The following is a 134,640-nucleotide window of genomic DNA, read 5'->3' on the forward strand; positions in this document are numbered from 1 at the left end:
TAAATAAATAAATGAATGAATGAATGAATAAAATAAATAAAATAAATAAAGCAAGCAAGCAGCTCTAAGGTCACCTTGCACGGGGCGATTATTTCCTTAAACTATGGTTTACGGGATGAAGTGTAAGTTTGCAAGCAATCCTGTCCAGGTCTGCAGGGCACGTTATTCCCGAAGCGCAGCCTCTGGGTTGGATGCAGCGCAGGTTGCCTTCCTCCCTCCCGGCTCTGGGCTCGGACCCGCTGGAAGGAGGAGAAACGGTATGACTTTTTCGGCCTTGGCTCTGGGTTTGGCGACGGGGTCTCGGAGAGGGTCCTGGAGCGCCTGCAGCCTTTTCCGGGACTCCGGCCGGCCGGGGAGGCGCGCGGCCCCGGGGAGCGTGGGCGGTGGAGGGGGGGTAGCGCCCAGATCAAGCCGTCCGGAGAGTGCGATTTGGCACTTGCGCTGCAACCGCCCGTTTTGCAAGCCCGTAAATCTCCAGCCAAACCGCCGCATAATCTCTTGGAGAAGAAACCCTTGGCGCAACGGAGTAAACTAAGAGACTCTCTCACTGTTGGCCGGAGCTGGTGCAGCCCCAAAAAGCAAAGCAAAGTGACCCAGGTTTCTTCTTCATAAATTGCTATAAGTTTCAAACGCTCCTCAAAGGTGTAGTTTTAAAAAGGCAACACGATTCTGCACAACTTAAATTGTGGGAATGAACCCCATAATTCTTTGGTTTTGGAAGTGTCTTGGGCGGGGTTGAACCGCGAATCGCTTCAGCTTTGCAAAATGTACTTTTTCTCAAGTCCCTGATGGGCAGAATGTTCATTTTTATAGTGGCAATCCTCCCTAATAAGGAGATTTGCAATTTAACCCATGTCTCTAAAACTTTTTTGACTTGCTGTAATAATTTATTATAATTATTTTCCATTAGGGTTTTGCATTGAGCCATCAACCAAATTCCAATTTAACTTTTTTTACTATTTGTAATCCCATTGTCCTTTCCAATTTTAATTTTTGTTTTTCTGTTAAATTTTTAGTTATTAATTTCGTTTTTTCCCTGCTGATTTTAAGTCCTGCAACTTTCCCAAATTGATCTAACATTTTGAATAGTTCTTGACCTGTTTCAATTGGTTCCTCTATGAAAAAACCCATATCATCCGCAAATGACTGGAATTTATATTCTTCTTTCTTAATTTTAGTCCTTTTATTCCTGGATTCTGTCTAATTCATGTAAGCAATGTTTCCAAAGATAATATGAAGAGCAGGGGAGACAAGGAATAATAAAATTATAAAATCAGCAACATATAAAGAAAATGCCTATAAAATGTTTTATAGATGGCATCTCTCACCCTCGAGAATAGCAGAAATGTCTCCTAACATGAATCCAAATTGCTGGAAATGTAAAAAGAAATATGGAACATTCTTTCACATGTGGTGGCCCTGCACTGAAGCCCAAAGATACTGGCACAGAATAAAAAAATGGTTAGAGGAAATAACGGCGGAGCAAATTGAATTAAAACCAGAATTATTCTTACTGGGGATATTTAATAGACAAATCTCTAAAAAAAGTCAAATATATAATATTGCACATTCTTACTGCAGCCAGAATAACCTTTGCACAGTGTTGGAAACAAGCAGATATTCCAACAGAGGAAATGGTCATTCAGAAAATAACAGCCTGTGCAGAGATGGATAAGTTAACCTTAGCACTTAAAAGAAAAAGAAACTTCAGAATATTATAGAAGCTGGGAATGCTGGTATGACTGGATAGAACAAAAATAGAAAATATATTAGTAAACAACGTAAAATGTAAAAGAGGTAGTAATTATATACTCGCAATAAGATGTATTTGTAAATATGTCACCAATATTGATAACGAACAAGGAACCATAGACTGTCGATAACTAGAATTGCTAGGGTTTTTTAAATCATTTTTTCCTTTTCCTTTCTCTGTGTTGTGTATGTGTGTGTTTGATATTTTAGTTGTATAATCAATCAAGTTTGTTTTTTAAAAAAAGCCTCTGCTGGCCAAATAGGCCTGTTAATACCGGAAGTGACGAAACGGGCCATTCGGCCTGCAGAGGCTTTTTTCTGGGAGGCCGAAAAAGGCCTCAAACCAGCCGAAAATCAGCTGTGAGGCGCGCACATGCGCAGTGAGGTAAGTTTGCTTGCAGCTCATGTGCTGGCACAAATGGCTCTCTGTAGCACGTGTGCCATAGATTCACCATCATGGCCCTACCTAATAGAATTGAAGAAGCTTTAAGAAGCAATTTAAAAAAACAAAAGAATATTGACGATAGAAAGACATGATTTACAGTTGGGGTGACATGCATTGATATGATACCGGAAAAATAAATCACACAGATACTTCCAAAGGCATTACATTAGAAACGCTCTGTTGACAGTATGAGAAAAAAATCAAACAGAACCACTATATGAAAACCCCGATCTGGTTATCCATGATAGAAGCGTTAATATGTTTTAGATCCCAATAAGATTGTAAGATACAAAGACATACTTAATGAACAGGGGGGTCTGAAATCTAAACAGGAATTTTTAAAAACGGGAATTGATTTGGACTGCTGGCCACTTATCCAAATGCAAACGAGTTCCAAGTAGGATTTAGAAATGTATGGATTCTATAAGGAACCCCAAGAACTGAACAAAATAGTTTTGGAACAGATGAAAAACTAATATATAATTACCTATTCAATTTTAAAATGAAAGAAGAATATGTAAAAGAAATGATGATTGTATGGGCAAAAAAATTTGGGTACACTATAGAATTAGATAATTGGCAAAAATTGTGGGAGAGAAATTACAAATTAACATTATCAACAGCGTACAAAGAAAACCTATGCAAAATGTTTTACAGATGGCACTTGCCACCAGCAAGATTGGCAAAAATGTTTCCAAATATGTTACCAGAATGTTGGAAGTGCAAACAGGTCAGGATCCTACTACCATATATGGTGGACCTGTCCAGGGGCGAAAAAATATTGCTTGAAGATAAAGAATTGGCTAGAAGAGATGACAGAACAAATAGAAACTATTCTTATTAGGAATAACATTGGGGAAACGTAATAAAAGATTAATATATTTAATCATACACATAATAACTGCAGCTAGAATCATATACTCACAAAATTGGAAAAGTGAAAGTACACCCACAGATGAGGAAGTAATTAAAAAAATACTAGAATGTGCCGAATTGGACAGACTAACCATGGAACTTAAGGACAAAGAGGAAAAAGAATATTTCCTAACATGGGATGTATTGTATAATTGGATAAATAATAGATGCAGAGATTAGTATTTAACTCCTCTTTTAACTCATTTAACAATGAAAGAAGATTAACAAAACAAACAAATACAGATATATTGAAATAACTAAGAATAAACAATGTAAGCAATACCACTATTGGATTGTATGTGAATATAGTTTAAAATGCACTAAATGATAAATTTAATAGCGTATTATGGCATAAATAAGAAAATAATAGTTATAATCACAATGTGTTTTATTATGTAGTTAAAAGAGATTATACTTTATGATAGTTTTAATTAGGATATATACCATGATGTAAAAAAAATGACTTGATATAACCAGTACATATTACATTGTAAAATTGGAACTGTGATGAATATTAAGGAAAAATGCACAATACAAATATTTAAAAAAATAATTGAAGAAGCTTCTTGGATGGAAAGTAAAACATCTTCAAGAAAAATTAAGAATCTAGTTGTCTTTAGAGGGGGAAAAAGCACCTTTGTCCACATTCTAAAATAATGGTTTTCATATATTTGATTGGTTCTCCCAGAAATGCAGACATGGCCTTTGACATTCTTCCTGTTCCTTTCACAATTACAAAAGCACACTGCATTGATATCTGCATGTTGATTGAATGTGGTGATGCATGATCACATATCCAACCTGCAGAATTGTGTTTGTCTGAAGGGTGAATTTCAGCACTTGTGTGACCACAGAAATGAGTGGGATCCCCCTTGTACTTCCACTGAGAAGGCTGGCAGAGGTTCTGCTAACCTGTGCATCCTCCCAATGTAGAGGAGGAGGAGTTGGAGGAGGAGTATAATTTATCAATCAGTCAGCTGAACATATTAAAGAAGGAGCATAAGCCACCATCGTTTTGATTTTTTGAAATCTCATTATTAGACTTAATATGGCCACCCACTCCAGTGGACTCAACCTGCTTTGCTGTTAGTCACAGCAGTTGAATTGTGCTGGCATTCTGATAAATATTGTGCATCCCCACAAAGTCTCATATCTAATGTGCAGAGAATGGTAATTGCTGCAAAAATATGAAAAGAATATTAATAAAAAATTCTGCTAGGGATTCTTAATTTGTCATTTCCTGGATAAGAAATAATCAGAAAAAAGGATTCTTCCAACTTTATGGATAAGCATTTCTTAGATTTTTTTAAAAATGTATTTTGTGAGAAGATACAGAGTTACAATTATTGTAATTTATTTAATGGACACCTATAATGTTTTACAGCAACTGCCATCTTATGGTGATTCAAAATCTGTGATACTGATTAAAAATTGAGGTGACAAACTCAAAAGAGAAACATGACAATAATTTCCCTCTGTTGTAGAACTCTACTTGAAGACACTTAGACATATACAGCAAAATCCAGCCTAGTACTGAAGAAGAAATTGGACTACTGAAGATATCTACTGGTCCTCATGCATTCCAATAGCTGTTTTACCCCTCTCTTCTCCTTTACTAGCCCTGCTGTGAAGAGACTCTTGGGCTGGAAGCAAGGAGATAAGGAGGAAAAGTGGGCTGAAATGGCAGTGGATTCCTTGGTGAAGAAGCTGATGAAGAAAAGGGGAGCCTTGCAGGAACTGGAGAGAGCCCTCAGCTGTCCTGGGCAGCCCAGCAAGTGTGTAACCATCCCCCACTCCTTGGACGGAAGGATGCAGGTCTTCCACCGCAAAGGATACCCGCATGTCATCTACTGCCGTGTATGGCGCTGGCCAAACCTGCAGTCCCAGCATGAATTGAAACCTCTCGCCTGCTGTGAATTCCCCTTTGGTTCTAAGCAAAAGGACGTCTGCATCAACCCTTACCATTATCAAAGGATAGAAGCCCCAGGTGATTCAGCCAGCTGCGTGTTTAGGAAAGGACAGCCCTGTCTTGGTTGCGTGTATGCTATCTGCAAAAAAGGAAGCTACGCAGAAGCTTTGATTGGAAGAAAGAGATCAAAGATCCAACAGGCAATCTTTTAGTTAGGGTTAGGTCACCAAGACCCAGAGAAGAAAAAACAGAAGGGATTCATTCCTTACTAATAGGAATGGGCGTGTCTTGACAACAGGGTTGCAATTCACTCCTGGGACAGTTCATTGTTACTGCAAGTACATCGGCAATGTGCTGGCAATGGTAATAACTTGCCCCCAATAATCCCAAGTTAGATTGTCTTTCTCTCCTGTTTGGCTGCTATGATTTGACTTTTTGTAGGCTATTTATTTTACATTTTATGACAGTGAGTTTTCAGTATCATGGATGAAATGGCAGAAAATACTGCAGCAATAATAAGTGATATATTGATATTAAAATTAATGTCCACTTAGACAATGGATTATTTACCCTCAATCAGATGATTTTGCAAAGCATTTTTTTAAATAACTGCAGGTGAATTTTAATGATGCAAACAAGAATTTGTTCAACATATTGTTCAACTGCAGCTTAGCCCAAGTGAATTCTACCATATTTAACCTGCTTGTTTGATCATGTAAATTGCCCTGCTATCTGCCAGGTATGAAGGTTAAAAAACAAAAAGTTGTGTGCTTTTTAAAACCCATTATGCCACACTCCGACCATTGTGAACTAGCAAAGCAGATACTGAAAATCTTGTAATTGGGTGCCCTTGGCTGGTGCCTCTCTCTGTGTTTTATGGTTGTCCAAGGTGCTTGAAATAGTAAACTTCCTTTCGCTACCTTCTTAGGATGGACTGAATGTTATGCAGGAAAAATACAATTGCCATCACCAACTAGAGATCTCTAGATTAGATGATAAGAGCAATAATTCAGCACTATTTGATCCTTTATTGCTTTTGGCAGTTGTCATTCTCGATTTAGGGTGAGTGCTTGGGCAAGTCCCTGCAGATTCTTTAACTCTTTACCTTGCCACCATTTGCCCACATTATATATGCCTGCCTGCCTGTCTATCATCTATCTGTCTGTCCATCATCCATCCATCATCTGTCATTGTCATCGATCATGTTTATCTATCTATCTCTATCACTCTATCTCACCTATCTATTCTATCATCTACCATCTCAATCATCAATCTTTTTATCACCTAATTAACAATCCACCCATCTTTTCCCTCCCTCCCCTCTCTCTCCATATATACCCTGTTTCTCCAACAATATGGCCTCCCCCAATAGGAAGTCCCAGCATGTTTTATAGGCATGAAATGAAATTAAGCCCCTTCCCCCCAAATTAAGGCCTATATTAAACATGCAAAATGGTGGGGGGGAATGGTGGGGGGGGGGCTTGCCGTTAGGAAGTACTTTTGTTGCACACCCGGATATGGTGCTGCCTGCGTTGACCCCAATACGAAGTGCCCCACCAACGCCGAGGTCAACATCCAAGCCATCGCTGCCCGCCCGCCCGAAGATGCAATTAAGTCACCCCCGAAAAGACAGCCTAGCCATTTTTTCAGGGCTCAAAAAAAAATAAGACCCGGCCTTATTATATGAGAAACACGGTATATGTATGTATGTATGATAGACTTGATGCATATATACACACACATGCATCATTTCATCTATCTAATCAATATTTAATCTGTCTGTCATCTCCACCATTTCTATTTATCTAGCATTGTAATCTCTCTTTTGCTCTCATCTATCTTCTATCTAACTTATATATTTATAATCTATCTATATCTAATCTATAAGTATGCCTGACTCCAGAGAGCTTTTTTCTACTTTCAAAACTTCTATTGTAGTGTTGCCTCCAGTACTGGTTCCAAGACAGAGTGAATACAACCCACAATTCAGCCTCCTTACCACATTCCAAAATGTGTCTCTTGAGAGTGAGCAGCAGATATCCCACAGTGCAACTCTTCCTGATCCTCACCCTGCAAAGCAGCCTCCCTGCACCCTTTTCCCAGCATCCTACAATATGTACACTCCACCAACAAGCAGCATGGGCTACTCAGTGACCTCAGGAAGTGCAATTGCCCCCAAAAGGCCTTCTGAACTCACAGGTATGCAAAACGGTACCTGAACACTCAGTGGGACTGAATCTATTGCAACTCTCTTTAGAAAATGCAGAGTTTGGCACCATTAAACTGCAAGAACCAACATGATGAGCCGTGATGGCGCAGTGGTTAGAATGCAGTATTGCAGGCTTCTTCTGCTGACTGCCACCTGACTGCAATTTGGCAGTTCGAATCTTACCAGGCTCAAGGTTGACTCAGCCTTCCATCCTTCTGAGGTCAGTAAAATGAGGACCCAGATTGTTGGGGGCAATAGGCTGATACTCTAAACCACTTAGAGACTGTTGTAAAGCGCTGTGAAGCGGTATATAAGTCTCAGTGCTATTGCTATTCAGTGCCTACCTACAAGTTCATGCAATTTTGGTAGTAGCAGCTGTATTTTGAGAATTTGGGTTGGAGAATGTGATGTCTCCTGTGGATGATGGCTCATCTACGTCTTCCTCAGAGGCCTCGAGAGGGAGAATGAGAGCATTTCTGGGACGTCTGGTATTGTTGACCCTGAGCTGCTGGCAGAGCATGCCTCGGCTGATGAGGAAGAGGGGGAGGAGCTGCTGGCCTTGGTGGATGCGAGAGTGTGCAGGGCAGAGAGGTGGCGATCTGCCAGATTGATGAGGCCCTGCTGGGCTTACTGGGCTGCACTGGGAGGGGCTATTTAGCACAGCAGGCAGAGGGAGGCATGGCTGGAAGCAAAGTGTGGGTCGTTGGTTGTGTTTCCGGGACTCTGCAACTTGTGGATGTAATTCGGTTGCAGAGAGCGTTTATATTTGTGTTCGGAGCAGCCGGTTATCTGTCAGGTGGACTAATTGGCCATTGCCTAGAAAGTTAATCTGGAGCTTGTTCCTGGCTGGCTTTGCTGAAAACAGCCCCTGAATTCCTGGCTCGGACAATTCCTGTGACTTCTCCTTGCAAACCCTAAAACCGGACCACTGGACTTGTTGACAAACCTCAGTGGAGGCCCTGGACCCCTGAGGGGATTTTGGCTGTTTATTTTTGGAACCTACTCAGGCAAAACCTTTATTTCTAAGACTGTTTATGGTTTGGCTGTAAGTTTGTTTTGCTTTTGGTTATCTACTTGGTCGCAAGCCAATTACTGTGCTAAGCTTGCAGCTGGGGGTTAACTGAAAATCTGAAACAGAACTATTGGGGGAACAGACTGAATAAAGCTCTCTACACGAAGCCTGACGTGTGGGTGAGTGGGGGCAGTACAGAGAATGGCATGTTATTTATTTATATTACAGATTTTTAATAGCTCCATCAGCTTTGAAGCTTCTGGACAGGTTGCAACACATTAGCATTATAGAAGCAACAATAGCAAAAAAGAATAATTGATGAAAGTGTTAAACCAGAGCAAGCAGATGGGTTCAGCTTTCTTAGGCACAGAAGTGCTGGTTGACTTTGGGCCACTTGCTCAGCCCAATCTTTAACTCACAGGATTATTTTTGTGGTATGAAAAAATAGTATGTGTGCTTTCCTGAACTCTTGTTGCAAAATCGGGGTATACATTAAATTGATTTATTCATACAATCAAGGCAAACATTGATACAATGCTGTTCTTAGAAATTTAAAAAAAAAACGAAAAGAAAATCTGGTCTCTTTGGGCTTTGTATGTATGACAAGTCATTGGCAAGCATCTGATTGAATGCAATTTGTTTACTAAATATCTATGGTCTCTGCGATCATTTCTTTTTATTTATATAGGCTGGCCATGAAATAGCTTTCTCTTTTCAGCTGCCACATCTGTTCCTCCTCCTAATGTCAAAGAGATGCCACAAAAGCCCAATGCACAGAAAGTCCCAGGCAGTTTATCAACACCGCCATTGCCCAGTGGAGGTAAAGCCAGAGAACCTGAAGGTACGTCGAGACTTGTATTTTTCCCCTAGAGAAAGATCTGCTAGTGAGCCCATGAATGGTTGAATTTTCCTCCAAAAGAGCTCTTAGCCAAAATAGTTCTACTTAATAGACTGAAATCAGAATAGGCTTAATTTGGTTTGATTATTGCTAGTGTTGTTGAAAATAGTGGCTTCATTTGATAACAAGAAAGGCCATCATTCCGAATTTAGTCACACCCTAGATTGAAATAGGAACATTATAGGATGAGGAAGGAGTTTTAGATAGGTTCACTGCCTTCAGTTACTTATAAAAGTAGGATAAAAGTAAATAAAATAATAAACAATATATTTTATTGCTATGATGGAATTTACTTTTTAAAGTAACACACTCAGTTGATTACACTAATTGACACAACACACTAATTTTTATTGCATTATTTTTCATTGTCCTTTCTAGTTGTTCTCAACTTACGACCATTCATTTAACAACTTAAAAAAATAATTTATGACTGGTCCATGCACTTATGACCATTGTAGCATCCCCATGGTCCCATATTAGAATTTGGGCACTTGCTACCAGCATGTATCTATGACAGTTGCACCATCCAGGGGTCCCATGAGCACCATTTGCAACTTTCCTAGGGGGCTTCTGACAAATAAGGGAAGCCAGATTTGCTTAACAACTGAGTGGTTCACTCAACAACTTGAGTGATTTGCTTAACAAATCACTGGGAGGGGGGTGGGGGGAAAGGTTATAAATCTTGAGTTAGGTATGACTCATTAATTACCATATTGCTTAGCAATGAAACTTTCAGTCCCAGTTGTGCTCATAAATCAAGGACTACCTGTATATCTCTTTTCTGTTCTGGCAATGCCAGCTCTTTAAATGTGTATGTGAAGAGAGTATCTGGATATGAAAATGAATCACATTGTTATTATTGTGTTTCTATCTACATACACCTGTGAAACCTGCTTCCAGATGCCCAACCTGTGAGCTATGAGGAACCAGTTCAATGGTGCTCAATTGCCTATTACGAACTCAATAAGAGAGTCGGAGAAACTTTTCAGGCCTTTTCTCGAAGTATACTAATAGATGGCTTTACAGATCCGTCAAACAAGGACCGCTTCTGCCTTGGATTGCTCTCTAATATTAACAGGAATTCTTCCATAGAAAACACCCGGAACCACATCAGAAAAGGTAATTGCAGAGAAACACTGCTGGGAAAATGGCTCAGTTCAAAACTTGACGTCAATACCTGGGAAAATCCTGGGAAAGATAATCAAGCAGTAGATTTATAAATATTTAGAAAGGAATAAGGCAATCACTAGAAGCCAGCATATGTTTTTTAAAAACAGATCATGCCAAACAAGCCTTTTGGCTGGCTGCCTTTGATAAAGTGAATGAATCGGTCGCTGTCTTTGTGGGCTGGGTGGTTCTGCATTCCTTGGTGTGACCTTGGAATGGCCAGCGGCTATTCCGATGCTTAGTTTCAATTCTTCTCATGCTAAACACCCCCACTCCCACCCTGCAGCTCTCCCACCCGGTTAAGCATGACAGGCTGAATGTAGGCAATGCATAGAGTAGCAGGATGTCAGTCCTGACAGGAATCCTGAAAAGACAGCCACACAGCAAAAAATGGTGTCTTTAGCATTGGAACTGCCGAGTCTCCTTGTACTGCCAGCTGGTTCTGTCCATCATGCAACAATACCCCAATCTTAATGTATCATGAAGTAGTTTAGAACATGAGTCTTTTTTGCTTTGATCTGTGTTGAAGATGACATCCTTCTTGGTCCCTCTTCTCTCCTGAAGGTGTCCACCTGTATTATGTGGGAGGAGAGGTCTTTGTTGAGTGTTTAAGCGACTGCAGCATTTTTGTCCAGAGCTGGAATGCCAATCATGAGTGCGGCTTCCACCCGAGCACCGTCTGCAAAATCCCTAGTGGGTACAGCCTGAAGATTTTCAACAACCTGCTCTTTGCCCAACTGCTTTCCCAGGCAATTAACTATGGTTTCGAGGCAGTCTCTGAGCTCACCAAGATGTGCTTTATCCGGATGAGCTTTGTTAAAGTAAGAACTTTCTTCGTCTTGCATTATAAAGCTGAAAAAGTGGGACTGGCCCCTTTGTTTCATTTTAAAAGGATGAGATGCCCCAAGTTTTCTTCATATTTTGCCATAAACAAGTAAGAAGTGAAAAATTATCACAACTCTGTGAAATTTGTGGCACTGTCTTACCACTAGTGACTTCAATTACAATTGATCTCTAAACAAGAGGGAATAAAAATTTCTTTAAATTTAAATTTATGTCCAAGATTATTCCAAATGAATCAATCATACATGCCCCGGAGAACCTGGGCTGCTCCCTCGGCCAGCCTTCCAGTTCCAGTAATGGCAATTGTCAGCTGGCCTTTCATTGGTCTTGTTGGCCACAGAATATGAATTTTACCTTTCTCAGGCCCTTCTCAAGAGCGCTCTTCCAACTGTTTTAGTTACGACTATGCTTTATTTCTATATTATCCAATATTTCTCAAGAGGGTGTGCAAAATTAGAACAGGCCTCAGTCTAAAATCCATATCCATGCTCCTTGAACTCCTTGGGACTCTCAGAACTAGACCTGAGCTAAAATCATTTCTAAAGGCTGCAGTTCTGCACCTCCTTTCTTGGGAGTGAGACCTAAGCTCAGACAAATTTTCTCCAAATAACCAAGGTTAGGAATGTTGCTGATGGTTTCATAGATGTTATAAATGATTACCGTATTTTTCGGTCTGGACCATAACACACATTCCCTTTAGAGGAGGAAAGCAAGAAAAGAAAAATCTGCCTCTGTCTCCCAGCATCCACCCGGTATTCATCTGGCTAGCGTCCTTGCAGAAAACAGCCTGGTCAGCTTCAGCATGTTATTGCAGCCCCAGCACATGGCTCGTCAGGGCTCTGCTCCATTGCGCCCACCAGCAGCCAACTGGGGCTGAGCTACTGCTGCCGTGGCCCATTTGCCAAGGCCTGTTCTCCGCCCATTGGCAGCAAATGGGGCATGGTGATCGGTAGCAAACGGGCTGCAGCAAATGGGCTGCGGCAAACGGCGATCGGACGGTGGCACATGGGCCGCGGCGAACGGCTGAGCCGTGAGCAGGCCATGGCAAACAACTATATAACGAGACTTCACTTACATAATCACTACATCTTCAAAAAGTGGCATCATTTAAACAACAGCATTGTGTAGATTTGTGCAGGAAAAGAATGAATGACAATCAAGCCTACACGAGAGGGAGATGAAAAACCACGTAATGAACTGAAAGTCTGCCAGATGTAACTCCACATTAGACTCAGCTTGCTTAATTCTTCTTTGTTGAAGAATGCTGTATGAGTTGTTGAAGTAATACTTATGCCATTTGCTCCAAGTCCACATGTTTTTATGAGATGCCTTGTCCACAATTTTATGACTTCTCGGTACTTCAAAATGCAAAGGAAAGGTAATGGGTATATTTGACTAAAATCAAAAAAGTATTTTTGAATAGAATGAAGAATGCAGCCATAGTCGTCTCATCCTTTGCCATTTGTTGGTCTCTTCTGTAGGGCTGGGGAGCAGGATACCATCGTCAGGCAATCACCAGCACCCCGTGTTGGGTGGAGATCCATCTTCACGGAGCTTTGAAATGGCTGGATCAGGTGCTGAGGGAAATGGGCTCTCCGGAGGCCCCCATCTCTTCCATCTCCTAAGAATCATCTCCAATACCTGGAGGACAAACATGGCTTCAGATACACGTGGGATGTTTGGGATATTTCTCCCTCCCTCTGTATACACTTATATATCTGATATTGTTAGTGTTTTTAATGCTGTTTTAACATTTAAGATGGTAGACTGTTGTGTTCTATTGATGACTTTATTCCTCCTGCTTATCCTCATTATTGATAATCATGAATGAGGGTAGTTGTCATCTGCAATGATCGTGAGTGAAAGGTAGTTAATATATTGTTAATATGTTCTAACCTTTGCTTCGGTTTATAGCAATAAACAAATAACCTGTTAGGTTAATGTTAAATAATTACATCTTTTTTCTGTTAAAAATGTATGTCAACATTGTTTTGTTTTTTTTAAAAAAAGGTAAAGGGTCCATCTCCAAACATTATTTATTTATTTATAACATTTATATAGCTGCCCATCTTTCAGCAAACTCTCATAAAAACTAGAAAACACAAGCAGTTAAAACATTAAAAACAAATCACCTGGTGGCAATCCATGCTAACGTGCCATCATCTGATTGTCTCCCAGGGCTTAGGGGAAAAGTCAGGTCTTTGGAGCCTTACAGAAGGCTACACGGATGGACACCTGCTGAACTTCAGGGCACAGAATGTGTCAGTCTGTGCTCCCTTCAAAATCCAAGAAAGAAATACTCAGACTCCATGGGTTAGAGGAAAGTTATTCTTTTACTGGAGAATAAAGTGAAAGCTACAGATTTAATTCCGAATCTGAGAAATTAGCGCACAGATCACATATACAAAGGAATGGAAATGCTCCCACCCCCCAAAGTCCAAATGATTCTTCCAATTAAATCTTCTGAATATGATCATGTGGCCATCTCCAGGTGGTGATGAGGCTTCTGTCCGTTGACCTTGACATATTTTGATAAAAGTTCGCAGTTGCGCAAAAGGGGATAGAAGCTAGCCAAGAAATGGAAAGTTAAAGACAGGAATCCCCCTCCCCTTGCTACCCACAGCAAAAGGAATGCAAAACACCGCCAGCTTTCTTCCCCTCGAGTTCCCCGCTCCCTCCGTTGCTAATGACAGCCGAAAGAACTAGATTGGCATAGCAGCAAAGAAGATACAATAGTTAGGAGGCAGAATATATATATTATGGAAGATATCTTGAGGCTGACAGAATGTTTCATGAGCTAGGGACTGCCATGGAAAAGGCATATGCTTCCTAACTTCCCAGATGACAATATTTGGGGAATGGACCAGGAGCGTGCTTGCCCTATCTGACCTGGTAGGATAATAGTTGTCCTTCAGAAAAGGCGATCCTACCGAGAGCCTGGCCCTGTGCCATATGGGGCTTTGAAGGGGATGACCAGTACTTTGAATTGCTGGAAACTGGAAGCCACTGGAACACGTTCAACAGAGGTCACCTTCCTCACTGATCAGCCTTGTAGGGAACACCGCCCCCCCCCCCCCCCCGACTCCAGTCTTTCATCAAGACTGGCAAGAAACCTCAGTCCCTCTCTTCACATTCCCCAAACAGCCCATTCACAAGGTGGTCCTGGCCACTCCAGATCTTTCCCACCAGGGAATCCAATTTGCTTTGGGGTCTCCACTCCACTGTAGACACCAGGGGGCCACAGTCTAAGATCTCAGATGAAGAGAAAAGGAGGCTCCAAGACAGAGGTGGGATTCAGCCGGTTCGGACCGGTTCACGTGAACCAGTTGTTAAAATTCTGCCCAGTTCGGCGAACTAGCTAATCACACCACTGGCTGATCTCTCCCCCCCACCCGTTTTTGGGCCATTTTTCCAGGTCAAAAATGGCCTGAAAAACATTGGATAATCAGACTGAAAAACAGCCAAAAATGGCCCGGAAAATGGCCTGTAAACAGCCAGAAACAGCCCAAAATTAGCCCAGAAAATGGCCAGAAAAGGAAGGAAGGAAGGCGTTAATTCAGCTTTAGCTTGGTCTCTTTCAGAATTGCCTGCACAGAAGTATTGTCAATCCTTTTCTTTCTATTTATTTATTAATTTGGGAGTGCAAATGGGCTTAAATTGTAAATTGCTTCTGAGGAGTCAATTGGATGTATTGCTTCTGCCCCCTCAGGTGTGAAATGTTGGCTGTTCTGACACAATATATTGCTTTCTAATAAGCTCAGCCTCCAGTGTCTCTCCCCGTCCTTTCACTGGGGGGGGGGGGAGGCATTTGCACTGGAGGTGTTGCGTATAGGTCCAAGGCCTGGGGAAAAGGAGAGTGGCCAGGAGGTAGTGCTGAGTGGACCACGCCCACCCAGTCACATGACCACCCGGCCACGTCTACCCAGCCAATCATTAGGGCAGCAAACTGGTTGTTAAACTGAATCCCACCACTGCTCCAAGATGGCCACTTTGTCATATAGCCCAGTGATCCCCAACCTTTTTTATGGCGTGGCCCGGTACCGACATCAGCTGGGCGCCGCCATCTTGTTTTGATGAAAAAGTGCTTCCGGTGAGCTTTCTACCCGGAAAAGCTCACCGGAAGCACTTTTTCATCAAAACAAGATGGCGGCGCCCAGCAAGCCAGCGGCCCGGTAGGACTTGTTCCACGGACTGGTACCGGTCCGCGGACCGGTGGTTGGGGACCCCTGATATAGCCAGTCAAGCAGCAACCTCCAGATATAAGCTGGGCTTTCCACCATGCCCGCTTGCTCCTTCTCTCACTGCTCCTTCTCTCCCCTTGCCAAGGCACCCTTCCCACGAATCAGCAGGTCTTCTGTCCATCATACATATGTCTTCCCCTTTCAAGGCAGTCCAATATAGAGAGCAAAGCCATCTTCCTTCTTGAGCACAAATTAGCATCACTTTAAATTACATATCATAATGAATGACTTATTGCACTTTCATTCTCACTCTCCTTTTGTGTAGATTTTATAAGATATCCAGAATACATTTAATAATTTAAATTGTAACATCAGTATGGCCATGATAGAAAACCAATAATGTGCATCTTTTTTTCCCCTCCCAACTTGACTTGTTGAATTTTTTCTAACATCAATCAAAATGTCAAGCTACAGATACATTTGCTATAAATAAATGCCTTTAAATAACCATTTTATTATCCTGGCACTGTGGCCATAGAAATTTGGGGATGAGAATTTCAGTGAAGAGGGTTTGTGGGGTATCAAATCAATGCAGCCAGCCTCGAACAAGACCAAGGCCTTGGCCAGAGACCTGCCCAGTGAGTGGTTCGCTTCTGGCTCAGGGAGTCCTTGCACTGGGTTAACTCAGAAGAATTTTCAAGCCAGATTATTCTAGGCTCTGACTTGTCATTTATTGTCAAATATATTTTTTCAGACACAGAAGTCATTTAAAGATCAAAGCTTTTGCTTGGATGTTCTTTCAAATCTGCCTGTACTTCAAGAACATCTTTTGGCTTCAAACCTGAAATCAAGAGAAACAAGCAAAATGGCGAGACCATCTTCTCCTCATATGTACTTCCTGCTCCAGCTAAATCGCGGTTTATAAATGTAAACCAACCAAGTATAATTTTGGTCAGAAATCAGAAATGGTGTTTGATACAACTTTAAATGGCCTTTCACCAACTTTGCTGCTTTATTTTATTTCTTGATTAGGTCTATGTGCTGCCCACCTTACCTAGCTCTGGGCTGTCTACAAACATTAACCTCAAAAAATCAGTACAAAACGTGTAAATGTTGCTCTGTAGAGTGATGGCAAAATAGTTACCACCCTGCAGGACTTCATCCAAAGAACCTTCTTTACACCAGCATACCTCAGCACTAGGCAGAGGCTCTTGGAGGGACAGCTGGAGATAGGAGTGTTCCTCTGCCTTTCATACTTCACAGGCAAGCAAGCTTCAATGAGAAGGGCTGCTCTGTCCATTGGTAAAGGAAGAAGCAGCTTCTTTAAGGGGCAATCAAGCAGGAGAGCTCAGCCCCCAAGTCCAGGGCTTCCCTTGCCCAGGGATAGTCAAGCACTATGGGTTTGGAGGGTCCTCTCGGTAGAGCAAAATTTGCTTCTCTGGGTTGACCGTTTTGCAGATATTGCTTTCTGTAAGGATTGCCTCCTAACTTAAGAGAGCGAAGACTCTTGAAATGAAGTATTTCAAAAGGAATCTTTCATTAAGCAGAAGTGAAAGCAATACACTCAAAAGCAACGCCTGAATACCCTTAGGCAAGACAAGCAGAATTAAAGCACTAGAAACCCCTCTCTTTAGCCAGATGCGGATTCAGCCAATCCACAGGTGTGAAGATGTTATTGTACCGGCCACTCTGAGAAACAGGTAAGCATACAATCCCATGGCCATCTTTCCGCTGGCTTTCAAAGTGAAACAAGCCACATGGCCCTCCCCCCTAACACATTCCCCAAGAGTGAGACTATCTCAGGGCGCTTCGGCACCAGGATAACAAGTTATAAAATACCAGTTGTCACAGACAATAGTAATGAATCGAATTCAAGGCCCCCCCATTCTCCCACTTGAACAGCAGCATCACTTCTAGGGATCTGACAGGAATTTTGGGAGTTTAAGTCCACACGTTATCGAGCTGCCAAGATTGAGAAACGTTGGACTAGAGAAGCAGGAACTCTTGTAATGACAGACTCATAAGGGATTCTGAAGCCTAACTTAGATTTCCAAAACTGTATTTCTGGGTACCGATTTAGTGTGAGCCATGTAAACAGTACTTTATGCCAATTGTAGACTTTTCCGTGCTAAAAAGTGTTGCTTCATCCTTCACACACACACACACTCCTAGATGGTAGCAATTGATCCTGCTCTTAAATCAGATCTGTCTGGGCAATTCCTTATCACTTTTGAGATCTTTCTGTATCCACTTAAAGCAAGGGTGTCCAACCTTGGCAACTTTAAGACTTGTGGACTTCAACTCCCAGAATTCCTCAGCCAGCAAAGCTGGCTGAGGAATTCTGGGAGTTGAAGTCCACAAGTCTTAAAGTTGCCAAGGTTGGACACCCCTGACTCAAAGGCTCCTGATCTTGCTGCTTCCACTAAAGCAATCTCAGGGTCCTCAAAAGTTTCTGGTTAATAGGAACACCAAGACAAGATCTAGGGACACAGGTCTCTAGAATCCAAGTGCACAAAGGAGCGATTGCCAGGCTAGGAAAATCCATGCTCTCTCTAACGTGGAGCCAGGGGTTGTTTACCCCGTGCTGCAACTCTTGAGAGTGGTATAAGCAGTTGTACAGATGAGAATGGTTTTCCACAGAATTTCCCTTTCTCTTACTTGGAGACCTCATGGATGTTTGCGCGCAGATGCAACTATGCAGATGGCAATGCCCAAGATTGTCAAGAGCATCCCCAGAACGGCCCCTACAGAAGAGAAAAAGCAGGAATCAACCAAAGCTGCAAATTTTATAGGAACATGGTCTATTCCAGGGGTCCCCAACCACCGGGCCGCGGATCGGTACCGGTCCGTGGAACATTTCCTACCGGGCCGCCCGGTTTGCTGGCGCCGCCATCTTGTTTGAAGAGAAAGTGCTTCCGGGTGAGCTTTTCCGGTTGGAAAGCGGCGTTTGGTCCTGAAGGAATCCTCACGCCTTAGTTTCATCGAAGGGGGGCTTGAACGAAACTAAGGTGCGAGGATGCTTTCAGCACCCAAGGCAAGGCGAGCCGGCGACCGACCCGAAGCCGTCCCGAGCGAAGCCCATCGACAAAGGTACAAAGGAGGAGTTGAAGGTGGCGGGAGAAGCGGGGGACGGCTGGCTGGCCGGTCGCTCGGCTCGCCTTGCCTTGTCATGCGTGCTGATGCCGGTACCGGGCCGCGGATCATTTTGTGATGCCGGTACCGGGCGCGGCACAAAAAAGGTTGGGGGCCACTGGTCTATTCAATTCAACCAGTGGTGGGATTCAGCTGGTTTGCACCGGTTGGCCTGAACTGGGAGCTAAAATTTTCTGCAGTTCAGCGAACCATCGGATTCCCACCACTGGCTGGCCCCGTTCCTCCCCTCCCAGTCATTCCAACGGTGGGATTCAAATTTTTTTACTACCGGTTCTGTGGGTGTGCTTGGTGGGCGTGGCATGGCTTGGTGGGTGTGGCAGGGGAAGGTTACTGCAAAATCCCCCTTCCCTCCCCACCCCACTAACCTGCTTTCCAGCTCCGTTCTCCTGTGTAGGGCAACAAAAGAAGACCCAGCCAATTAGCTGGGAGTCAATGGAGGCAGAGAATAGATGGGGTTGGTGGGGCCAGTCAGAGGTGGGATTTGCCAGTTCTCTGAACCACTCAAAATTTCCGCTACTGGTTCTCCAGAACTGGTCAGAACCTGCTGAATACCATCTCTGAGCCATTCCTATCCTGGTCTGAGAAGGTAAGTCCGACAGCGGAGTAGGGAGACCTGTTCTGGGCCCATCGTGCTCAGCTAAAAGGCTGCTGGGGGGGTGGACATGGCAAGGCTCAGCTGCCTTTTGGGCCCTGCTCTGGGTTGGGCAGGGGTCTGACTTTCCCAGGTGGCCACGACCCCCGATCCCTGCTTGCCCTTCCCCTCCTGTTGCTGGTGGCAGAGAGGAAGGCGAGGCAGGGCTGAGCCGCTGCTGCTCGCCCCTCCCCCCAGTTCGCATCCTGCCCCCTGCCCAGACTCACTGACAGATCTGGGAATCCTAGTGGGCAACCCCTTAAGTAGGAGTCATAGGTGTGCTGCAACTGCCAAAAAAGTCAATGCAGTCCTTGACTGCATCAACAGAGGAATAATATCAGTATCTACAGATTAACAGAGTTGGAAGGGACCTTTAGGTCATCTAGTCCAACCCCCCGCCCAAGCGGGAGACCCTACACCATTTCTGACAAATAGCAGCCCAGTCTCTTCTTGAAAGCCTCCAGGGATGAAGCTCCCACAACTTCTGAGGGCAACTTCTGTTCCATTGATTGCTCTCACTGTCAGAAAATTTCTCCTTATTTCCAGGTTGAATCTCTCCCTGTTCAGTTTCCATCCATTATTCCTTGTCTGGCCTTCAGACACTGCTATTGTGTCTCCCTTGATCTTTCTCTTCACCAGACTAGCCACGCCCAATTCCCGTAACTGTTTATCGTATGTTTTAGTTTCCAGTCCCCTAATAATTCTGGTTGCTCCTCTCTGCACTGTTTCTAGAGTCTCAACATCTTTTTATAGTGTGGTGTCCAAAACTGGATGAAGTACTCAAGTTGTCGCTTTATAGAGTGGTATTAGTACCTCATATTGATCTTGACTGTATACCTCTATTAATGCAATTTAGGATTGCATTGGCTTTTTTTGGCTTCTCTGTACACTGTTGGCTCATATTTAATTGGTTGTTCGCTAAGACTCCAAGATTCCTCTCACAGTTACTGCTATTTTTTTTACACAATTCTGATTTTTCACAAAACAAAACAAAAAAAAGGTAAAATAGAACATCTTTTTTTAGTGAACAGCATGGTTCCAGGTTTTCACTTCTCCATACAGATATAATCTCAATTTCATATTCATCTTTCATATTCAGTTTCATATTTTATCGCTACTTTATATATTCTCCATTTGTTTTTCCTCAAATACCTCCCTCGGGCTTATTTTATAGCTTTTTTCATTTCTCACAGTTACTGCTATTAAGCCTGGTATCTGCTATCAAGATCACATGAAGTATTAGTACTTCATAGCTTATAGACTGCTTTATAAGATCACACTTGGCATCTTGTATCCAATTTTGGCAAACAGATATCAAGATTTTAGAAAAAATATAGAGAAGAGCAACAAAGATGATTAGAAGGCTGGAGGCTAAAGTATGATGAATAGTTGTAGGAACTAGATATGTCTGGTCTAACAAAGAGAAAGGCTAAGAGCAGGGATGGGATGCTACCAGTTCGCACCCATTCGCTAGAACTGGTTGTTAACATTCTAAGCAGTTCGGAGAACCGGTTGTTAGAAGAAATTATTGGCCTAATCCTGTAAGGAAGGCAGGAAGGAAACATTCTGGTGTTGCTTACAGAAACTGCCTCTCCATTGCCTCTTATTACATTCTTGGCAGGACTAGACTTCCTGTCTCAGGAACTTCTCTGGAGGTTTTTTTCCCCTCCTTTGCTGGTACTTTGCTTGTGTGGAGGAACCATTCAAAGTTAGAATGGCACTGAAAAAAGTGACATGACCATATTTCACACTTACGACTGTTGCAGCATCTCCACAGTCATGAGAGGCCAGACGAGGAGATGCGTGCCTTCATGTGAGTGATGTTGAGTTGGCCATGCCCAGCCAGTCACATGACCACCACTTAAGCCACCAACTAAGCCATGCCCACAGAACCGGTTGTTAAAAAATTTGAATCCCACCCCTGGCTAAGAGTGACATGATAGCAATCTTCCAATATTTGAGGGGCCATCACAAAGAAGAGGATGGCAACCTAGTCTCCGAAACACCTAGGCGTTCACAAAAAATAAAAGATGGGAACTTATCAAACAGAGATCCAACCTAGAAATAAGAAGAAATTTCCTGACAGTGAGAACAATTAATCAGAGGAATGGGATGCCTTCAGAAGTTGTGGGTAGACCATCGCTGGAGAAGAAATTTTTAAGAAGAAATTTGTCCATATTAGTATAGGGCAACAGTGGCTAACCTTTTTGGGCTCCTGTGCCGATAATTACGTGCCAGCACCCAGAAGGCAATGCGCTCAGGTTCTCCCCACACCCCCTGTGCATACGTGTGTGATCCCCCATGCGCTGCATGTCTCTGCACTTGGGTGAGCAACACCATGTGTGTCACGCATCTGCGCATGCATGCATGTCTCCCGCGCACCCCCGCCCCCGCGCATGTGCACCAGATACCCAACAATCAGCTGGCGGGTGGGCTGCGTGTGCATGTGCAGTAGACCTTCTCTGGGCAAGGGCTTGCGTGCCGGCAGTAATGGCTCTGCGTGCCACTTTTGGCACGTGTGCCATAGGTTCACCATCACAGGTATAGGGTCTCATGCTTGAACAGGGGTTGGACTAGAAAACCTCTAAGATCCCTTCCAAGTCTGTTATTTATAAATTTCTCCATTCAGTCTTACCAAGAGATTAGTGATAAACCAGCAGTCGTCAACTGGTGCGCCAATTTTGGTGGGCCGTAGAGAAATCTCACCCCCAGAGCACCCCTCTAAGCAATTCATCCAGGCTGTGCAGAAACACAAGGCTACTCCACCCACTTGGCCCACGGGAACCCTCCTTGCCCACTCACTCCTTACCTGGCATACCTGCCTGCTAAATTGCTATTTTTCCTTTTTTTCCCGACCATCAGCTGTTCTGCTGTGCCAGGAGATTTAGATTAGCTAGAAAGCAGGAAATGGTTGCTTTTAAGCAGAGCCGAACCTCCCTTAGGACTGAATGTTCAGTGCAGACTCATGGCAAGCAAATTTTATGTGACAGACTCAGGTAGCCGATGGCAAATAGATAGATCACTGAATGATTCTGTGAGCAACTCAATCTGCCTGCCTGCTTTGCCTGATTTTGGGTAAAAGTTGCTCTTTTTTTAAATAAAAAATTCAGTATTTACATATATGGTGTGTTGTGAGTTAATTGTGTGAGTTTGCTTGTTAGCAAATTTTATGAGTTTGCTTGTAACCAAATTTTATGTGACAGACTGAGCTAGCCGATGGCAGATAGATCTCTGAATGAATCTGTGATTCTGTGATTCAACTCAATTTGCCTGCCTGATTTGCCTGATTTTGGGTAAAAGTTGCTCTTTTTTTAATAAAAAATTCAATATTTATATAAATATTTCTAATATGTAAATGACCACCAAGCCACACCCACAAATTAGGCCACACCCACAGAACCGGTTAGTGGTCCCTGGGATTTAAAATTATGAGTTTGGTGGTCCTTGAGGTCCAAAAGGTTGGTGACCCCTGTGATAAACAATACTTGGAAATGGACATCAGGTCTTCTGATAGCAAAATCTCATCTTATTGTCTAGTATCAAGAGGAAGATGACTTTGAAAAAGCTTCCTCTCACCATAACATGCAAGACGAGACGAGGAGTGGCTGGGAGGGGAGGGGCAAGGAGAGGTCAGGGGAGGGGCCATTTGATGTGAGTGACAAGTTGGCCATGCCTACCCAGTCACGTGACTACCCAGTCACATGACTACCCAGCCATGCCTACCCAGCCAGTCATTAGGGCTGTTGTTCAATTATTTGAATCCCACCACTGAATTCAACCTTGCTTATTTTGATTAAATATAAAGCAACAAGGAGGACAGAATTTGCATCTGATCAAGCCATTAGACACCTACTTGTGCCACCTATGTTTTCCCCAAGAACTTTCCCTGTTGCGATTGTGAAGACCAGGGCCAAGGAATTGCAAAGAGGCACAGCCAAGGTTAGGTCTGAAATGGAAAGTGGAACATTTAATGCAGAATCATCTGATCAAAACAAATAAAAACCATTGAGGAGATAACCCTAATCAAAGGGAAACTTCATCTGAAGTTTGTGTTTGGCTGGGGAACAATTCTGGTAGGAAATCCTTCCTAAAAGCATATTAGCTGGATCTCTACATTCAGGGATTTCCACATAGGACAATATTGGCAAGATGGCAGTTACCATGTTTTTTGGACTATAAAGATGCTCCGAAGTATAAGAAGCACCTAGCTTTTGGGGAGGAAAACAGGAAGAAAAATCTGCCTCTGCCTCCCAGCAATTTGACTCCTTGCAGCAAACAGCCTGCTCAGCTTCAGCACAGCCTGATTAGCATAAGCAGCTGATTGTTGGTTGGATCGTCCTCCCAACGATCAGCTGTTTCAGGCTGCAAGGATCGCCATCGCCTATTGCTGCCTCCGCGCGCCCCATTTTCGGCCTCCACACACCCCATTTTCGACCCGCTCTAGGCGGTGGGGATCGGAATGGGGCAAATTGCTGGGAGGCAGAGGCCGAAAGGTGTGGTCCGGCAGATGGGTGGGGCTTTGGCAACATTCGCTATATAAGACACAGACACTTCCACACACTTTTTTGGGGGGGCGGGGGAGTGTGTCTTATACACCGAAAAATATGGTACTTCCAATATTTGATTCTGTAGCAACTGTCCAGCAAGCTTCACTTATCTACCTATTCTTTTACCGGTCTCTACCAACCATATTGGATCGGTATTCAAGAACTGCAATCAACATATCTTGAGGGCACCAAAGGCGACCACACTGGAGCTGAAAGAAATCTAGATAGTATCTGATCATGTGATTAAAACCCTGCTACTTTTGAATGGGCATCAGAATTCTCTGTTTCTTTTTAATGAAGGTAATCCTGCTCTGAAATCTATTAAGAACTGAGTGACTCCCATTTTGGTGACACAATCACAGAAATTTTTAAAAATTATGTCTTTCTGCAGTAGGTATCTGAGTAATTCCCCACAATAATCAGAGTTCCCACTTTAAATCACCACCTCCCCGAATCTTGACACTGGCAGTAATTAATTAAGGACCAACCTGTGGATGCTAATGCGATATAGTAGATGAATGAGCCACACTGGTTTAGTATAAATGGTAACATGTACTGCAAGGGAAAAAAAAATAGTTGGGGGAGAGCTTCAGGGTTACTTAATTTAAACCAATTTCTGATAACCAGGGACAACCCAATCCCAGGTGTTCCAGTTATTATAATGCATCATATACTTTTTTTCAAACATGCTCCTGGGTCAAAACACTTTTAAAAGATCACTGCTGACTAGTGGCTTTCTGAACAGTCTTCTATCTGAGAGGAAAATGGACATTATTTTTCAAATATTCTGAATTAAATAAAATTAATTTTAAATTAAATTAAATTTAGACACTGAATTACTTCTCCATTGGGAAAGCAACTAAATGCTGTAATCAAAGAATCAAAGCCTGATTATTGTAATAGCATCAAGTAAAAAAAAAGAATTAAATTTAATACTGTATAAGTATCTTATTACAGTATCATGTAAGATTTAGAAAAAAATATATATCTTGTGATATGAACAGGCTGGTGCAGTCTAGGTACCTTCCATAGTATTTCCTTCCCCCAAACCTGGCCAGGGATCACTTACTTCTTGGGTCAATAGGAACATTTTGACTCTGTTTCATCGGGATGAAGAGATAATGTCTATCATGAAGGGCATAGCCATTCATAAATCATCCCTTTACTTGCTGCCAGTGCCCCAGAAAGTTAGTTCCTGTTTCTAGTTTATCTTCCTTTTTAAAAGAGAAGTCAGCTTCCAATCCCATGTTTTAATTAAAAGACTGGTTTTTTTGTTTTTTTTTTTAAAAAGGCAAGAGGTGTAGTCTAATGACAGGAAATGTCTGCAGGGGTAAAGGTGCTATGCTGTGGGCCCCAGGCACAGGTAATTCAGATTCCTGTTGCAAAGGAGTTTCAGGTGCCTAGATTGAGAAGAACTGGGCTCTCTGAGTAGCCTGATCTCAAAACAGTGGAACACTCAACATAGGACTGTTTTGAATTCCATGACGGAATGCTTTGCACTTATAGAAGATGGTTTCCCAAACATGGCAACTTTAAGACATGTGGACTTCAACTGGCTGGGGAATTCTGGAAATCGAAAGCCACACATCTTAAAGTAGTTAAGGTTAAAAAAAAGTAGTGTGAAGAGTACTGTATAAAATGGCAAATACCTTGTAATTCAGGCAAAGGAACTTTATTTCAGCCAGCATCTGCTGAAGTCTGCTTTCTCTCTTTACCTGCTCCAGACCCTCAGTTCCTCTTTTCAGAAATGGATTGGTTGTTCCCCAAAGAATGGCTACCAAAATCAAAGCTGCAACATTACCTGCAAGAAGATGGTATAAACAAATATCAACAAATTGTTTAATGAAGTACTCATGGGAGTTATTCATCCTTTACAACTGTATTCCTTGGTAAGAAAGACAGTAGCTAATAGATGAATAATCATCCTTCCCTTTCCTTTCAATACAAATATATTGATGTTTAAGGCATTAAGTAAATTGTACCTTGTTTAGCATCAAGTCCTATTACAGGCAGTCTTCAACTTATGACAGGTTATTTAGTAACCTTCAAAGTTACAACAAACCTACCTTGAGGCTTTATGCCTTTGTCTGTTTAATGATTGCTTTAAAAGGTTGTAAAATCATATTGGCCACATTTTACAACTGTTACGACTTATAACTATAGAGGGCAGGTTCCATTATGGTTGTCTCTCAAGGGTTACCTGTAATTTAGTTATTTATACCTAAAATCAAGGAGCAAATGATACAAAACCAAACATTCTTGAAGGAGGAGTCCAGGGCTGCAGTGTTTAAATTTTGCAGACTGGCACACCCCACAAAGATGAATGAAAAAGGATTTGCAGCTCTTACTTAATCCATCCTTTCAATTGCCCTAATCCCATTCACACAGGTCAATAATCAAACTCAAATCAAGGCCAATAGATGTGACTCCCGACCTCAGAAATGGAGAAACTCTGCAACTGAACCCTTGCTTTGCATGCACAAGGTCCTCAGGCTGAACCTTTAAGCCTGGCCAGAAAAAGTCCGGATTTACTTGAGCGGATCCTGTGCAGAGGTGGGATTCAGCAGGTTCTGACCAGTTCTGGAGAACCGGTAGTGGAAATTTTAAGTTGTTCGGAGAACTGGCAAATCCCCCCTCTGACTGGCCCCGCCAACCCCATCTATTCTCTGCCTCCCATTGAGTCCCAGCTGATTAGCTGGGTCTTCTTTGGTTGCCCTGCACATGAGAACGGAGCTGGAAAGCAGGTTAGTAGGATGAGGAGGGAATGGGATTTTGCAGTATCCTTCCCCTGGAGTGAAGAGGAAATGGAGAATTTACAGCAGGGGGTCTCCAAACTTGGCTTGTGGACTTCAACTCCCAGAATTCTCTAGCCAGAGAATTCTGGGAATTGAAGTCCACAAGTCTTAAAGTTGCCAAGTTTGGAAACCCTTGAATTACAGTATCCTTCCCCTGCCATGCCCACCATAAAAAAAACTGAATCCCACCACTGAGTCTCTATGCCAAGGTGGCATCCGAGGACCCTCCCAACTCCTCTATGCCTCTTCTTTGCCTACTGGAGGGGTGTGTGTGTGTGTGAGAGAGGGGGGTATCAGTGTCCCTTCCCAATTTCTAGACCTCCCCCCCCCACTCCTCCCAACCTTTGGAAGCAATTCTGAGCTCCTTTGGCAGAGGGGGAGAGCAACACACACAGTCATAATGGTTTCTCGGTGGGGCGTGTTTTTTTTGTTTTTTGTTTAATAAATGGCAGTGCGGCCTCAGCAGGCGCTGGTGCAATTACAAATCCACCCTCCCCAGCAAGTAGGACATTTACTATCAGAACCCCTCCGGCTTGGAGCAATCCTCCAGTCCAGGGGTCTTTCAAACTGGGCAGCTTTAAGACTGGCGGACTTCAACTCCCAGAATTCCTCCTCCAGCCATGTTAGCTCAGCAATTCTGGGAGTTGAAGTCCGCCAGTCTTAAAGTTGCCCAGTTTGAAAGACCCTTGATCAACACTCCCCCCTTTTAAAGCATTCCCCCCCCTCTTATCCTCCCCCCATTTCTAAGGCACCGGAAGAGGATCCCTCACCCAGCGACGCCATGGCGACTGGGGCACCATAGAGTCCTGCGAAGTATTTGTTCTTCGTGGAAAACAGCCGTCAGCCGGTGTTGATCTCTACATACATCTCCATGGCTCAGCCCGCTGGGGGGGGAGCGGAGGGGGCGGGAGTCGCCCCAAGAGCCCCTCGTGTATTGCCAAACTCTTGTCGGAGGACGAATTAAGTCGATCTTTACGGCAGAGGTCTCCAAACGTGGCCCCTTTAAGACTTGTGGACTTCCGCTCCCAGAATTCCTCAGCCAGAGTTGAAGTCCACCAGTCTTAAAGGGGCCAAGTTTGGGGACCCCCGGTATAGGGCCCCTGGCTTGAACAGGGGTTGGACTAGAGGACCTCCAAGGTCCCTTCCAACCCTATGATCATATACTCTTTATTAGCTATGCTGGCTGGAGAATTCTGGGAGTCCACCAGTCTTAAAGGGGCCAAGTTTGGGGAGCCCTGTTTTACGGAGTGGGGAGATGAAGCTTTCCAATGCAACGGTCCTTTCCATCTCAAACGATTCGGTTCATTCCAATTTGTTTTGTTGAAGTAAAAAAAACTGTTGAAGCATAGTGAAACTTTATGCAAGGGCCAGCTTTCCTCCGGCAGATCAAAATAAGTCTTTTTTAAATTAGTATTATACATTCATTCTTGAATAATAATTCTTTTTAATTTTTTTATATACTATAAATCCATTCCATTTCAAACGTCTGTCGATTAGGTACATATTTCATGTGCTTACAGTTTATAATTAATACTCTTCTTATCAGTGTAACAATAGAACAATAACCACATTTTCATATAAGTAATACCCAATATATCTATTTTTGCAATCTTCTCTTATTGCTTTATATATTCATCTAATCCATTTTAATTTATTTTATCTTCTAACCATTGGTAAAATAAACCCCATACCGTGTAATATTCAGATTCTTCTTTTTCTTTAATTTCTAATGCTAATTTCTAATGCTAATTTTAATTTCTAATTCTAAGAAATTTAATTTCTAATTTCTAATAATCTATTCATTTCCGCACAGTCAAATATTTTTTCAATTACTTTCTCCTCCGTGCATTCATTCATTGATAGGAAACTCTACTTGCCCCGCCAATGGAGGCCATTCTGAACAGCACCGGAAGTGAATGTATACCCAACTCGCTTCTCTTTTCTCTAGACCTTGCCAGGGCCGTTTCCTTTTGGCCTGACCCGGAAGCGATGCCTTCGGCCTCGCCCCGGAAGTGCTTCTTTGTGCCTTCCGCTCGTGCTGCCGGCGTTGTTACAGCAGCCATGGTAAGTCTTGGATTCCTTAATGCCAATAAATAATTAGTTTAACTAGATTAAGTAGTTAAATCCATTAATCCGGAGGTTGGTCGATTCCCTGTGGGGTGGAAGGTGGGCCCGCTACTTTTCCTGGGCTCCAAAAGTTATTAGGAAAAGATCTCGCAGGTCTACGGGGAAGTTACTCCGGGTTGAACCCCGTGGCGCCTCTTTCAGTGTGAACGTGAGCGGATCAGGGTCCTGAGTACGAGGAAAGGTTCCCTAAAAGAAGGAACGTTTTACTGTGGGGCTAAATCGGGGTCCCCCAAACTTGGCCCCTTTAAGACTGGTGGACTTCAACCCCCAGAATTCTCCAGCCAGCATAGCTAATAAAGAGTATATGATCATAGGGTTGGAAGGGACCTTGGAAGTCCTCTAGTCCAACCCCTGTTCAAGCCAGGGACCCTATACCAGGGGTTCCCAAACTTGGCCACTTTAAGACTGGGGGGACTTCAATTCTGGCTGCGGAATTCTGGGAGTGGAAGTCCACCAGTCTTAAAGGGGCCACGTTTGGAGACCCCTGGGCTAAATCTATAATTTTACAAGCATTGTTCCTGTGCTTCAATTCAGAGGAGCTTGCCAGAAAATAAAATTAAATAAAGCTGCCTCAATAAAACCAATGCAAAGAATGAGAAAACAGAATAATAAGATTCAGTGCTTTGGAAAGCAATATTACAGCAGCCTAAAAGATCATTCCTGGATTTATGACTATTACTACTATTATTACTATTATTACTATTATTAAGTGTTGTACCTTATGATTCTTGACAAATGTATCTTTTCTTTTATGTACACCAGGGGTCTTCAAACTTGAAGGCTTTGCGACTTGTGGACTTCCAATTCCCAGAATTCCTCCTCCAGGCATGTTAGCTCAGGAATTCTGGGAGTTGAAGTCCACAAGCTGTCAAGTTTGAAGACCCCTGGTGTACATAAAAGAAAATATACATTTGTCTATTCTATTCTATTCTGTTCTATTTTACTCTATTTATTTTGTATCCTAATTAATAGCAGCTGAAAGTAATAACAAAAAATAATGAACCTAAATGTCATAAACTGATGTGTGTGTGTGTGTGTATATCTATGCTAGAAGCATCCTGCACATCTTTGGGCATCTCATTCCCCTTTCCTGGGGAAAGAATGAGCACAAAAATAGAAATTCATTATACTCAAGTTGTAATTCTGGGTCTGTTTACTGTTAAATTCACAGTTAAATGTATGGTCAATTTTATTTCTTAGTTGTTAAAAACCTTAAGGGACACTTCTTTTAAACTTGGATGATCTTATCTTTTCTCACCCTGCCCCAGCACCTTCTTCATCTTCATGCTTGAAATAAATAAATGTAAGATATTACAGTACATTGTTAGAGTGGCCTGGAGGTGGAACTCTCACTTCACAATCAGGAAGCTGTGAGTTCAATCCTAGGTAGTGGCTCTGTCTCTGGGCACAAAAAGAAAACATCTGCTGCAAATGCCACATAGGGCAGCAGCAGCTAGCAAACACTCAGCTCCATGTAGTCATCCAACTCCACCCCAGTGCAAAAGATTACAGCACAGGTGTCAAATTGACCACGTAACATGACATCACGTGATATAATTTGCGGAGCTTGGGTGGGCGTGGCCTGCATCTGGCCCACTAGCCAGTTTGACACCGCTGGATTACAGGGTCGCTAAAAGAAAAACCCAGTATATCTTTAAATTTGACCTTTTCGTTTTATTTTTTTATTATTTTCTTACAGAAGAAATGTTATTGTCACCTGTTTCACCCCTTAAAACCAACACCTGGAATTTCAGTTCTATTGCCCAGCATGTTATTATTTTATTCCATCTTTCCACAGTTGAATAGCAACTGTAGCATTATAAATGACAGGGATATTTTCTAACATTGTCATTGGAAGCAAGCAGTGTTAACATCTTTTTTAAAAAATTTCTCTTTACAGAAACCTATTTTGTTGCAAGGCCATGAGAGGTCAATTACTCAGATCAAATATAATCGGGAAGGTGATTTGCTTTTTACAGTAGCAAAAGATCCGGTATGTTATCATGGAATGGTTACCTTAGTTTATGCATTTTTCTCAGCCTAACAGAGTATCTCTTCCTACTATCCTAATAGATAGGAGAGAAAAATGGAAGAAAAATAGAAATTTATTTCAGTGAATATTAGTCACCATAGTCAATTAAAATCTAGTCAGAATGGCTTGTTCACAATATTCTTCACAACCTGTAATAATCAACAACAAGAGTTGTTAATCAAGAGTTTGTGAAACCTGTTTGTCAGTGGATTAAGTTGTATTAAAGATTGTTCTTCATTCGTCATTAATACTACTTTCTAATTTTACTCAGTGTATTATATAATCAATTCTGTCAATTTATCTTGTCTATAAGTTACTGACTGATCAAAACATTTAATCAGGAAATTGTTAATATGTACCAGTTTTAATACTATGGTTGTATTTTATTAAATTTACCTTATTTTTCTTTCATCAGATTGTTAATGTTTGGTACTCTGTCAATGGTGAGAGACTTGGCACATACACTGGCCACACTGGTGCAGTCTGGTGTGTGGACGCTGATTGTATCCTTTAGTTTTAGTGTACAAAATCACATTTTTTAAAAGTTACTTGAGAATAGCTCATGCATATATTGAAGCTGATCATCCTATCTGTCTGTCTCTCTCTCTCTCTCTCTCACACACATACACACACACACACACACACACACACACACACACGACAACCCACGAATCATTGTGTCATTGTTTTCAGAGATATTTTCCTACCAGATTCTTTAATGCCTTGGAAGTAACCCATGTTGAACTGTATAGCACAGTCAAATGACAATAGTTGATTATAGGAAATGTTTTATTTCATTCTGCATTCTGTCATAAAATGCTTTATGACCATGTTTGTCATAACATAATTTGCTAAAGGTCAATTTCACAGGAATCCTGGGTTCCAGCTTTTGGATGCATTCTGTAAGTTAACCCATTTGACGTTCCTTGGTTGAAAACGTTTTGCTCAACACTGCACTGTTTTGCCCAGTTAAAGATTACAGACAAAGTTTTAGTCATGTATGTCAATTTAATTCACAGGGTTTATTTGTTTAAATCATGTAGTAGTTCATTTCTGTTTCCTGCTACTCCTCATGTATTTTGCGTGGTTCCTTGACTGCTTTTTCAGGGGACACAAGACATGTCTTGACCGGCTCAGCAGATAACAGTTGTCGACTCTGGGACTGTGAAACAGGTAAATGTCAATATATGAGAAGGAGGAAGAACGTTCTGATTATGCAGGGTGAAAAATGTAATGTCAGGTGGGAGAGTAATGTCAGGTGCCTTTGTGTTCTAATACAGAATTTGCATCTGGAAACTCACGTCAACATTAGGATTCATGTGTGGATATTGTAAACCTGTGTACAAATTGTAGTGGGGGTCTTGTTTGAATCAGCCTCTACCCAGATGGTTGGGGGCAATATGCTGATGCTGAACCAATTAGAGCAGATGCCAGCGTTCCAATTAAACTCTCCATGCGATTCAAAACTCCCAAGACAAAGTCAAGATGGATCCAGGGCTGACCGCGGGGGTGTCAAGGCCCGGGGGCTGGATCCAGCCTGGGGGATGCTTAGGTCTGGCCTGTGAGGCCGCCCTGGAGACAGCTAAGGAGTGGCCCACGGTGCTTCTTCCAGCAAAAATGGAGCTTCTGAGGGCTGGGTATTGCAGGAGGCCGTCCCAGCCGAAAACAGATGGGGAGTCCATTTTTTTTCTGGCTGAGCACTCAGGCCACCACAGATGCCCCCTGACACGCCATGCTACACACACACCCGCCCTCCCCCTCCCCCCAAGGTCCAACACAACCCTGATGTGGCCCTCAATGACATTGAGTTTGACACCCTTGGCTTAAAGGGGTCTGTAAGGCACTATGAAGCTATAGTGCTATTGCTATCAATAATTCTTGAGGGGGAGGCCTCGGAAGGAGCATGCTGATCTCACTGGGCGAAAAATAGCCCTCTTTGCTTTTGTGCGAAGGCAATGTTGCAGTGCTTGTTTTTTCTTGCTGCACTTGCCTTTTTACAGTACAGGGAGTCCTTGATTTACAACCGGGGTCCCCCAAACTTGGCAACTTTAAGACTTGTGGATTTCAACTCCCAGAATTCTCCAGCCAGCTATGCTGGCTGGAGAATTCTGGGAGTTGAAATCCACAAGTCTTAAAGTTGCCAAGTTTGGAGACTTCTGATTTACAACCACAGTTGAGACCAGAATTTTAAGTGACAATTTTACCTTTTTACCATGGTTGCTAAGCCAATCACTGCAGTTGTTAATCCAATTTCCCCCACTGACCTTGATTGTTGGAAACCAGCTAGAGAGGTGGCAAATGGTGATTACATGAATCCAGGACACTGCAACTGTCATAAATTACATCCTGATTGCCAAGTCCCCCCCAAATGTTATAGAGATGCTGCAACAATTGTGAGTGCAATTTATGAGTGGTCATACATCACTTTTTTTCCAGTGCCAAACTCCAAATAGTTGCTAAACAAATTATTATAAATTGAGGATTATTTGTATTGTTACGGTACTTTCTCTTACCCGCTGCTGGTGGTTTTTCCAACAATCGCCTAAGAAGTTCATTGTTTTTCCCCCATCACTGAAGATATTAGGAACACTTCCTCCTCTTCCAGTTAAGGAGATAGTGAGCTATTGAGATCCATACCCTCAGGTTTTTGAGATCTTTCTGAATCCACTCAGGAATAGGATTAGATCTAAGAATCTGAGATCTGTTTGAAGGCGTCCTTTTGTGCAGTCCGTTGATGAATGTAAATGTACCTGGGGTGAAGAAATGTCTGGTGATGAGGAGAACAAGTTGCTTTAAAGGCATGTGGTCTCAGTGTTTGGATTCCAACTTTTCTAATTCCAAGAAGAGACATCAGTAGTAGGGATGGAGAATCTCATTCTGGCTGAATAACACATTTCAATCTGATTACAGAATTAAAAATCATTTCCAGGATTCTCATAATCACGAACCATAAATGAAGTCAAATAAACTTGGTTTGCACAACATGCTCAGCCCCTAAAAAGCAGCCCTGTTAATATTTTGGAAGTTGTGTGCATGCATCTCTTATGTCTGTAGCTGACTAGAGTACGTAGGTTGTGTGTAGACGCTTTCTGTAAACCTGAAGCTTAGAGACCCTGGGAGGAGATAATTCTGAGTTTGAGGGAGCAGTGGGTTTCTCAGGCTGTACTTACTGCTTGTGTTTCATCCCCCCTTTAGGAAAGCAACTTGCTTTGGTCAAGACCAACTCCGCTGTGAGGACTTGTGGCTTTGACTTTGGAGGGAATATCATCATGTTTTCCACAGATAAGCAAATGGGTTACCAATGTTTTGTGAGCTTCTTTGACCTTCGAGACTCCAGCCAGCTTGGTGAGACCTTCAGGTGTAGGTTAGAGTCAAGGTTAGGATGGGGAAATTGTCCTTCCTCAAAGTTGGTGTTAATGAAGCTATCTTTTTTTCCCTTTGACCTTCAGAGGACAATGAACCTTACCAGAAGATCCCCTGCAGCGAGTCCAAAATTACCAGTGCAGTTTGGGGTCCCCTTGGAGAATTCATCATTGTTGGGCATGAGAATGGGGAGTTGAACCAGTTCAGCGCAAAGGTTGGTATGGATTCAGGAAGAGTATTACCATCAAGAAGGTAACCAGCCTCAGCTGGGCAAATCAGAGGTGGTCTTCACAGTCATATTTTTGTCAGTGTGTTTAGCAGTTTCCAATTTACTTTCTCTACCATCAAGTACAAAACAGTGGGACACCACAGTCACCCTACCCCCAAAGTCTGGGAGGGCAGATCCATCTTTAAAGACTTATGGAGCATCAACAGGGTTATAGCCAAATGAGCCAAATCATTCCAGAAGGCAGCCACCAAAACATGCTCTTTGGGTGGCGATAGATGACCCAAATTGATCAAGGGAACCTAAGGTTCACCAACTCTATCCAATCTTGAGAGAGAGAGACAGGAAGTACAGCAGATAGGTGATTTGTTGCTCCCTGCCATAAAAGATATGATAAGCAAATGACCCTTTAAATCTGCTGATGAAATGTGTTTGTAACCAGTGCAACTTGTGCATTCACATGCGCATGCCAAAACATTTTGATTACTGTTTTTGCCACAGTATTCTGGAGCAGGGGGCTCCAACCTTGGCCACTTTAAGCCTGCAGGACTTCAATTCCCAAAATTCTCCAGCTAGCTTTGCTGGAAGTTGGGGAACCCTGTTCTAGAGCAGCTGTACCTTCTAGTAGTTTTTAAGTTAACCATATTGCATAGTCCAGGGGTGTCAAACTCATGTCGTCATGGCGGTGTCACGTGACATATCAGGACTTTTTTCCCCCCTTTTGCTAAACCAGGCGTGGGTCACATTCGGCCCAGGGACCGCGAGTTTTGAAACCCCTGGTATAGTCTAATTATAAGGTGATCAGAGCATAAGTGACTGGAGGGCCTTCCAATCCAGGGAGGGATACAACTGGTATAATGAAGAGCTGAACCAAATCCCTCATGGGTTGTGTCACCTGTTCTTGGAGCGGCAGGAAGAGTCCCTCAGCTGAGCTGTCCACCAGATCTACAGTGAACATCCCGTGTTTCATTTATTAATTGCCTGGGATGATTAAATGGCCACTATATCTTCCCAGATGGTGGTTGTGATAGGGTGACGTAAAGAGTTGGGAAGTAATTCAGTGGCAGCGAACTGATGACAGTAGCTTCCTGTGCCAAATCACATTGCAACCACCCATAGACAAAATATAGATTTCAACTCCTGGAATATATCAGGCCTTCCCTGACCTGGAATAAGTCAGTAGTTGCCATGCAGGCCATGGTCTCCTGAACTTCCCGGACTCAATATCACTAGGCAGCAAATTGAAATTCCCAAGAAGTAAAAAAAAAATCTTCGGGTCTCTGGTCATGAAATCCAGCAGATCAGGAAGGGGCGTTGCTAAGGAGTAGGGAGAGTCGTACATCAACAACTAACTCATCTATTCTCTAAAGCTCAATTTTATCCAGAGCGTTGTTCCGCAGATGAGAGCCTTGCAAGAGCCCTTAGCGATTAATGGTGACACAGTCATCTTATCTCCCAGTCTTAGACTCTTGACTGATGAGTCCAGCCAACTTGAAACCAAAGGGGGACTTAATTCTGAGAGGGGACCCTTCCCTAGGCCATCCATCTTGTTCAAACAAGCTTCATGGGTAAAGGGCATTTTCAAATTCAAACAGGTCTTTGATTCTACTTTGATAAATTTGCCTGTGAAAAATAAAACGATTCAAAAGAAGTTTGGTGTTGTTAAATGATTGGGTGTCATTTGCAGCTTCTGGTTGTCTTCATTTCTCTCTAGTTTCTGCTTTTTACCTCCAGGGCTACTCTTGGGAATACCCAAATGGCTCCTGGAGAATAGTAACTAAAAGTAACCATTTGTCCAGAATGGTATGGGGCAGGGGTGTCAAATTTGTGTCGTCATCGCGGTGTCACGTGACATATTGCAATTTGGGGGGCTTCACTAAACTGGGTGTGGTTGTGGCCAGTGGGTGATAAACCTGGGCTGCAAGTTTGACACCCTTGGTATAGGGTCTCATACTTGAACAGGGGGTTGGACTAGAAGATCTCCAAGGTCCCTTACAGCTTTATTAAGTGTAACTTGATTTGCCTTTTGTTGACTTTAAGCAAGGTGGCAATCTCTCCGCTGAGTCTTCTGTATTCTTCAAAAAAAAAAAAAAAAAGATGATAATCCTGCCAATATTTCTTTTTACTCTGGATATCTTAGATGATGCTTACCCAATGTGGGATTCAAGGACTGAACCAAGAATTCTCACTGGGCACCTTGCTTTATTATTGCCGTGCTTAATTTAGCTTCAAGGTGTGATTTCACGTAACTTCAGACCATCCCTTTTGGTGGTCCTTGCTGACTGATAGTTATAAGAAGGATTGAAATAATATAATTGACTACTTATTGATTATTCTGTATGTAACATGATTGTATCATATTCATATATATTTTATATCCCACCTTTATTTTTATAAATGACTCACGTTGGTGAAGATTTCTAATACTCCTTCCTCCTCCTATTTTCCCCACAACCTTGTGAGATGGTTGGGATGAGAGAGTGACAAACTCAAAAGTTTCCCAGCCAACTTTCATGGCTAAGGTGGGACTAGAATTCATAATCTCCTGGTTTCTAGCCTGCTGCCTTAACCACTAGACCAGGGTCTACAACCTTAAACACTCCATTTGGACCCATTTTCCCACAGAAAAGTAAACACTGGGAGCCAATAATTTAACACCTGTTGTGACTGGGTGGGCGTAGCCAACTTGTCATTCACTCCCACCCAGCCACCACCTGCTCTGGAATAGGGAGCGAGTCTCCACCCCCCACCATCCCCCTTACCTTCTCATGCCAGGTGAGGAGTGACGGGGAGGGGCCAGCTGGTGGTGGGATCAGCCGATAGGGAGCTGCAGCAGAGTGCCAAAAGAGCCACGTGTGGCTCCGGAGCCACAGGTTGCAGACCCCAGCACCAGACCAAGCAATTTGGAGTAAAGTAGCAATACCTTTCCTTCCTTCTCTTCTAGTCAGGAGAGGTCCTCACGAACGTCAAAGAACATACAAAGCAGATCAATGACATCCAGACTTCCAGAGATATGACGATGTTTGTCACTGCCTCCAAGGATAACACTGCCAAGGTGAGTCGCTCTTGCTTGCTTGCTGCAAAGGGTGGTTCCTATGAGTGACCTGCATTTTTCAGTTATCTCTCCCAGGAAGAGGGGTTGCTTAAACAAGCTAGCTCTTCCTATTACTTTTGCAAGTTTTGAGATAGTAAATTGTTTTGCTCTAACCCTCAGTCAGATCATTATTTCGCTCTTTGGTGGTAATTTTCATTAATATCTAACCACCTTTTACTGATGCCTAGACTGACCAGCTCCAGAGTTGGAGAAGGAAAGAGAAGTGGGAGGACCATAAAATCTGGTCGCCAAGAGCCCCCTTTCATGACTGGACTTTCAGAGCAGTTGTTAGGGCTAAGTCAGCAAATTGAGGATGGGCCTCTTGGCTGGAGACAATTTCTTAATACGTTTTCTTTAAAACACTCATTGCCATACTGGCATCCTTCCTACAAATTGTAAATGCAAGATTTTTTCAACTACTGAATGCAAGATTTTTCAACTCTCACCGGAACTCAGGAAGGGTTTGGTTTTGTTTCTGTTTTTGATTTCCTGGGCTTATTCTAGTTGCCTTGTTCAGCTTCCAAACAGTGTTTTGTTGGGGCAACTGCTGTTCACAGGACTGGTAAGTGGCTGTATTGTGCTGCTTGGGACTGATGCTGTAACTGGCATTTTTCAGATGATACTGGGGAAGTTTAGTGCCTCCCCCCAAAAAACCCTGAAAGATCTATTTCTCTTGCAGCTTTTCGATTCCACGAATCTTGACCACCTAAAGACATTCCGAACAGAACGGCCGGTGAACTCCGCAGCACTTTCCCCCATCTTTGATCATGTATGTTGGTGGGCAACGTGTTGAGGTTCTCCCCCCCCCCCTTATATTCCCCTTATATATTTGTGAGATCTCCTTATGGTGAGAATTGTATGACTGTTGTGTGGGTAAGTGTACAAAGATAAGTTTATCTGTGAGATGGAAGTGTTTATGTGTTTGCTTCTGGATGCTTTGTTTCTTGGCAGCTTCTCTCACCTCTGCTCGATTGCTGTACAGGAAATGGGAAAGCATTGGGAAATCAAATGACAAGGTTCTGAACTCAGCAAATGAGCAAAGTTTCCTTAGAGAGAGGCAACCATATTTTAAGCCATGACACTAAGCTGATCTGTTGGTATATTCTCTCCTAATCAAAGGAATGTAAAGTGGATGTCACGCCCTTGTTGGAGTCTGATTCTGAGGGGGAGATTGAGCAGCTGAAACAGGGGAAGGGCACAGTCCGGCATGGCATTCAGAGGAAGACCCAGGACCATCCCCTCTTCATCCTAGGGCACGCAAGGAGGAATGGAGAAGGGAGCAACGTGGCTTATGGGAGAGAAAAAGGCCCTGATCCCTTTCATTAGTTGCAGCTGGGAGAACAAGATATAAGTGGGGCGTTTGCACACAGCTCCTTGCTGGAAGCAAAGCGAGCATTATCTTTGTTGAGGTTTATCTGGGTTTTGACATCCTCCCAACTGTGGGTGCTGCGTTATCCTTTGGAAGTCTGCAATTTATCATCCTGGCCTGCCATGTTAATTACTTCAGTGTGGTTTGTGTTGGTTTTTTTTATTTCTAATTATCTTTACTTTGGGTTCTGACTGCATTTACTCCCTTAGTAGACTTTCTTTAAGAGTTTGATATCCAGCTGAGGATAATTGGACATTGGGGCCAAGTTGGAGGCATTAAAGGGAATTTATTCTACTTTTGTGACTTTGTTATTTTTGTGTCACGCCCCGGGTCATCACAGTGGATCTCATCCAGTTTATTTTTCTTCTGGCAGGTGGTGTTAGGTGGTGGACAGGAAGCCATGGATGTGACAACCACCTCCACCAGAATTGGAAAGTTTGAGGCCAGGTGAGCTTGTTTTCTCCCCTGGTAATGAGGCATCGATTCACCCTCCTGCTGCATTCCCATGAAACCCAACTCTGGTTTCAAAAGACAAGCAAGTTACGCTGAAGAGTTGCCCAGTGTTCATTTCTAATGGTGTCTATCTCTGTATCTTGCTTATGGTTCTAGATTTTTCCACCTGGGCGTCGAGGAAGAGTTTGGAAGGGTCAAAGGCCATTTTGGGCCAATTAATAGCGTTGCTTTCCACCCTGATGGGAAGAGGTAAGCGTCATGGGTACTTCTGGTTTCATCAAGACTGGGACCAAGAGCCCAAGAGAATTTCACTCCTTTTTTTTTCTGCTTCTAGTTACAGCAGTGGTGGAGAGGATGGCTACGTCCGCATCCATTACTTTGACCCCCAGTACTTTGAATTTGAGTTTGAAGCCTGATCCAGCTATTTCCTTGTCCTCTGATGCCTCTTTGCAGTTCCAGCAGGATGGAAATCTTGCTTGTCCTGAGCGATGCTTCAGGGCCAAATCAAAGTAAAGGATGGCCTGCTGCAGCTGCTGCTTCTCTGTGGGACAATCTCTCTACTTGTACACTCTTGGAAACAGCTGCAGTTGCCCTATTTATAATGTGAGACGCAGATAATAAATTCTTCCTTTATAACATGAAAAGAAATATGTATGAATGTGTTAATTAGGTACAAGCAATTGCTATTTTTAATACTGTTTCCATCATGTGTATGATTTGCTGGCTTCAGTGTTATCATCAGGGGTTTCCATATTGGTGGTTTTGCTAAGTAAAGCCCAAGTTCTACATCCTCCAGGATTTACAGGATATTGTGAAATTATTGGATGAGTTTATTGGGTCAGAGCAGCATTTTTCAACCTTAACAACTTTAGGTAAAGTAGAGTTCAACTTGCAGAATTCCCCATCCAGCACAGATTAGGCTTCAACTAATATTAACATTTAAAATGCTTAGCCATGTCAGCTTTATTGTCCAAGCATAGCTATTGGCTCCAAGTTGGGGTGCTACATGTGAGTATCCAGATGACTTTCTCATTCCAGGAAGATTTATCTGGTGTTCTGCATTTCCTTGATCTAAAACACAGATTTAAAGAGCTGTATTTTATTTGTAACGGTAAAAAAAAGGGCTTGGGAAATACATCTACATGTTCACAGCCTTTTCAGTGCCACAGACGAAGTGTTTGTTTCTGTCCTTCTGTGTCAGCAACTCTTCCTCTGTTTTTCAGGTCTCCTCTTTTGGGGTGACCAGCCAATTTGATTTCTTCATTTAAAAAGAGGGTGTGGCAGTGTACTTTCACGTTGCTCTGTGCAACTGTGGTGAATAGGTTTGGCTACTTGTTGCTATTCGCCAAATTTCTGCCCATGCTTCATCAAGATGGTGGCATGAATGGACCCAGCGGAGAAATAAGCCTGCATGGAGAATAATGCCCAGTTATCCATCTCTTTCACAAGGACAAACAATAATCTTTTATATCTTTGCAGCAATTCTTTATAAAGAACCTCACAGTAAACTAACTTAGCTTCCAGCCCCCAACATCTTGGGTGTGTGTGTAGTCAAATCTTTCATTACCCCAGAAGAACTGGGGCTGATAATGACACTGCTTATTTTTACATTTAAGATGTAAAAAAGATATATTTAGATATCCCTCAAATCTGCAGGTTTACAAATATACTGTATTTAGCAGAAGATTGAAATTCTCACTCTGAAATCTAGATATAGAGAGCTTTAAAGAGAAGTCCTCTGAAGATCCAGGATTTGGTAAAATGGTTAGGCATGTTTTTTATAAGTGAACTTATATATCTCTTAAAAGCACGTAAAGGAAATAAGCAGCAAAGTGGGTAGGTGGGTGAGGTTTTAGTTTCTACCATCAGATGTGATTTCAGACAGTTGAATGTTCAGACAGTTGAAATTCTTGAAACTGTTAGGTTTTTAGTAAGGTGGATTCTGTATTACAGGCAATCTTTGACTTGCATCCATTCAATTAGAGACATTTGAAATTACGATATCTCTGAAAAAAGATAAGACAATTTTTTGTACTTATGAATATTGTGGCTCTGCAGCCACATAATCATAATTTGGTTTTGTATCCCTGGAGTCACATAATCATGATTTGGGTGCTTGGCAACTGGCATGTATTTACAACAGTTGCAGTGTCCTAGGGGGTCAGGTAATCATCATCTGTGACTCCCAGTCAGCTGACAAGCAAATTAATGGGGAAGCAACAGGAAAAGTGACACGTTGTCTTGCTTAATAACAAAATGTTTGGTCTCTATTTTAGGCAAGGGCTCTACGAAATTCTGCAATGCATATGTTCAGATATCTTCCAGCCCTCTTAAAAAAATCTCTGGAATTATTGCCTCAGCCTTAGCAAACTCAGGTTGATGAAGATTCTTACAAAAGTGAGGCTTCTCTTTTTTTGTTGTTGGTTTGAGATGTTTCACTGCTTATCCCGCTGCTTATATTCAGCTTCAGCCTGAGCAAGTTGCTTAGGGGAATCTGAATGGGCAGAGAGCCCTTGGAATGTATCAACTCCTCCCGCACTAACCTCAGGTTTCCTCCTCAAAGTATGGAACATCTGAAACCAACAAAAAAAAAAGTCCAGTTGCCATGATTCAACTCAGACAACTTTACCTGGATGACTGGAAGTCTTCCTCAACCTATTACCATGCACTTTGGGGGAAGAAACCTCTGAGGTTGGTGCAGAAGGAGTTGCCAACGACTCTGCGTAACCAGCTTGCTCTGACTCATGAAGCTGCTTTGATGAGCAGAAAATGCCTCAAATTAACAAGAAAAATTCAGTCGCCGTGACTCAAACTTCCAGACTGAGCAAACCATCTTGCCGATGTTGGCCTATGAAACTCTGAAATCTGAAAAGGCTTAATTTAATCCAAATCATGATGTCTTTCTCATGCAAGTGCTTTGTTCCAAAACTCATAATGTGAGTTTGTACTTTACATGATAAAAAGGAATGGTGGCTGGTTCCCCTACCTTGCCAGAGCACCAAGCTCTGTGGCTCCACGGAGGGCCAGATGGCCAGGGGGTTGTACATGTAGAGGGGATTCAGGAACTTCTCCACATGGTTTATCCAGGGCCAGAGGCAGTGGGTCTTCTCCCTCATTTCACACAACCGCCTGCAGGGAAGCCAGCAGCATTTTAGTCCCTCACTGGGGTAGGCATGGAGCACTGTCTTTCAGCCTGGGCAACTCGAAGATTCCCAGAGGTCTTTAGCCAACTTCCCAATCGCATCCAACCAGGAGCCCGCCGTGTTAGGGAAGGAATACAACATTAATCCGATACGGGGGACAAATGCTCCACAAAAATACAATTGGATATTTGGGGAAGACTTGACAGAAGCAAATGAAATCTAACATTTTTAGATTCCAACCCCCCCTTTGAGGTGTCCTCTCTTGTGGGCAGAACTTGATTCAAATGGGGTTGTTGGAGATGTAAAAGCATGAAATAATTACAGGTATAGATGCTCCTTAACTTACAAACATTAGTTTCAAAGTTACAACACCACTCAAAGTGTGTTCGAATCAGCCAGGGGTGGGATCCTACTGGTTCTGCCTGGTTCTGAAGAGCCACAGACACCAAACCGGTTCTGTGTTTGCCGCTGTTTGGCCTGCCTGCCTGCCCACCCACCCACCTGGGCTCTTACCTGATCTTTATTTCCTGCTTTTTCGACCTCGGCTGCTTTGCGCGGCACAGACGAAGTTGAAAAAGCAGGAAAAAAGAGGATTTTCAAACTCTGCGCACAGTGCTTTTCAGCTGTCTGGGCAGCACAGCTTAGGGTCTTTTTACACGCGCACCTAGCAAAACATAGTCACCGAACTGGTAGTAACACTGGTTGAATCCCACCCCTGGAATCAGCCCACCACCTCACTTTTATGACAGCTGCATCATCACCATGGTCATGTGATCAAAATTTAGGCACTTAGCAACTGGCATGTATTTATGATACTCTTGCAGTTTCCTGGGATCATGTGATTGACAGTTGTGACATTCCCAGCTGCTTCTGACAAGCAAAATCAACGGGGAAGCCTGGTTCGCTTAACAACCACATGATTCACTTAACTAGTGATACCCTTGATTGTGGCAGAAAAGGTTGTAAAATCGGGTGTGACTCACTTAACAATCACCTTGCTCAGCCACAGAAATTCTGATTCCAGTTCTCATAAGTCGAGAACTACCTGCACATTTCCCTTCAGTAGCCATAGTTGACTTGGATCAATAAACCAGGATTAGACATTGCTTTTTATGAATAGGGCTCCAAGCTACAAGGAAGACTAGCCAGCCTGGGTTTGTTTTTATTTAATGCTGTCTTGAACTGGAGCAACAAGCAAAGAGCTTCGGTAGGGATGTCCACAAATTCTGGTGTAAAAAGTCAACGTGGTGACCATAAAGGTATGATTGTAGCTCCAACTGCAGTACACATATGTTGTACACAAACAGGTGAGCTTTGATCCCACTGCTGTGACTGCCATCTTGACCACACACTGCAGGTGTTAACTCATAAAATACTTCTATGGTCTTTTTAGAGTTGCCAACGAAAAGGGAGTGGGGAGCAGTGGGCAGCTTGCATTCCATAAATGTTTTCAAAGATAGTTTCTAAGGTGATGGAAGTTTCTGCCGCACAAAATTCTAACGAGAGTATGATGGATGACTCTTGGCTATGGATATGTCCCATTGGAGAATATGAATTACGATCCACCCAGGGGGTGGGGGAAAACCAGGGTCAAGGGTGACAATGAATGATGTGTCACAAAGTCGGCTCCACCCAGGTGGTGCCGGCATGTTTACTGCTAATAAATCTTTAAGTTCAGCTAGAGACTCATGATTTAAATGGGGGTAACTGACAGCAGGTTCCTTTGAACCCTGGTTCTGTGGCTCCCTCACCCGAGTGTTTTTATCACAGTTTGTTTAGCTATTTCTGTGGAAGAAGTGATGAGAACCATCAGCCAGGAGGCTCTGAAATCTTGGTGTCCCCTTCCCTGCAAAAATGGCTGCTGTGAGGTGGAAACCATTCCACTTTCCCAGGTTGATTTTCTTCTCGAGAACATCACGTCCTGGTGTTAAATCCTGTGCAACTCATTTCTTGAAAGTGTAGGGAGAGTTCTCGTGGGGGGGGGGGGGTTGCTTAGGGTATCTTGTGATTTCTAAGATTGCAGATTTCTTCACCCAAGATATTTGAAGAGGCCAAATTAAGTACAAGGCCATCTCTCCCCATGTCTTTCAAGTCTGGAGGCAGAGTCTTCACTGGCACAAAATGCCCAGTCCTCAGTGGGAATCTTGGAATCATCTTAGTTTCACCCTGCTCTCCCAAGCTGGCACCCTCAACCCTGCCTGCCCCTGCCTTGGCCTGCTCCTGTTTTACCTTTCTTTCTCATTGTTGCCCAAGAATGTGCTGTAGGGAGAGGCGTAGCAATGTTCAAAGAGTGCCAGCAGGAGATGCTCATTGAAGGCCAGGGAGAAGGGAAACTGGCGCCCCAGTTGCCAGACGCAGTCAAGGAAAAGGAGAAAGGTGGGTGCCTCTTGCTTGAGCCGGGTGTGCGCATAGGCAGAGTGGGCACAGCGGAGCTGGAAGGGGTGCCCGGCCTGTAAGAGCAAAAAAGGTTGGCAGCTAGAAGCAGAAAAGGGTATATTCTGCTCCTTCACACGTCTACCAGTAACACGCAAGGGGAGGGAAGGGCAGGAGACAATGCTTTCAACAAGAATCAAAATTCAATGAAGTCAAATCAAAGAACCCCATAAATATCAGTAAGAATTAAACTGTTCCTCCTTATGACCAAAGGTCCACTTGGGTCATACCAGCCTGTTTTTCTGTGTAGGATGAGATGGGGAGTCTGAGGTCCTACAAAAATTTCTAAAGTACAACTCCCAGCAAGGAATTAAAGGCTTGGAAAAATGGAAGTTGTACTGTAGCCACATCTGGAGGGCCAGAGGCTTGATGATCATCAGTGGCTGTGCTATCACACCACACTAAGCCATGGTTAAGGAATCTGTAACTTCCATCCTGTAAGCTGACTAGAATCTGATGAGTAATGTATAACATAAATACCCTATGCCTGTGCTTAGAAAGAATTAACAATCCCAATTACAATTTTGAAATTCTTGTCTGTATTACTACTAGGAACCGGGGAGGGATTCTACCGGTTCGGACTGGTTCTATAGAACTGGTTGTTATGATTCTGCACAGTTCAGAGAACCAGAGAATCGTGCCCCTGGCTGGCCCCGCCCTTCCTGCCGGCCCCTCCCCTCCCCTCCCAGTCAGTCCTTATCACGCATGCACGACATTGCTGAATGCATTCTCCCCCGCCCCAGTCACTTCTTAGGGTATTTCTTTTCCCCTCCCAACGATCGGCTGTTCTGACAATCAGCCAGGATCCTCCTCGCTGTCTTACTGCTTCACCCAGGAGGCTTCCCTGAGGCGCAGGAGACCCAAAAATGGAGCATGGAGGGGTCCGGCGAGGCTCCCCCGGGCTCCGTTTTCTGGGAGTAAAAACGCCCCCCCCCGAGGCTTCCCTGAGGCCCAGGAGGGAAAAATTGGGGGGGGTGCTGCAAAAAGAAGCCACACCCACCCAGTCACCTGGTCTCACCTGGTCACACCTGGCCACACCCAACAGAACCGGTTGTTAAAAAATTTGAATCCCACCCCTGCTAGGAACTATTGAGATAAAAAGATGTACTTTCTTGCTTTCCAGCCATGCCAATTTTTAAGAAGTGTGGACCTCATTTCCCAGAATTCCCCAGCCAGCATGCCAATCCCCTTGGAACTGGCTCCTGCTAGTACCTGTATCCATTCCCGCTCCAGCAGTCCCTGGAAGCCGACCAATGTCCTGCAGGCTGGATCCAGGATGACTTGGGCAAGAGCTGTCACCAACAAGGTAGCATCTTTCCCTTCAGCTCCATGCACCAGGACACAAGCCTCCTCTCTGGAGCAAGACACAGAGCTTCCGGTGACATGACAGTCTCCCTGACATGAGCCCACCCCAAAAGGTTGAGGTGCAGAGGGGACTTGCCCAAACCGCTCCTCTCCAGACCCTGCCTGGAGGAAGGACCAAATGCAATACTACCTTTCCAGGCACTGGGCTGCCAGGCAGGCAGCATTCAAGGCTTCCTTGACATGGGACAACCACTTGGAGGCTTCCAGCCTGCTCAGCCAGCGGTCCATGTGGGGAGAAAGGTCATTGCAGGCTTCTACCAGCTTGATGAAGCTTTCCTGGAGGGAGCGACCCCTGAGAGATGGGGGAGGGAGGAGAAAAAGAAGGAGAAGGGAGAACTGACTTGGTCAGAGAGTCCAACTGTCAGCTGGTGCTCCATTCAAAATCCAAGGAAAGAAATACTTAGACTCCGTTAATCAGAGAAAAGATATCTTTTACTGGAAATGAAGTGGTAGCATCAATGGAATTCTGAATCTGAGAAAACAGGCGTGTAAATCACATATACAAAGTAATGGCAATGTTCCGACCCCAATAGTTCAAATGGTTCTTCCAATTAAAAGTTGTGAATATCATCATGTGGACATCTCCAGGTGGTGATGAGGCTTCTGTCCGTTGACCTTGACATATTTTGATAAAGGTTTGCAGCTGTGCATAGAAGAGAAAGCTAAGCAAGGAATAGAACCCTAAGCAAGAATGTACTCCCCCTCCCCAGTTTATACAGTTCTAGTTTGTAACACCTCCAGCTCACTTCCCATAATTTCCCCCTCTCCTCCCCCCCATTACTTATGACAGCCGAAAGATGCAAAGCAAAGGGAGAAAATCTTGAAGGCTGACACCAACAGCTCACAGTCAGGGCTACAGGAAGTGAGTTACAGTTAATAGGGGAGGCAAGTTTGGGCTGAAAAACAGCTTCTATCCCAGGGCAGTAGCTCTGTTGAATTCTACTGTATAGTGCAGTGTTGGTGTGGTGTTGCGGTTTTCAATTCATATGTGAAGGGGCTGATGTATGTATCGTGTTTAAATAAAGTGTTTACTCTTTCATGCTCATGATGTGCACTGAAGATGGCGTTTGATTTCATTGTACGAGGTGCAATGACAATAAAGTAAAGTTTAAACTTTCACAGGTGTCCACCTTTCTGGATAGGAAAAAGCCACTTACATATAAGCAGCCACCGAACATAAACACCTACCAACCTCAACTTCAGAAACCACTCTTTCTTGCAAAAAGTAAAAATATGACTGAGAACATACGATTTTCTATCCCTGTTTTCTATTCCCCTGCTAGACCAGGTTTTTATATTTTATTTTCAACTGCTGTGTTGGACAAATGTTCCATTAATATGGGCCACTAGAAAAATCAGAGTTAAGGAACAAGGTGAAGGAGGCTGCCAGTACATGAGCGAGTCCTTTTCAGCAGGTACTGTCTCCATTATTATTATTATTTTTTTAAAAACAGTACTGGTATTTGCATTTCTCCAACTGCTCGTTGTTGCTGTTGTGATTTCCTGCTCTTACTGCTGAAGGGCTTGACTGTGCTGAAAATCTGCACAAGAATCTTCTCTGGACTGAAGAATTTCTCTCTCTCTCTCTCTTGCTAATTAAAAAGGGGGATCTGTGATGGGAGAGAATTGCAAAAGAAATTATAGGCCAGTTGATCACCTGGAGAATACATAGTCAGGTTGTTACAAGTATGAGTTAGAGCAGGGATCTTCAGACTTAGCAAGTTTAAGACTTGCGGACTTCAAGTCCCAGAATTTCTCCTCCAGTCATGTTAGCTGAGGAATTCTGGGAATTGAAGTCCACAAGTCTTAAACTTGCCAAGTTTGAAGACCCCTGAGTTAGAGCAAGGTTATCCAAACTTGGGAACTTTACGACCTGTGGGCTTCCAAGATTCCCCAGCTGGGAGCTGAAGTCTGCAGATCTTGAAGTTCCCAAGGTTGGACGCACAATGAATTTTAATCTTTTTCCCAGGCTGTCATTTAATTTTTTTAAAAAGTGTTTGTTTTATGGAATACTCCTTTCACTTTAAGCCAGGGGTGGGCAAACTTTTTGGCTCGGGCGCCTCATTGACTTTTAAAATTTGACAGACGGGCCGCCACCTGGTGTCGAAATGCCTGTCATTACAAGACAAAATCAAATGAATGCAATCATTCAATCATTCACATCAAACCTTAATTCTGTACCAATCTTCAAGGGCGGGATTAAAAGACCAACGGGCCGGATGTGGCCCGCGGGCATAGTTTGCCCACCCCTGCTTTAAGCAATCTGCAAAGAGCAGTGACTGGGAATTATCAGTCTGGTTTGTTCCATAGCTTCTCTAACAATGGAGAAGAATCCCATAATTAATCAGGGACAGTGCAAAATATTTTGTTAACCTAATGCCCTCCAGATATGTTGGTCTACAATTCACACTGTTTCTGGAAGATTTCAGGGCTGATTGAGAAACATACTATTCAATCATTCTTAGCCAAGATTACAAAAAATCTAACCTAAGCACCAGTCTTTCACAGCTCATCCTTGACTTAATTGGGGAAGGGATCATTTTTAGGCTGGTTCACCTGCTTAGTTTAGTTTACTTTATTGTCATTGCACCTCGTACAATGAAATCAAACACCATCTTCAGTGTACATCATGATTCATGACCCTGAAAATAAACACAAACACACATCCTTCACCCTTCACACATTGAATTGAAACCCCGCGACACCACACCAACACTGCACTATACAGTAGAATTCAACAGAGCTACTGCCCTGGGATAGAAGCTGGTTTTCAGCCTATTTGTCCATGTTTTTATTATTATCCTCCAGATAGTAATAGTTCAAAAAAAGGGTTCCCAGGATGAGATGGATCTTTGAGAATGTTTTGAACTTTCTTAAGGCAGCGGGAGCTATAAAGCTCTTCCAAAGAGGGGAGAGGGCAACCAATGGTCTTCTGGGCAATGACGTTAATCCTCTGGAGTGCTTTCCTATCTGCCACTGTGTAATTGGCAAACCATACAGAGGTGCACTAAGTTAAGATACTCTCTCTGGTGCAGCGGTAGAAGGTCACCAGCAGTTTTTCATTCAGTTGTTTTCTGAGAAGTCTCAGGTAGTATAATCTCTGCTGGGCCCCTTTGACCAGTGCTGCAATGTGGGCAACCCAGGTCAGGTCCTCTTTTAGGGTAACACCCAGAAACTTAAAACTGGCCACTTGCTCCACTCCATTGATAAGCAAGGGCTGGATGTCTGATCTGTTCCTTCTATAATCCACTATCAGCTCCTTGGTCTTATTGGTGTTGAGGACCAAGTTATTGTCTCCACACCATGAAAGCAACCGGTCCACATCAGAGGCATGGGTCACACCAAGGTCAAGGAATTCCCAGGAGATCTTTTGATCAGTGGTCAAGTTTGTTGAGGGCTCCCTGTGTTGTTGTTGTTTCAGCTATGCTTTTTCCTGGTCATGATACACTGAAAACATAACTGAGGTCTGTTTTAAAGTGTGGGGAGATTGGCTTCCTTGGTGCTTTCAGAATATTATTTAGCTGGGCCCTTTCTGATGCTTCCTGTCATGCCCCTGTTGAAGTCTGACTCAGAGAGAGAGAGAGAGAGAGAGAGAGAGGGAGAGAGAGAGAGAGAGAGGGAAGGAGGGAGGGAGGGAGAGAGGGAGGGAAGGGAGGGAGGGAGGGAAGGGCACAAGCTGGATGAGCATTCAGAGGAAGACCCAGGGCCATCCCCTCTTCATCCTAGGGCACACAGGGAGGAGAGGATAAGGGAGAAACGTGAATGGCATGGTCTACCGGGGATGGAAGAGGCTCTGATCCCCTTCATGGGCTGCAGCTGGGAGGACTGGTTAAAAGGACAAACTGCGCATGACAAAGTTGCTGGAAGCAAAGAATACATTATTCTTGTCAGAGCTTATCTGTGTTTTGGCTTCCTCCCAACTGTGGTTGCTGAGTTATCTGATAGAAGTCTGCAATTAATCATCCTTGCCTGCTGTAGTAATTCCTTCAGTGTGGTGTGTTAGTTTTTTTATTTAAAATTAACTTTACTTTGGGTGCGGACTGCATTTACTCCCTGTGTAAACTATTTTCCTTAAGAGTTTGATATCCTGCCAAGGATAATTGGACATTGGGGCCAAGTTGGAGGCATTAAAGGGACTTTCTTCTATTTTTGTGATTTGGTTATTTTTGTGTCACGCCCCGGGTCATCACATTTCCTTTTAATACCTTTCCATCAGGGACAGTTAGGGCACAAATAGATAAGCGGGACTTACCTCTCTAGCGCTCGGTGCAGCCTCTTCCAGCCGTGGTAGCAGCTTCGGTGCTCCAGGCCTCCCCCCATCACCCGGGCCTGCTTTGCAGCCTGCAGTGACCTGGTGTCCAGTATGAAGCCCCGTTCCCCACCTTCCAGGACGGCAGCCAAGAGCAGCTCATCCTCATGGCAGCGTTTCCGGTTGGGTCCCACAAGGGGCTGGCTGCTGCGAAGCATTGCCTGTATGAACAAAGGAGAGAGAGAGAGATAGGAAGAGAGACTCCTGTGAAGGAGGTGCAAATGGATTCATTTGGGGTTCTCCCAATGTCACCTTGTGATCATTGGTCAAGTACACCTCCTTAAGCTTGATTTTTTTAAAAAGCTCATCCTGAAAAGGAATGTATTTTTGGATATGCTTTCCTTAAAACAGGGGTCCTCAAACTTGGCCACTTTAAGACTTGTGGACTTCAACTCCCAGAATTCTCCAGCCAGCTGTGCTGGCTGGAGAATTCTGGGAGTTGAAGTCCACAAGTCTTAAAGTGGCCAAGTTTGGGATTCTGGGAGTTGAAGTCCACAAGTCTTAAAGTGGCCAAGTTTGGAGATTTCTGCCTTAAAATGTAAGCATTTTTGTTTATGTCTGATTCATACCCAGTTTTTGCAAACCATTTTTCTATTTTATAGCATTTCATACAGCTTTTGGTTTTTTTAAAGTGGACTTGCTTTGGTTATATATTTTCTAAAATGACAATATTGATGATCTGTGTTGCAAAATTTGGAGAACTATGAAATTTTGAATAATAGCTATGTTTCTGCATATTTGTCTGAAAAAGCAAAATTCTGAAAGTTCCCCTTTTGGGGCAAACGAAACACATTTCTACATTCTTGTGCTGATTAATGACCGTGATAAAGTCATTTCTTTCTGAATTCCTGATTCTTAAGCAGTGCTTAGTCTGGTTTTTTTTCCTGCTGTCTGGTTGGTGATGCTCAAATTCCTTTTGAGGCAGTTAGTGAAGATGAAGAAGGTCTGGAGGTGAAACTACCTTAAAACGGTTAAGGGAGCTAGGTCTGTCTAGCCTACTAAAGAGAAGGTTTAGGGGTGATATGATAGTCTTCCAATACTCGAAGAGCTATCGCAGAGGAGAGAGGGTTGACTTATTCTCCAAAGCACCAGAGGACAGGACAAGAATTAATGGATGAAAGACCATCAAAGAGAGATCCAACCTAGAACTAAGGAGAAATTTCCTGTCAGTGAGAACTATTAATCAATTAGAACGGCTTGCCTGTGGAAGTTATGGGTGCTCCGTCACTTGATCTTTTCAAAAAAGGTTGGGTAGCCATTTGTCTGGAATGGTAGAGGGTCTTCTGCTTGGACTAGAAGACCTCCAAGCTTCCTTGCAATCCTATTATTCTATTTCTATGAAATAATTCTGTACAGATTGGTAAGGGTGACTCAGGCATGCTTAGAGTATCTGTTGGGTGTGCCAAAGCTGGCTGGTTCAGTTCCCAGCATCTCCTAGTACAGATGAGGAAGGTGGCCACTGGGGGTCATCTCTGTCTTCTATCTATCTATCTATCTATCTATCTATCTATCTATCTATCTATCTATTTATTTTGATTTGTCAATCACTTACAAGATAATAGGTATAAGTATATACTTAGTTATGAATACATGAAATGGGTACATATAAGAAAAATAAAGGAAACAATAGGGACGGTAGGCACGTTAGTGTGCTTATGCACGCCCCCTACAGACCTCTTAGGAAAGGAGTGAGGTCAATAGTAGACAGTCTAAGGTTAAAGTTTTTGGGGTTTGGGGAAGAAACCACAGAGTCAGGTAGAGTGTTCCAGACATTGACCACTCTGTTGCTGAAGTCGTATTTCCTGCTATCAAGTTTGGTGCTCTCCAGTATTGCAGGATATGAATGCTAGGAGTTTATAAACGTCACAAGAGCTTTAGGTTGGATAAGATGTTGCTGTTGCTAGTGCTGAAATGGAAGGCTACTTGTATTCACTAAAACAGCATTTCTAAGCCTCGATAATTTGAAGGTTTGGCTGATACTGGGAGTTGAAGTCCACACATTGTCAAGCAGCCAAGATTGAGAAACACAGACAATACTGCTACCCTACAAAAAGATCTTGACTATGTATCTGAATGGTCAAACAAATGGCAACTTCAAATCTCAACAAATAAATGCTCTGTCTTACATATTGGCAAAAAAATCAGAAAATAAAATACAAGCTGAATAGTCAAGATCTTGTTGATGACCCAAGCTCTGTAAAGGACCTTGGAATACTCATCTCCAATGATCTAAGTGCTAGAGCCCACTGCAACTACATAGCCAAAAAGGCATTAAGAGTTGTTAACCTAATCCTACGTAGCTTTTTCTCTGGTAATATCACACTACTAACCAGAGCATACAAAACATTTGCTAGACCAATACTCGAATACAGTTCATCAGTCTGGAACCCACATTACGTATCTTATATTAGCACAATTGAGAAAGTCCAGAAATATTTCACAAGAAGAGTTCTCCACTCCTCTACTCGTTGTAGAATACCTTATGCCACCAGACTTGAAATTCTAGAACTAGAAAACCTTGAATTACGCCGTTCGGTCTGATTTAAGCATGGTATATAAAATCATACATTGCAATGTCCTACCTGTCAATGAATACTTCAGCTTCAACCATAACAACACAAGAGCACACAATAGATACAAACTCAAAGTTAACCGCACCAAACTTGATTGCAGGAAATACGACTTCAGCAATAGAGTGGTCAATGTCTGGAATACTCTACCCGACTCTGTAGTCTCTTCCCCAAACCCCAAAAACTTTAACCTTAGACTGTCTACTATTGACCTCACCCCTTTCCTAAGAGGTCTGTAGGGGGCGTGCATAAGCGCACCAACGTGCCACCGTCCCTGTCCTATTGTTTCTCTTATTCTTCTTTTATTTTTCTTATATGTACCCATTTCATGTATTCACAACTATGTATACACTTATACTTATTATCTTGTAAACAATTGGCAAATCAAATAAATAAATAAAAATAAATAAAACATTGTGCTGGAGCAGGGGTCTTCAAACTTGACAGCTTTAAGATCGATGGACTTCAACTTCCAGAATTCCTTCTCATCATGTTAGCTCGGGAATTCTGGGAGTTGAAGTCCACAAGTGTTAAACTTGCCAAGTTTGAAGACCCTTGCACTAGAGTGAACAGCTATGGGGTGAACAGCTAAGCATGCAAACAGAATTTGTGGGGAAGAGAGAAGAAAGAGAGGGTTGGCAGTTGGACAGAATAAAAACAGGAAAAGGACAAAGCATAGATTAAACCACATGGCTGGTTTATGCACAGGAATTGGGTGCCACAAGTGAAAGGGATGGAATGAGAAAGAAGGTGGACCCACCGTCCCATTTTTTTTGTGGTAGTAGCTGAGAACTGGGAATCGCCTCCCCTGACGAAACCGGGCACTCTTCTGAAGGGCTTCATCATCCAGTCTCGCTGGTACGATCACAAGTGGAGGATAACTGGGACAGACCCCAAAGTCTGCATTGATAGAACTCAGCCTCCAGGCCCCCGTCTGGGAAGAGTAAAGAACGAAGGTATTTGAAGAGACTCCACCCTGAGACATTGGTCTGCCATGGCTGTGGCCAATTCATTGTTGGCCTGAACCACCTGCCGGTGCCGGTGCCACCAGCCTGCTGGCCCAAACTTTGTTGTGGATGATGCCACTACTTGTCAGATCCGTGTATCTGTCATTTCTTCGGTGGAAGAAGAAAAGGGGGCGGGGGAGACTGATAAAGAAATCCTTTCTTGATGTAACCTGAATATATTTAATCTTATATCGAATTTGTATAAACCTACACTTGATACAATGGAGGGAGAAAACCCAGATGGCTGGAACCTATCACCTCTGAGAGGCACAGCCAGGAGATGAGAAGACCATAAAAATTCCACAATGAGATATGCCCTGGGAAACTCTGAAAAAGATGGTTCCTTACAAAAGGGGGTGGGGGGAATTAACATACTGGCTTTTGTTTCACTAAATACACCTTGAGATAAGGGGAGGGGTTCTAAACTCCCTTATCTATCCCTGTATGACTGTGAGACCTTAGACGCTGCTTTGAACTCCTACATGAATTGTCTCATCTCAATAAAGGATTCCTTTTGATATGTTTGGTTTTCAGAAGTTCATTCTTGTTAATTGAATGGGAAAAAGTTCTGTAGCCTGACACTACTCTTGTTAGGGGCAAGCCCACATTGTGTCCCTGCATTGTAATGAGCTCTAGGAGGAGGGGACCCCATCTCCCCCATTGTGAAGCATGCTAAATTTCACTGTGCTGCACAGGCCACTTCAGCCATGAGGCGGCAACAGCGACAGCAGGCAGTTCAGGCCAGCAATGAGGAGGTGGCAGCCACAGCACACCGTTCGGGCTAGCAAGGCGGAGGCCGCAGCAGGCAATTCAGGCCAGCAAGGTGGCGGCAGCAGGCCAGTGTCTTGGGGCGGAGAGCAGGTTGCTCTGTGAGTGGCCAAGTCATGCCCAGCTGCACCAACAAAGGCCGGAAGTAGCTGCGGGAGGCGAGGGCTGCCTTGAGCGCAAATGTACCACAATGAGGGCAGAATGCAAAGGCTCACCAGGCAGGGAGCTGGGCCACATGGGAGGCAGTGGAGAAGGGTGAAGGAAGGCTCACCAGGCAGGCAGGGAGCTGTGCCTTGTGGCCCAGCCAAGGCAAAGGCAGGCAAGCGGGCTGGGCCACGGGGGCTGTGTGGTCGAGGCAGGCCAGCTAGCGAGTGAGGGAGCCAGAGAGCAGCAGCAGCTATGCCATGGGCATGACTCTAGGCACCGGCCAAGGCGGGCAAGGTGAGATAAAGAGTGGCTGGGACTCCTGGAAGGGGAGGGGCAGGGCCAGCCAGTGGTGGGATTAGCCGGTTCTCTAAACCAGAGGTCTCCAACCTTGGCCACTTTAAGACTTGTGGACTTCAACTCCCAGAATTCTCCAGCCAGCAGAGCTGGCTGGAGAATTCTGGGAGTTGAAGTCCACAAGTCTTAAAGTGGCCAAGGTTGGAGACCTCTGCTCTAAACTACGCAAAAAGTTAACAATTGGTTCACCTGAACCGGTGCAATCTCGTTGAGTCCCACCTGTGCTACTACAGCCATACAGCGTGGGTAAATGCACTTAGATATAAGACAGTACGGTGAAAATGAAGTGTTCAACGAAGTGATGGCACAAGGGAAAAATACTGTCCCTGTGCCTAGTTGTTTTGGCATGGAAGGCTCTTTAGCACCGTCCCAAGGGGAGGAGTTGAATCCGTTTATGTCTAGGATGGGAGGGATTTGCAGATATTTCCTCAGCCCTTCTTACTGGGCAATGACCGAGCAACCTGAATCAGAGAGGTTAACGCAGGGTGGGCAAACACGGCCCGCGGGCCACATCTGGCCCATTGGTCTTTTAATCCGGCCCACCGAAGATTGGTACAGAATTAAGGTTTGATGTGAATGATTGAATGATTGCATTCATTTGATTTTGACTTGTAATGACAGGCATTTCGACACCAGGTAGCGCATTAGGCGCAGTGACTTGATTTTGCATGGAGATTTTGCAGTTTTTTATATGTATCGTATCTTGTGCTGACCCGGCCCGTCTGTCAAATTTTAAAAGTCAATGAGGCCCCGAGCCAAAAAGTTTGCCCACCCCTGGATAACGTTTCTTAATTCCAGCAGCAAAACGAATCTGTTAAAATATAATGGAAGAGGAATTTCTTCAGAAGTTCGGAAGTCAGGTGGCGCCTTTTCTGACTTACACATTTTCTTAAAGGGCATCAGCTTTTTAAAGTGCTACCCATTTTTTTTGTTTTTGTTTTGCCATCATAGATCAACATGGCTTTTAATGTTTCATATTTCTCACATGTTTCTCACATGTTCCCACTTCCTGGGTTGCTGACATCAATGGACAACACAGATACATACAAAACCAGAGGGAAATAATTGCATTGATTTTAAAACCCAGCTTTGATATTGGGGAAAAAGTGGTGACTTGGAAAAATTGGGTGGAAGCAGGGATGCAGTATAGACTTCTGATCAACCAATAGATGATGAGGATGGAATTTTGTCATACAGATAGTCCTCAAGTTATGACCATAATGGATCCTGCCCCATGTACCATGTAACTCATGATGGTTATAAAACAGAACTGTCTGTCACATGACCAACCCAATTTTATGACCTTTCTTGTGGCAGTTGTTAAGTGAATCTGTGGTCATTAAGAGAATACTGTAGTTATTAAACAAACTATGGGTGTGGTTTTGCCAAAAACTGGAGGTAAACACCAGTTTTCAGCAAAATCATTGTAAAATCTGGTCATGTGGTTGCAGGACGCTAGAAATGGCTTTAAGTGTGGCCCAGTTGCTCAGTATCATGTGACCACAAGGGGTGGCAACTTCAAATCCAGATCGTAAGTAACCACCCAAGTCAGTGGTGGGATTCAATTTTTTTTTTACTACCAGTTCTGTGGGCATGGCTTGGTGGGCGCAGCAGGGGAAGGATACTGTAAAATCTCCATTCCCTCCCCCACCCTACTAACCTGCTTTCCAGCTCTGTTCTCCTGTGCAGGGCAACCAAAGAAGACCCAGCCAATCAGCTGGGACTCCAGAGGCTGAGAATAGATGGGGGCGGGGCCAGTCAGAGGCGGTATTTGCCAGTTCTCCAAACTACTCAAAATTTCTGCTACTGGTTCTCCAGAACTGGTCAGAACCTGCTGAATATCACCTCTGACCCAAGTAGATCCATTGGAACTTCAAACAGTTTCTAAGGTCTACCTGTATTCCATGCTACGAGATAATTTTCATCTATTAGATGTAACTCAGTGGCAATATTTACAATTGCAACATTTGCTAACACCATTGTTTGGGCCAGCATCATTTTCAACTTCTGATACAGCAGAGATAGTAGAACAACTTGTTAAATCCTTAAAAATTGAAAAAAAATATAAAATTAGTTTTTAATAGATATTTGTCATCAATAATGTGAAAAGTCCTTGACACGAGGCCACAAAATACTCTGGTCCAGCTATCGGTTCTGCCAGCCTGGTTTCCCTTGCGTACAACCCATGCTCAGAGAGGGACCTTTGCTTTTCACGAAGATCACCAGCCTCTCTACTGTCATGCCCCGGTCAGAGTCTGAATTCAAGGAGGAAGACAAACAGCTGACAGGGAGTGGGTGTGTGGCTCCGTTGGCTGTGGAGGAGGCTGTGGAAAGGCAAAGTCTGGCTGGGCAGAGCAGGGGAGAGATAGAACAAGGGAGAGGGAGTTCAGAGGAAGACCCAGGCCCACCCCCTCTTCATCCTAGGACACGCAGAGAAGAGAGCAACGTGGGTTACATGGCTTATGGGGGAGGAAAGGGCCCTGATTTCCTTCATTAGCCACAGCTGGGAAGAGAGTTTATAAGAGAGGCAGGCTGCGTGCGGCAGGCTGATGGGAGCAAACATGACTTTATTTTGTGCTGTCGTTGCTTATCTGTGTTCATGGCATCTTCCCAACCATGTGAGTTTTGCCGTGCCTTCAAGTTTGAAATTCTTGCTCCTGCCCTGCCAAACTAATTACTTCAGTTTGGCTTGTTTGGACTTTAAGTTACAGTTTGTGACTTAATTTTTTGCACTTAAAGGCTTTTCTGCAGTTAAAGGTTGTTCCTGGGAGAGTTTTTCTCCAGCCAGAAGGTAACCTGGACATTGGGGGCAAAGTTGGAGATAATAAAGGGACTCTTATTGATTATCTGACTATGTTGCCTCTGTGTCAAGCCCCGGGTCATCACATCTACTCACGTCAGTTGCAATCTGCTTGTAATACTGTTCAGTAATGTGCGTCAGCCACCCAGTGCCCAGCGTTGTGTTTTGGGGTCTGTAGAAGAAGGGGTAGGTCATCATCACCGATTCCAGAGAAGAAAGGGCCTGTGGGAACATGGTTGGCCTGCGATGGTTAACAACAGGTGCACATGACTTTCTCTATCCTGAAGTATCTCTTAGACAAGCTTAAGGCGTTTTAAGATGTATGGACTTCAACTCCCCAAATAGCCTAGCCAGCATTGCTCCTCTTGATCCTTAACAGCCCAGACTCTCATTTTGTCTACAGGAAGTCTTCAACTTAGCAACCATTAGCATTTAGCAACAATTCAAAGTTACAACGGCACCGAGAAATGTGAGATACAACAGTCATTCCATTCGTATCCATCATAAAATCTCCGTAGTTACAATATCAACATTTGGATGCTTGGAAACCAGCATGTATTTACAAGGGTTGCAGAGCCCCAGAGTCCCGTGATTGCCACTTGTGACCTTCCCACCAAGCTTCTGACAAGCGAAGTCAGCGGTGGAAGCCAGAATCATTTAACAACCACCTGCTTCACTTAACAATGGCCAAAAATAATAATCATCATCATAAAATCAGGTTTAACTCACTTCACCACCATCTTGCTTAGCCTCAGCAATAGAAATTCTGGTCCCAACTATGGTTGTAAGTCAAGGACCACCTGCATGAAAGTCTATCTGGGAAAAGGCAATCCACTTGGGTTTCATCAGTCTTTCTGTGCCATCTAATATTTAACTGGTATTAAAGAGCTGAAAATGTTACAATGTTAGCCTTCAAGATCCACTACCTTGCATCTTTTGGCTGCCATAAGTAACGGGGGGAGGAGGGGGGCTTTGGTCTGGGAAGAGAGCTGGAGGTGTTACATTCTTGTGTTGTGTAAATGAGGAGTGGGGGAAGTATAAATTCCTGCTTTTAGGTTTCTATTTCTCGCTTAGCTTTCTTTTCTCTGCGCAGCTGCAAACCTTTATCAAAATATGCCAAGGTCAACGGACAGAGGCCTCATCACCACCTGAAGATGTCCACATGATCATATTCAGAACTTTTAATTGGAAGAATCTTTTGAACTATGGGGGGTGGGAACAACTTCATCACTTTGTATATGTGATCTGCGCGCCTAAATTCTCAGATTCAGAATCCTACTTGATGCTACCACTTCATTTTTCAGTAAAAGAATTCTTTCCTCTAATCTATGGAGTCTAAGTATTTCTTTCTTGGATTTTGAATGGAGCACAGACTGACATTCTCCTGGCCAGATGTGAGATGCTTCTAGGGTGGTAGAGTGAGTATGGGCAGAAGACAATACCTACAATGGGGTACATAGCACGGGACTTAGTTCTTTAAGGCAGAGGTCTCCAACGTTGGCCACTTTAAGACTTGTGGACTTCAACTCCCAGAATTCTCCAGCCAGCATAGCTGGCTGGAGAATTCTGGGAGTTGAAGTCCACAAGTCTTAAAGTGGCCAACGTTGGAGACCTCTGCTTTAAGGGACCGCTTCCCACCAATTACATCGACCTATCTCCTCAGGTCCAGCAAGAGAGGCATCTCGCAGGTCCCATCAGCCAAGGAACGTCATCTGGTGAGACCCATGAAGGGAGCTTTTTCTGCCCACCTGGTGGGACATAATCCTTCAGAGATGTTCCACATCCTCCATAGCCCTGGCCCAGCTGGCTTTGGCAACAGGAAGGAGCACCCGGGGTGTGTGGTGGAGCTGGTGCAGTGCTGCACTGATTGCATTGATCAACGGGGATTACCTCGGCTGTGAGTTAAAATGCTTTACGATGAGTTTTTAATATATTTTTAGATTAGAATGGCTCTTTTGGGTTGTTCTAATATTGGTTTTAATCGGCAGTGTGAACATAGCACCAACCTGCAAGTCTTTAAACCAAGCAGATCTCTTCTCGGCAACTTCAAGCACCTTTTACCAGAAACCGGGGCTTCTGGGGCTCATCCTGCACATGTGGGCCTGAAGCCAGTTTCATCACCCACAAGGAACTGGGGGAAACAGCTAAGCCTTCACGAGAACTCAATGCAACAGTTGAGGCTGGGTTAGCCAAACTGCCAAGCATCACAAGACTTCTGTGCCACCCATCAGCTTCTTACTTCTTTTGCAATTCTCCCTTTTCTTCCCTATGCAAAATGAACCAACAGGAAATGGATGTGGGGCGGGGGGAGGGGAGGACTTCCCTGTTATGATTGCAAAGAAGGGGGTTGAACAGCAAGAGACAAGGCCTTGGGAATACTTTCTCTCCTCCTCCTTCCTCATTCACTCCTCCCTTCTTTCTTTCCCTAAAGCTGCAGCATTTGGAAGCATCTGGGCTGAGCTGAGTTTGGACATATGTGTTTAACCAGGGGAGGGAGCTGCTGGGTACAGAATAGTCTTTATGTCTGCTTATAACTGCTTCTCACAATTGCAGAACGATACAGTTTTTGTTTTTTTGTTTTAAATAGAAAATGTATGTCATGATTCATCCTGGTCGAAGCATTGGCTGAATTTGCACAACCTACAAGACCCGACTAAAATCTGATTGGGGATTTTGTGGCTGAGGATAGTGTAGGTGGCAACCAGGGGACCTTGGTCCGAAACCTCCCCCCTTGCAATTAATCAGGACAGGCACTCTGCACATGTTTAGTGACCGTTCCTCTTCCAGTGGTCTGGTAGCAAAATCAGGATAAGCTCGCCTCACCTCAATGGAGTTGGCAATGTTCAGGCACTCCTCCATTCCCGGGATTTCCAACCGCAGAATTTTCAGGTCTTTGCATTTGAGAGTGATGGTGCCAGACGGGTTGGCCAACCTGTGTGTGAACAGGGAGAAAACGCGCCTTGTGAGCTGCCTTGCAGGAGGCCTCAGGCAACTTCCGGCAGTTTGCAAGCAGAAAGAACTTCAGGTTTGTGGCAAGGAAGGAGGGGCACCAGCGATGGAGACCTTAACTTCACAGCCTCCCCAGCCATAATCTTAAAGTTGGGCTTGCAGATGAGCAGGAAGTGAGCAACCCATTAACCCAGGAAGAGAGAAGCAGAGGACAGCAAAGCTGTGATGGCCTCCCACAGTATCAAGTGCATCATACAACTGAGGCTGGTTACCTTACTCACATCACTGCCAGCTCACTTGCCTTCCCTTATTCTCTCTTATCATCACCCTACAGGTAGTCTTAGACTTACAACCACGATTGGCACTGGAAGTACTGTTGCTAAGCAAGATGGTTATTAAGTGAGTCAGGCCCAATTTTACAACTTTTTTTGCCATGGTCATTAAGCAAAGCACTGCAGTTATTAAGGGAATCTGGCTTTTCACTACTGCTTGTCAGAAACCAGCTGGGAACATTGCACATGAACCCTGCCAGGATGCTGCAGCTGTTGTAAATGCACACCAGTTGTCAAACTCCTAAATCTGGATCATGGACCATGAGGATGTTGGGATGGTTGTAAGAGTGATGACTGCTCTAAGTCACTTTTTTCAGTGTCTGTTAGGGCTCCGGCAGTTAACCCCCATTTAAATCATGAGTCTTGAGCCAAACTTCCAAATGATTTATTAGGAGTAAACATGCCGGCACTGCCTGGGTGTAGCCGACTCTGAGACACATTATTCATTGCCACCCTTGACCCTGGTTTTCCTTCCTACCTCCTGGGTGTATTGTAATTCATATTCTCCAATGGGACACATCCATAGCCCAGAGTCATCCATCATACTCTCCAGTTAGAATTTTGCGTGGCAGAAACTTCAAGTCACCTAGAAACTATCTTTGAAAACATTTATGGAATGCAAGCCGCCCACTGCTCCCCTCTCCCTTTCTGTTGGCAGCTCTAAAAGGACCATAGAAATATTTTATGGGTTGACAGTGTCATTGTAACTTTAAACGGTCTTTAAATGAATGGTTGTAAGTCAAGGACTACCTGTATTGCTGTGCATGCTTTTTCCATCCAGATAAAATAAATCTGGAATAACCACCATGTGTGGTTCTTGCAAACTACTATATAGCAGGGGGGATTCAAAAATCCCAGCAACCGGTTCACTGCCCGGTTGCTGGGTAGGCAGGGCCATGGTGGGCGAGGCCTATCAGAACTTCCTGTTTCCGGCTTCCGGTGGGCCTCCAGAACCGGGAGAGGCTGTTTTCACCCTCCCAAGGGTCCAGGCCTCTGGGAGGGTGAAAACAACCCTCCCTGGCCTCTGGAGGCCCACCAGAAGCCAGAAATAGGCCCGTTTACAGACTTCCTGGCCTGTCCCCCCAGGGCTTCTGCGTGGACCCTGCACTTACCTCCATCAAAAATGGGTCGTGGGAGACTCCTGGGAGGGGAGGGGTGGGAGGGGCAGGGCCAGCCGGTTGGTTGAAATACCGGTTCGGTGAACCAGCTGTAACTTTAACATCCAGTTCGCCTGAACCGGTCCGAACCGGTAGAATGCCATCTCTGCTGTACAGGCCTTAATACCAGGCGAGAGTGGCTTTGAGAACTGTCCAGAATTTTTGGCAACCATCTATGGACAATGTTTGGTGACCTTCTGATCTTCCAAGGGGCGGCTTCCCCCTCTGGTGACATCTCTGGAAGGATGAGGAGATATTTATTTTCCATATTTTCCAAGCTTTTTAGGTCAGAGAAAGTGGGAGGCTATGGGAAGCCTAATGGCCTTGACCCCACCTTAAACCTTCCTCAAACCATCCTAAATCTCGCTACTATTTGAAATCTACAGATAGCCCTCAATTTAGCGACTGTTCCAAGTTACGGTACTGACAAATTACAATTGTTGCAGCAGGCCCATGGTCATGCGATCAAACTTTGGTTGCTTGGCAGTCAGCCTGTATTTGTAACACAACACCCCACTGCTTATGGAAAGGAGGTGCAAGGCCAAAAGGGTAAGCATTCTGTGCATGCTTAAAAATATGCTCTCAGTTCCTATAATAGCAAAATCTGGGCTATATCTGGCAAGAAGTTGGATTTCTGATTATGGTGCCTGTTGCCAGTTACCAGTTCTCTCTACCCACTCCATCAAATTGTCCTGGCCTCGCTATCCAGCAGGTAGAAAAAAGGACATCAGGGTGGCTAAAAGATCATTCTGGGCAACACTTTCATTCCTGAAGCAAGACCTGGAAAGGTGGGTTTCCCCCTCCCTGGTTGTGCAAGTCAGCTGTGGAAGCCAAAAGTAGATGACGCGCCAGCCTGTCACCTCACTTGCTCGCATGCCTTGCGGTGTGAAAATGGTTAAGGCAAACCTGTTCTCTGGCGGGGAGCCGTTAGTCCAGGAGCTTTGATACCAGCTTAAATTCTGCATGCTGAGAGTCACAGGAAGGAAAGGAGAAAGGTTAACATTGTGCCTGAAATGCAGAGGTTAATTGGCACTGAGGCGGAGAGCACCTGCTGCCAACTTCAGTGCCCTCCCTCTTCCAGCTGGCTCTTCACTCGGCCACTCTGGAGGACGTGGGCCACCCCAATTTTGCCTAAGCAATGCTCTATTGGGGGCCTGCAATCCCAAGAAGGGGTAAGATTCCTGGTTTCTTTTGGTCTCTTCTGCAGGCCCCCCCCTCCCCAGTGAACATTCTGAGCAAGTGATGCGTCTTCCCAAGTCTTGCAGGAAAATGTCACCTCTTAAGCCCACATTTGGCTGCCTTTTGAAGAGCTCAGGAGCAAAAGGGTGCAAGATGGAGCTTCAGCAGAGAACAAAGCTACTCCATTAGCAGTTAGAGTAGGAAAAGCACATCGTTTCACCCCACCACCACCTGATCCCCAGCCCAAGCCAGCAAAGGCAGGATATTTGGCCTCCTTTGCCTGATCTTTGCATCTGATCTCCCCATCTTTGAGTGTGAAGGAACCTGAAAGAACCCTTGAGAGTGTATGGTAATGTTTGGTCTGAGTAGTCCACCCAAGTAGTTTAGATTGTAAATGAGAGAGTTTAAAATTGCAATGGCATATTAGTTAGGTTTCTTCTGCAAAGCAGCAATCCAGGATTCTTTTAATTGTCCAAGATGAACCAATGAAATCTGATAGTGCAGTTTAAGCTCTTTTAGACCAGTGGCCCCCAACCTTTTTTGTGCCATGGCCCGGTACCGGCATCACAAAATGATCCACGGCCCGGTACCGGCATCAGCACGCATGACAAGGCAAGGCGAGCTGAGCCGAGCGACTGGCCAGCCAGCCGTCCCCCGCTTCTCCCCGCCACCTTCAACTCCTCCTTTGTATCTTTGTCGATGGGCTTCACTTCGGGACGGCTTCGGGACGGTCGCTAGCTCGCCTTGCCTTGGGTGCTGAAAGAATCCTCGCGCCTTAGTTTCATTCGAAGCCCCCCCCTTCGATGAAACTAAGGCGCGAGGATTCCTTCAGGACCAAAACGCCGCTTTCCAACCGGAAAAGCTCACCCGGAAGCACTTTCTCGTCAAACAAGATGGCAGCACCCAGCAAACCGGCGGCCCGGTAGGAAATGTTCCACGACCCGGTACCGGTCCGCGGCCCGGTGGTTGGGGACCCCTGTTTTAGACTACATTTGCCTAGATTAGACCAGTAGTTCTCAACCTTGGCAACTTTAACGTGTATGGACTTCAACTCCAGAATTCTGCAGTGAATTCATGCTACTGAGGAATTCTGGGAGGTGAAGTCCACAAACTGGGGGGGTGGAGATGAACCATGATGAGAAGTCCAGCAATGCAAGGCAAAGCGATTCACCTTTTTTCAATGGCATCCACATTGCGAATAAGTAGCCACAGCTCAGTTCTTCTCTGTTCCCCATTCCCTTCGGCCTGGGATGAAAACAGTAAGTGATGGCTGGTGATGGCCAGTGTCCCTCGGATGGTCTGGAGTCCTGGGCATGAGAGAACCACATCATCCACCTTGGTGGTCTTGATCAGCTCAGCAAACTCCATGGTGGGAGGTGGCAGACCGTCCTGGAAGTGTGACGGTAAAGGAGGAAGCTATTTCAGGAGAACCTGGAAGATTAGGAAGAAAGCTGACAAAGGCAATTTCAGAAAGGACAGGGAAAGGGCTTTTTGGTCCTTCAAGATAGGGTTGTGTCGGTTTAGGACCACAATTGGGACAGGAACTTTGGTTGCTAAGTAAGGTGGTAAGTGAATCATGCCTGATTTTACAATCTTTTTTTTTTTTTTTTGCTATGGTCATTAAGTAAATCATCCCAATTGTTAAACAAATCACACAGGTATTTAAAAAATGAATGATTGTAGGTTCAGGACTACCAAGATATTATGTCTGTAAAGGAAGGAATAATATAGTCAGAGAGATGTACCTGGTAAAGGGATGCCTATATTTTCCAGGTCAGGAATGAGTAGAGGGTAATGCTTAAAGCTAAGGCTTGTGAGATGGATTGGGCTGAGAGACAGTGAGTCCCGCCTAAAGCAGAACTAGAACTCACACACTAGAACTGGTGACCGGCCTCAAATCACACAGGTAGCTTTCATGCCTAAAGTGGGAATAGAACTCATAATCTCCTGGAAGTTGCCTCAAAGCCCCCACCGGTTGGCTTTCATGCCTAAAATGGGAATAGAAATTGCAATCTTCTGGCTTCTAGGCCAGCACAATGATTAGAATAAACTGGCTTACTTGCATTGCATTGCATTACCCTTTCTCTGCCCAGAATTCTCCATTCTGCAAGCCCACAAACCCAGGGGGCCTTCCCTGTCTCCACTCCCCCCTCCAGTCCTTCTCAAGCAGCAGAGACAGCAAGAGATGTCTTAACTCTCTCTGGTTTCTGGGTAGCATCCGTGGCAGTTGCCAACTGACCAGGACAGAGACAGTTAAGCCTGCTCTTTTGCCTTTTAACGAGCACTTTAATTGATAACTGATAGGAGACTAGCAAGGAAGGGACAAGCCTCGCCACAAACAGCATAGCTCTCTGTGGTTAAAAGTTGCTGTTATAAGACCGGGTTGAAAAATTGGCAACTCAAATGAAGCATTCTGTTAATTTTGGGGGTGGACCTCAAGTGTCTGCCAGATTTGCAAAACTGAGCTGCATTCTGTTTATAATAACCCCACTTCTGTCCAGGCAGACCAGCAACAGCTGCTAACAAGCCATCTGGTGCAACTATGCTTTACTGAATGTGGTCGCACAGTTTAGAGCAGCCCCAGATCTTTGGTTGGTTGGCAGGAGCTTTTCAGTAAAAGGATCCTCCTTCCCAGCAGAGAAGTATTCCTCTGGACCGAGTTAGTGTTGGAAGAAAGCCAAAGAGCTGGGAGTGCCCACTTCCCTTACCTGAGAGCTGAATTGGGAATTGGATCTCCTCTGGGACCTGCAAAGAGGTCTTGGAAACAGACTGCAGGGGACAGAATTGGTCCCTCCGTTCATGCCCCAGCCAGCCAGCCAGCCAGCCAGCCAGCCAGCCAATCGATATTGGCAAAAGACAGTTGTGGAGAAACCTTGCAACAGCTATTTGTTATGTTGCGGGGAGCTCAAGCTGGATCTTATATTGTGAAAGGGTAGAACAGGAACTGCACAGCACTTAGAGAGGGAGAGGCTGAGCAGGGAGGGAGAAAAAGAGAGCGAGAAAAGGGAAAAGAGGATGTGTCGCTTAAGGTAGCCCGGCTGTAATTTGTTTTGCTTTCAGTTGATTTTTTTCCACTTTTAAAGAACTAGAAGATATGTGTGAAGATAGCAGATAAAGCACTGCTGTGGTAAACAAGGGTCATGCATTGGGTGGCCTTGTTTGCTAAGACAGATGATGAGAAAAAGAGACATGAAATGACTGGAACGTTGGAGGAATTGAAACTCCGGGGGTGGGGATTTATTGTGTGATAACAAGATGGATGTGCATATATATTTGTACCCGGTTCACTCACTGTTTTAAATGGAAGATGGATTTGTTGTAAAAATAAAATAAAAATTTATGCAAAAAAAAAAAGATGAATGTGCAGAATAGTGCTTCATGAACAAGTTCCTCTTGACTCTCAGATATTTCCATGGAGAATTACTGGGCTGCACTCTACTGTAAAAGTAAATTAAAAAGAAAAAAAATTATCTGCCAGTACAATTGAATGATTTGTTCTTCTTATCATCCGTGGCAGTGTTTCTCAATCATGGTAATGTTAGAATGTGTAGACTTCAATTTCCACCAGAATCCCCAGCCTTGGCAATGTTAAGTCGTTTGGAGTTCAACTTCCAGAATTCCTCAGAGAGCCATGCTGGTTGGGGAATTCTGGGAGTTGAAGTCCACACATCTTAACGTTGAGATGCTCAGAAACATTGGTCCAAGGCATTCCCAATTACTTTTTCTGACATTCCAGCTCAAAGGCACAATATATACCTTTGGAGTCAATGGGATGTCTCTGCATTTTAAAAGTCTGTCTACAACTGTTGTAATCTCATAGCTGCAGTCACATTCCCAGTGAACTGAGGCTAAGATAATTTTTTATTACTTCAACTTCTCACTACTTGCATAAAGTTAGTGTCACTTGCTGACATGATCTTAGTTTTTTTAAAGCTTGAGGAACAGATCAACAAGAGATTGACATCTTCAGACCACCAAGTAGTATCATCAGCATAACTGAGTTTATTGATGCTTTCCTCAACCATTTTAGTTGCCTATTTCTTCTAATCCAGCATTTCTCATGATATATTCTGCATGTTTGTTAAATAAATAAGGTAACAATAACTGACACTGCTCATCCCCATCTTTGAACTCATTTTGTTGTTCCTATTCCATTCTAATTATGGCTTCTTATTCTTTATATAGATTTTTCAATAACCCTGGCACACCCATGCTTTTGAGAGCTACTCACAGTTGGTTCTGGTCTACACAGCCAAAAGTCCTTGTAAAATTGATAAAGCCCAAAATAATATCTTCTGGAACTCCTTTACCGCTTCTATTATATATTACTCGTGTTTCTCACCCCAGCAACTTTAATATGTGTGGAGTTGAATTCCAGATATATGAAAGTTGCTGAGGTTGAGAAACACTGCATGAGACATTAGCAACACGACCTTTGAAAGCTGCTGTCTGCTTGTGAATCCGTTTGTACTTTAGGCAATACGCCATGTATTTAGGCAATACTTCCATGTATTGCTAAAATGTAGATTACAAAATCTTCAGCTTTAAAAGTTGTATATTTTATTCTGCAATGATCAATTGTACAGTAATAGGAATGGTATTTCTTAGGGAATTAGGAAAAAACAGAACTATTGTGTTTTACCAACTGATGTCTCCCAAGCATTTTTGAGTTTAATTCAGTAAGTCTGTGAAATATAAGGATCTGCTGTGTTTTCATTGCCAAATACTTATGCTTAAATCAATTGACAATAAAGAGTGATTTTGCAATAAACAGTGGCTTTGCAGATGCTTGAACAGTGTATAAATTAAATAAAGCAAACAAATGAATAGTAATAAGGCAGGGGTCTTCAAACTTGGCAAGTTTAAGACTTGTGGACTTCAATTCCCAGAATTCCTCAGCTAACATGACTGGAGGAGAAATTCTGGGACTTGAAGTCCGCAAGTCTTTAACTTGCCAAGTCTGAAGATCCCTGCTCTAACTCATACTTGTAACAACCTGACTATGTATTCTCCAGGTGATCAACTGGCCTATAATTTCTTTTGCAATTCTCTCCCATCACAGATCCCCCTTTTTAATTAGCAAGAGAGAGAGAGAAAAATTCTTCAGTCCAGAGAAGATTCTTATGCAGATTTTCAACATAGTCAAGCCCTTCAGCAGTAAGGGCGGGAAATCACAACAGCAACAACAAACAGTTGGAGAAATGCAAATACCAGTATTGTTTTTTTTAAATAATAATAATAATAATGGAGACAGTACCTGCTGAAAAGGGCTCGCTCATGTACTGGCAGCCTCCTTCACCTTGTTCCTTAACTCTGATTTTTCTAGTGGCCCATATTAATGGAACATTTGTCCAACACAGCAGTTGAAAATAAAATATAAAATCCTGGTCTAGCAGGGGAATAGAAAACAGGGATAGAAAATCTATGTTCTCAGTCATATTTTTACTTTTTGCAAGAAAGAGTGGTTTCTGAAGTTGAGGTTAGTAGGTGTTTATATTCAGTGGCTGCTTATATCTAAGTGGACTTCAACGCAGAATGTATGGGATACAATGAAGGCATATGCCAGAGGCTTGATAATAGACTATACAAGGAAAAGAAAGTTTTACTGTAGATTCTTTTTAATTCCAGGCAGTCACCTCCCTCTTCCAGATCCTGCCCTTATTCTTTTTCTCTCCCTTCCTGCTTATGAAAAAAAAATTTAGTGTCCAGAAATCTTTATTATCCCTTTGGCATTTTATTTTATTTTCAGCTTAATTGCCTATTGATGTCAAAGTGGATTTTTCCGATTTCTTATTTAAGTCTCTTAGTTGTCAGTATAGGGAAAGGGAGAGAAGGGAAAAAAAGCCAAATCTTTCCCTTTTCCCTTTCCTTCGCTGCTTCCGACTCTTCTTTGGGAGCGATGTTATTTTTTTGTAAGTTTAAGTTCCAGGGTACCTTAGTTGTTGCTTTTACAATTTAACCCGGTCAGCCAAAACTTTCACTTCTTATCTTCCTCCTGCACATTCTTTTCTGCCTTCGGGAAAGGGAGTAATGGCCAGCTGAGGAGGAGAGATGCGGCTCTCCTCAACCCTGCTGGCAGTCTCCCCCCTCTTCACCACCTCTACGGGTGGCTTAGCCCCAAAACCAGCTGGCTCGGGGCGCTCCAGCGGCGAGCCCAGACAGAAACAGCGCACGATCGTGGATTTCTGTCTGTCACCGAAGAGACTTCAAACCGGAAGCCTACCAAGCTACAAATTTAATGTGGGTTAAGGAATGGATAACATTAAGAAATGCTAGATTGTTGACACTAGAAGGACATGATTTGTTGTTGAGGTGGCATGCTTTTTTATGGTATAAAGGAACTAAAACACAGGGGTACTTTAGAAGACATTATATACTGGAGTCTCTGTGGTTAAACTGGGAGAAGACTAAAAGGCAATGTTATTTGAAAATTCCAGTCTGGCTATCGACTATTGAAGTTTTTTCTTATCCTATAATATACAAAAAGGAACAAACAGTTAGATATGGTGAAATATCGAATGAAAAGGGTGAACTTAAATCTATGCAAAAATTAGAAGAACAAGGTATAAAGATGAATTGGTTTTCAAATGCGCAAATACATTCAAGGTATGATAAAGATGCTAAAACAGAAGGTTTCTATGATAAATTGATTGATTTAGATAAGATTTTGACAGGTACTGATGAAAAGGTGTTTAAAAAATTGTATGGAGAGACTTCCAGTTTGAAGGGCTTCGGCAACAGACAGGAATCCGCGATCGTGCACAGTTTCTGCCTGGGCTCGCCGCTGGAGCGCCCCGAGCCGGCTGGTTTCAGGGCTAAGCCACCCCGTAGAGGTGGTAAAGAGGGGGGAGACCACCAGCAGGGTTGAGGAGAGCTGCATCTCTCCTCCTCAGCTGGCCATTACTCCCTTTCCTGAAGGCGGTAGGAGCGGTGGTTAGAAATGGCCGCCTCAAAGAAGAACTCAACCGGAAAAGAATGTGCAGGAGGAAGATAAGAAGTGAAAGTTTTGGCTGACCGGGTTAATTTGAAAAAGCAACAACTAAGGTACCCTGGAATTTAAATTTTACAAAAAATAACATCGCTCCCAAAGAAGAGTCAGAAGCAGTGAAAGAAAGTGAAAAGGGAAAGGTTTGGTTTTATTTTCTTCTCTCTCCTTCCTTATATTGACAACTAAGAGGCCTAAATAAGAAATTGGAAAAATCCGCTTTGGCATCAATAGGCAATTAAGCTGAAAATATAACTAAATGCCAAAGGGACAATAAAGATTTCTGGATATTAAAAACTTTTTCTTCTATAAGCAGGAAGGGAGAGAAAAAGAATAAGGGCAGGATCTGGAAGAGGGAGGAGCTTGCCTGGACTTTAAAAGAATCTAAAGTGAAACTTCAATAAGACTTCTAAAAGATACATTTTAACTGAAACTTTGCAACTAAATAGTAACCCCAGGAAGAGAAAGTGAAAAAAAAAGAAAGAGCAAAAAGAAACAGCTTGCGTGTATTTGGATTACTTGGTGACTTTTGGATTTTTGGTTATTATATTTGAATGACTAAAATCAATCGGGTGGTTGTTTAAAAATTTATACAATGGCATCACTTCTGGATGAATTGAAAATGGAACTTAAAAAGTACAAAGAAGATGCACAAGAAGGGAAGGGTTCTTTTGGCTTCGTTTTTCAATTCTTAGAAATGGAGATTTGGAACTATGAGAAACAACAAGAAAAGACTGCAAAACAAGAAGACTGGGACAAAGAAGAAGCCATCTTTAATGAACAAGTAACTCTATGTGGGGAAGAAAAAGGAAAGTGGGGAAAGAGAATGGAGAATTTAAGACTTAAAAAAACAACCAAAGAAAAGAAAAATAATTCGAAAAATAAGTATAATACTGGAAAGCAACAGAAAAGGGGAATACAGAAGAGGGAAATAGAGGTAGAGAGACAAAGGGGTAAAAAGGGGAGAGAGAAGAAGAGAGGGAAGAAGGAAAGGAAAAGAAGTTACAAAGGTCTGGAGCAAGATATAACGAAACAGGACCTATTTAGAGATAATGGGTGAAAATCTAATTGAAAAAGGGATTCTGTAAAGGTACATAAGATTGTATTGTTATATTTGTAATAGAAATAACTTTAGAAAATTGGAAACAACATATGATTAGAATGAGGGATAAAATAGTTAGTGTAATTTAGTGAAATGTTTGTGAATAAAATAAATGAAATAAAATAAATGAGAAAATTAAATTAGGAAGGAACGGGAACATTTTAATCAATATTTTAGTCAATATTTTATAATATAAGTGAAGTGGGGGGGAAATTAACTATGGAAAGTTTATAATTGTTCCCATAGAAGTATGATATTTAATTGAAAAGTAAAGTTAAAAAATGTTAAGACTTTAATGAATATTAATATTAATGATAGAATTGAATTGGAATGGAATGTTGTTTTAATTATATACATTTATATATATATTTTCAAGAATACTGTGTGTAGCTTAAGAATGTACCAAGCAGAATCCGAATGGAAGTTATGTATTATATTGAGCGTTATAACTTTAGGGGAAAGATATAAAGGCTTCATACTCCAATCAGTAACTACAGGAGAAATTTTGTTTAATGAGAAAAGATAATAGACAATTGAAACAGGACAGACAAAAACTATAAATATAATGATTTGAATTGAGATGAAATAAATAAAATAAAATTGAGAAAATTAAAAGAGGGGAGAAGCTATGTAGAAAATGTAAAATAGTAATAAGATATGGAATAGAATATAAAAATGAGCATGAACCTGAATTTGCGTCTGTACGAAGAAATGTAACCCAGGATTATGCTGCTTTCAAAAAAGATGTTTTATTTGTATTTCTTTTCTTTTTGTGAAAACTCAAATAAAATTTAAAAAAAAAATTGTATGGATATCTATTAGAAATTAAACTAGAAGAAGAACAAGTTAAGGAAACAATGATTGCTTGGGGGAAGAATTTTGGATATGGGATTGATCTAGAGAAATGGCAAAAATTGTGGTCTCAAAACTATAAAATGACAATGTCAACTGCATATAAAGAAAATTGGTATAAGATGTTTTACAGGTGGCATTTTCCCCCAACAAGAATAACAAGAATGTTCAAGAATAAATCTGAAAAATGTTGGAAATGTCATCAAGTATCTGGCTCATATTACCATATGTGGTGGACTTGTGCAGATGCCAAAAAATATTAGACTAAAATCCACACATGGTTGGAAAAAATGACAAAAAAGCATATAGACTTGAAACCAGAGATATTTTTACTGGGAATTTTACCTGAAATATATAGTAAAGAATTGAAATATCTGATTGTAAATGTATTAACAGCGGCTAGGATTGTATTTGCCAAAAACTGGAAAAATGAGAAAGTACCATCACAGGAGGAAATTATTAAGAAAATATTGGAATGTGCTGAAATGAGTAGATTGACATTTGAAATCAGAGAACAAGATGATAAACAATTTTATAAAATTTGGGATCTATTCTATCAATGGTTATACAATAAAACATGGTAATGAAATGTGTAGATTTTTAGAATATAATGAATATATTAAAATGTATTTTTTTAAATTATATCTACAAAATGATTGTAGGATAGACCTGAGATGATAATATGAACTGTCACAAAACAAATTAAATAAAATATGGATTATCTTGTAAAACATGAATGAATAATAGTATAGTCAAATGATTGTTTAATAATGATATTAATGTATTTAGGAATATTTGATTGACAATATGAGAATATATACTATGTAATTTTAACTGAAGACTACGAAGTGGAAGCACAAAACAATTTGTAAACCAACCGACACACTGTATGTATATATATGGAAGATGGCTTGATGTTTTTATGTTTTGTTTGTCTATGTTTGTCTTAAAAAACAATAAAAGTTTATATATATATTTGTTTTCTTAAGTTTTCGCGGGTACTTACATGTATGGTATTCAGCTTTGTTCGGGTATTTTACCACGTCATTGTAGTTGTGCTTTTAAAGTTGTAGCAACGTTTCGGCAGAATCTCATCTGCCATCATCAGGCTTCTGTATTGTGTCGGTCTGTGAGTCAGGCCCCACAGTTGTTTCAGTTTTAAATTTGGGGCAGCCTATTGCTGTGCCAGAATGGTTTTTTCTTCATCCTGATTGTTTGGGAATCTTGGTCTGTGTTTATTGGTCTTGGAGTTTGCTGTGTTCTGCTTGATTGGTGTTTCTGATCTCTTCTATCTGTTTTGTGGCTCTTTTTGTATCTTGATTGGCTGGCAACATTGTGTTCCTTTATTGGAGGCCTTTAGTGCAGCTTGGCTCCCGGTAAATGGACAGCTATCATTTGTTAGGAAGCTAGGTTTCATCTGGGTGTCTGGTTGGGGTGTGTTTGAGCTGGAGGGATCAGGGGGGATCTGTTTGTGCCCAGGTGTTTGCCTGGCTAGTGGTGTGGAGATTTTTTTATTTTTTTTTGCACTCACAAACAAAAAAATCTCCACACCACTAGCCAGGCAAACACCTGGGCATCTGAACACTATACAGAAGCCTGATGATGGCAGATGAGATTCTGCCGAAACGTTCCTACAACTTTAAAAGCACAACTACAATGACGTGGGAAAATACCCAAACAAAGCTGAATACCATACATGTAAGTACCCGCAAAAACTTAAGAATATATATATATATATATATATATATATATATATATATATATATATGTATGTATGTATGTATGTATGTATGTATGTATATGTATATGTATATGTATATGTATATGTATATGTATATGTATATGTACATGTACATGTACATGTACATGTACATGTATATGTATATGTATATCTATCTATCTTGTGGACTTCAACTCCCAGAATTTCTGAGCTAACATGATTGGAGGAGGAATTCTGGGAGTTGAAGTCCACAAGTCTTAAAGCAGTCAAGTTTGAAGACCCCTGTAATAAGGCATTGATGTTCTCTGGATGGGTTGAAGACAGTTCTAATAGCCCTTTGCTGTTGACAATAAAAGATTGCAATTGATGAGTCTTGTCCACCATACATGGGAAGACTCCAGATGGTTCATTCATGATGAAGCATTGTGGGTGTTGTCCAGATTGGTGCTACTCCTCACACTCCAGATGTACACAGAGGAGACTGGATTTTGAAGACAAAAATGTTTGTAGCCAGTTACATTTGCTCTTAGATCTTTCCCCACTTTCTCCCCATCTGGTGTGACAAAGCAAGCCTCTCCCTCTGCTCCCCACATGGATTTACCCACCACCCACCCCATCTGAACTTCCCATCGACAGGATTCTATATTTCAAGGGAGGATTTGTTATGGTGGTTAAAATGGAGGCCTTCTTCTCAAACTAATAAATAGCACATTTTTCCTTGCCTCGAGGGATGTTTGGATGTTCGACCAGCAGCTGTGACGTGGGAATCCAACCTGGGTGGGTGGTGTAAAGTTCAGTATGTCACACAAACCCAGAACATTTATCATCAAGATAAAATGTTTACAAAAGATAGTGGGGAGTTTGTTTTTGAGCTGTTCCAAAAAAGTGAAAGATGCTTTCTGCTTTTGCCCTCAGGGTTCATTCACCCATCACCTGAGTGCTGGAAAGAATTCTTGAGCCCATGGAAGCCAAACTTACAGAATTATTTATGACTGTATGCACTACAATCATTCTTATTGTGTTTGTTTGTCTGTTTGTACCCTCAGGTTAACCCAATAATGCCTTAGACCACAACCATTTTTAAATCAAGGCACCTAAAATCCTAACAAGCTAACTTAAAAACTAACTTAAAAGTATGTAAAAAAAAATCCAGGACCTATTACTTGGGTGGAATTGAAATTTCCACAATGTTCAGATTGGTTTTAATGACGAAGTTGTGGCTTTTCAGGCATCCCCAGGGCCAGGTGATTTGACTTCAAATGCTCCCTGCCAGCTTCCTGCAAGCAAAGTCAATGGGGAAGCTGGCAGGAAGTCAAAAATCACTCCCAATTCCACTGGCTTTTTTTTTCCTGAAAGAGGTAATTCTGTTTATCTGTTTAAGTAAGCAGTTGTTGATTTATCATTGAAGTTTGTTTGCCACTACCATTATTTTTCTATTCATGATATACTGTATATTTTGTAGATAATCACAGTGGATATAATCACTATCCAGCACTGGAGTAAAAACAATATTGTCAGCATAAAACTTCATGTTTCTTCTGGTCACAGCAGACCTCCTCTCAAAATGACTCAATGAGTCACAGAATTAAGCCCATAGTCTACAACCATCATGGCTAAAAAGAAGCATATTTTCATGGGCTAGAGTTCTCTGCTATCAAAAGGTGATTCAACTTGAAGATGCCATGAGGCACATTGTTGTTTTGGTTTTGTGGTAGTCTAAACAGTTGCTGTGCCTTTGGACTTTCAAAGGAAATCAGATAAGGCCAGGAATGGAACAATTTGTCCACTTGAAATGCTTGAGAGAACTTTGTTAATGCAGTTTTATCTTCAGAGTGGACAGTTAGGGTGCAGATAGCATCTCTTTTTCTAAATCTCCCACAGGTATTGGAGTGGCAAAGCAAACATCTAAAACTTGCCCAGATAGGATTGCCTCTCCTGGATGTTCTAGCTCCCAGAATCCCCCACTGAGATGGAGAAATGCTGCTCTGCAATATCCTGCAATTTTACAGGAAGCTGAGACAGAGATCCTGAGAAGTACTAGCAAAAGTTTCTAACAGCATTGCCTTTGATGTGTTTGTGGGACAAAAAGATTAATATGGCCGCCTTGTGATGAACTATCCTTTTCTTTAAATAGTACAGAGCTTTGACCAATTGGTCCTCTTTGGTTTTTCTGATCTCCCCTGGTTTCTAAATTTAAGAATGGTGTTTGGGTTTCCCAAACCACAGAAGTCATCACCACCATCACCACCAAAATAAAAACAATAGCTCAAACTGAGAGGTGGTAGTCTTTGCATTCTGACCAGCTCAAGATTGATTCAGCCTTCCATCCTTCTGAGGTTAATAAAATGAGAAGCCAGATGATTTGGAGACAAAATGCTGGGAGAAGGCTGTAAAGCACTGTGAAAGAGTATGTAAGTCTAAGTGCTATTGCGATTGCAATCTTGTGAAGGCAATGCCTAGAAAAAAAAGTGCCACTGTCTCTTTTAAAAGCCGATCTTCGTTCAACAAGGCCACAGTAGGGTGATCCAGTGTTCTGTTCCTGCCCAACAATTTTAGATCTGGACTGAAAATCCCAGGTAGGTGGGAAAGCAGCAGTGGCCCTGGGAAACCTACCAGGTTTACTTCAGAGGAAGACTATTTTTAGGGTTACTATGTTTGTAGTATTTTTATTTTTTATTTGTAAGCCAACCAGCCTTTATGAATGGGAAAGAAAAATAAAATAGCAAGATGGATGAATTGCAGTGGGGGTGGGTGCAGTATTAGAAGATCTGAAAAATCAGGTTGAGGGTAAATTGTCATGGAGAACATCTATCTACTGTACGTGGCTCCTAGGAGTTAAAAATGACTTGACTACATATACAGTAATCAAACAAATAAAAATAAATATTTTTGTAAAACAACCAAAACCCTCTTTTAGGTAAAGAAAGGCTTTAGAGAAGAAAGTTCCCCATTTGCAGTTGTATAATTGTTAATTGTTAATCTTTCAGAACAACTTTCATTCAAAAAGTCCTGTGTAATGTTTGGTTGGACTTCAGTACTTTGCATTGCCCTTTCCTAGGTGCTTGCTTTCCTCTCTTGCAGGGGTGGGATTCAAAAATCCCAGCGACTGGTTCACTGCCCGGTTGGTGGGTGGGCGTGGCCATGGTGGGCGGGGCTTATTGGAACTTCCTGTTTCCGGCTTCCGGTGGGCCTTCAGAGCCCGGGGGAGGCTGTTTTTGTCCTCCCAAGGGTCCAGAGGCCTCCCCCAGGCCGCTGGGAGGGTGAAAACAGCCCCCCCAGCCTCTGGAGGCCCACTGGAAGCCAGAAACAGGCCCATTTCCGGAATTCCAGAAGGCCCATTTTTCCCCCCTCCCAGAGCCTCCGCGCGAACCCTGAACTTACCTCCATCACAAATGGGCTGCGGGGAGACTCCTGGGAGGGGAGGGAGGGGCGGGGCCAGCCGGTTGGTTGAAATGCCAGTTTGGTGAACCAGCTGTAACTTTAACATCCGGTTCACCCAAACCGGTCCAAACCGGTAGTATCCCATCCCTGCAGGTACTCATCTTCTTTCCAAGCAGACTTTGTGCTCAACGCTCAAAACTCCCTTCACTACCCTTGCACCAAACGGCCAAGCTCTGGGGAAACTCACCCACAGACCCGATTGGTCTGCTGCCGGCAAGGGACGCCTACCCACGCCAGATCCCCTATTCAGGTTAGCTTGGAGTCCTGCCTTGGGGTGCCAAATTGTTGGAAGAAATATCCATCTGGTTCAGTTTGTCAGTTTCAGCCCAGGTGTCAATATAAACCTATAAGCTTAAGAGTTCCTTTCTTTTGTTGCCTGGGGTTCACTGGCAGCTCAGGGATGGTCAGGCTTGGTAAATGGCAGGGGTGGCCAAAGTGCCATGGGTCCTTCTTTCTCAAAGATGGATCAAAGGCAGAAAGACTGTTTTGTTTTCTTACCTGGTGGATCTGCAAGGTCAACAAAAGGAAAGATGGAAATTGCATTTGACATGAAAACAAAGCAGGGTTTGATAGCACCATTGTGACCACCATCTGCAGAAACCCTCACCCTCCTGGAAACTGCTGTGTCTGCCTTGGTGACTTTCTAGTATGCACCCTGCCTCTATTTGTCTTTCCATGGCCATCAGTCCACAGGATTCACTGGAGAATCCAACACTATACGGAAGTGCATCAAGTGGGTCGGTTTATTGGAGTCAGCAGGAGGAGCTGCTGCTTTACCTTCCTTGTTGTCCCAGGGGTTTGTACTTAAAAGAGAAGTCCATGGGCATAGGAAAACTGGGGCAGGCCCAGAGGGCTGAGAAGATGGGGTAGACCAGTGCCCCAATCAAGGTCTCCTGGCCTCTGGTTAGCTAAAGCTTAACTTGGCTCAATAAAAAAACAAAGCCCTTTGCCCTTTCATCTTTTCAACTCATTTTCAGACTTGGGTGGAGGATCCATGACTCTTCTTGGCTGATGATAAGAAAAGGAAGCAGTGCCCACGCAGGATAAATTACTTTACACTCTTGCTGACTTTTATGTTCCTGCTGAAACTTCCTTTCAAAAGAATAGAGTGTCTCCTCCCAGCTGGAGACAATAATAGTATACTTTAAAAAAACCTCTGAATAATTAAAGTTCCTGCTTTTTTTTTTACATTTCCAAGGACTTGATTGTTTCAAGAATAAACAGCTTTCCTCTACACACGCACACATATATGCAGCGTGTGTACCGAGAAGAGTGAGTTTGTTATTTTTTTCCTCTGTGGAGACACACTCTGGGCTTGGCACCTCTGCCATGGCCCTGGTGAGGTTCAAGGAACTGGGGGGAGATGAACCGATCTTAGAAGAGGAGAACTTAGACAGCGTCAAGGCCTTGACAACAAAGTTGAAGCTACAGACACGGCGCCCATCCTACCTGGAGTGGAAAGCCCATGTGCAAAGTCCCTCCTGGAGAAATGGGCTGCGGGCTGGAGCTCTGAAGACCCACCTGGAGAAACAGGGTGAAGAGACAGTAGGAGAAGAGAATCAGGCCCAGGGACCCTTGAAGTCTGTTTGTGGGTTCCCCAACATGGGTATGGCCTTTGAATGGCTTCGGATGGAACTGGTAAGTAGGTTCTCGGGAGGAGAGATGTTGGCCTAAAAGGGTCACAAAGTCAGATAGTTCTACTGGGAAGCTATGTTTGAGGCAATTTTAATTAATGTCAATGAAATCTACTGGAAGACAGGGCTGCAAAATCCTGGTTTTTCAATCTCCAACCAGGAGCATCTGCTATTCATCCCTTCAAACTAATCTCTGCTGGTTTTTTGGGCAGTGGGCTTCTGGAGAACATAGGTGGAGAAGAAAAACCCTTTAGGTCAATATCTTTCAAAGACCACCTCCCGGCCAGTAGCTTTTTACAAGTGTGCTTCTCTGCTTCTGCTAAATGAGTGACTAAGAGTCCTGTCTGAGAAGGACTGGCATCTAGTTGAAGCCACAATGACAACATTGCACTGTGATCATGATGCCAATGCCACATGTGATATCGTTGACACACCTGGTCTCCTATGATTATTAGAAGTGGGAAGTGTTTGGTAGGGAAATGCTTTGAAAACTGTCAAGTCCAACTTAGCTTCCTCACCTGGTACCCTCCTGACATATTGGGGCAAGTGGTTGGATATAACTGAAAACTTTCCGGAACAGAAAACAGATCCGAATACTATGGCCATAAAGTGCTGTTTTTGAGATTGAGCCATTTTATGGTGACTGTGATAGATCTATATCATTGATTTTAGTTTTGCTTCCAGCTTTTTGCTATCATACTCCTAGCAAAGGAGTAGCTTGCCATGTTGGAGAAAGTGTGTGCTTAAGACTAGATTAGAATCTCTGGCTGCTTGTAAATTATTAGTTGGCAGCACCAACGCCTTTTCTTCTGGCCATTGTATGGCCATTGTTGACTATAAAATTGCTAAATTTTTGCCTAGCAACTCTGAGGACATGGCAGCAAATATTGCTGAGGTCTTTTAAAACTGTTAAATATTTTAAATCTTGCACAAATTGTTGGGTTTATTTGGTCCCTCTTGGATCTTTGCTACTGTTGCATCTTACTACCATGGATTTTAGGTGCATCTGCTGGTCAAGTAAACAAATGAATAAAGAAAAATAAACACTTAATAAAGTCTTAGTTATTTACCAACATTTTTTCCTAAAACGTGGCAATATTCAATGAGTAAATAAATGGCAGTAATGTGAAACTCAGCAGTTGTTTCTCAATACTGTATGTAGTTAGACTGTATTCCCTTATTTTAAGAAAAAGAAGCAAGATATTTTAGCAATGGGGAATCCATGGCAATTTTAGGTAGTTTATTTAGACGGTTTATACATTTCAGTTTATTCAGTTTTCATTTATTACAGTTCTAGACAAATAGAAGCAGAGTGCTCTGTAAAGATAAATAGATTTAGAATGTAGAACATAGAGTTACAGGTTTGGAAGGGATCTTGGAGATATTCTAATCCAGGGGTCTCCAACCTTAGCAACTTTAAGACTTGTGGACTTCAACTCCCAGAATTCCTCAGCCAGTAAAGCAGGAGGCCCTATACCATTCTGGACAAAGGTAGCTAGATAAATGGATAAAAAGCAAAATAAAGTTTAAGATAACGTTAAAATACATTTCTAAAACGATCTAAGTAACATCGATGAATGAGGTCCATGATGCAGTTTATATTAAATTATAATGTAGATACTAAAATTATATTACATGTAATATCATTTAAAATTCCAAAAAAGTGATAACATCTAGAATTTAGATGAATTACAATTACATTTGGCTAGCAAAATAAATGGGCTCATCGGGGCACAATGGAACTTCCCTACTGCTGCATAAAACCTAGCTACATGTGCTGTAACAAGGGACACTTCATTTATCAGCAGCATTTGACATAGGCTGAACCTGGGCGAACAAGATCACTACTAATCATAGGTAGAGAGAATCTGGTTGGGAATCTGCTCCATAAAAGAAACAAGGAAGAAGAACATTTTCCGAGTTTCCAAGTCTTTGGAATCATAGGCACAAAGCCGTTCAGCCAATAGTGCTTTTTATATTTACTATCCAAGACTGCAGAGGGGAAAGCATGGTGTCAGGCAACAGAGAAAGCTTTCCAATGGCTGGGTGCAATCTAGCAATGTAAGGTAGCTGGCAGCAGTGACAATATACTGTATATTTGTTGTGTGCTAGTAACAGGACTTTTCCTAGAGATGTAGCTCAGGAAACCACTTTCTGGGAGCAGAGTCTTAGAAAGTCAGGAGACTGTACTTGATGGAGACTATACATCAACCCCTGAAGAATAAATGTATAGCTCTCTGTAGTTTTCTTAACCTACAGTCATGTTTCTCAACCTTGCCAGCTTTCAGATGAGTTCCAGAATTCTAGGAGTTGAAGTCTTAAAGCGACCAAGGTTGGGAAACCCTACTGCAGTGAAAATGAAAGGGCGAATTTGTCTTGAGTATTCTACGGTTCAAAGCAAAGTGAACTGCTGGGTGTTATTACATTTACGTACATGTTTTACATTACATTTGTGTTTGCTCTTCTGTGAACAGGTGTGTCTGCTGGGTCAGGAAAGGGAAGATAGGAGCAATGGTGCAATGAAAGCTCTCTCCCTCCTTTTTATGTGCATCGTGAAATTTCAGTTGTAAAAGCCACTACCTTGACATTTTTTGCCATACCCTTTTTGTGGGCTTAGCAGTTGTTCACCCTTCTGTCTGGAGATAATTTGTTAACCCCCTTCAGATCAAGAAACCAGGTTGTCCCTAGAGGCTATGTCAGTAATCCTTGGCTCTGTTTGGCGATTCAGTGGCCTATCTGCATTACGCCTGGTTGACTTTAAGCTGCTTGATGGATAGAAGTAAAACATATCTCTCTCTCTCTCTCTCTCTCTCTCTCTCTCTCTCTCTCTCTCTCTCTCTCTCTTATCTGTCTATTTATATAACTGCCCAAGTCAACGCATAAATGACTCCAGGAGGCTTACAAAATTTTAAAAATTCCATCATATAATTAAAATTCATAAAAATCTCTAACCTACCTCCCCCTGGCAGCAACTACATAATTAAATCAGCCATTTCATTGGCTCCAAAGTGTATTAATGAACTGCAAGTTGTTTTAATTTGTTGAATCTACAGGGGTCCAATATAGAAGCATAATTATCTCACGTGAACCATTTTTGTGCAACGACACAGCTGATGTCATTTGCTCTCCTTTGCAGTCCCAGCAATACCCTTGATGTCTGCAGGGGGAGGCAAGTGAGGTCATGTGTGCCATGGAATCATCAGGCAATTTGTCAACTTCATACCAGTTGTAGAATTTGATCATATGTAGGAGGACATCACAATGTGGGTAATGTCACTGGCTTTCCCTTCTCCTCCTCCTCCTAGGACCCTATGCTAGGATCCAGGCATTTTAGAATGCTTTCATGAGTGAAGTGAGGGATGTTAGATACTTCTGTCATCAATTACAACACATTAAGACCCAAATTTATGTAGTGGTTAAGGTGTTGATCTGGAAGCCAGGGGTCCATGAGTTCTCGTCCTGCCTTAGATTGGATGACTTTGGGGCAGTCACACTCTCACAGTCCAGCCCACCTCACAGTGTTGTTGTTGTAGGGAAAATACGAGGGGGACAGAGTATTGCGTAAAATTGAATATGGCTGGGTGTCACTTCCTGCCATCAAAGGCTGGACGGGGGTGTTCTGATTAAGGCTTCCGAGACCGTAATTATGCATATGCTTATTTTAAAAACCAGTCTTGTTTTATTGCAATGCTGGGAATTATTTTCATTCCCAGCCGGTAATGAATCTCAAACAGTCCCTCGAGATAAGCACCCACCTTTCTTTCCTGTGAAGTGCTGTCAATAACAGAAGTGTCCAATGAACTAGAAAGAAAACCAATCAAAAGTACAAAGAGCTTCAAGAATGAGTCTGAACTGAACAAACGACTTTGCTTCCTGCAAAGGTTTCGTCATTTTTGCCTGTCCTTTATCCCTTATGAGAGGGGCAATCACCGCCCAGCCTTACTCCCGAGTCGCCCCTTTTGTTTCAGCTGGTCTCACCTTCTAGCAGCTCTGTGCACACGCACACTGGGAACAGGCTCCCCTTGTTCCTCTGCCTCGCTGCTGCCAGACTCCAAAGGCTCCAAAGGCAGCACCCACTCCCAGATGGTCCTGGCCCCATCTCTGTATCAGATGCAGGACCCTCGTCCGAGTCCTCTCCAGACTCCCAGACTGGTCCCCGTTTTCCCCCACTGTCCGATTCCGCTGCCGTCTGCACTGGCTGCCGGTGAACCACAACAGGGGGGAGGAGGCGACAAATGGCAATATGATTGTATGTGTGTGATGGGAAATAGGGGGAAATGACAGGTGATGGAGACCAGAGAAGCCCGGAACCAGTTTGTACCAGAGGCACCAAGGCCATGCGCCCTGAGAAAGGAACGTGAATTGCCCGCCACATTTCAGTGTTCTCATCACATTTTGGCGACCTCCAATTGATGAAACACAGACTGATCACAGGGGGAACCGTGGCAGGGATCTTTTCCGTATCTTTTTCAGGGAGGGGAACCTTAGAGCTAGCTTGTGCAACCGAGTTCCTTCAGTAAAAGAACCTTTTGCTTCAACCTAATAGAGTCGAGAGTCTGTCTTTCCTAAGGGATCAGACGGGGCAGGTCTGACAGTCGGTCACTGGGCCAAGAGGTTTATTCTTCCAAGCTTTTGGTCTCATGCTGGAGCCCATCTCCCGGGAATTTCTCTCTACTGGAATATTTGCTTTGGGCTATTCTGTAAGTCGTATTTATGTGGTGCCTTCCTGGTTGATTGGTGTGTTGATGGCTGGCAATTGGCTGTGGTTTCCTTGGGCTGCAAAGTCTTCAACTCCTAAGTAGCTGATAAACTGGTGGTAAATCAACATTCCTCTTAACTGACAAGGGGTCCAATTCCAAGGCTTCAATCATTTCCCTGACTATCTTTGTACCTGCTTGGCCAACAATCTTAGTAACTGTGAAATTGAATGTATGTCCTTGCAGTATATGAACTTGTAATGTGAGGCTACCAATGAGTTCAGGTCTCCTCGTCTGACTGCTCACTTGTGTTCTTGCAGTCTGGTGGTTCCTCCCTGTCTGTCCTACATAGTCACAGAGGCAACCCAGATAGATTTGCCTTCATTCGTGAATTCTCTCTTGTTTCTTCTTCCAGAGGAAGATGCAGGCCATGGACCACCAGCTGGCACGGCAGCTGATGGGGCTGCGGGCCCAGATCCATCAGCTGAAAGTGGAGCAGGCTTGCCATCGCCATAAAGAGATGCTGGATGACGCCACCTTTGAGTTGGAGGGCTGCGAGGAGGACTCGGACTTGCTCTGCAACATTCCTCCCAAGATGGCCTTCCTCTTGTCTACCCCTCTCAAGCACATTGGAGTCACACGCATGAATATAAACTCCCGCCGCTTCTCCTTATGCTGATGGACCTTCACCTCATTGCATATTTGCTTGGCGCTTGTGCCTGTTAGCAACCAGGGGGTATCTTGGTTCCATTGCGCACACCTGTAGATTTTGTGCCTGTGTAGAGCAACCTATGTCTTGCTTGACAATCAGTGTCCTTTTGGTGATTCACAGGCCTAAGGAGGGTCTGGCGGAGAACAAACTTCAGTCTGCAGGTTCAAAGAAGGGCAAACCCAAAGTTTAGCCAGCCAAGGGACAGGGTTCACAAGCTGCATATCAACGTTTGTGACCTTTAAGGTCTTGTCTGCTGTGTCTCTCTGGACTGTCCTCATGACTTGGCCAAGGACACAGGAGGGGCACTGACCTCAAGGGAAAGAATGTTGCTCCTCAATGTGTCTCTTTTACCTGTTCCTCATTTATTTTGACCTCTTATGTTTTAAAAGCCTACTAATTTTTATTATATGCCAGTTGATGTGGCTTTGAGAAGCTGCGGTAAGGTAAACACTTTAAAAACAGCAATAAAAGGTGAGTCACTTGAGCATTGTGTGTTGTTTATGAATGTGTAGCTTTGTGCTCTGCCAAAGCCCAGCTCCACTTCAGCTTTAGACCGGTTGGGCTTTCCAAGTGCTTTTCCCCTTTCCTCTCTATTTACAAATTCTAAAATGGAGCAGGAAATGAGCACCAACCGCCCCCAGTTCAGAGCCTCTCTCTCTCTCTCTCTCTCTTTCTCTCTCCTTTAATATACTTTTTATTGTTTACAATTGTAAATATACAACGGTGCTGCCATTTTGGCGTTACATATACCACACATACAAAAACATTTGTAAACCATTAACTTTCATATTATTGATACAGTATTTGCTTTTTGGTTCTATTCATTCTGTCTGGTTTTTTTCCCCACGACCTGCCCTTTTTTTTGTAGCCACTGGTAAAACTTGTTCCATGTTTCGTAGTAAGCTGATTCCCCTTTATTCTTCAATTCTAAGGCTTTCTCTTTCTCTGATTGCATTCTAATTGTGCAAGCTGTTCTTTTTAGCGGATGGCACTAAGTCCATGTCCCAGGGAGCGCAACAATCATCCCTGCCTTGATGTAAGCCTTGGGTACAGGGACCATACATTGCAAGAGCCAAGACTCTTATGCTATGTTGCTTAACGGCTATTCAAAGTTATGACCTACCTGCAAAAAGGCAGTTTTGAAGTTTCTATGGTTGCTCCCCAGCAGTCATGTGAACATACTTCAGGCACATTGTCCATTTACAGCTGTTCACAGCAACCATGCTTTATGATGGTTTTGCTGAAAACTGAAATTTACTTCTAGTTTTTGGTCAAAACTGTGAACAGTGGGTTTGCTTCATAACAATGGCATTCATTTTATGACCCTTAAAGTCCACTTAATGACCACTGCAAAAAAGGTTGCAAAATCTTCTCAGTTTATGACCACCATGACAATACAACTCTACTGGCCAGTCTCCTTAAGTCAAGGCCTACCTATAAGCTTCCTCTGACACCTTTTGAATTCAACCTGGCAAAAGTTTTGCTCCAAACTGGAGGGACTGGTGATAGATGGTTGAAACCACCACGCTGTCCCTCTGTCACATTCCCTGCCTAGAAACTCTCATCCCTCTTCTGGTGATGTTTGGGAGGAAAATGAAGACAGGGAATTGTCAGGCACAAGAAACTGGGGACCAGAGTTAGGTCCAAAATGAAGATAAGTTTATTTCATGCTACATCTAAACAAGAGTCTGAACTACTAATGGTCAAGGCAAATTGGCAGTAGATAAAGAGTCAGCTGAATTCAAGTGGGGCTGGACGTAGATTTCTTGTGGGTGAAAAGGGAATCAAAACAGATGGCATGCTTGACCCCTCCCTTGGGCTCGGCCTGATCATCTCCTGCAAGAATCTGCCCATCCTTGTCCTTAACATGTCTTGCACCCTATAAATGAGGATAGCAGCAATTGACAGCATCTTGCCTGTGGCAAGACAGAGATCACCAGGGGCAATCCCAAATTTTATGGAAAAATACTTTTTAGTGGCTTCAGAACTGATAGAGAACCCTTTAACCCAGTGGTTGCCAACCTGTGGGCCAGACACCACTGGTGGTCCACGAGAAAATTTTGGTGGTCCGCAGAGAATGTCATCCCCAAAAGCAATTAATCCAGGCTGCATGGGAACACAAGGCTGCACCACCCACATGGCCCACGGAAACACAAGGTTTGCACTGCTTGCATTGCGAACAACACGAGGTAGTGAGAGGAGGGAGGAAAGGGCAGAGGGGGGGAACTTGCCCCACTCACCCCGCGTGCCTGGCCACCAGGCTGCTTCTTTCTTCTTTTGCTTTTGGCTGCACGCAAGGAAAGCAGAAGTCTTTCTTCCTTTCTTTCTCCCAGACTCTGCCAGAAATGAGTCTTTGGGACCCTGCAAGGCATCCTGCTCCAAGAGGCTGCACTGGCAGACTCATTTCTGGCTGAGTTTGGGGGAGAGAAAGAAAGACTTCTGCTGCTTCTGCTGCTTTCCTTGCATGAAGCCAAAAGTCTCTCCCCCACACCCCGAGAACGGAGCTGGAAACGGTTTCCTGTGATCCCAAATAAAGAATGATCGATCGGTAGGAAAACAGGGTGGGGAATTTTCCTGGAGACTTTTTTGGAGATTTTCCCAGGGTTTCTGGTCCGCGGGATTTAAAATGATTAGTTTGGTGGTCCCTGAGGTCCAAAAGGTTGGCGACCCCTGCTTTTTACCCAGTCACAAGGAAGAACTTAAACACAACTGTGTTAGCAAAAAGTGTTGTTGAACTTTGAGGGCTGTCAAAAGTCCCTTCCTTCAGAACCATTGTAACTTAGTCACTGAACAAATGGTATTATAAAATATTTTACATTGTATTATAAAATCAATATCATTGAACATTTTTTGTTATTTCAACAAATTATCATTGGTAATTTCACAGAGTTTATTAGTTAGTACCTAGAGGAATCTTTAAGACAGTTTAAATATTCCTGTTATGATGGGGTCATACAATATTACCAAGAAAAACCACTTTTATCCAATTTTGGGTGATTTCTTCTTTGGGAAGCACTCCTGTAAAGTGTATTTCCTCTGTTCAGTGACTTTTCTGCCCACATGATGCATGTGCACATTTTAATACACCTCCATTAACAGACTACGTCCTTCTGGGCCCTGCCCTTGCCATTTTTAACTGAGCGTGCAAACAGTGTTCTTGTGGTTACATTAGTAAGCTTGGTACAATTAAGTAAAATACATGAAAAGAAACTCCAGAGATCATGATTCTCTTGCTCTTTGTGATCTCTGCTCACTTCTACTTTTCTTCCCTTGGCAATATTCCTTATTAGCAATCTTTACTATGGTTTATTTACCATCAGGAAGCAAATGTAACTCTTTAAGAAGCGTGGACTTCGATGCTCATAATTCCCCAGCCAGTATTGGTTAAACCTATAGGTTTAAAATAAATAAAAAAGAGCACATAGAAGAATGTTCAACTAAAAGGAATATTTGGAACAGAAAAGGCTAAGATTAATGACTTACAATAACACAAGAGTCCTCTTAAAAATGAAACCAAAAAATTCAGAGTGAAATCAGCGAAAAAGAATTTAAGGACTGCAAATTTCACTTATAAATCAGCCTCTGACAAACCCAGCAGGAATATATAATGATTAACTGGATCCACAGAAAACAAAGCATAAACTCCACCGAAAAGACTAACACAAAAATCAGTCCAAAGCTTAAAATTGAGAACAAGTCGTATTTGGCTAATTGTATTCAGCTGCTTTTAGTGATAATCATAAAGATTATTTTATAATTGTCCATAATCTCAAGATTAATGTCCAAAAGGAGGAAATGCTTTGCAAGGTTGCTATTAGGCATTGTTCTGGTCACTAAACCTGAAAAATAAAAAGTTCACGCAAGAGCAACCAAAATGATGATGTTGGAGTAGGCAAGTAAAAGAGAGGGGAGAGAGGCCTGGAACATCATGCATGGTATGCAAAATATAGAAAAAGTCATTCCAGCAAAACTGAAACATCAGGACATTCACCTCTATTCAAAGAAAAGGCTTTTTTTTAAATTAAAGGCAGAGTTAATTTATGCCATCAGTATGGTGACCGTCCCTGGTGTATATGGATTTAAAGAAGAATTGGACAAACTCATGGAGAATCAGACCATCCGTCGCTACTACCCTTAATCATGGCACATTTGTGAAAGTGGTGGATTATTGTAAACAGCGAGGAACACAGAAAGAGGGATTGGATGCTCTGGTGGGGCTGCTTGATGGACCAGTAGTCCTTCTTTCTGAATGTCATTGAAGGCTATCAAAACAGACATTGTTTTGAAATCTTGCTACAAAGACATCCCTGGTTTTTTCCTCTTGTTTATTTATATATTTATTTACTGTATTATCAAATTTATATTGCTGCCCATCTTGGAGTTCTGACTCTGGGTAGTGTAAAAAATTTTTTTTAAAACAAGTCTAAAATCTAAAACTAAATCCTTTCCCTTTTTTTCCTCCCTCTCTTCCTTCCTGAAGAGAAAGACAGAAAAGAGCTGCACACTGTTTTCACTGAATCCCTTCTGTGTGCAATCCATTCTTGTTTTTTCCAATCTACTCACTGTTATGAACTAACAAAAACCATTTAATAAAACTTATTAACATTATGTTAAGCAGGCTTGAAATCCTGCACTTTGGATTGGCCCACGAATAGCGAACTGGGATTGGTCATCACGGAGAAACCTGATTGGCTATTAGTTAACATCTTTTCATTGGGCAAAAGTTAAGCATATGGACACAGGTCATTGGTTAACAGGTCAGTAGCTAGCTCTATAAAAGGGCTACTGCTGTCCAAGAGTTTGCTCTCTCTCTCTCTCTTGTTCTGATTCTTAATAAAGAGTTGAAGTTCACTAAGTCACTGACTCGTCTCAATTACTTGCACCCATGCTCAGAATATAACACTGGCGACGAGGATGGGATGCAAGAGACGATAGAGCTGATTGAACACTAAAGAGCGCCAAGCAGAGCACGTGGCTGAACACGCACCAACGACGGCAACATGGCCAGCGGTGCTATACCACCCGCTCCATTCGACCCGGCAAACGAAGACTGGGACTCATATATGGATCGGTTCCAAATGTTTTTGGAGACCAATAACTTAAAGGGCGCGACAACCGGCAAGAAACGAGCAATATTCCTGACCCATTGCGGGCCGGCCGTGTTTAAAATGGCAAAATCACTCGCAAAAACGGCTGAAGTAAAATCAATGGACTGGGACACCCTCGCTCCCCTCCTAAAGGCCCACTATGCACCCGCGGTGCCCACGCTTGTTCGAAGACATGAATTTTACCAGAGGAACCAACAGAAAAGCGAAAGTCTCGCAGACTACACCGCTGATCTCCAGAATTTGGGAGGCCTCTGTGGGTTTTCCAACCTCGAAGAAGCTTTGCGAGACCGCATAGTTCTGGGATTAGATGACCAGATGGTGCAAAGCAAGATCATGGCCAAAGGGGACATCGATCTTGCCGATGCCATCGCAGACACTACTGCAGCAGAAGCAACCAGGAAGTCGACCGCTTGAATGCGCCGCAACAACGCACCGCTCCGTCAACTCGCAAATGACACCTCGCCTCGCCCCGAGAGGCACTCAACAACGGCGCATCATGAAGACCTGGAATCCCCAGTGATGAGGAAGAGGTCAACCGACTCCGGTCCGAACGAGACCAACAAACCCAACGATTCCCGCGACAATGCGCGGGTTGTGGGGCAAACCACCCACGATCCGAGTGTAAATTCCTCGACGCACTCTGCCGTTCCTGTGGAAAAAGAGGCCACATTGCAAAGGTCTGCAGAAGCAAGCGAGGGTCCAGTCCCAAGCGCAGGGAGAATAATTGCAGCCAGTCTTCAGGATTCAAAACCGCGAATCGGAACCACCCAAACCACCAATGGAACAACCACTCCTACAGAAATAAAGCACCTGCCTCTTCCTCGAGACGGGAAGAAGCACACCAAACCATTACCATCGGCCACGCTACATCCTTAGACGCAAGGAAGATCCGAGTGAAGGTCGCCATCGAGAACCAACCTTGCGTGATGGAAGTCAACTCGGGGTCGTCCCTCTCAATGGTTTCCTGGAAAACTTTCAAGCAACTAATCCCGGCCATCCGTCGACAGGACCTCAGCCCCCAGAGGATCATACTCAAGGACTACCAGGGCAACAGAATCCCGGTCATCGGTTCCAGCCAAGTCCAAGTCTCATTCAAGAACCGTATCGCATCACTACCGCTGACTGTCGTCGATCGTGATCGGCCTAGCTTATTGGGCCTACAATGGTTCGCCCCGCTCGGGATCATGGTAGCCGGCATCCATCGAGCTGAGAGCAACGACTGGGAGGAGTCACTCATCCAAGAATTCCAGGACGTTTTCTCAGACGGACTAGGCAAGTACAAGGGGACCCCAATATCGTTTAACCTCAACCCTGAAGTAGCTCCCATTCGCCTTAAGCCTCGTCGGGTGCCTTTTGCACTAAAACCAAAGATCGACGAGCAACTCGATAAACTAATAGCCCAGGGCGTTTTAGAACCAACCGACCACGCCCGTTGGGAAACCCCAATTGTAACCCCCATCAAACCAGATGGATCGTTAAGAATTTGTGGGGACTATCAGGCCACTTTGAACCACGCACTTCAGCAAAGTGCTTACCCGGTACCGGTGGTTCAACACCTTCTCCACTCCCTGGGTGGTGGGAAGATATTCGCTAAATTGGATTTGGCACAAGCGTACCAACAGTTGCCCGTTGATGCGGAAACTGCGGAAGCACAAACTATCGTTACGCATAGAGGCGCTTTTAAATGCAATAGACTCCAATTCGGAGTGAGCGTAGCTCCGGGAATTTTTCAAAGTTTAATGGAGAGACTCTTACAAGGCATAAAAGGGGTCGTACCATATTTTGATGATGTATTAATTGCCGCGCCAAATAGAGACATCTTAGAAAAGCGTCTCAGAATGGTTCTAAAGAAATTTAAAGACGCCGGCTTGAAGGTTAAAAAAAATAAATGTCAACTGTGTACCGAGAGGGTAGAGTTCCTGGGATACCTCCTCGATAGTCAAGGAATCCATCCCACTGATAACAAGCTAAAAGCGATTAAAAACGCCCCAACGCCCAAGAATAGAACAGACCTCCAAGCCTTTCTGGGGTTCATTAACTTCTACAACGTTTTCTTGCCCCAGAAGGCGACTGTAGCAGAGCCCTTGCACAGACTTCTTGATAAAAGAGCTACCTGGGTCTGGGGACATCGAGAGGAACGCGCCTTCCAACAAGTGAAAGACTTGCTAACCTCCGACGCTGTTTTGATGCAGTACAACGAGACTTTACCTTTAACTATTACTTGCGACGCTTCACCGTTTGGAGTGGGAGCAATCTTAAGCCATGTACTCCCAAACGGAAACGAGGCACCTATTATGCTTTTTCTCACGAACATTATCAAAGGCCGAAAGGAACTATAGCCAACTCGATAAGGAGGCCCTTGCTGTTGTATCTGCTGTGAAACGTTTTCAGGAGTACGTGTATGGACGAGCATTTACGATAGTTACAGATCAAAAACCATTGCTTGGTATTATAGCGGGAGACAAGCCAACCCCCTATATATTATCACCAAGAATGACTCGATGGTCTGAGTTCCTAGCTGCCTACAATTACGTGTTGCAACATCGCCCGGGGAAAGCCATTCCCCACGCTGATGCATTGAGTCGTTCTCCACTTCCGGAAGCCATCGACGACCCAGCTCCGGCCCTCACGACACTACAAATCGAGATGCTGCACTCGCCACCACTAACAGCGAGAGACATTGCGATCGAGACAAAACGGGATCCTGTCCTAGCACGAGTCCTCAGCTGGGTCGAACGAGGATGGCCAGCCGACCAAATCCACGACGATTTCGCACCATTTAAGAATCGGCAGACAGAGCTTTTCTCCCAGAGAGGTTGCGTTCTCTGGGGGGATAGAGTAGTCGTCCCAGAGAGGCTACAACAGACTGTTTTGAAAGTATTACACGAGGGACATCCGGGCATCGTGCGCATGAAGGCGCTCGCACGAAGCTACGCATGGTGGCCGGGCATTGATAAACAGATTGCAGCCTGGGTAACCACGTGCCAGAAGTGCCAGGATGTTAGCAACGCCCCACCTAAAGCGACGCCAACCGAATGGGAAACCCCTCGAGGTCCGTGGTCCCGTATCCACGTTGATTTTGCGGGACCCACCAAAGGACACACATTTTTATTAACAGTTGACGCCTATTCAAACTGGCTGGAAATCCAAAAGATGAAGACAACCACTACAGACTCAGTCATTAATAAACTGAATAAATTATTCGCAACGCATGGGTTACCAGACGTTTTAGTTTCTGATAACGGGCCCCAGTTCACGGCCCTAGCTTTCGAGCAGTATCTAGCGGACCGGGGCATCCACCACGCGCTCACCTCGCCAGTGCACCCTGCGGCTAACGGAAGGGCGGAGCGGATGGTACAGTTCGTCAAGAAAACCCTACATAAAATGGACTATGGGGACATCGACGACAAGCTCAACCGAATACTCCTGCTCCAACACATCACCCCACACAGCATCACGAATAAGACGCCTGCCAAACTGCTAATGGGGCGGAGACTTCGCTCTCACCTCGACCGCCTCCATCCCTCTTATTCACCAGAAAAACCCTGTGGATCTAGCGGGAAGTGCCGCGAATTCAAGGTAGGCGACTTGGTGTTTGCTAAAAACTTTTCCGGCGACCCGTTATGGGACCCTGCAACTATTACCCAACCCACCGGCCCCAAATCCTACCGCCTACAGACTAATGACGGGAGATTTTGGAAACGCCACATAGATCAACTCGGATCCAGAATGGCACCCACCTCCCGTGACTTCCATAATTCACAAACTAAGGGGGGAGGAGATATCAAGGAGGCCGAAAACGGACTAGATGATGACATAGTCATGGGGACCAAGCAACCTAACAAACGTAACACGCAACCTGAAGAAGAATCAGGGAGCGGGGTGATATCTCCGCCCAGAAATAGCACGGGGGAGGCAAGCCCACGGGACCCGGAAGTAAGCCTAGGAGACTGGGATAACAACAACGAGAGCCGCGCCGAGTCCCCCACGCAGAAACAGAACTAGCCGCACCAGAAACCCTTAATAGTGTTCCACCGAAATCGGACTGCAGACAAAAACCGGTGGAACTGCGAAAATCAAACAGGCAGGTGAAACGACCTGCATATCTACATGAATATGTTACCGCACCCTCAAACGGAACCTAGGGGGGAGGGGTGTTATGAACTAACAAAAACCATTTAATAAAACTTATTAACATTATGTTAAGCAGGCTTGAAATCCTGCACTTTGGATTGGCCCACGAATAGCGAACTGGGATTGGTCATCACGGAGCAACCTGATTGGCTATTAGTTAACATCTTTTCATTGGGCAAAAGTTAAGCATATGGACACAGGTCATTGGTTAACAGGTCAGTAGCTAGCTCTATAAAAGGGCTACTGCTGTCCAAGAGTTTGCTCTCTCTCTCTCTCTCTCTTGTTCTGGTTCTTAATAAAGAGTTGAAGTTCACTAAGTCACTGACTCGTCTCAATTACTTGCACCCATGCTCAGAATATAACACTCACCGTCCTCATCTCTATGTCATAGAGTCCACTGCCCTACTTAATTTCCAATTTATCCTCCCCTTTCTAGCTTCCCCATTCCAATGATATATTTTTGTGAGAAACGAACAAAAATGGACCTTATTCATCATCTTCATCTGCGAAATCCCCCCCTAGCCATTTTGTTCCAGGAAATATCCACAAAATCTATCCCTTTTCAAATGAAAGAACAAACCTGTGAGTCATTTAGCCATCAAGTGTTGGGTACGACTTTAAGTTTTAGAGTTTACGAATGAAATTTAATTAGTAGGAATGTCAGGATGAGGGGCCAAAAATCAATGCGGGGGGGGACAGTGTAATTATCTGAATTTGATTGAGGTTGACTATGTCACCATGTCTCATTTTTCCAGATCCAGTAGAACAGCAATTCTCTGACCTGTTTCCTGGCTAGTCAGCTGCCCCATTCAGAAGGGAGAATCACTCGCTCTCTAGTGATTCTTTGTGAGGAAAATCAAGCCAACAGAAAGCAATAGGATCCCTCAGGACCAAATCTGGAGCATGGAGTTCCTCTGACATTTATATGAACGTCTGGAAGCATTCCTGAAACATCCTTTGAGTCAGAGGTAGTATTCAGCAGGTTCTGACCAGTTCTGGAGAACCAGTAGTGGAAATTTTGAGTAGTTGGGAGAACAGGCAAATCCCACCTCTGACTGGCCCAGGGATGGGATTCTACCAGTTCGCACCTATTCGCTAGAACCGGTTATTAACATTCTAAGAAGTTCGGAGAACCGGTTGTTAGAAGAAATTACTGGCCTATCCTGTAAGGAAGGTAGGAAGGAAACATTCTGGTGTTGCTTACAGAAACTGCCTCTCCCTTAACCCTTTTTACATTCTTGGCAGGACTAGACTTTCTGTCTCAGGAAGTTCTCTGGAGTTTTTTTTCCCTTCCTTTGCTGGTACTTTGCTTGTGTGGAGTGACTGTTCAAAGTTACAATGGCACTGAAAAAAGTGACTTATGACCATTTTTCACAGCATCCCCACAGTCATGAGAGGTCAGGCGAGGAGATGCGTGCCTCGATGTGAGTGATATTGAGTTGGCCACGCCCAGCCAATAACATGACCACCAAGCCATGTCCACCCAGTCACATGACACGCCTACCAACTAAGCCACGCCCACAGAACAGGTTGCTAAAAAATTTGAATTCTTCCCCGGACTGGCCCCGCCCCCATCTATTCTCTGCCTCCCATTGAGTCCCAGCTGATCGGCTGGGTCTTCTTTGGTTGCCCTACACAGGAGAACGGAGCTGGAAAGCAGGTTAGTGGGGAGGGAATAGGGATTTTGCAGTATATCCTTCCCCTGCCACGCCTACCAAGCCACGCCCACAGAACCAGTAGTAAACATTTTTGAATCCTACTTCTGCTTTGAATCCATACTGTCTCTGTCTTCTTCCCAGTGTAATGGTTCCCAGAATTCAAAAGGCACAACCCATGTTTTATGTCAAGGCTGCACACCTTGTGGCTTAGGAGATCCATAGGGGGGGCAGCTGCAAAATTCAGCTATAGAACTCCAAAAGGCAGTAGGTTGACGCTGACAGGAAACATTTGGGGTTTGTGAACTGCTTTAGAACTTTTTTGTGGTCAAACAAGTGCTACAAACACATTTCTGGTGCTGTCTCTGTAGAGATGTTAGAAGACAGGAAATCAGCAGGAAAGGTGGCAAGAGAGAGAGAGAGAGGGAGGGAGGGAGAGGAGAAAAAAGTGAAGAAGCGAAGATCTTTGATCTTCTCATCTGCACAGTTCTGTCTCTGTCTAAACAGTTAAAGTGGATTAACTCTGTAGTGTGATGAGGAAGACCTTTCCCTCCCTTTCAAATTGTGGGAACCAAGGAGAAACTGGTTTCTTCCACCCTGACTAAAAGTAAGTAATGGAGAAGAACTGAGAGAAGGCTGAGTTCCAGACCTAAGAGCAGGGCGGGGTAACTATGGCCCCTTTATGACTTCTGGATTTCAACTCCCAGAATTCCCCAGGCAGCAAGAAGATGGCTGCCCTCTCTTTGGCTATTTAGCTGGAATTTCCTCCCAAGGGAGCACCTCCAAATGTTCTCCTAGCATTTTCTTCTTTGGGAGTTGTGGGTGAGCATTTGAGGAAAAAAGCTTGGGCTGTAAGTGTTGTGTTTATTTGTTGGTTTCTAAGGATTCAATTTAACACTGAATCTCTAGAAGTTATAGTTAAATGAGTAGTTTAACTACTAATGATAATTATCTGATTTGTAAACAAGAAGTAGAAGATGTTATGACTGCAATCTTTGTCCCAAGGATGCTTTCTTTCAAAAGGCAACTGGACAGAAGAAAGAGAGCACTTTTGGGACAACCATTGACTGCAATTTTTTTTCCTCTATTTTTAAATTAAGGAGATATATATGTGTTAAGTTTACGTATGTATGAGGGAGAGATACTACCTATATTCAGGCATTTGTTCAACTTATAACTTTTGTTGAATTTTCAAGGCATCTTACCGCATCAAGCATGCAATCAACGCGAGGGAAGATAGGATCATGGCAAACAGACCTATCTGTAACATAAAATATATGTGATCAATAAAGAAATGCTTGTCTATAGAAATTTTATGAAGTAAAACTTTTTTAATCTTTATTGAAATTTGAAACATTAAAATACAAGTAAATCTAAAAAATAACTTTTTACAAATCTCCATCTTCTTTGACAGTACTAAAAAATCTTGGTTATATTCATACATTTCCATACATATCTAATTAGTTGTATACACACACACACACACACACACACACACACATATTATATATTCATATCTTCTTCTGATCTATACATTTCTTATTCCTACTATCTAACCATTGATACCAGTTATCCCAAGTTGAATAATATTCCAAGTCTTTCTTATTGTTTAATTCTATAGTGAGTTTGTCCATTTCTGCACAATCATTTTTTTTTTGGATTACTAAACAATCTGTCAGTATAGTGGCCATTTTCCAACATTGTGCGAGTGCAATTCTCGCTGCTGTGGTAATGTGTAAAATCAAATATTTTATCTTTTTAGGAAACTTTCCGTTAATAATCCCCAAAAGAAACAATTCCGGCTTCAATTCTATTTGGCAGTGTGTAATTTCATTTAACTATTTTTGTATTTTAATCCAGTATTTTTTAACTTCCTGGCAAAGCCACCATACATGGAAAAAAGTACCTTGTGCCTGTTTATTATGAAGTAAATCTTAATGGGGAAACAATACATGCAATTAGCGATAACAAAAAAGACATATGAGAAATACAAGGGGTAAAGGAAGCATTCAGGACTTCAAGGAAATGAATTTAGATATTACATGAAATGTTAGATAGACAACTTATTGTCTTCTAAATGTGTTGAGCTTCAATTGCTTTCAAAATCCAGCCAATTTGTTGGGAAAGAAAGGTACTTGCAAACATTCACTTAGTGACTGTTCAAAATTACAATGGCCCTGAAAAAGTGACATGCAAACAGTCCTCACACTTATGACCATCAAAGTATTCCAACAGTCACATGATCAAAATTCAGGCACTGGGCAATTGGCATGTATATACAATGGTTGTAGCATCCTGCTCCTGTGATCACCATCTGTGACCTTCACAGATGGCTTCCTACAAGTGAAGTTCATGGCGGAATCCAGTTTTGCTAACAACCGCTTGATTCACTTAAAAACTGTGGTGATTTGCATAGCAAGAAGGATTATACTATTGGTTGCAACTCAAATGAAGAACCACCTTGCTTAGCAACAGAAATTCTGGTCCCAATTGTATTCGTAAGTCAAGGACTGTGTCTAATAGTCTCAAATTAGCAATATCTTGCAGTTACATACCAATGTAGGATACCATGCATTTCTAAAAATCAATGTCCCTGAATTTGGGTGGGTAGGCAACTTTGGGTCTTTTATTCTCACCAAGCCCTAGCAAGAAGGCAAGGGCAATTTACCTGTGAGAACTCTTATCAAGAAAATGTCATGGCCTTGTCCAGAGAGTTGCCTGGGATCAAGACCAACCTGAAGGCAGACACCGATAAAACCTTGTTCTGGGACCTATAGTGATCCTGCTATATTGTCTTTGTTCACTTAGAGGATAATCTCATTCTCTTTGGATTGGTCAGAAATACATCCCAAAGTGAATAAGGTAAGGGTGAGAATTCAACAGATGTCTTTTTGGAAGAGGCATCGATGGGGATCATTTGGGTTTATGCTCCTTAGGCTGTTGTTAAAAATGCAGGATTGTTAGCAAGAAAAACAGTGTTATCAGGCACACTTGTTAGATGTTAGATGTTGGGGCCATTTTGTTTATTTTGTACAGTAGGTCTCTAAAATGTTCTTCCAGGAAGTGCTACAGGCAGTTCTTATTTAGAATCTATTTCAGAATGACGGGTTTGGAAGCAGTGGTGCGATTCAACTGGTTCGCACCTATTCGCAAGAACCGGATGTTAACTTTCTAAGCAGTTTGGAGAACTGGTTGTTGTGACTGGGTGGTCATGTACAGAGGTGGTATTCAGCCAGTTAGGACAGGTTCTGGCGGACCGGTAGCGTAAATTTCTAATTGAGTTTATACATTCGGATCAGAATGGGTTCCTGCCTAAGAGACAAATTAGAAATAATGTAAGAATAATTCTGGATACAGTATCCTTCCCCTGTCATGCCCACCAAGCCACACCCACAGAACCATTAGTAAAAAAAAAAAAAATTGAATCCCACCACTGACCCAGAAGTAAAAGGAATGGAAATTAAAAAAGAAAAATATAAATTGCAAGCCTTTGCTGATGATCTAGTTTTTATATTAGAAGAACCAATAGAATCAAGTCCAAAATTGAGAAATATGGAGAGGTGGTAGGGATGAAAATAAATAAGGAAAAAGCTAAGGTAATAGTTAAAAATCTTACTGAAAAATAAAAAAAAGAACTGACAGAGTAAATAAGGTTGCAGATAGTAAAGATGGTCAGATATTTAGGCATCCATCTTACAGCAAGGTGTGTGATGATGAAAGAGGACAATTAGGTAAAATTAATGCAGCAAATTAAATTAGACTTAGAAAGATGGAAGAACTTTCAATTATCTATGACAGGGAGAATAGCCGCAGTGAAAATGAATATACTACCAAAATTGCTTTTCCTATTTCAAACAATACCGATAAGATTAGAGAAGAAATTTTTTGATGATTTAAACGGAAAGATTCTGAAATATATGTGGCAAGGTAAAAAAGCCAGAATAAAGTTTAAAATGTTGCAGGAAGCTGAAAGTAACAGGGGTTTTGGACTCCCAGACTGGTAACTTTACTATCAGGTGTCAGCTTTGGCAAGGATAAAAGAATGGGTAAATCTGAAACATAGAAAGTTACTATTATTAGAGGGACATGATCTTCAGCTAGGCTGGCATGCTTTCCTATGGTATGGCAGGGGTATGGCACACAGATACTTTCAAGGTCACTATGTAAGAAACATACTATTTAATGTATGGGAGGACATTAAAACACAACATTATATGAAAAATCCAGTCTGGCTCTCCACCATGGAAGCATTAATATATCCAAATCTTATCAATTTTGAAAAAAACTATATTCTATAAAGACATTTTGAATAGGGATGGTGAATTAAAAACTGGACAACAATTACAGAGTCAAGGGTTGGATTCAGATTGATGGCCATACCTCCAGATACAAACATGATATGAGAAGGATATTAAAATATGGGGCCTAAATAAAGAACCAATGGCACTAGATAAGATACTAATGGGGACAGACAAAAAACTGATAAAAAGCATATAATTATCTATTGATGTACAAAATGGAGGAGGAGCAAGTCAAAGAAACAATGATTTGTTTGGGCAAATTTTTTTTGGTTATAATATAGAATTAGACATGTGGCAAAAACTATGGGATAGGAACTATAAGTTGACGGCTTTGGCATATAAAGAAAATTTATATAAAATGTTTTATAGGTGGCATCTACCACCAACAAGATTGGCAAAAATGTTAGGGTTAGGGTTAGGGTTAGGTTAGGGTTAACTTGTCTGCAAAATGCTGGAAATGTAATAATATGAGGGGCTTACTACCACATGTGGTGGACTTGCACCAAAGCAATACAATATTGGGAGAAAATAGAGAGCTGGGTGGAAAAATAATTAAACAGAAGATAGATTGGAAACCAGAAGCATATTTGCTGGGCATAATCCCAGAGGGTTATGATAAAGGATCTGCATATTTAATTTTACATGTATTGACAGCAGCAAGGGTTAGCTATGCAAAATTCTGGAAAAATGAGAATCCCCCGCCAGATGAGGAGGTACTTAGGAAAATTTTAGAATGTGCTGAGATGGACAGATTAACCTTAAAAATAAAAGAAAAAGAAGACCCAGAATACTACTTGATATGGAATAAATTCTATGATTAGTTAAAGACAAAGGGTAGAAGTTAGAGAAAGAAAACAATGAATGTTTTTATTAAAAATAGAGATGATGTATAACTACAATATTATATGATATTATAAGTATTCTTATTAGAAAATGGGACAATTTTTTTTTATAGTATTAGCTATGGTTCTTATTCTTCCTTTTTCTTTTTTTTTAAAGACAAATTTTATTAGTTTTACAAAACAATACACAAACAAACAAGGCATAATAACGTAAAAGATCTTTTCTGAAAAAACCAATAAAACATACAAAATAGTTCCAAATTGTAATATATATATTTACATTATCTGTTCAACTTCGTATCTTATCCCAACTTCTCCTTTTCATTCTATTATCCAAATTATATTTCTTGCTAATTAAAATTTTATTGCCTTTCAAAAACAATACACAAACAAACAAAACAGAGAACATAAAAACATAAAACATATTTTCTGAAAGTTGCTTGATCCTGGGTTAAAACTCTTCACACAGACACAAATTCAAAAATCATATTCACTTTATATACCATTCCATATCTTATTACCATTTTCAATATTCTATATAGCTTCTTCCCTCTTTTATCTTTCTTAGTTTTATTTTATTTATCTCATCTCAGTTCAATTCATAATACTTATCATTCTTTGTCTGTTCTATTTCCAGCTATCCATTCATCTTTTCTCTTTAAATAAACTTCTCCTGTACACTGATTGGAGTGACGCCTTTGACTCTTTCCCCTAGCTTAATAATACTTAATATAACACTTAACTTATATTGGGATTCTGTTTAGTACATTCTAAAATTGCACAATAAATTTTATGAGAAAGGAAAAAACACAACAATAACAAAGAAAAAGCATATAAGACCACTATCAATACCATTAAGAAACTAATCATACATATTAATACTCATTTGTATCTTAAGCATTTTATTCTAAATACACCTATAAAAACACAATCTTATGTACCTTACAGAATCCCTTTTTTTCAATTAAATTTACCGATTGTCTCTAAATGAGTTTTGTTTCTTTAAATCTTGCTTCCCACCATTAAGGCTTCTCATCCCATCCTTTCTCTCTTGCTTATTCTTCTCCTTGCCCTTTTTACCCCTTTGTCTCTCCTCCTCCCTTTTCTTCTTCTGCTTTCCCCCTTTCTGTTGTTTTCTAACCTTGTATCCACCTTTCATCTCATTTTTCTCTTTTTTGGTTGTTTTTTCAAGCCTTAAAATCCCCTTTTTCTTTTCCTCTTTCTCCTCCTCCCCAAATAGAACCATTTGTTCATCAAAGATGGCTTCTTCTTTGTCCCAGTCATCCTGCTGCGCAGTCAATTTTTCATAAGTGCATACCGCCATTTCTAGAAATTGAAAAAGAGTGCCCAAAGTATCTTTTCCATCTTGTTCTTCTTTTTTATATTTTTTATATTCAATTTTTAGTTCATCCACAAGCAATGCCATCGTGAAGAGAAATTTTTTTTCAAAACAACCACCCAAGTGTTTTTAATCAAGAATAATTCCCAAAAGTTTCAAAGTCACCAAAGAATCCAAATAAACTATTTCTTTTAATATTTTTTTCTTTCTTCCATTTCTCCTTCTGGGGTTGCTGTTTGATCAAAGAGTTCCAATTAAAATATATCTTTTAGAAGCCGTATTAATATTCAAAGCTCTTTAAAATTCTAGGCCATCTCTTCCTTTTTCAAATTCTGCTCCAATTTTTTTCCCTCTCCCTTCCCACTTACAGCAACAATTTTCCTTTGAATGTTCAGAAATCCATACCTCCAATGTGGGTTTTCCGATTTCTTTTAAGATTCTATCGCTGTCACGTTCGGAAGGAGAGTGGAAAAAAAAAAAAGCTTTTCCTTTAATTTACATTCGCCGCTTGACACATTCTGGGAATGATGTTTCTTTAACAAGTTTCAAATTCCAGGATACTTTCACTGTTACTTGTCCCGGTCAGCAAAAATCACTTTCACTTCTTCACAGCTCCTCCTGCACTTTCTTTTCCCGGCTGAGCTCTTCTATGTGGCGGCCATTACTGACCGCCGCTCAGCTGCCTTTGGAAAAGGGGGTTTCGCTGGCTAGGGAAGAGAGGTGCGATATCTCTCGACCCTGCCAGACCCCCCCCTGTCTTCGCCACCTTCTACGGAGGTGGCTTAGCCCCGAAGCCAAATGGCTCGGGGCACTCGGGCAGTGAACACAGGCAGGAACCGCGCACAGTCGCGAATTCCTGCCTGCTCCGAAGTGCTGCAGACCGGAAATCCAGTTCTTATTCTTCCTAAATAGCAGACTCGGACAAAACACTGTATTCAAAAATGTTTATGTATAAAAAAAATTTAAAAAGGGAAAAAAAGAACGTCAAGCCCCAGCAAAGTACCAGCAAAGAAAAGAAAATTCTGGAGCTCAGGTGTCAGTAAGTCTGGGTGTACTGCCAAGAATCTTTAATTGTTATAAGGGCTAACTGAGAGGCAATTTCTGTAAGCAGGGCAATAAAGATTAGACTAGAAACAATACCAGAATGCTTCCTTCCTGCCTTCCTTACAGGATTAGCCCTGTAAAGTGGAAAAAGACAAAAGATTTCTTCCAACAACCAGTTTTCCCAACTGCTTAGAAAGTTAACTACCTGTTCTCTTGAATAGGTGCGAACCAGTTGAATCCCACCACTGGTGTCAAGTGATTGTATTGCTGCTTCTAGTACCTATTAGTTTATTTCAGTAATGTCATGAATGATGGGCAATATATTTTGTTACAAATTCATTTCATTTTGCATTTATTTATTTATTTATTTATTTATATTTCTAATTTCATGAGATTTGCCGAAGATCTTAGATGTTCGGAGTTTTGAAGCTGGGCTCATGATTTGGTTGTGCCTCGGTTTCCTCTCCTGTCTTTGCAGACATTATGGGTTGCTGCTACAGTTTAGACTATGATGATGACTGGGCTATAGATGCTGAGATTTGTGAGGTGTGCCACTATCCTATTGATCCAGCCACCAAGCCACAGGTAAGAAATCTCATTTATTGCTCTGGTATGCTCATCTGGACATTAATCCCATAACTCCTTTTTGAAAACTCATTGGGGAGCTACTGTATGCATGGAATACTTTACTGTACTGTATAAAGCAAGGTTTCCCAACCTTGGCAGTTTTAAGATGCCCATTTTAAAAAGACCAAGGTTAGAAACACTGGTATAACGTCTCACCCCAAAGGTGTCCCACTCTGGCTTGTGTATTCCAACTTTTGTTTGAATTATGTCTTCTTCTCTGGCCTAGTTGTATACCTGATTTCACAGGTAGCAGGATCCATTTTCATTTTAGCCAGATCAGGAAATATGGCACACTATAAGACTATTAGAGAATAATAATAATTTCATGTGGGTGAGAAGGAAGCATTTTAGTTCTGGCTTTCTTCCATCACATTTGAAAATGGTTCTACCTCACTTTTCACCTTTCTTGCAATTAAAGGATGTTTGATTTTAGTTAGCATTGTTTCTCCTGCAGAGACCCACTTTAAATGTTTCTGAATTACACACTCCTCTGTTGATGACTGAAGGGATTCCTCCTCCCAGTTCACCCCTTCAAGGTAAGCATTTTCTTCTCCTTTCAACTTTGGGAGTCGGCCAAGGCTGTGCAAAAACTATCTGGACCTCTTTGCAATGCAATAAATCTGTAGCATCTTAGGATTGGTTGGAAAGTCAAAGGGTTGGGGGAAAACTTAGGGAGAGAACAAAAGAAGGGAGCCGCATCAGTTTATCAACAAGTGGGAGAGATAGATTGCATTCCTTACTACATTAGAACTGTGGCTAATCCTTAAGTCTGAACAAGATATGTGTGCACGCATTCCTTCAAGTCAGGTGTTTTTTTTTTAACTTATGGTGACTATCTGGACAAATCTCTACTATTTTTAGCCTTTTTTTTCCAGAAGTGGTTTGCCATTGCCTCCTTCCTAGAGCTGAGAGAGACTGGCCCAAGGTCACCAGGCTGGCTTTGTGCCTAAGACAGGATGAGAACTCACATTCTCCTGATTTCCAGTCTGCACCTTAACTCCTATCCTAAGCCAGCCCTTGTTGGTTCCCAAAATATACAGCAGGGGTCCCCAAACTTGGCAACTTTAAGACTTGTGGACTTCAACTCCCAGAATTCTCCAGCTAGCTGGCTGGAGAATTCTGGGAATTGAAGTCCACAAGTCTTAAAATTGCCAAGTTAGGAGACCTCTGTCCTACAATATTGTGGACTCTTCAGTTCTTCCATAGAAAACCAAAGACATTTTTCTCATCTCATCTTTAATCCCGCAAACCATGTTTGTTTGCTTCTACCATGTCCATAACTCCACTTCTTTGATTGCTTATTTATTTATTTATTTTATTTTGTCAAGCGATTATAAGATAACAGGTATAAATATAAACATAGCTATGAATACACAAAATGGATACATATAAGAAAAATAAAAAGAAACAATCCACTCATGACTTTTTAGACCTTCTTTTTGACCCACTGGCTCTTCTTTCATATATTTATTGTTATTACGGTGTTTCTCCAACAATACGGCCTCCCCCAATAGGAAGTTCCAGCATGTTTTATAGGCATAAAAACAAATTAAGCCCCTCCCCCCAAATTAAGGCCTATATTAAACATGTGAAATAGGGGGGAATGGCGGGGGGGGCCCTGCCGTTAGGAAGTACTTTTGTTGCATACACGGATATGGTGCTGCCTGCATTGACTTCGGCGTTGGTGGGGCACTTCATATCGGGAGACCTTCCGCCAGCATTGCTTTCCCTTCTCCCCATGCTGCTGGCATTTCGTGCACCCATGCGCGGCCAGCCAGTGCTCCTCCCTGCAACCAGAGCCCGGCGGAGACACTCGGCTTCAGGTGCTCCTGTCGCCGCCTTCCCTTCGCCTTCAAAGGCAAAGCCAATTCTTTTAAAAACGACGCCCTACTACTGGGACGACAAAGACTCCCCTGCCCGAGAGGGCAGCCCAACCCCACATGGGGAGGTGAATCTCCCAGGGCCGCAGCGCAGGATCGGGCCACCCTGGGAGAAGCGCCCAGTCGCCATCCCTGCCTAGTGCCTGGCAGAGCGCGAAAAGCTTCGCCTGGGGAGCCCAGCGCAGCTGACAGGCGGGCCCTCCTGCCCGGTGGCAGAGCTCTCACCAAGGCAGCGAGCACCTCCCTGCCAGGCCCTCCGCTCATGCCACCAGGCTGCCCGAGGCAGTGATAGCGCCCAACCACCCACGGACAGCGAGGCGAGGCGACAGCAGCACTGCTTCCCTGACCAGCGGGTCCAGCAGAGAGAGCCCGAAGCCGCCCGTCCTTTCCACCCCTCGCCCAGCCCGTCCCCATCCCCATGCATCTCCAAATGCACCAGCAGCTCCTAACACTGCAGCGGCACGGGCATCAGGCAGAGGCGCTCACTCGGCGGGGCTCAGCTTGGAGGAGGACGTGGCACAGGCCGTCGCCTTGCCTCCCTGTCCACGGATGGATGGGCGCTATCACTGCATCAAGTGGCCTCTCCCGGTGGCCCCTTTGGGTTTGGGCTGGAGGGACTTGGGAAGGAAGCCAAGCTCGGGTCGGCCCGGCTCTTTTGCTTGGCAGGCGGGCGCGCACCCGCGGCTCTGGTCCGGCCCTGGTGGGATGAACGGAGGGCTCGGCAGGGAGGCGCTCACTGCCTTGGCGAGAGCTCCGCCGCCGGGCAGGAGGGCCCGCCTGTCAGCTGCGCTGGGCGAAGCTCTTCGCGCTCTGCCTGGCACCAGGCAGGGATGGCGGCTGGGCACTTCTCCCAGGGTGGGCCGATCCTGCGCTGCGGCCCCGGGAGATTTGCCTCCCCACGTGGGGTTGGGCTGCCCTCTTGGGCAGGGGAGGCTTTGTCGTACCGGTAGTAGGGCGTCATTTTTAAAAGAATTGGCTTTGCCTTCGAAGGTGAAGGGAAGGCAGCGACAAGAGCACCTGAAGCCGAGTGTCTCTGCCGGGCTCCAGTTGCTCTAAATGCCGCGGCAGCACAGGGAGAAGGGAAAGCAACGGTGGCGGAAGGTCTCCCGATACAAAGTGCCCCACCAATGCCAAGGTCAACATCCAAGCCATTGCCGCCTGCCCGCTCAAGGATGCAAGCGGGGGAATTAAGTCACCCCCAAAAAGACGGCCTAGCCGTTTTTTTGGGAGTCAAAAAAAAAATAAGCCCAGGCCTTATTTTGTGAGAAACATGGTATTTATTATATCAACTTGACAAGGATTTTCAGATGTGGGTTGCCATTGCCTTCTTCCTAGAGCTGAGAGAGACTGACTGGCCCAAGCTCATCCAGATGCAATGGTGTGATTCTTTTTTTTTTTTTTTACTACCGGTTCTGTGGGTGTGGCTTGGTGGGTGTGGCAGGGGAAGGGAAAGATACTGTAAAATCTCCAGTCAGAGGTGGTATTGGCCGGTTCTCTGAACTACTTAAAATTTCCGCTACTGGTTCTCCAGAACTGGTCAGAACCTGCTGGATCCCACCTCTGCCTAGATGGCTTCATGCCTGAGGAGGGAATAGAACGTACAGTATTCTGGTTTCCAAACTAGTGCCTTAAAACTACATCAAACTAACTGACTTTGCTGATAAACCCAACTCTTATTTCCATAAATTTAAGCGGACAGTAGCAGGCTAATTTGCTGATATTTTTTCTTCTTTCAGCACACTTTTATTTATATGATATATTATTCCCAACTTTTCAAAAGCATGTCTTTTCTACAAACATTTTACTAGAGGCAATAAATTCATGTACTTCCTTTAATTGTTCACCATTTATGTATAACTTTTAGACACCTGTACCTTGATATGTGATAGATTAATTTCAGATTCAGATTCCTTCTTACATCAGAATAATCTTTACAACTGTTGCCGCAATATTTTGTAATCTCAACAACATAGCATTGTTTACATACATACACATTTGTCCGTAACCAATACATGTCTAATGTCACCAACAATATTTTAAAAAACATTTTCCATAAATTCATTAAAAAGCAAAAATGACAATAATCTTCCTTGATTTATTCCTTGCTCAAATATTAACTATTTGCTAAGCATTTAACTGATTCTCCTGCTCTTTGCTTCTGTCATGTACCACTCTTATTGTTTTCAGCAGTCAACCAATTCCACATTCCATAACTATTTGCTTTAGGATACACTTTCTCTAAATCAACAAATACTTTATACTTCCTCACATTCGTACATTCTTTAATGACTTGCTGCAGAGGACACACCTCTTCAACCCTGCCTAGAATATAGCCACACTGCAGTTTCTCAATTTTGTTGATTGATACCTTTCATACTCATTCAGATTAGTATCAGCTTCCTACTACTATCTCTGCATATAAGAATAATAGCAGGATTTCTCCAATCATAGACACAGTCTTCACATGTGTGTTAAATAAATCGCACAGATGATCCATAAGCATATTTTAACACTTCTCCAGTTATGTTGTGTACACCTATCACTTTATTTTCTGACATACTCATAGCATACATGGCTTCCTTTTCCTTCTTATTGAACATTGATTGCATTTCTTTTGATTCCATTCTTCAACACACCACTATCCTCCCCATATAAATTATTAAAATACTCCTTTCAGCTTTCCCTCACTTCAATTTCACTCCAGATGATTTTACCACTTCAAGTTTTAAATGGTTTCACTGTGTTGGAGGCTTCTAATTTAGCTCTCTTCACTCACTGAAAACACTATTTTGTGTAGGCTGAACCTGAGGGAGGGGTCAAACATGTCATAAGACATGAGTCCATGCATGCTCACCTTGAATGCTCTCTTATCTCCTATTCATTTCCCTTAACTGCCAATTAGTCAGTTTCTTGTAGGGAGCTTAAGCTTGCAACAAATCTTTACACTCATATGAACTACTTGACTCTCCTGATTTCCCTGGTGCTTGATATTCTGTTTCCTTAAGAATCATTCCTTTTTGCTCCTTTAACTGTAAATGTTGTGCTTGAATATATTGTTTGCAACTATTCTCTCTCTCTCTCTCTCTCTCTCTCTCTCTCTCTATCTATCTATCTATCTATCTATCTATCTATCTATCTATCTATCTATGAAAGTATGTATGTATATATATATGTGTGTGTGTATTTCTTGACTCATTTGTTCCAAGCAGCCATTCTCTTCAATATACCTTCTTTCATTCTCAGCCTCTTTTATGTCTGCATCCTCACAATATCCTTCCCCATGGTCTTCACACATGTCCATAGTCTTCTGCAATGTAACTAATGTCCTTCTATTCCTAGCAGCCTTTACTCAGAAACCTATTTTATGTTCATGCCCTCTTTAGATAAACTGGTGGTTGCACTCTATGACTATGATTCAACTCATGAAGGGGATCTGCTGCTTCGGACAGGAGAACAGCTGAGGATAGTAGAAGAGTAAGCTGGTTTCTCTTGTGGGGCACTACATGATTCATCAGCAAAAGAAATGAACTCTTCTGTCTGAAAATATCTCAAGTTGCACTGAAGGCTTGTATTCCACTAGGAAGTGCAGCTTCTAATCATGTCATTATCAGTAATATAGGTCAATGAGGATTTAGACATACATTAATTCTGTAAAAGGTTTCTAACTGGGCTGTGAGAACCCTCAAGATTAATTCAGCTCAACTGATTTAAAACTGCAAGGCCTTGTAAGTATGTATGTATACATACACACACACACATGCAAACACACCCAAACACAAACCAAAACAATGTGAGAAGTCTATGTTTTTGTCATGATTGAATTCAGTCTCTGAGTTTGGACTTTCTACCAAGGCACAGAAATTCATGTATTGCCTCTAATTGGTTGTATATGCATAAGTTGTGAAGTGTATAAAAAAAAGGTTTGGGCTTTGATTGACAGGCTGCAATAGTCATCTTGATCTATTGGACACCCTGCTCTCCCCAGTGGATGCTCTGGTGTTAGAGTACATCCCACTCAAGTTCACTGTCCTGAGTGGAGGGATGACGGGTCACCTTTTGATAAAACAGATCACAAAAATTCACTGTGCAAAAATTATACTGTGATAATGGGAAGGAGCTCCTTGTTTGGGGAAGACTAATGCCTGGTGTCCAGCTGACATGGCTAAAGGAACACAAACTGGAAGAAGGAGGAATAGGGTTGTCCAAGCCTCCATTGGGATTCATTCTCTGCCTTTGTCTGTTGGGTAGGGATGGGGTTGAAGAATAAGGAGATGGACAGACAATTCTTCCCTCTTTTAGGACAGGGGAATGGTGGAAAGCTCAGTCTCTCACCACAGGACAAGTGGGCTATATACCATGGAACTTTGTCGCCAAGTTGAACACACTGGAACAAGAGCCGTGAGTAGCAAGAACTGTTCTTCTCTATGCCCGTAGCCACAGACAGGCTGTATTTTTAAGGATATCAAAACAGGTAGTCCTTGATTTACAACCATTCATTTAGTGACCGGTGGTGGTGAAAAATGTGACTGTAGCATCCTGTAGTCGTGTGATCATCATTTGTGACCTTTGTAGCCAGCTTTTGACAAGCAAAGTCACAATCAATGGTGCCTTACTTAACAACCATGGCAAAACAGGTTATAAAATCAGGCGTGATCACCTGATGCTTTGTTTAACAAGCACACCACTTAACAACAAATCTTTTGGTTCTAATTATGGTTGTAAGTCAAGGACTGAATGCAATGATAAGAGGCTTATACCTCAGTCCAAATCATGCTGACTCACGTTTAGTCCATTGATAAATTAATATATTGATAAATCTTGTCTAGCTGTTGATTGCATTAAGAAAGTTTCATTTTTATTTTCTTAACAAATGTTACTTATGGTAAACTACTAAAGGAGTCCATGTGCTTTTGTGTGTTTTATATATTTTTCTGTGGAATGAAAACTTGTGTGTCTATTGTACTTTTTAAAAAAAAAGTAGCTACGGATGCAAATAAAGGTAATAATTGACTTAAGTGAACAGTTCACTTAATGACTGATCAAAGTTACAATGGCACTGAAAAAAGTGATATAACCGTTTGTCACACTTACGACTGTTGCAACATTCCCCTGATCCTGTGATTTACATTTGGATGTTGACAACTAACTCATATTTGTGATGATTGCAGGGTCCTGGGCTCATGCAATCCCCTTTTGTAACCTTCTAACAAGTAAAGTCAATGGGGAAACCAGATTCATTTAACAACTGTGTTACTAATTTAACAACTGCAATGATTCACTTAACAAATGTGACAAGAAAAGTTATAAAATGAGGCAAAACTCGCAACAAATTTCTCACTCAGTAAGATCAATTTTGGGCTCAATTGTGGACATAAGTTGAGGACTACCTGTATAGTCTATTGCTAAAGCCGAGTCTTTCTGTGTCAGCTCAGCTCCTCTTCTCCAACTTCATACCCAGTAAAAGGAGTTAGGTGTCCATGTTCCTCATGTGTGGTCCAACAATCTCAATCTCAGCAACTGTGGACTTCAGCTCTCAGAAAGGGGAATTCTGGAACCAACTGCAAGAGATGGTCTTATGCCTTTAGCAGGCTCAGGGTTAGAGAAGACCAAAGAAGAGGATGATACTATCACAGACTATTCATTGATCCTGTAAATTTCTATTGTGGAACAAGGCAAATGAACAGCAAATCTGAGTAGAGCTACAAAAGGTGCAGAAATTTGCCCATATCACAAGAACATGTGAACAAACGGATCCAGGAAACCTATCAGTCTCAATGAGAAGATTCTTGAAAAATACCTCAATATATCAATTCCTGGGAAGATTCTGGAAAAGACAATCGAGCAACAAATCTGCGAACAACTAGAGGCAAACAAAGTCATAACCAAAATCCATCATGGGTTTGTCAAAAACACATCATGCCAGACAAATCTTGTTGCATTCTTTGATAAAGTGACAAAATTAGTGAATCAGAGAAAGACTGTGGATATAATTTACTTGGACTTCAGTAAGGCAATTGACAAAATAGTCCACAACCTACTACTTGATAAGATAGAAACATGTGGATTCATAACTGATTGACTAACTGTACTCAATGTGTAGTCCTCAATGGAACTGCATCTACATGGAGGGACCTATGCAGTGGGGTGCCCCAAGGCTCTGTCTTAGGCCCAGTACTCTTCAATATCTTAATCAATGATTTAGATGAGGGGATAGATGGGAAACTTATCAAGTTTGTAGACAACACCAAGATGGCAGGAATAGCCAATGCTCTAGAACAGGGCTCATGGCCTGCGGGACAGATATATCATGTGCTGGTCATGCTCATGCTTGGTTTAGCAAAGGGGGAAAAAGTCCCGAAACATCACAAGATGCCATCATGATGATGTGAGTTTGACACCCCTGCTCTAGAAGACAGGCTTAAGATACAGGAGGATCTTGACAGACTTGAACATTGGGCCCTCTCTAACAAAATAAAATCCAACGATGAAAAAATAAGGCTCTACGTTTAGGCAAATGCACAAGTATAGTACTATAGGTAGTACCTGCTTCAATAGTAGTAACTGTCAGAGGGACCTTGGAGTCCTAGTGGACAATCACTTAAATATGAGCCAGCCATGTGCTGCAGCAGCCAAAAACCCCTATTCAGTCCTAGGCAGCATTAACAGAGGGATAGAATCAAGATCACGTGAAGTGTTAATACCACTTTATAATGTCTTGGTAAGGCCACACCTAGAATACTGCATTCAGTTTTAGTTGCCACGATGTAAAAAAGATGTTGAGACTCTAGGAAGAGTGCAGAGAAGAGCAGCAAAAATGATTGGGGGACCTGAGGCTAAAACATAGAAAGAATGGTTGCTGAAATTGGGTATGTCTAGTTTAACGAAAACAAGGACTAAGGATGACATGATAGCAGTGTTCCAATATCTCAGGGGCTGCCACAAAGAAGAGTCAGTCAATTGTTTCTGCAAAGGACCAGAAGGCAAGGCAAGAAGCAACGGATAGAAACTAATCAAGGAGAGAAGCAACCTAGAACTAAGGAGGAATTTCCTGACAGGGAGAACAATTAACCCGTGGAACTCCTTGCCTCCAGAAGTTGTGAATACTCCAACATTGGATATTTTAAAGAAGAGATTGAACAACTATTTATCTGAAATGGTATAGGGCTTCTTGCCTGAGCATGGGGTTGGTCTAGACTAGAAGATCTCCAAGGTCCTTTCCAACTCTCATTCTATTATTCTGTTATGTTTAGCCCCACACCAAGTTCATCAACCATTTATTTTCTCAGCCCTTTAAGGTTGGGCAGATCAAGAAACAGACCCCATACTACACTCTCCCTTTTTTCTATGGGGTATGATGAAAGAGTCTCGAAAGCCTGATTATCCAAAAGGGTCAAGACAGGGTTAATTTGAATTTCTCCTTCATGCCCGGCTCTGTTTCAGGCTAAGCTGATATTTTCCTTCTTCGAAGTCATCCTCCTATTTTTCTACCCCACAGAAGTAGCTGGTTGGTTCCTTTTTTTACCACAAGGCATCAAATCTTTTGAGGCCATGCTGTGGACATCACCAGGGAAGTGGTTACAGGGACTTTGGTCTTTGTGGGAACCACACTGTAAGCCTGACTGCAAGGTTTCCCTCAAAGCTATATCTGGAGAGTATTTAGAGCAGGGATCTTCAAACTTGACAGCTTTAAGACTTGTGGACGTCACCTTCCAGAATTCCTCCTCCAGTCATGTTAGTTCAAGAATTCTGGGAATTGAAGTCTTAAACTTGCCCAGCTTGAAGACCCTTGATTTAGAGGTTACACAAAAAACACAACCTTCATCTTGATCAGTGGTGGAATTCAAATTTTTTTACTACCAGTTCTGTGGGCATGGCTTAGTGGGCGTGGCTTTGTGAGCATGTCAGCGGAAGGATACTGCAAAATCCCCATTTCCTCCCCACCCCCCTAACCTGCTTTCCAGCTTCGTTCTCCTGTGCAGGGTGACAAAAGAAGACCCAACTGATCAGCTGGGACTCAATGGGAGGCAGAGAATAGATGGGGGTGGGGCCAGTCAGAGGTGGTATTTGCCAGTTCCCCAAACGACTCAACATTTGCACTATTGGTTCTCCAGAACTGATCAGAACCTGCTGAATATCACCTCTGATCTTGATCCATCAAGATCATGGTCTAGTCACCACTGACAAGTACAATCCCTTGAGTTGCTTACCTTTTGTGCTCTAAAGTTGAGGAAGAATTTTTTTCAGGGTAAAATGGTCCCAACCTAATTCCTTAGGTCTTCTTGTGTTTTATCCTTCACCTCTGTAATTGAGTCCCTCCGCCTTGTTGCTACTTGTCCTCTTCTTGTCCTTTCTTACATCTTTCCCAACAGTCTGGACTTTCAAGGGAGCTGGGTATTCACCTAATACATCAAAACATAATAATTGAAACTAGTCATTTGTGCCTCAACCAAGGAGTCTTCTTCAACATTGTTTTAAAGTGTTGGTGCTTCTTTTCTTCAAAGTCCAATGTTCACTTTCACAGAGGGTCCCAAGGAGCAACTTTACTTGCACAATTCTGGTTTTTGTAGTATAGACACATAGCTCTTTAATTCAACAGTAAGAGAAGGGGAACAAAATGTAGGGGTTGAAAAGATCTTTACTGGGTAAATGGTGAATGCTTTTGTTCTTAAGGCAGATGGACTAATTTGGGAATGGTTTTGCAAGAAACAAAACACGTTTTTTGATTGTGTGACACTACAGTTCTCTTTTCTCTATTTTGTTCTTCTGGATCAATATAAATATATGGATTTTTTTTTAAAAAAAATAGTATATTTTATAAGCTATAGTGGAAATATTTATTGTATGCCATTCTAGGAATATTCATTTTGCAGAGTGGCCAAAAAAGGTTTCAAATTAAAATGTAAATGTCGTCTTTTCTTCTGTAATAAGCAATATCCTCACCTTGTTTCATTTTAAGTCAGAATAGCTGTGGTCGCTTACGTAAAACTATAGAATGTACAATGGGCTGTGGATAGAACTCTGTAAACAACAATGTGTTGTTTCTTGCAGTTGGTTTTTCAAAGCCCTCAGCAGGAAGGATGCTGAGCGCCGCCTTCTCGCTGCTGGTAATACACATGGTGCTTTCCTCATTCGAGAGAGTGAATCCACCAAAGGTAATTTGTTTAGACAAGGCTCTTATCATCATTTCTTCTGTATTAGGAAAATGACAAAAAGATTGGAGAGGGAAACTTTGGAGAAGGGTCCTTGGGTGCCTTACATGATAGCAGTCTTCCAATATTTGAGGAGCTGTCACAGGAAGATGGCAGGACAACAAGTAACTAGTGGAAGCTTATCAAAGTGAGATGGGGCAACTCACCGCAGCCAACTTGCTATGGCCAACTTTCCTTGGTCATCTCACTATGTTCAATTTGCGTGGCCAACTTACCGTGGGACAACTCGCCATGGCCAACTTGCCATGAGACAACTTGCTGCAAGACAATTCAACAATTCAATTTAATTATTTAAAATAATTAAAAATATTTTAATTTTTGTCACTCACATTTCATTTTGTCCCTCCTTTGGCACCCTTTCTTTAATGATTCTATTCCACTATTCAATATTAGTGTAATTCTTGCCCCACAATGAGCTGTCCTGCAGTGAGTTGGCCGCAGCAAGTTGACTGTGGTGAGTTGTGGTATATACCCTATCAAAGGGAGATCCAACCTAAAATTGAGAAGAAATTTATTTCTCAATGAGAAAAATTAATCAGTGGAACTGCTTGTCTCCAGAAGTTGTGGGTGCTCCATTACTGGAGGTTTTTAAGAAGAGGTTGGATAGTCATTTGTCTGGAATGGTAGAGGGTCTCCTGCTTGGGCAAGAGATTGGACTAGAAGACCTCTAAGACTCTTCAAGTCTCTTATTCTGTATGTTCAACCAGTCCGCCTGTCAACAAACTTGGGATTCCCTACACCAGAACAACCCCCCACTTTTCTCAAGAAAACCATCAATTCCAACACAAAAGAATATTCATAGCTCAAGCTAAACTATGGAGTCCTTGATGGTCTCTGAGCTTGGTTGTTAATTTGCAGAAACATTTAATTACCGAACTAGGTAAGGTTATCAGTGTGAGGAAGGGTGGGGTTTGTTCCCTTTACTCTTCATGCGTTGGTAGGTGAGTGTGGTTTTCTCATTGCTAGTTCCTTGATTAAGGTAACATTGTATGCTAGAAAACATTAAAGCCTCTCATTAATTCCTTTATTAGCATTTTGTTAGTATGTTCATTGTTTATGGGAAAAAAATATTTGCCTTTTAATGACTTATCTTGTGTCCCAGTCACTACTTCTGTGTTCTCTGGGTGGGGGGTGAGCAAGGCTGACAACCACTTCCTTAAAAGCTTCAAGGGCTTCCAGTCATGCCTATTGTTGTACAATTACTTCGCTTTTTTGTCACCCTGTTGTCATCCTTCCATTTGGGAGGGGAGGAGAAGGAGCGGGGAGAAGAAGAAGAAAAGGGAGGAAAGGTGTCTGATACTTCTGACTGACAACGTTGCTGCCTTCTTCTTGGAAGCAGCTGGAGTCAAGGCTGGCTCTATCACTGGGCAGAGGGAAGCTGCGGGCGGGAGCAACCATGAGAGGATTTAGTTTCGTTGGAAATTTCAGCAGCCTCCTTTTCTTGCCACAAGAAAGCAAAGCAACTGACGAAAAGAAATGTGGGCAAGCCAGCTGCTGCCTTCAGGTGCATTGGAGAAAATGGAAGTCCCTTTGCTGTTGCAAATGTTCTGGTGCCGCTTTGGTTCCCTTTCTATAATGGAAGCTGGCATAAAATTTATGGCATACAAATAAACGAACAAATAAATGAACAAATATGGAAAAGAGTCAACTTGAGAGCAAGTTTAGTTTAACACAGTGTTTCTCAAATAGGGGCACTTGAAGATGGAAGGACTTCAACTCCCAGAATTCCCCAACCAGTGGGCAATGGGGTATAGAATTTTGGGAGTTGAAGTCCACCGATCTCCAAGCTACCACAATTGAGAAACACTGCATTAGGGTAGATATCACTCTATCCACAAGCTTCCCCCTGCCTCTGTCTGATGGCTGACAAATCCAGATTGAGAATTTTGTTCAGCTAAATTGTAGCCTCTCGTTTGCTCTCACACAATCTGACCTACCTCCATACTGTCTGCAACAAAATTGACAATAATTGTATGTTGTTAAGCTGTGAGATTTGTCTCTGAATTCTTTTCCCCATCCAGTTTCAGTAGCATCTTTTCAAACGGGCCTATTTCATCAAAAGGCAGAAGTTTTGTGAGCAAAAATGAGAAAAATTATTACAGTCTGTCCTTCTGAATGTTAGCTTCTATAGATACACAAATGAGAAAAATTATTACAGTCTGTCCTTCTGAATGTTAGCTTCTATAGATACACAAATGAGAAAAATTATTACAGTCTGTCCTTCTGAATGTTAGCTTCTATAGATACACATCAGTTTGAACCCCTCTTCATTTCCAAATCCTTTCTTAGCTGTCCCCCAAATCTCATATCCTAGCTGCTGTTTTGCAGATACCAGTAAAGGTTTCCCTTCTATCTTTTACTGAGAAGCCAGAGATGGTGCTGTTAAAAACTCTGCCACCAGTTTCTCTCTATCAAAGATTTGAACATGTTGGGTTGAAAAGATGCAATAGCAGAGATATCAAATGCTGAGCCTCAAATAAGCAGGAGAACTATGGGTAGTTGTCAACTTACAACCATTTGTTTAGACTTAGAGGCTCTTCAAAATTACAGCAGCACTGAAAAAAGTGATTTATGATTGGTTCTCACTGGTTGTAACTGTGGTTGTAAATCAATGACTACTTCTAAATGTGTGCCTCAGGCAAGTGCTCAAAAAAAGTCAAGAAGGCAGCCACAACAAAAAGAGGGAAGATTTGCCCCATTTAATCCCATAAAAGGGATGGGGGTTTAATTGCTTCAATGGGGCTGCCATTTTGACTTTTTTGACTGCTTCTCTGTGGGCACTGGCTTATTTCGTCAAAAGGAAGAAGCTTTTGTGAGCAAAAATGAGGAAAAATATTAAAATGTGTCCCTCTGATTGTTAGCTTCTAAAGATTAATGTGGGTCTCTTCCTACCAATACACATCTAGTTTAAACTCCTCCTCTTCACTCCCAAGTCCTTTCTTAACTGTCCCAGCCAGGCAAGGAAGCATTTTGGAGCAAGGAAAGTAATGCTTGCCCCCCCTCCTCTCTCTCTCTGAGAAAGGGACAGAAAAATAACTGCATTATGTTTCTCCCCAGACTCCTTCTCCCTCTCTGTGCGAGATTTTGACCAGAACCAAGGAGAAGTTGTGAAGCACTATAAGATACGTAATATGGACGGTGGCGGGTTCTACATCTCTCCTCGTATCACCTTTGACAGCTTGCACAGCCTGGTAGAACATTATACCAGTAAGGCTCAAGAAGCTGCTGGAGAGCCTCTTTTGGGTGGGACTGGGCTGCCTGCTCTTCTCATACAGAAAGACTTGGGGTCTCCTAATGTTGGAGATGCTAATGTAAGGGCTCTCAAGGGCCACATGGTTTCTGTGGTTTTAGCACCTAAGGCACTAATGTAGTTGTTGTCCTGGAATTTGCACCATCCGGGAAAAGTGTTTCTCAACCTCAGCCGCTTTAAGAAAACTTCTTGAAGGTTTTGAGGTTGAGAAGCACTATTCTAGAACAGGGGTCTCCAACCTTGGCAACTTTAAGACTTGTGGATTTTAATTCCCGGGAACTCTGGGAGTTAAAGTCCACAAGTCTTAAAGTTGCCAAAGTTGGAGACCCCTGTTCTAGAATAGTGCTTGTTATTTGTAAAAATGGCTCCACGTATGAGAAGTCGCCCTTTCTGAGGATGTTTTGGATGACCTTCTTTTATGCTTTGTCCTGCAAAGCTCCAATGCTCTCCATGCGCAGACATGGTCCAGTGCTTTGGTCCTTTGGTCTTCCTCTGATCTATTGACTCTTCTCCTTTGCACCATCCTTTTCATAGGTAACAAGGATGGTCTCTGCACCCGCCTTTCCAAGCCTTGCCAAACTCAGAAGCCACAGAAGCCCTGGTGGCAGGATGAATGGGAAGTACCCAGGGAGAGCCTGAAGCTGGTGGAGAAACTGGGAGCAGGGCAGTTTGGTGAAGTTTGGATGGGTAAGTGGGGTGTGGATTCATGAATACTCTGTTCAGCCATGACTTTCAGCAATTCAAGAAGCCATGCTTTTATTAGAAAAGGCTGTTGTTGTTGTTGTTGTTGTTGTTATTATCCCATCTTTATTCTTTGTATATCCTCCTATGTAATCCTTCCTCCTCCTATTTTCCCTATAACAGCAACCATGCGAAGTGGGTTGGATTGAGAGAGAGTGACTGGCCCAAAGTCACCCAGCCAGTTTTCATACCTAAAGTCGGATTAGAACTCACTGTGTTCTGTGTTGATTGGCCCAAAGTTACCCAGCTGGCTTTGGTGCTTAAGATGGAACTAGAAATCATTGTCTCCTGGCTTCTAGCCTGGTGCCTTAATCACTGAATCAGACTGGCTCTCATGATACCAAAGATTAGAAAGAAATTAAGCCATTTATACTCCCTGATCTTTTTCAAGTGACAATAAAGACCTCCATGCAAATGTTTACCATCTAGTTTCACCCACCAAATGTCATTGCCTTAATTGTCTCCTATTTAAAAAATTACTGAAATGATTTTACATAATTTTAACCATTTGTTTGATGAAGTAGGATTCTCAGTATAGACCAACTTTGCTGCTGAGCTTTTAATTTAGTTTCTGTCAAATTGTTTGTGGCAGGAAATGACTGCTGTGAAAAACAACGGCTGTGTTGGTATCACAATGTTAACCAGATCAGTTGCAAACTTGGAGGCTACATTTGCAGAAAATGCTATGTTTGGTTAGATTCAATGTCAGCTAGCTTCTTTATGGCTTGTATGAATCCAACTCATGTGATTATTGCACGTTACAAGACATTGTGCAGATTCAGGAAATGAGTTAATTTCATAACCCAGTGAAATATGTTGTATGAACACAGCTGTTGGGTTCAAAAGTGCATGAAGGGCTCAAGGCTTGCATTATCCGAATAAAGGCATTATCTGAATAGAGGCATCACGTGTTTGTGTGCTGAAAACGTTTAGATGGCATTCACAGTCATACAACTGAAGTCCTACTCTGTTTTTACATGGACCATGTGATACATGAAGAAAAATGCATGGTTTCAGTTGTGTAGTCCTGGCCATCATCATAACTTACCTGACCCCCTTCCCTCACAAACAGGCCTACTGCTAGACCAAAATGATGGAGAGTTTCCTCTTCAACTGTTGATTTATGTCCAGCAATGAGGAATTCAGGCTTAGCCCTGGGCCCATATCTTCCCTCTCTCCCTCCATAGGCTACTATAAGGGCCACACAAAAGTGGCCATCAAGAGTTTGAAACAAGGCAGCATGTCACCTGAAGCCTTCCTGGCTGAAGCCAACCTGATGAAGAAACTGCGCCATGCACGCCTGGTGAGGCTCTATGCAGTGGTAACTCAAAGGCCCATGTTCATCATTACAGAGTATATGGAAAAAGGTGAGCTTCTGAGAATGTTTCCTCTCATTTCATATGGATGAAGTTTGGTTCTGACTCGGAAGTGGGAAATTTTGCAGGTTTATTCCGATTCTATTAGGTATTGTTTTCTAAATGTGCTTTCCACATTTCATATTTTCTCAGGAAAGTCTCCTCCCCACTTTTCTGTTATCTCCTCCTCTTCCCATCTGTTAACCTCTAGGAAGTTGGTACTTCTGAGGTGTCAACAGATACTTGACTGTGTACCAATGGTAAAACAGTGATTGCTTGGGGCACTTAAGAGGAAACCATAGCTAACACAGAGCAATCAAGGATGATGTTATGTTTCAGATGTGAGTTGGGGCAAAATGAAGCCATCCTGGGGACTTGGGGGAAAAAGGGGGGAGAAAGATATTGCTAGTTATGAACATCTGAACTATAATTATGGTAGATGCTATCCCATTTTTGACAACATAAAAAACCAGCTGCTCCATGGTGAAACACGGACATTCTACGGAACTATTTCTTAGGCATTTTACAAAGATTCATTCAAATCTATTTTCCTCGAGAGCATCTGGTTAATTATTTTTGATAAAATGGCAGTATTGAGATATTTGTCTCTATGTTAAATGCATAGGTATACCTGTTCTTTTTTCCCTGGCTCACTTTGAGTATTGTATGAAGCACCAACATCTTTGAGTCTTTGATCCAGAGATGGTATTCAGCAGGTTCTGACTAGTTCTGGAGAATTGGTAGCGGAAATTTTGAGTAGTTTGGAGAACCGGCAAATCCCACCTCTGATTGGCCCTGCCCAGGTTGCCCTGCACTGGAGAACGGAGCTGGAAAGCAGGGTAGTGGGGTGGGGAGGGAATGGGGATTTTGCAGAATCCTTCCCCCAGGAGTGGGGAGGGGATGGAGATTTTGCAATATCCTTCCCCTGCCATGCCCACCAAGCCATGCCCATCAAGCCATGCCATGTCTGCCAAGCCACGCCCACAGAATCCATAGTAAAAAATATTTGAATCCCACCACTGGTCTGATCTATTACATCCTTGGCTCTGAAATTTAGAAGCCATTGCATGGGATCAGTTGGAGGGAAGGGCTTTTGTTTATGTCCATTGCTAGATAAGTCTTTTATTATACACACATTAGAAATAAAGTACGGTGCAAATATTTCACTTTCGCTCTCAATTTCAGGATACTCCTGTCTCCCTTCCAAAGATTGCCCAAATTGGGGCCCTATCAAAATTTGCCCGAGTTTGGTGGTGGCAGATTTGCAATCTTGGCTGATCTTGGGAAACTGATCAGGATTGGCCCTAATTAGGAGTTGGCTGGGAGATAGCTAGGAAATCCTGGGTCTGTAAAGCTAGACGGGAACTTGAAATATAGCTGTTAGAAGATAAGACAATGGGAAACTATTTCTGTAACATTTCCATGAAATTCTCAGTAACTGAGATTGATACGACCTTAAACAAAACTGGTGAACATTTCAAGGAATCACTGCCAAGCATTTGTCCTCTCCCAAATAAACAGACTAGAACACTGCAGAGAAGCCTTTTTTTAAATAATGTCACCTACTAGGATAGATAGTCCTCGACAATTGAGCCAAAAAATGTAAATTGCTAAACAAGAGGGTTGTAAAGTGATTTTTGCCCAGTTTTAGACCTTTCTTGCCACAGTTAAGTGAATCAGTTTTTAAATGAATTATGTTGATTGTTCAATAAATCTGGTGTCCCCATGTCCCCGCCCACTGACTTTGCTTATCAAAAGGTGGCAAAAGGTGACCATATGGCTGGGGACTTTGCAAGTGATGTGCCAGTTGCCAAATGTCTGCATTTTTATTATGTGACCACGGGGATGTTGCAACAGTCATAAATCAAGGACTACCTGTAATACCAAGCAGATCACCCCACAGTAAAGTACAATCACCTGAAAATCTACACTGAATGGAGTTGGGTAGTTGTTTACCTCTGTCTGTCTATATGTCTATCATCATTTCCCACCTGTATTATTATACCTCCACAAACATTCACCTCAGTGGTGATTCAAAAACTTTTACTACCAGTTCTGTGGGCATGGTTTGGTGGGTGTGACACAGGAAGGATATACTGCAAAATCCCCCCTTCCCTCCCCACCCCACTAACCTGCTTTCCAGCTCTGTTCTCCTATGCAGGGCAACCAAAGAAGAGCCAGCCGATCAGCTGGGACTCGATGGGAGGCAGAGAAGAGATGGGGTTGGCAGGGCCAGTCAGAGGTGAGACTGGCCAGTTCTCTAAACTACTAAAAATTTCCGCTACTGGTTCTCCAGAACTGGTCAGAACCTGTTGAATACCTCTGCTTCCCATCAAATGGGTTTTTCTTTATAGGTAGTCTTTTACTACCTATATAGGTAGTAAAGGACTACCTTTACTTACAACCACAATTGAGTGCAAAGTTTGTGTTGCTAAGTGAGACAGTTGTTCAGTGAATTTCGCCCCATTGCACCCCGTTTCTTGCTACCTTTGTTATGTGAATCACTACAAGTTGATAATATGGTTGTTAAATGAATCTGGCTTCTCCATTGACTCCGCTTGTCAGAAAGTCGCAAAAAGTGAGCACATGACCCTGGGGCCCTGCAACAGCCAGAACTATGAGTCAGTTTCCAAAGGCCCTAATTTTGATCATATGACCACGAGGAATGCTACAATGGCCGTGAGGGTGAAAAACAGCTTTTTTCTCTCTGCCATGGTAACTTTGAATGTTCACTACATGAACTGTTGTAAGTCCAGGACTTACATGTAGTTTATCCCCCCTGTTATTTCAGAGCCAACCAAGTTATTTTGCACAGTTCCCTTTGCTCCAGATAGTCGGGCTTGGAAGAGATCTTGCAGGATTTGGCACAAGGCAATGGAGAAAAGGAAGGAAACGAAAGGCTCTCGCAATTTAGCTATCTACAAAAGGAGCAGAGCCTGCCAGGATACAAAAATAGCTGGGGGATCTGGGAAGGGCTTCCTACCATCTATTCTCTCGTGCAGAATAACAGCATGCTTAAGGGAAGGGGGGTGGTGGGAAACCAGAGAGTACCCCACTCCAGCTATCTTGCTGTTAACTCTCTCCTAGTCACAGATAGCGTTTAGCCTCCATGAGTCTCAATGTCTTTGTCAATTAAGCCATGAAATAGCCAAAGGGCATCAACTGCTTAAGGTACTAGTTGGCCTTCATCTAACTCTGGACTCTTCTCTCTACGAATTAAGCTACTGTAGTGGTGAGCTCTTGTATTTGAACTTTATAGTCCACCAACCGCAGCCCATTCCCTGTTGCATCCCAAAGCCAAAGGGTCAGAGGTTCTGCAAACTTGACACCAAACCTGCAACCCAGAGGCTGATGTGCAGAATGATAGGCAGAATCCACATGGTGGACCTCCCTGCACAGGCAGCACTGAAGTGGCAGATCTTTTCCAAAACCCACTGGGCATGCATGAGGCAGATGATAAAGGGAGCTGCACAGCCTATGCTATCTTCCCTGTTAAGCCTAGAATGCACACGTCCAAAACTGCAAGAAGGCAGATGTGTGAACAGATTCTTTGGCCATCAATAGACTTGTGCGTGGGTGCGCTGTAATTGTTACTGGGCTGGTATATTTCAGGTTAACTTTCAGTTCCTGGAAGTGCATTCGGCCCAACCTTCATCATTGTGCAGCATAGTTTTCCTTTTCTTAAGGAATTTTCCTTTCCATGGAGAAACAGCCTTGTCTACTTGCCTCTTGGACTTTCTCTAGTCAGTTTCACCACCTGCCTGTTTTATCCCATGGAGTCAATTTCATCGTCCCCCTCCCAATCATTTCACCAAGCTCACAGAAAGCTCCCACATTATTTTACCAGGGGATCTAGGATCCTTGCCCCATACAGGTAGTCCTCATTTAGCAACTTTTCAGAGTTATGATGGTCATGAAAAAGTTATCTTACAACCACTTACAACCTTCATAAGCCTGTAAAGCAAAGGACACAGCTGACATCAGGTCATAAGCACAGTTACAGTTTCCCTTAGTGACCATTTTGCTTAACAACCAAATCATTGGTTCCAATTATGGTTGGTAAACAAGGACTATATGAACCCTAGAGCGCAAAAGTGATAACGTTGTCATTTTAGAACACGTGGAAGTGACTAGTGTCCAAGAAATATCTTGTGAAAAAGAGTGTGAAAAAAAGTCTACAGAGGGTAGTGGGGTCAAGAAAGTCAAGATGGTAGCAACAGTTTTACGATAGAAGCTCCAACACTTTATGTGAGTTGCACAAACATTGAAAAGGGACAAGGTTTTCACTGTTTTGACTTTTTAAATCATATCTGCACATGCCAAGTAACACATGAGGAGGGCTGGATATTCTGACCCTCAGGAGCATGTGCAGCAAATCAGCCAGGATGAATTTTTTTTTACTCTGCCTGCCATTTGACCCTGCAGTGTTCAGCCTTCTGGAATGCAGAATTCTTGCTGATTTATCACAATGGAAACCCTAATATGCTATGATATAATAGCTGATTTCCATCTCTCGCTTTGGGCTGCCAGGGTTTTAAACAAATCAGTGAGAATAATTTCAGTCTCCTCTCAGCTCAAGAGCAGGCAACTGTGTTTCTTGAGTTTGAAAAGAAAATCAGAGATTTTCACTCTGGTTTAAGGCATCTGGAACCTTTTTCCCCCCACATTTTTTTCCTGTGAGATTTTGCTGTCCCAGCAGAAGAACTTGGCTTTGAACCAAAATTGAGAAGAGAAGGCTAGAGGAGGGGAAATACACACACATGTGCACAGACATGCATGCATCTGCTTCTCCAAATGAGGGGGTATTTGGGTCTTTTCCTAGGCTGACAGAATAGAGCAGGGGTCTCCAACCTTGGCAACTTTAAGACTTGTGGACTTCAACTCTTTGCTGGCTGAGGAATTCTGGGAGTTGGTCCACAAGTCTTAAAGTTGCCAAGGTTGGAGACCCCTGGAATATAAAAGCAAAATCTTGGAATTTCATATTCCAACCTGCAATATTCCATGAGAGAATGATTAGGGGTTTAAGGGTATCCAAATGTCAATCTGAATTCCCAGCAGTAGCCATTATTAGAGGCACTCCTGAAGAACAGGAAGAAGATAGCTAGTGTCGTGCTGTGTATTCTAAGCAGGGGTGGGTTTCTACCGGTTCTGTCCACCTCTGTAGAACTGGTAGCTCTGAAGAGCAGCAGACATAGAACCGGTTCTATGTCTGCTGATGTTTTTGCCCACCCGCCCACCTGGGCTCTTACCTGATCTTTATTTCCTGATTTTTCAACTTCAGCTGCCGAACGAGGCACAGCTGCAGTTAAAAAAGCAGGAAAAGAGGGCTGTTTCAAAGACTGCTTCTCTGCACGCAGCATGCTGATGACGATTTACAGGCGCGCAGCTTGCAGCGTGCAGGGAAGCTCATAAATCCCGAACTAGTAGTTAACCCTGTCGTATCCCACCCCTGTTGCTAAGGTCAACTACTGAAGAGGCCAAGTACATTCTGAGAATCGGAGAGGGGAACATCAATGTCAAAGAAGATATCCCCAGAGATGGCAGGGGACTGGAAGTCAGGCTTTTGGCTCTGCCAAGTGCTGGAATAAGGGTTCATCACCTTTACCAATTTGATCTTCAACAACCCCATCTATCCTGTGGTAGGCTGCACATTTTTTTAACAACTGGTTCTGTGGTTGGGTAGGCATGGCCTGTTGGTCATGTGACTGGGTGGGTGATGTCACTCATCACATCCAGCCCTGCCTCCCGGCCAGTCGCCTCAAAAGAACAGGCGGGATTCAGCCGGTTCGGGCTAATCCCATCACTGGCTGGCCCCACCCCCACCTGTTTTTAGGCCTGTTTTTCAGCCGTTTTGGGGGCCGTTCTCAAGTTGTTCTGGGGGCCATTTTCAGGTTGATTTTGGATGGAAAAACAGCCTGAAAACAGCTCAAAAATGGCCTGAAAACAGCCCCCCAAACATACCATTTTGAGGCTCTTTTCAGGTTGTTTTTCAGGCAGTTTTCAGGCCATTTTGGGGGGCTTTTTCAGGCCGTTTTTCACCCAGAAAATGGCCCAAAAACAGGTGGGGATCGGGGCCAGCCAGTGGTCCAATTTTCTGGTTTTCCAAACCACAGAGAATCAGAACAAGGGGTTTGGGGTAAACCCACCCAAACCTGCAGCAGCCCACATCTGCATCTATCCCCCATATAAGGAATTTGCAAATATTTTCTTGGGGAATGTAATTGATGAACCATACTGTAGGTAAATATTGGAAGCCCATTTAGGTTCAAAGAAAGCATAGAGTAAACTTTTCCTTGAGAGTGTGTGTTTGTATGTGATGTATGACTTAGAATTCTCTAATTGTGGCAGCAATTTTAAGAGAGCAAGGAATCTAAGGAGAGTTTCTTCAGTATAAAACAGCATGGTTGAAAGAGTTTGAAACACTCACATCTGAGGAAGGAAGGTGGAAGGGAGGAAGGTGGAAGGGAGGGAGGGAGGAGGGGAGGGAGGGGAGATTAAGGGGGAAGGGAGGGAGGGAGGGGAGGGAGGGAGGGAGGAGGGGAGGGAGGTGGTCTTAACTTTGGCAACTTTAAGATGCATGGACTTGCTGGCTAGGGAATTCTGGGAGTTGAAGTCCACAAGTCTTAATGTTGCTAGGCCTGGTCTAGAATACAGAAAGCTCTTGTGTTTTAAATGTGAATAACGCAATCATCTTTGGTGGATGTATAAAAAAGTTAGAACATTTTAGATAAAACTATATACACTAATTTCAAGGATTTTAAAGATTAATATAAAAATGAAATTGGAGACTTTTTGGGGGATTGATGGATGTGATACGTACAAAAGGAGAAAGATTTGGCACAACCCACAATGGAGGAATGGTTGGTGAAGACCATAAAGCTTGCAAAGATGGCTAAATTGACTACCTTGATTAGAGGGGGAAAAAATCTACATTTATGGCTAACAAGAAATCTCTTATAGACTTTTTGTGGGAAACAGAAAATAAACTTTAAATAAACTGAGTCATGCTTTTGATGATTGGAAAAAAAGATAATAGAAAATAGAGCCTATTACTCTTGTAAGCATAATTTTGTATTTGTGTACTTATAATTGTGAAAAGGCACTGAGCATATTCTGACTTATTTTTCCCTTTCTTCCTTCTAGGCAATCTGGTAGATTTTCTCAAAGCTGCAGAAGGCACTAAATTAACAATTTATAAACTGCTAGACATGTCAGCACAGGTATGAACAAAATAATATAATGGGGTGAGAAGATATAAGCAGACAGAATGTCTGAGGAAGAGCAAACGGCGGAAACACCTTTTATTGGATGTTAATGGGTAGAAAACCTATTTTTAGGGATGAAAAGAAATGGTAGAAACACCTTTTTCTGAACCTGGGAATTTAGTTCACTGTAGCTTGAATCTTTCCAGAACAACAGTCCCACAAGATCCTTAAAGAGAGACCCAACCTAGAAATAAGGAGAAACTTTTTGAGAGTGAGAACACTTAATCGACGGAACAGCTTTCCTCCAGAGCTTGGGTGCTCTATCACTGGAGGTTTCTAAGAAGGGAATGGACAGTCATTTCACTGGGATGGTATGAGGCCCCTGCCTTGATTGGACTAGAACAGGGCTGTCAAACTCCTGGCCCGTGGGCCGCAGTGGTGAGATTCAAATATTTTTACCACTGCTTTGGTGGGCATGCTTTGGTGGGCGTGCTTTGCGTGTGTGCACACACTTTGCGTGTGTGCCGCCCCCAAACGTACACTTTGCACAGGCGAGAGGCGTTTGTGCAGGCGCAGAGGCATTCTAACTCACCTCCTGCAAGCCTGCACGATCCTGGTCGCTTTAGCAGCTGCCACGCCAGCACTATTCTGTGCCACGCAAAGCAGCCGCGCTTCAAATTCAGAGGGTAAAGGTGAGTATGGGAGCCTGGGCAGGCAGGTGGGCCCAACAGCAGAGCAGCGGAGAGAATCGGTTCGGTCTCCGCTGCTCATCACTGCTACCGGATCACCAGAACTGGGCCGATCTGGTAGAATACCACCACTGGTGGGCCGGATGCGTCACCTGTTGGCCACGCCCACACCTGGTTTAGCGAAGGGGAAAAAAGTCCCAATAGGTCAAGTGATGCTGCTGTGACAACATGAGTTTGACACCCCTGGACTAGAAGACTCCTGAAGACCACCCAGCCTTATGATTCTACGTTCTATGGCGTGTGCATTATTCCAGTCCATTTGTGGGTTGGCCGAAAGCCTTGACTTTTCCACGGGGTGTTTGCTGTTTCCACTCTTAAGCACAAGGCAAGCGTGTCCACTTGGCGATCTCCAAGCTAGGCAATTATCCAATTCAGTTTGTTAATTGAAGAAACAGCCAAACCTATTGTCTGAAACAAGAGCGTCAGAAAGGCTTCAGGTTAAAACAAAAACAGAAACAGGATCTGAGCATTAATGTCTCATGCTTGGCTGCCTACCTTGGCTCAGGACCTTCCCGTCTGAGGATACTTAGAAATTGATTCCTGTTTTCTGCTTCATAACCCAATGAAAAGAGCAGGAATAGGAGGAGGATTCAGAGAGCCATAAATAGCTAAGTAAGTAAGTAAGTAAAGACTAAGAAGTTTTTTCGGCCTGATTTATAACAGGATGGTTGTGAGAATACATGGGAAAGGAAGGGAGTTACCCTTGGGAGGAAAGTTGGGATGGAAATGCAGCATGTGATGTGTATCTCCTCTTTTCTCACAAAGATAGCAGAAGGAATGGCCTTCCTGGAGAAGAAAAACTATATCCACCGTGACCTGCGGGCTGCCAATATCCTGGTGTCTGAAAGCCTCTGCTGCAAGATTGCAGATTTTGGGCTGGCCCGCCTTATGAAGGACGATGAATACACTGCTCAAGAGGGTCGGTCTCTTCTGCCCCTCTGGCCTTGCCAAGCAAGCAAAGCTTTTTCCTTCCTTGGGGGGAGGGAAGACTGCAGAGGGAGGGTAAAAAAAAATAAATCAAAATGGCAGCTTCCGACACCCAATCCATTTTTATGTGTGGGGTGCATTGCATGTCAAAAAGAAGGGGGCTTTGACTGTGCAGTCACACTTTCTCAGTCTTTAGAAACTCCCTTTCTAAACTCCCCTGCTAAGACTTTCGTTCTTCTGAACAGGCAGATTAGGGTCCATGAATTATTCTGAAGATAGAATTGGGGTGAGAGTGGGAGGGAAGGAGTTAGGACAGAAGACCTTACGCCAAAGTACTATGCACACTGATTCCAAAAGTGTTTCTCAACACTTTAAACACTTTAGTCACTTTAAACCCAACCTCAACTCCCAGAATTCTGAAATTGAAGTCCACACAGCTTAAAAGTGGCCAAGGGTGAGAAACACTGGGCCACAGTTGAGCCTTAGAATGCAGGTGTGTGATGCACACCCAAGCTTGGCCAAAGGGTCAGAATCCTTTCTCCTGGTAGGAAAACTGCTCCACTGTTTTGGAGGTGCAGCTGGCTGGCTTTGAGTTGGTGCCCCAGCCTGTCTCCTGAGAACGTTGTAACCCACTGGCTTTCCGTTGTTGGTGCCAGGAAGGGCAGCGAGGGAAAGCGCTCTGCAAACTTAGTACAATGAGATCTGTGGTTTCGAGTGCAGCTCTCTGAAGTGATCCTTGCATGCTGTGAGCAAATAATTCTCAATCCCCACAACTTTTAAGACGTGCAGACTTCAATTCTCAGAATGTTAAAGTATTTTAAAGACTGCAGTGATTCTGTTTGATTCTGGGGCATGTTATTTATTTAATTTGAACCCCACATTTATTATTTTTACAAATAATTCAAAGCGGTGCACGTATCCATTATACTTTCCTCCACCTATTTTCCCCCACAACAACCCTATTGGGTGGGTTGGACTAAAAGTCAGATATATCAAGGGTGACTGAAGGTCCAAGAACAGGAAAATCTAGTGTGTTGATCATCAACAAAACTCTGATTTTATAGATGAGGAACATTTTTAATGATGTGTACATCAAGGACGTGTGGCATAAAATACTGGCATTCCACAGTGTACAGCTCCTTCTTGTGGTCGATGCAATGAAATTTACCAGTTTTCCTCTTGTGGAAAATTAGTATTTCTTTTCCAGCCTTCCAACTCTCCTGATTGGCTGGAACTCAGTTCCTGAATTCACAATCCATAGAGCTAAGGGAGTTCTGGGAATTGAAGTCCAGAGGAAAACAGGGGGGGGGGGTCTAATCTGCACCAAGATATCATTCTCACTCTCTTAAGATTTCTTCCTTCAGGAGCAAAGTTCCCAATTAAATGGACAGCCCCGGAGGCCATTAATTATGGAGTATTCACTATCAAATCAGATGTCTGGTCATTTGGGATTCTACTGACCGAGATCATCACTTATGGCCGAATCCCTTACCCAGGTCAGTAAGTAGCAATCTATTTCCATTTGTGATCTCTACAAAATAAGTTTGCCTTTATCTAAGGCAGAGTTTCTCAAACTTGGCAGCTTTAAGGTTTGTGGACTTCAACCCCAATCATGGTTGCTGGGGAATTCTGCGAGCTGAAGTCCATGCATCTTAGTTGCTGAGTTGAGAAATTCTGCTATAAGGTAGAAATTCTGGGGGAAGCACCACCATACCTTTTTAGGGATGCTTTATGATGCGTTGGCCTTGTGGGGGGAAACCACCTGGATCCCATTCCTGTTCTCATATGCTGCTTTCTTGTGACTCCAGGAATGAGCAATCCAGAAGTCATCCAAAACCTGGACCGAGGGTACCGGATGCCGCAACCAGACAACTGCCCAGAAGAGCTATACAAACTGATGTTGCAGTGCTGGAAGGATAAACCAGAGCAACGGCCTACTTTTGAGTTCCTGAAAGGGGTCCTGGAGGATTTCTTCACTGCCACGGAAGTACAATACGAGCAGCAGGTGTGAAGATGCTTCAAGACAGGATCCATGGTACACTGTTCTCCCAACCAGCAGAAAAGACATTCTTGAAGACTTTGACTTGCCTCCAAGATGGTGGGGAGTGGGGGGGGGGTACAATGGAGAAGAAGGGCTTATTGGGACCCCAATGACTTCCTGAGAAGTTCATGGCTAATCTCCAGCAAACTTCCCCCTTTTTTCAAAAGGAAAAGAAAACCAACATTCAAAGGTGCCCACGGGAACTGAGACGGAGAGTTCTTGCACCAGCTCAGCAGGCTGAAGCGAAGCTTTTTAAAATTAATTTTTGCTTTAGCTGCTCTTTAGAGGAGGCACATGCACCTGGTATAGGTAACAGGAGTGGGCTTCAAAAATATCAGCAACCGGTTCTCTGCCTGGTTCCTAGGTGGGCATGGCCTAGTTGGCCTCCTGCACCATGGTGGGAGACCTATTTTTCACCCTCCCCAGGCTCTGGAGGCTTTCCTCGAGCCTCTGGGAAGGTGAAAACGGCCTACCCTGGGCTCCAGAGGCCCTTTGGAGGCTGGAAATGAGTCAGTTTCTAGCCTTCCAGAGCCTCTGCGTGGGCCCTGCACTTACCTGACACCCAAACGGGCCAGGTAGGGACTCCTGAGAGGGGTGCGGCAAGGTGGGCGGGCCATCCGGGGTGGGATTTGCCGGTTTGCCGAACCAGCCATAAAACTAGCTAAGAGTTCACCCAAAGAGGGGTGAACTGGTAGCAGCCCACCCCCAATAGATAGTCCACAACTTATAACCCGTGATGAAACCTGGAAATTGTGTTGTAAGTTGTGAGAGTCATAAAGCAAATCACCCATGTGACCAGACCTGTTTTTATGGCCATTTTGCAGAGGTCATAAAGCAAAAGCTGTGGTCATTAAGCAAGACTATTTTTCCTAGTTTTTTCCAGATTTAAAGTGAACGTTGGTTTTCCGCAAAACCATTGTAAATGGCAGTCATGTGACTGTGGGGGAGGAGCAACATCAGAACTTCCAATCTGGGTTATAGGTAGACTCAGCTGCACAGTTACCGGGTTTATAACTTTCACTAGAGGGAATTGGCCTAAGAACTTGGCATCTAATTTCTTAGTAGGCAGTCTCAGCCTAAGATATTTAGTAGACAAGTAGACTCTGTCGCCCATTTTGAAAGGGACTTGTGGCGAGTGGTGTTTATCTGCTTGACGCTTGTCCTTGTCAGCAGCTTGGGCAAGAGCATGTGTCAGTATGTGCTCCCTTCAAGATCCAAGAAAGAAATACTCAGACTCCATGGGTTAGAGCAAAGTTATCCTTTTACTGGAAATTAAAATGGAAGCTACAGATTTAATTCCGAAACTGAGGAATTGGCGCGCAGATCACATATACACAGGAATGGAATTGTTCCCACCCCTCAAAGTCCAAATGACTCTTCCAATTAAAAGTACTGAATACGATCATGTGGCCATCTTCAGGTGGTGATGAGGCTTCTGTCCGTTGACCTTGACATATTTTGATAAAAGTTCGCAGCTGCGCAAAAGGGGATAGGAGCTAGGCAAGAAATGGAAAGTTAAAGACAAGAATTCATATACCCCCTCCCCTTGCTACCCACAGCAAAGGAATGCAAAACACCTCCAGCTTTCTTCCCTTCCAAGTTCCCCCTCCCTCCGTTGCTGATGACAGCTGAAAGAAATAGTATAGCATAGCAGCAGAGAAGATGCAATAGTTAGGATGCAGAAAATATAAGATGTGGAATATATCTTGAGGCTGTCAGCATGCTTGGTATTCTCCCACCCCTTTTTTAGTGAGTCCATCCATTCGGCCAAGGACATTGAGGTGGGAGGCTCTCTAGGCAGTTCAGGCATAGGCACAAAGTCTATTCCGCTAGTACCCTGGAACGGAATTAAGCTGGTGCTACTATGGACTGCATTGTTATAAGCCACCTCAGCAAATGGCAGCAGCTCGGCCCAATTGTTCTGTTGGTAGTCCACATAACACCTCAGGTATTGTATTGTTCCACCATTGCGTTCATTCATTCTGTGGCCCCATTCGTACTTGGATGAAAAGCCAAACTGAACCCTTGTAAGGACCCTACGGACTGTAGGAACTCCCTCCAGAACTTAGCGGTAAACTGCCCTCCTCGATTCAAGATGGTTCGTCAAGGCACTCCATGAAGTCTGTAAATCTGTTTGATGAACATTTTTGCTAGCTTCTTTGCTGACGGTAATCCAGGGTAAGCAGTAAAATGTGCTTGGCTAGAAAATGGGTCAACTACTGTCCAGATAACTGTATTCTCCCCACTTTCTGGAAGTTCTATAATAAAGTCCATCACTATTTCCTCCCAAGGATGGCTGGGATCAGCTACAGTTTGGAGTAGACCTGGCAGATTTCCTGATCGCATTTTCATCACCGCACAGGTGGAGCAGGTTTTGACATAATCCTCTACATCAGCTTTCATTTTTGGCCACCAGAATTGACGCGGCATGAAGTGGAGGGTTTTTAAGGAACCCAAAGTGTCCAGCCAGCTTTGAGTTGTGGCATCATTGCAGTACTTTCAGTCTTAGGCTGGAGGGGACATAAAATTTGGGACCCTTCCAGGTGAAGCCTTCCCTCATTGTCAGGAGATTGGGGTTGTCCTTCAATCATTGGTCCTCAGGGATAGCAGATTTCATCTCTGCCAAAATTGGGTCGGCCGTGGTATTCCCCCCGACTCCTAGCTTGGCTTCAGACAGTGACTTGAGCTGCTGGTTGCGATTGAGGCACTACTACATGTATCACTTCCTCTCGCTTACTGTTAAACTGAGGTTTTCTTGATAAAGCGTTAGCTAACTTGTTCTTTTCACCTGGGGTATGCTTTAGTTCAAAATTGAATTGTTTGAAATACTGTGCCCAGCAGACTTGTTTAGTGGACAGTTTTAACAGTGTTTTCAGTGCCTTTATGGTCAGTCCAGACTTCAAAAGGCTCCTTCCCCCTTCCAAGAAATGTCTCCAGGAGAGACATTTCTTTCTCCCATATGGCCCAACGTCATTCTGCGTCCATCAATTTTTTGGACACAACTGAGCCACCGAATTCTTCTGTAGGAGCACTGCAGTGACGGCGACATCAGCTTGCACTACAAAGGGCTTGTTTGGATCAGGGTGTAATAGGATTGGCTCTTTAGAGAAAAGTCCCTTTAGTTCCTCGAACACTCAAGGGTCCAACTTAGTGGCTGGTTGGGTTTCGGTTTGGGGTCAGTCCCTTTTGTTTTTAAAAATTCAGTTAGTGGCAATGCGATCTCAGCGAATACGGGAATGAACTGTTGGTAAAAGTTTGTGAACCCCAAGAAATTTTGTAGTTGTTTCCGGGTGCAAGGGGGTTGCCAGTCAAGCACCGCCTTGACCTTAGCCGGGTCCATTTCAATCCCCTCATTGGATACTCAGTAGCTTAGGTAGCCTAGGAAGGTTTCATGGAATTAGCATTTTGATAGCTTGACATAAAGTTTGGCATCGAGGAGTTTTTCCAACCCCTGTC

The 134,640-nt window shown here is 43.1% G+C and overlaps 6 protein-coding genes across 12 annotated transcripts; 4 read left to right on the forward strand and 2 right to left on the reverse strand.

Moving 5' to 3' along the window:
• The first annotated feature begins 4,650 nt into the window (after window positions 1–4,650).
• LOC113416006 (SMAD family member 9-like) lies at window positions 4,651–12,903 on the forward strand. Of its 3 annotated transcripts, none has more exons than XM_026673652.2 (5): window positions 4,651–5,099; window positions 6,960–7,220; window positions 10,041–10,259; window positions 10,872–11,128; window positions 12,632–12,903. In XM_026673652.2, the coding sequence occupies exons 1-5, from the start codon at window positions 4,688–4,690 to the stop codon at window positions 12,773–12,775; spliced, it is 1,293 nt and encodes a 430-aa protein (XP_026529437.2). In that variant the 5' UTR covers window positions 4,651–4,687; the 3' UTR covers window positions 12,776–12,903. The 3 variants fall into 3 exon arrangements, with proteins under 3 accessions (XP_026529437.2, XP_087826608.1, XP_087826609.1); XM_087970482.1 differs by lacking the exons at window positions 4,651–5,099; window positions 6,960–7,220 and adding exons at window positions 8,177–8,275; window positions 8,961–9,083; XM_087970483.1 differs by lacking the exons at window positions 4,651–5,099; window positions 6,960–7,220 and adding exons at window positions 8,345–8,421; window positions 8,961–9,083.
• A 3,134-nt stretch (window positions 12,904–16,037) lies between these two features.
• TMEM234 (transmembrane protein 234) lies at window positions 16,038–27,635 on the reverse strand. Of its 2 annotated transcripts, XR_015750429.1 has the most exons (6): window positions 27,228–27,517; window positions 25,312–25,463; window positions 24,151–24,217; window positions 22,969–23,061; window positions 17,910–18,075; window positions 16,038–16,172 (listed from the first exon to the last, which is right to left on the reverse strand). XR_015750429.1 is itself a non-coding variant. In XM_087970486.1 (5 exons), exons 1-5 carry the CDS (start codon window positions 27,238–27,240, stop codon window positions 17,999–18,001), a joined length of 402 nt encoding a protein of 133 aa, XP_087826612.1. In that variant the 5' UTR covers window positions 27,241–27,635; the 3' UTR covers window positions 17,719–17,998. The 2 variants fall into 2 exon arrangements, 1 of the variants encoding a protein (XP_087826612.1); XM_087970486.1 differs by lacking the exon at window positions 16,038–16,172 and having other exon boundaries at window positions 17,719–18,075; window positions 27,228–27,635.
• A 781-nt stretch (window positions 27,636–28,416) lies between these two features.
• On the forward strand, window positions 28,417–39,769 carry EIF3I (eukaryotic translation initiation factor 3 subunit I). The gene is made up of 11 exons (XM_087970480.1): window positions 28,417–28,521; window positions 30,485–30,577; window positions 31,032–31,119; window positions 31,724–31,789; window positions 33,812–33,961; window positions 34,066–34,193; window positions 37,150–37,260; window positions 37,979–38,068; window positions 39,042–39,115; window positions 39,278–39,370; window positions 39,456–39,769. The coding sequence occupies exons 1-11, from the start codon at window positions 28,447–28,449 to the stop codon at window positions 39,535–39,537; spliced, it is 1,050 nt and encodes a 349-aa protein (XP_087826606.1). The 5' UTR covers window positions 28,417–28,446; the 3' UTR covers window positions 39,538–39,769.
• Window positions 39,770–39,936: 167 nt separating this feature from the next.
• Window positions 39,937–66,597, reverse strand: LOC113416046 (myotubularin-related protein 9-like). Of its 4 annotated transcripts, none has more exons than XM_087970476.1 (12): window positions 66,343–66,597; window positions 64,806–65,023; window positions 63,362–63,421; window positions 60,841–60,949; window positions 58,114–58,239; window positions 53,702–53,875; window positions 50,315–50,532; window positions 46,193–46,354; window positions 45,910–46,051; window positions 44,494–44,714; window positions 42,108–42,250; window positions 39,937–40,528 (listed from the first exon to the last, which is right to left on the reverse strand). In XM_087970476.1, the coding sequence occupies exons 1-12, from the start codon at window positions 66,433–66,435 to the stop codon at window positions 40,413–40,415; spliced, it is 1,782 nt and encodes a 593-aa protein (XP_087826602.1). In that variant the 5' UTR covers window positions 66,436–66,597; the 3' UTR covers window positions 39,937–40,412. The 4 variants fall into 4 exon arrangements, with proteins under 4 accessions (XP_087826602.1, XP_087826604.1, XP_087826605.1 ...); XM_087970478.1 differs by having other exon boundaries at window positions 64,806–65,065; XM_087970479.1 differs by lacking the exon at window positions 63,362–63,421 and having other exon boundaries at window positions 64,806–65,065.
• Window positions 66,598–78,559: 11,962 nt separating this feature from the next.
• On the forward strand, window positions 78,560–85,260 carry FAM167B (family with sequence similarity 167 member B). The gene is made up of 2 exons (XM_026673651.2): window positions 78,560–79,372; window positions 84,481–85,260. Exons 1-2 carry the CDS (start codon window positions 79,064–79,066, stop codon window positions 84,742–84,744), a joined length of 573 nt encoding a protein of 190 aa, XP_026529436.2. The 5' UTR covers window positions 78,560–79,063; the 3' UTR covers window positions 84,745–85,260.
• Window positions 85,261–96,135: 10,875 nt separating this feature from the next.
• LCK (LCK proto-oncogene, Src family tyrosine kinase) lies at window positions 96,136–132,372 on the forward strand. Its single transcript, XM_026673696.2, has 13 exons — window positions 96,136–96,281; window positions 103,679–103,785; window positions 104,282–104,363; window positions 109,091–109,181; window positions 110,007–110,105; window positions 114,756–114,859; window positions 117,974–118,123; window positions 118,701–118,853; window positions 120,095–120,274; window positions 127,406–127,482; window positions 128,982–129,135; window positions 130,508–130,639; window positions 130,952–132,372. Exons 2-13 carry the CDS (start codon window positions 103,684–103,686, stop codon window positions 131,152–131,154), a joined length of 1,527 nt encoding a protein of 508 aa, XP_026529481.1. The 5' UTR covers window positions 96,136–96,281; window positions 103,679–103,683; the 3' UTR covers window positions 131,155–132,372.
• The last annotated feature ends 2,268 nt before the right edge of the window (window positions 132,373–134,640 follow it).

This window comes from Notechis scutatus, chromosome 8 (assembly GCF_049901735.1).
Source record: "Notechis scutatus isolate UNSWTSFEM ecotype Mainland chromosome 8, rNotScu1.2, whole genome shotgun sequence".
NCBI lineage: Eukaryota > Metazoa > Chordata > Lepidosauria > Squamata > Elapidae > Notechis > Notechis scutatus.

Coding starts and splice junctions, on each gene's coding strand:
- LOC113416006 (XM_026673652.2), top strand. CDS start 4,688: ATGCATTCCAATAGCTGTTTTACCCCTCTCTTCTCCTTTACTAGCCCT. Junction 7,221..10,040: donor AAGGCCTTCTGAACTCACAG/GTATGCAAAACG, acceptor ACCTGCTTCCAG/ATGCCCAACCTGTGAGCTAT. Junction 10,260..10,871: donor CCGGAACCACATCAGAAAAG/GTAATTGCAGAG, acceptor TCTCTCCTGAAG/GTGTCCACCTGTATTATGTG.
- TMEM234 (XM_087970486.1), bottom strand. Junction 24,218..25,311: donor TCCTTTGCCTGAATTACAAG/GTATTTGCCATT, acceptor TTTCCCTTGCAG/TACATGTTACCATTTATACT. Junction 18,076..22,968: donor GGAAAACATAGGTGGCACAA/GTAGGTGTCTAA, acceptor TCTCTTCTGTAG/GGGCCGTTCTGGGGATGCTC.
- EIF3I (XM_087970480.1), top strand. CDS start 28,447: ATGCCTTCGGCCTCGCCCCGGAAGTGCTTCTTTGTGCCTTCCGCTCGT. Junction 33,962..34,065: donor TCGAGACTCCAGCCAGCTTG/GTGAGACCTTCA, acceptor TTTGACCTTCAG/AGGACAATGAACCTTACCAG. Junction 37,261..37,978: donor CCAAGGATAACACTGCCAAG/GTGAGTCGCTCT, acceptor TTTCTCTTGCAG/CTTTTCGATTCCACGAATCT.
- LOC113416046 (XM_087970476.1), bottom strand. CDS start 66,435: ATGAACGGAGGGACCAATTCTGTCCCCTGCAGTCTGTTTCCAAGACCT. Junction 50,533..53,701: donor ACCACAAAAAAAATGGGACG/GTGGGTCCACCT, acceptor TTGTTCATACAG/GCAATGCTTCGCAGCAGCCA. Junction 46,355..50,314: donor CTGCACCGAGCGCTAGAGAG/GTAAGTCCCGCT, acceptor CCCATCTCTCAG/GGGTCGCTCCCTCCAGGAAA.
- FAM167B (XM_026673651.2), top strand. CDS start 79,064: ATGGCCCTGGTGAGGTTCAAGGAACTGGGGGGAGATGAACCGATCTTA. Junction 79,373..84,480: donor AATGGCTTCGGATGGAACTG/GTAAGTAGGTTC, acceptor TTCTTCTTCCAG/AGGAAGATGCAGGCCATGGA.
- LCK (XM_026673696.2), top strand. CDS start 103,684: ATGGGTTGCTGCTACAGTTTAGACTATGATGATGACTGGGCTATAGAT. Junction 109,182..110,006: donor CAGCTGAGGATAGTAGAAGA/GTAAGCTGGTTT, acceptor TCCCTCTTTTAG/GACAGGGGAATGGTGGAAAG. Junction 120,275..127,405: donor TACAGAGTATATGGAAAAAG/GTGAGCTTCTGA, acceptor TCTTCCTTCTAG/GCAATCTGGTAGATTTTCTC.